This window comes from Mytilus trossulus, chromosome 2 (assembly GCF_036588685.1).
Source record: "Mytilus trossulus isolate FHL-02 chromosome 2, PNRI_Mtr1.1.1.hap1, whole genome shotgun sequence".
Classification (NCBI taxonomy): Eukaryota; Metazoa; Mollusca; class Bivalvia; order Mytilida; family Mytilidae; genus Mytilus; species Mytilus trossulus.
Genome location: NC_086374.1, coordinates 86556203 through 86674295, shown reverse-complemented (window position 1 = coordinate 86674295; position 118093 = coordinate 86556203). Strand labels below are relative to the sequence as shown.

General features: G+C 31.7%; 4 protein-coding genes and 1 long non-coding RNA gene across 6 annotated transcripts; 2 read left to right on the top strand and 3 right to left on the bottom strand.

Annotated features, from left to right (window-relative positions):
• The first annotated feature begins 614 nt into the window (after window positions 1-614).
• Window positions 615-6713, top strand: LOC134705483 (uncharacterized). Its single transcript, XR_010105580.1, has 4 exons — window positions 615-670; window positions 4558-4617; window positions 5269-5353; window positions 6672-6713. It is a non-coding gene; the product is annotated as an uncharacterized LOC134705483 (long non-coding RNA).
• A 612-nt stretch (window positions 6714-7325) lies between these two features.
• Window positions 7326-14234, top strand: LOC134706066 (uncharacterized protein DDB_G0290587-like). Its single transcript, XM_063564775.1, has 6 exons — window positions 7326-7362; window positions 8629-8688; window positions 10057-10138; window positions 11277-11303; window positions 11773-11955; window positions 14098-14234. Exons 2-6 carry the CDS (start codon window positions 8629-8631, stop codon window positions 14232-14234), a joined length of 489 nt encoding a protein of 162 aa, XP_063420845.1. The 5' UTR covers window positions 7326-7362.
• A 5160-nt stretch (window positions 14235-19394) lies between these two features.
• Window positions 19395-32475, bottom strand: LOC134705482 (uncharacterized). The gene is made up of 8 exons (XM_063564204.1): window positions 32422-32475; window positions 31970-32051; window positions 28106-28222; window positions 26906-26943; window positions 25882-25938; window positions 25105-25198; window positions 20700-20834; window positions 19395-19572 (listed from the first exon to the last, which is right to left on the bottom strand). Exons 1-8 carry the CDS (start codon window positions 32431-32433, stop codon window positions 19436-19438), a joined length of 672 nt encoding a protein of 223 aa, XP_063420274.1. The 5' UTR covers window positions 32434-32475; the 3' UTR covers window positions 19395-19435.
• A 2143-nt stretch (window positions 32476-34618) lies between these two features.
• On the bottom strand, window positions 34619-63997 carry LOC134706064 (uncharacterized). The gene is made up of 18 exons (XM_063564774.1): window positions 63933-63997; window positions 60294-60376; window positions 59755-59802; window positions 57238-57358; window positions 56000-56043; window positions 52449-52508; window positions 50244-50328; window positions 47057-47121; window positions 45799-45879; window positions 45090-45192; window positions 43118-43156; window positions 42269-42409; window positions 40959-41105; window positions 39156-39211; window positions 38421-38480; window positions 37550-37631; window positions 35592-35681; window positions 34619-34635 (listed from the first exon to the last, which is right to left on the bottom strand). The coding sequence occupies exons 1-18, from the start codon at window positions 63967-63969 to the stop codon at window positions 34619-34621; spliced, it is 1359 nt and encodes a 452-aa protein (XP_063420844.1). The 5' UTR covers window positions 63970-63997.
• A 1228-nt stretch (window positions 63998-65225) lies between these two features.
• On the bottom strand, window positions 65226-117494 carry LOC134708229 (low-density lipoprotein receptor-related protein 4-like). Of its 2 annotated transcripts, XM_063568610.1 has the most exons (24): window positions 117298-117494; window positions 94739-95210; window positions 89806-90076; window positions 89402-89549; window positions 89008-89121; window positions 87189-87449; window positions 86604-86754; window positions 85536-85676; window positions 85081-85186; window positions 84372-84519; window positions 82923-83042; window positions 82354-82584; window positions 81148-81325; window positions 80671-80810; window positions 80129-80285; window positions 79331-79443; window positions 77467-77592; window positions 76604-76774; window positions 76106-76288; window positions 73201-73383; window positions 72232-72417; window positions 71165-71341; window positions 69149-69284; window positions 65226-68044 (listed from the first exon to the last, which is right to left on the bottom strand). In XM_063568610.1, the coding sequence occupies exons 1-24, from the start codon at window positions 117350-117352 to the stop codon at window positions 67765-67767; spliced, it is 4248 nt and encodes a 1415-aa protein (XP_063424680.1). In that variant the 5' UTR covers window positions 117353-117494; the 3' UTR covers window positions 65226-67764. The 2 variants fall into 2 exon arrangements, with proteins under 2 accessions (XP_063424680.1, XP_063424681.1); XM_063568611.1 differs by lacking the exon at window positions 71165-71341.
• Between the last annotated feature and the right edge of the window lie 599 nt (window positions 117495-118093).

The window sequence follows — 118093 nt, the reverse complement described above, 5'->3', positions numbered from 1 at the left end:
TCTTTTATAAAAGAAGAGGGCATATATGATGATTTAGATTTGATTTGAATGTAAATTGCTGACTTATCCATTGACAAAAAGAGTTATTTTTATTTTGATTATAAAGTTTTAACGCGCATTGATTTCTGCAGTGAGTATTGAAATACATTAAAATACTCGAAATCACACTACCTCATAGATTTTGAAGTAATGAGTACAAGCCTTTTCTTTTCCTCTTCATTGAACCCCAAATACAAAAAAACTACATTGCTACAACAGCAATACATATGCATTCTTTTGATGTGTTTGAGCTTTTGATTATTCCATTTGACTAACGAATTTCCGTCGGAGTTAACATGTTTGTAGCATTTCACGCCAAATTGCACATAAGCATCGATAACCAACTAATTATACAAAAAAAAAGAATAAATTTCAATAAGATTGACAGGTTTTTATAAGGACCATCAACTTTTCAAGTACATTTGCATTTCTGGCTTTGTAAGGTAATGAATTCAAATGTTCATGATAAAGAGATTACCAGAAAAACGCCTTTCTGAGTGAAAACAAAAAGTGAAATGAAATTAAACTAGAAACTTTATAAAATTCAAATGTCAACAAATGTATCTGTTCTGACATTATAGAACACTTGGGTCCATACACCTGTGTAGCTGAAGTCTGTGATAAACATCAGGTAATTTATCATTTAACATTACCTAAAATTAAAAATTAATGAATAATATGTTTTTTTTATAACAAAATGGATAGTTTTCTTTATTAAACTTATGTTTATATACTTTTTTTCTAAAGAAAATACTTTAATTTTTCCACATTTAGAAGAAGTTTCCTATTTTTAATTGCTTGCTTCCAGGAAGAAATTCGCCGACACATTTGTCGTATGCAAGTTACTTTAGCGTGACCCTCTCGTAAAAATACGGTAAACGTAATACGCATGTATCTGTCACTGAAATAAACTATCAACTGATTGTACATGTTATACACGTGCTCAATATCCATGCTTCTTTGTTGATTGTTAACAATAAGATGACACTCGTTAATCTTCGGCTTCAATACACGACAATTTATTAACTGTCATATTTTCATTACATAACAGACAGAGAGAAAAGAAAATTGACGATTATAAGATATGTTTGCATTTGCGTAAAAAATGATAAAATTGTTCAAAGAAGACATGTTTGCGTGAAAAATGATAAAACCGTGCACAGAAGACTAAGTTTATGATATACATATGCATTGGTTCAAGAATTGGATAAACTTTATGTTCACCAGTCATTTGTCTCATATGACTTTTAATATCTTACCAGTTGTCATGTTGATGTTTGTAATTGTGTTGGCATTCAAATGTGGAATGCTCTAACATATTTTAAAGTAAAAAAACATCTTGCCCATCTGAAATAACCTGCAAAATTGTCCATCAATGCAATAAATAGACATATGAAATAGTGGATGTCTTTCGGGTATATATATAGACTAATTATACATACCCCCTGCCCCTACACAAGAAGATGAACGAAACCACAAGGGATACATTCTGTTGTTTAAAAATCATTTTTCATTGTGGTATAGTCTTATATTTTTGTATCATCAATTTTAAAATATAAGGAACTTACAATAGCTTATTTTTAAGCAACTTCTCAGATATAAAAAGTAATGAAATATATTCGTGTTGCTTATTCTTTAGTTTTCTATGTTGTTGCATGTGTAGTATTGTTTTTTTGTTTGTCTTTTTCATGTTTAGCCAAGGCGTTATCAGTTTATTTTCGATTTATGAGTTTGACTGTTCCTCTGGTCACTAGCGGATTTAAGGGGATTTGGAGGCTTGAAAATCTTAAAATAATTTTTGTATTAACCATTTCTTGTTTTAATGTTATCTTTACTACAAATTGAGTATCCAGCACTGAATATAGGGTGACACGTTGTCGCTACACTTCTTTATATATACACATGTCATAATTACATTGGCCTGAGGGTAACTTGATAATTAGAGGATCAAAGGATTTAATTAAGACAATCAAGGCAGCTATCCCTATATTTTATTACTATGTTGGTTTTATGATTAAAACGACGTTTATTATAATCTTGATTTGAAGAAAAATACTTTTTCACCCTTAACACAAGATTATTTTTAGAAAATGGCACCTGCTTAAAGAACAAGCAAACTTCATTTCCCCATCTGTACTTAGTGGTCAAATGTATAGCATTCTAAATAAAAACTGGAATCCACCTAGTTCTTTTCCTTTTCATTAACGCGAAATTTAAGGGTTAAAAAGATGCTTCTAATATGCGTGGCTGTAATTTTTCCCATGCATTGTCTATTCAACTTCACAGGACGGAAGTTATTGAAAATTTTGCAGCCATGTGAAGTGCAGAAAAATTTGCGTTTTGTTCGCTACTGTCGACAACCCCGGACAGTTTGTTGAAAAACACGTTCAGAATTGGGTAAAGCAAATGGTTAATGCAAATCTCACAAACAAACATAAAAGAACCACCAAACAGACTTATTAAGATTAAAACCTTTACCAACACACATATTAAGACGCGGCTAGTGGAATAGATGCAAGGGCAGTGGTGGATCCAGGCCGGGGGGGGGGGGTTACGATCAATGATTTTTAATGATTGGAACCCCCTTTTTTGAATTAGGAATTGCAAAACGGGTATCCTCCCCCCCCCCCCCCCCCCGCTTCGAGATCTAGATCCGCGCCTGCTGATATCTTCCGTCCCTCTTTTATTACCGTGTTTGTGATTATATGAGCAAAACGATGCGTGCCAGATATTGACCAGTATCTGCCTAGTATCCTTGTTGATCACCTGAGATTTCTCTCGGATTTAGGTGTGGTTGTTGTGATTTAGTTTTCTATGTTGAGTTTTGTATCTTGTTGTTTGTCTTTTACTTTTGTTTTTGTAGGGGTGTTGTCAAATTGTTTGAGTTTGTTTCCGGCTTACACAGCTACTTTTGCATAGGTACTATTTCTGACCAAAAAATCTGTAGTACTGCAAATTTACTTTTAATGTTCAGTACTATTTTGTAATTTGTTACTTTATAACTATTGTAATATTTAGGTACCTATATTTAACAATACTTAATTTGTATTTAAAATCTATGTACTACAGATTTGTATTACTACCGTTACATTTTAGGCATTTTGAAAGTTTTACTATTTCAAATCTCTTAAAATTATGATTTTCAAACATGGAATATTGTATTATTTCTGTACCAAAATATTTAGTGCATATCAAGTACTGTAAAATACAAGTACATAAATATTACAATGATTTTAAAATCAAGAAATAGTACTGAATATTAAAAGTAAATTTCCAGTACTACATATTTTTAGTACAGAAATAGTACCTTTGCAAAAGTAGCTGTGTAAGATCGAGTTTGTTTATTCCTTTGATATCTTTTGCCTAGGCATTTATAATCTTTCAAATCACGATGATGCTGTAAAAGAAGGACAGTGCAATGTACTTATAAAGATCTTCTTGGAGTATGAGGAAGAATACAGATGCTTTTTTTTTATTTTTATATCAGATGTAAAAGAGGGACCAAAGATACCAAAGGGACAGTCAAACTCGTAAATCTAAAACAAACTGACAATGCCATGGCTAAAAATGAAAAAGACAAACAGAAAAACAATAGTACACATTACACAACATAGAAAACTAAAGAATAAACAACACGAACCCCACCAAAAACTAGGGATGATCTCAGGTGCTCCAGAAGGGTAAGCAGATCCTGCTCCACATGCGGCACCCGTCGTGTTGCTTATGTGATTACAAATCCGGTAAAAAGTATAATTCGATAGGTCAAATTCATGAAAGGGAAGGGGATTGTAGTTACGACGTAAGGAACATATCCGATATCATTTGTAAAACGGTTATTCCATAACGGTCAACCAACTCGTGATGGCGTCCGTAAAATTTACGAAGGGATGATTATATATTTCAACTTCAACTTGTAAACGATAAGACCTATTTATACCGTCATTATTTATACAAGGATTTGGATTTTACAAGGTACAAGAAAAACATTAAATACCGTTTTTACAATGAAATTTGCTTATTAAAGGACGCATTGAGAATAGAAATGGGGAATATGTCAAAGAGCCTCAGGTATAACCCGTTTATAAGGCAGACAACAGCCGAAGGCCACCATTAGGTCTTGTACGAAGCGAGAAAATCCCGCACCCGGAAGTGGTTTCATCTGGACCCTTAATGAAATTGTGTACTAGTTCAGTTAAAATGGACGTCACACTTCATTCCAAAACAAAACTAATATATAAAAGAAACAAGAGTAACAACGGCCACAATCTCCTGAATTGGGACATGCACAAACATGAAACGATGTTAAACATGTTTTGTAATATCTCAACCCTCCTTCTATATCTCATCCAATATAGAATAAAGAAACACATAGCAATACGCACAGTAAAACTCAGCTTAAAAGAAGTCTTAGATATACCATTAAGGTTCCTTTCATCTTATTAAAATTTCTGAATGTAATGCTTTAAAAAGTTGTTTCTACAAAGCAGTTTAACGATCATAAATTTATTTGATTTTCAGCCTTATTGTAATTTGTACGAGGATAACAACATTATACAAGGCCGATGTATGATATTTCAGGTATGGTTATTGCTTTTTGTGTTTTTGAAAAAAACAACCAAAAACATGGTCTTGCTATCGATTAGATAAATAAACTCATCATAGATACCAGGACTATATATCCTCATCTTTAAAATAATGAAGATTCTTATAACAATTGAACACCGCGAAGCAGATTCCTTGACATTCTGCGACGAACTACAAATATTGCGTGCAAAATGCATCAGTTTCAACCAAATTTGCAATGAGGTAACATGGATGTTGTAACGCAGCGATGTTTAATTTGCTGTGAATTCAATTTCTTTAATGACTATTAACCAAAACATTTATGAACTGTCAGTTAAATTTATTTATGATTATTTGGGAGATAGTGTTCGAATAATTCCGTAATCAAATGGGCAAAGAGGTTGTTCTTAGTAAAAGGACTAGTTTATCTTGTTGTGCTGTTGAAAATGAAAGGTATCGACGGATCGTTAAGCCTCTCACAGCTTAAATATAAAACTTCATGTCGTCTTGTAAGCAGTATAAAGCAGCTACACGTTACCTAACGAAATAAAAATAGGTATGCGTCCTTTTTTTAATATTTTTTGTCATCTGCAATTAATCTCTCACTTTCCACTTATGTCTGTGCTCATATGATATCAAGTCGTAGGATATTTATACTATTTTCAGGCTGGACAGTTGTGTACTTCTTCTAATTATGTTTCTGCTAATGGCGGGTGTTATTGTTCAGACTCACAATGTGTTACCAGAGCAAGTATGATTTTGCAATTGATATTTGAAAATAATTATTTTTCATCGAAAGTATAAAGTTCTAGACATGCTTCAAGACAAATATCTGTTTCGCAAGGACAGATCATCGTATCGCAATCATAATGATATTTATCATTGGACGTTTTAATTTAGTATTTGATGTAAGAGAAAGATAACCCCTTTCTTCATGATTATGAACGAGCTCTAGCGAGTACTTATCATAAAGAAAGTGATTATCATTCTCTTACAAACTTAGAATACTGTAAAGTGCTGAAGGCTCGAATGATCATTTGATTTGTTTTGTTCAATAATTAGTTTCATAGTCAGCATGCTATGGTCAATTGAAATTAAATGTTTATTATTGATGCATAACTTCATTTTTTTACCATTTCATTTATGAGTTTGTTGTAGTGATGTAAGGACTTTTTTTTTAATTTGGGAAATATTAAAATATGTGTAATAGACATTATGTCACACAATAGTACAAGGAATTTCGAAAAGGTGAGAATAGTAGTTGTTTCCTGATTGTGAGTAGGAATGTAAATCATGCAATATTTTAGAGAGGAATCATCTTTTTGTATTTACAGTTTAACTTTTAAAAATCTTTCCCAACCATTCAGGAATAAAAGTGTTGAAAAGCTTATGATTTATGTGAATTAGTATTTTGAAACTTTTTTTCTTTTTTTTTTTCTAGCATAAATTGCTTTGGTATAGTGTATTTGTTTTAGTAATTTGAAAAAATATTGAATTCATAATAACATTCGAGGTACCAATTTTACTGCACCAGTAAACTTCAACATATTCAGGTGTTTTTTTTGTTTGTTATACTAATTACAATACAACTTTTAGTCAGGTTCAATCACTGAGATAAATCCTTTCAATCTGATAAATGTGATTCAGGGCAGATGCAACTCCTTTATAGAAACTCTTTGTTTTGAACTGTAAATAGACCCAAAAAATAGAAAAATGCCTCACTAAGAACATGATTTTATTCATTATTCACAACTAGGAGACACCAAATCCTACAATTTCATTGGTCGAGAGCACTTTAAATTTACTTTATTCTAAATTGAAAGAAGATCTATTGAATATTGATAATATAATAAAGATAATTTCAAAAATATACACACGCATGAATTTTTTAACCTATTGTTGTTATTGTGGTATATTTATCGATTAAGATATAAATGCTAGAGATGCATTTGCAGTGTTCGTATTGAATAAGGGAGCATTGGCTATAAAAACATTACGAATTATAAGATAATCAATTTTAAATTATTGAATGTTGGAAAAAACATTAATTCTTCGAGATTGTTTTACAGTAATCGACTACAACAAGAATCGTATAATTGTCCCAACACATGGTAAGTGAAAGTACTGTTAAGCTTTAAAAACATTTTAATTGTTCAAAGATAGAAAGAGTAACTAGATATTTTCAGATTGTGTGTGTTACTGTCTTAATTTTAAATTACAGCCTGTAATGCTAAATAAGTTTAGCCACATCGATTCTGGATCTTATAGCATTGACGAAAATAATCATAAGTTTTACACATGTAAATTTTCTAATGATTAACTGTTTAAACATATTTTCAGGAAAAATGATTTTGCACTGTTTACTGAACCTTATAGAATTGTCTGAAAACCAAAATGAATGTATGTGTGCTGGGTCGTTTGCGTGCATCGTGAGACAAATGAAAACTTTTCTAATTATTTAGAAAGAAATGTGCTTATTGTTGAAGACCGTATGATGACTTCTAGTTGATAATTTCTTTGTCATTTGGTCTCTGGTGAAGTGTTGCCTGATTGGCAATCATACCACAGTATTTAAAGTCTAAAAATATGCTGTTTTTCTAAAAAGAAAACTGAATATGCATTACTTTTGAATTATACATTAGAAACGGTTATCATTATGTAATTTATAATTGTATTAAATATTTAACGATACTCCAATTAATAATACAAAGTTTTCCAGCCTCAGAATATTTATGCAACAAGGCCTCATGTCGTAGTGATGTAAGTACTATATACTTCTAGCGCACTAATTGTGTTATACCAATGTACTGATAATAGTTGATATATATTTGCAGATGTAAATCATCCAAAACGACTGTTAGTTGGACAAGATGTGTTTTAGAAAACATATCTCATTTATTTTGCACATATCTATCGAACCAGCATTATGTCATAGAACGTGTTACATTTTTTATAAATATTCCTTATCAACTTCATAAATAACGCATGATGATATTGAGATATAGATTTTAAGTTTTGACATCGACGTTGTTCATCATCTTAATTATTAGTTATATTACTATTTGAGAGAAACCAAGGAAAAGATATATATATATATATAAAACATAGATTTATGTTAAAAGCATTGTAACATTGGGTCTTTATTTAAAAAAATGTTGTTTTTTTTCCAATTTGACATTGATTTTCAACAGATTTCAGTTTAACAGAAAATGTCTAATTGAACGATGACTTTCCTAGCGCAGATATGTGCCGGGATTTTTTTCTTCCTTTAAGGATTATGTACCCTTTGGTTGCTTCAATGCTAAACATATGGAAATTTTATAGAAAATTCACAGCCTATATCCTTGTTCTATCATATTTGGCAATCTGATGATCGATAGATATAGGATTATTGCATGCAGTGCTAGCATTGATTTCTTAAAAACAAGTTTATTAATATAGTTATTGGTTAGAACAAATAAAAATATGGACCAAATCAAGTACACCTTTTAGGGTGCGCTCAACTTTAGTTACTCTGAACGATGTATTTCGGAATTTACAGGTTGGTTAGAACTTTTTGTAAAAAATAAACACTAGTACATTATGGAAAAGCAAATGAGTAATCTATGTTTCAAATTTTATAACAAAAATCTCTTTATTAAAGGCTGTGGATTTTCTACCACAATATTAGTTTATTTGCAACACAGTACTTTTTTCTATTAAATGCAATGCAACAGTAAATGGTAATGCTTCGCATCAAGTTTCCTCCTAGTATATGTTCAAAATGGCCTGTCTCTATTATTCATTATATCTGTAGTTTAGATACAACTGGTGTTCGAAAAAATCGTACAAAACTGGCTTTATAAAGGTACACAAACCTTAAATATTTTGGTCATTTTCATAATAACAATAATGATCATTATTATGTTCATAATAATTGAAATGGTTCATCAATGACGAAAAATATATTATATAAAATAGCATTCCCGATTTCCTTTCTCAATTTTATAATCCGCATAAAATTAAAAAAACATGTATACCTTTCAGATGTTCTGTCAGTTATTCACATACCAGGGAGTTGCCACAAGTAGATGTCTTGCCTTTCATGTAAGTATGATATGGATAAATATCTTTGTGTCCACACACTTAAAGTCATAAGAAACGAGTGACCGGTGAAAAATAATATTCTTCCAATTCTTGAACTAATGCATACAAACATCATAAACTTAGTCTTCTGTACTCGAATTTTATCATTTTTTTCGTGTAAATTTCGTATAATCGTGAATTTTTTTTTCAATCAGTCAGTGTTGTGAAAATATGGCAGGTAATTAAAGTTCGTGTTTTGAAGCCGAAGTTTAACGATTGTCACCTGTTTGTCAACAATTGACGAAAAATAAACAAAAAAGCATGGAAAATCAGCACGTGTTTAACATGTAAATACAGATAAAAGTTTATTTTAAGGACATTCATGCGTATTGTGGTCACCGGATTTTTACGAGATGGGTCACACTGAGGTTACCTTGCATACGGAAAATATGTCGAGGGAATTGCTTGCTGGAAGGAAGCAATTCAAATAAAGTAAACTTCTTCTAAATATGAATAAATTAAAGAATTTTCTTCAGAAAAAAGTATATGTACATAAGTTTTATAATGAAAACTATCCATTGAATTATAAAAAACATATGCATTATTTTTTTTTTACTTGAGGTTTCTTATGACTTTAAGAAGTAAATATTCATATCATTGTGGAGTCGTTTTAAAATTATGACCACAAGTATACATTTACATACATTAGTGGGCTTATAAGAAGTTAAAATAAATCACGAAAACTGATGTCAACAAAAGTTTTTGATAAAAGAAGATTCGGAGTAGACGTTTATGAACAAAAACTATCAACAACAATATCTGACGGATAACCTGAGATATATTTTACAGTTTTGAGAAACAAAACAATGTAATTGCTGTTTTATATATATATATATTGTATTTGTGCGATGCACTGTGTTTGAGGTAATATCATTGTGAACGCCCGACGTCAAACAATTGAAAGCCAACGACCGACAAGCCCGAACCGAGTGAAGAGATGTATGACCAAAGAAAAAATGAATAAGTGTCCATATTATAGGTCAAACAATTAATGTCTGGTGTTGTTTTCCTTATTTCCGATTTTATCAATGATTTCACATCGACCCCCTTATACCTTTCTTTTCACCGTCAAATTTACTTTTAAACTTGCACATAAACAAGGAAAACACTGAAAGAAGCAATAATTGTATTAGAATAAATATAAGATAATTCTGAAAAAGCTAAACACTTGTTAAATTTCAACAACTCTTAACTTGAATTTATTTATTACTCTTCACGATAGACAAATATGATAAATATTGATATACATATGAATCTAAATCATTTTGTTTTTATTTTTCGTAGTCACACACGTTTATGTATTCACATTATAATACATTTTCTTTAAAGACGGGGAAAAATTGTGCGTCGTATAGAGATGTCAACGAGGTGGGATGTATATGCAACAACAATAATTGTGCAACAAATACTTGTGAGTATCATGTTTTGTGTTTTAAATTTTGTGTATATTTTGAACGGTTTAGTATTAAGTTTCAGAGAGACCAAAGGGACATTCAAACCTATAAGACGAAAATAAATTTACAAAGCCAAGACTAAATAAAGGCAACAGTAGTAATGGCAAATCCGGGTGACACTTTAAAACTGAAGGAAACGCATTAACTCAAACTACAAAAAGAAAGAAAAAACAACCAACAACCAACAGTGCAATGTTGGTATAGAACTTTAATGACTAAGCAACATGAATCCTATCAAAATCTGAGATGCTGTCAGGGAGGGTGGCACTTGTTGTGTTGGTCATACCAACCAGCTGATAGTTATATTTCGGTAGGTCACATTCGTGGAAAAGGCAACAGAATTGCAGTTACGACAATTTATCTGTGAAACAGACATATTATACCTGTTATCCAACTTGTGATGACGTTCCTAACGGTATGTTAATAAAAAAACATACTGTAATAGTTAATAATATATAGGGATCACTATTCTAATTAAAAATAAGAAGTGTGGTATGATTGCCAATGAGACAATTCAAATGAATTGGACGTAAGCAATTCAAGTATAAGCAATCGTACGACAATCAGAATAAACTACACATTATAAAAGGCCTGTACATAAAAAAGATGAAACCGTTTAATTAAGAAAACTAACGGCCTAGTGTATAACAAAACCATCTACGAAAAGATCTTTGCATAGATATGAACTAACGATAACAGCTGCACTACATATTCCTGACATGGTACAGAAAAAAATATAATTGGGATAAACATGCGAGTTCTCTACCTCCATCTTACCCTGAGAGAATTGTGAAACAGCACAATATAAATACTAATTTGCTAGTTATAAAACTCGACAGCTCAACTCAGATCAACACAAGCAGAAAACATTAATCCAAAACACATTTGGGGTATTTATACCTCCCTAATTCCAAACAGCCAAAAAAAGGCCATGAGTGCAGATCTAGATCTGAATGAACTCACAATTACTTACAGCTAGTTATAAGCCAAAAGATAAATAATAAAACAATCATGTATCTTAGAATATCTTGTATCTGGGACATATTTTTTTGTTATATCCTTTACAGTAATACTACAGTATTACTTTGTTTCCAGTGGCTGAATATGCACTCAATCATCAAGGTAAATATCATATGCTGTGTGTTTATTTGCTGTACATGTATGTCTTGAACTATATAGATTTTTTTTGTAAAGAGTAATTTTCAGTTAATTACAAAACACAATTATCCACCTAATTTGCAAAACTTAGTGAAAATTAGTCCGTTCATAATTGTTTAAACTCAAACAGAACCTCGTATAAGTACTCAAAAATCGAAATTATTCAGTTCTGTAGTCAGTAATCCGGTACCAACTTGGTAAATACCAATTTTTCATCTCAATTCTTCTGTTAAAAAACAAGTTTCATACTGCTTTGTGCTAAGATGATCTGACTGAAAAACACAGGTTCAGGCATTTAAAAAAAAAAGCACTTTAATAATTGTGCAGTCTTTCCAATTTGGTTGAACATATTGAAATATTGCAGTTTTTACTCATCTAAACTATTTCATTGATTTTGCTATACCATATCAATAGTACTTCAACAAAATTTTAGCTACTTCAACGTCCAAGGCAACAGTAAGACCTGCCACTACAACAACTCATATTACAACCACACCTCCAGTTACCACACTGCCTACTTCAATTGACACAACAACGATTACCAAAATTAGATTTACCGCATCAACCCTTACAACATCAACTCCGACAACTACAAGTATAACAACCACAACTACAGGTAAAATTCAGATCTCCTTATAATGTGGATTGAGTCCATCAAGGAATATTTTCATTTTTAGCATTTTGGTCAATCAAGTTACCGATGTTTTGCAAGTCCCGATGAGATCTTTATCTCCATAAAAATTGCTTCAGCACTAGAGAAAAATACTAAATTCCTTCATGAATTAGCTTTTGATTTATTCAAGAAACGACTCAGATTCAAATTACATAAACCAATGTTAATTCAGTTTGATATTGGTCTGTTGTACGGCTCTTTTTGGCCATAAAGCTTATAAAATATCCAAGAAATGAAATGTCCTTGATATCTTTTGGTATGATCCTTTTTGGTCATTTATCTTTAAAAGAATTCTATACATTTATTTCCCGTTCCTGAGGGAGATATGAAGATTTGTTCATCCAAGAATATTCATATTTCACGAGGGCTTTGCCCGAGGGAAATGTGATTTTTCGAGGGTGAACAAATCTTCATATCTCTCGAAGTTTAGGGAAATGAATGTTTTATTCCACTGCCTATGCTTCGTTTACGTTTATTTGTATAGGTTTGTTTTCTCGAGGTCCCGATCTACAGAGTGGAATATAATATTCAGAGGGGAATATGATATTCAGAGGGGAATATGAAGTTTTGTTCGACGTCACGTGTGATAGTTTCAACCAATCAAATGTTGATTTCACCATCAAAATCAACATGCAGTGAAATAAAATAATTTATACGTCAAAAAGTTTGCTTTGGGGTTCAAAGTGACGATTCAACACGAAAGAAATTCAAACTCAACTTTTTGCTTTTTGATATGTACATGAAAGTATCAATCATATTTCGATAATAAGCTGAGACGTTCAATCAAATAGGTTCAAGTCAGACAAGCTACGACCATCCATAAAAAGAGAAAAAGAAACATTTGTCTATGAAGTTCACAAAACTATGCAGGGCATTTACTAATTTCCTTGAAAGAGGGTAGCTGTTCACTTCGAAGCTATGAATCCAAGAGTTCCAAATAGTGAAGTTGAAATCATCCCTTCGTAAATTGTATGGACGTTATTACAGGTTGGTTAACCGTTATAGAATATTTGTTTCAAAGATGATATCGGATATGTTCCTTATGTCGTAACTTCAATCCTGTTAAATTTTCACGTGTGTGGCCTACCAAATTAGATTATATTTGGGTTTGTTATAACATGACCAACACGACGGGTGCAACATGTAAAGCAGGATATGCTTACCCTTCCGGAGCATCTGAAATCAACCAATGTCTTGGTGGGATTCGTGATGCTTAGTCTTTAGTTTTCAATTGTGTCGTTTGTACTTTTATTTGTCTGTTTTGCTTTTGGACATGGACTTGTCAGTTTAGTTTCAATCAATGATTTTGAATGTCTTTTTGGTATCTTCAACATTTCTTCTAAGGTTCGAATGTCACCATGAAAAAGTTAAATATGAACTGACCAATGGACTACTTTGACACATTCCCCGTTTCCATTCTCGATTTTACATCAAAAGAATTTTATTTGAAATATTAAAGAAGTAAACAAAATAAGAACGATTGTTGTCCAAACATTTAGAAGGTACTTCAAACATTATACCTCTAAAGCTGTCAAATGAAAAATCATTCATTCCAATTACGTCTTGCAAATTAATTGGTCCTGCTTGTTCAAATTTTGTAAAATCAGTTTCATATCACCATCATTAACTTATCGATTTGGCCTTCAAACTATTTTGATTGATTAGTCATTTTATTGAGAAATTATATGAACAAATTAATCATTCAAGTTTCAAGTTTGCTATCTTTGAGGAGTTTCGTAATCAATTGTAAAACTAAATACAGTTACCATGCTTATCACTTAGAACACTAGACGAACGTTTGGCTATACAACGCCTAAGCGAAACGAAATAAATAAATTCATCATCGATACCAGGATTGAAATTTATATTAACGCCAGACGCGCGTTTCGTCTACAAAAGACTCATCAGTGACGCTCGAATAAAAAAATGTTAAAAGGCTAAATAAAGTACGAAGTTGAAGAACATAAGATTGCCTGGAAAGGAAATATCAAAAAATTCCAATTACTAAAATATGTTTCATGAGTAAAAAAAATAGCTTAACATACTTAACTATAATTAAGACTATTCTATTTCATTCTATTGCAGCCATATGTCAAGATAAGCAAGGAGTGGATTGCTTATTGCTCAATTCAACAAATATTTGTGCCAATCCATATTCACATCAATATTGTGCCAAGTTTTGTGGTCACTGTACCAGACCTCTTGACGCAGCCTTTGGATAATATCTGAAATTCTGCTATTAAATGTTATTGCATGTTATAATTTGATTTGTTTTGAGAGATGTTGTTACGAAACCTGAATGACATTTAGATCAAAGTTAACCTGTTTTACTGTAAACTCAAAGTAGAGTGTGTCTCTAAGAAATCTATACTATTAAACGAGAAGACCTCATTTTGGGTGTCGCTTCTCTTCTTTCCACAATAAATTAATCAACACGGTTATGTGTCCTATAGGTACAGTGCATAATGCCATTTGTCATCCATTCATATGATTATTCAGATTGAGTTATGTTTGGAGAAAAACAAGAAAAAAGGGATCCGGATATTGTCCCGTCATTGGACGAAATTTTAAGTCAGATTAGACTTCCGGTTTACGTTTTTCTGTATACTTTGAACATACATATACAAAGAATAAAGTGTATTTTCAGAATTGTATCTGCTATCATTTTCAAGATTACTATCCACGGCAGTCACAGAGTTTATTAAATAGAGAGGGTCTTTATACTATATCAATGACCACTATGGATCGATTAGTAAACTTAGAATTGAAAGTAAATACGCTATATTTATATAGTAATGAATGTTCATAATATACAGATAAGAGCTAAAAATATTCATGTGAACTTTTGATACCTTTTCTGAATTTCTCCAGTCATTTAATCTTTTACAAAATTCATTGATTACAAAAAAAAGAAGATGTGGTAAGATTGCCATGTTGAGACAACTCTCCACAAGAGACCAATATATGACACAGATATTAAAAACTATAGGTTACCGTACGACCTTCAACAACGAGCAAAGCCCATACCGCATACTCAGCTTTAAAAGGTCCCGAACTGACAATGTAAAACAATTCAAACAAAAAAACTAGAGGCCTTATTTATGTACAAAAAAATGAACGAAAAACAAAAATGTAACACATAAACAAACAACAACCACTGAATTACAGGCTCCTTACTTGAATGTTCATAACATACTAAATGTATGTTCATATTGAAATTGATAGAAAACCAAAAAATGGGAATATTGGAAATTAAGGTAGAGGGATCCGGGATTTCTTTTCTAGAATTTCGGGACCTCGTGATTTCGTTTTTTAAGACCGGGATTTCGGGATTTCATGTTTTAAAGCCCGGGAAGGCGGGATTTCGGGATCAGGACCCTTCCTATCCCCCTCCAATAACCTATGACTTATGATATTTTTGCTGAAATTTTCCAGTCCTTTATTGTTTAAAAAAATTCTTCCAACAACACTTTACATACTTTAAACTACGCTCTGAATGCCCGCGATTTCGTGGGTGTGTTCTAGTATTTATGATTCCAAAGGGATATTTAAATATATAATTCGAAAAACAACTGACACCGCCATTGCAAACACAGAAAAAGTACAAAAAGACAAACAACAGTACACCAAACACCAATATCAGAAGATTAAAACTGAGTAACACGAGTCTAAGCAAATCCGCGCATGAGCTCAGGTTCTACTTAAGGGTAACCATATGACACTCATGATTTTGCTCATGGGAATTTAAACCCAGTGAAAAGTAAGTCGGGAAACAGAGGACGGGGTTGAAGCTTCGACATTTAGTTTTGATGTCAGTATATATGACAAGACTTATATCTAATATTTTCAACTTTTCAATTGTCAATTTCCCGTTTTTTAAGAGTTAAATATCTTCTGAAAAGCCATATGGGGTTAACATAACTAAGCTTACTGTGTTGACACAACGGATATTCATTCTTTGTTCCAATGATTTTGAAAAGGTCATGAAAACGGTATGAACTGTTAAACAACATGAATCATTATTTCTTGTCATGTAACACTTTACAACTGCCATATTAGTAATTGTCTGGTAATCTGTTTCTCTCAAGATGATACTTCTAAGTGAATATTTCATATTATGTATTATTGAAAAAAGTTATAGTCATAAACCAGTGAATAAATATTTCTAATTATATGTTCTTCTCTACATTTGAAAATGCCTGTACCAAGTCAGGAATATGACAGTTCTTTTCCATTCGTTTTTTTGTGGGTTTTTTTATATGATTTTGCCATGTGATTATAGACTTTCCGAATTGATTTTACTCTGAGGTCAGTATTCTTGTGATTTTTCTTCTTTCTTAAGAAATAGGAGAAATGTCCCTGATAGATGTGTTTCCCTCGATTTAAATTTGCAACCCGGATTTCTTTCCCTCAAACGGATTATGACTTTGGAACAGCAGTATTCTACTGATGTCCTTATAGATGACAGATACAAGACGAATGAATATCTTTTACAAACCCTTTAATTACTTATCGCCATGTTTAATATTTCGTGTTCAAAACCGAAATCTAAGATAAATGCTGTTTGGTTACATGAGTTTCTGTATGACTTACACTTTCCTTTCACGTTGTATAAAAGTTTGGAAGATATATTATCATATTTTAGATTTATAGCATCCCAAAACAAAAATCCCAGTCATCTTCTTCAATATCTTTGATGAACATTATGTCTTTCGTGTTCCAGGATCTGTTAACAAAAAGCTCTGACGGTCTCATGACGATTAAGAACCACAATAATTACTGAGCTATATGACTTAAAGGAATATACATATAGAAAATATATATACGGTAAACCTTTCCTGAGGCAGTTAAGACCAGAGTTTTTTTGCAATAATTTCAAAATGTATAACCGGACAATTTTAGAAAGGTTTGTCATAAACAATGCCATTTCCGACTGCGTTAATACTAAGAGACGTTCTTAAGAATGAAATTTTAAATTCATCACCATTCAAGTTTGTGCGCTCCACAAAGAGTCAAATAGTAAACAAACTTATCATAACTACATGACAGCTTAAGGCTTCTTCGATTCTAACATTTAAAGGTCCTTTCTATGTATTGGTTACGTTAACTACACAAAAAACCCGGTAACATGTCGGTTTTTTTTTCTCTCGCCGTATCGGCATCTTTTATTTCTGTAACTGTGTCTTACATTACTTGCATGATCTTTTATAATCATGAATGGATGAATTAATTCAGATGATCAGTAACAATTTCATCTTCACGCCTTATATATTATTTAACTTTGAATTTTTCGAAAACCTAAGGATTTTGTTATCCCAGGCATAGATTACCTTAGCCGTATTTGGCACAACTTCTTGGAATTTTGGACCCTTAATGCTCTTCAACTTTTTACTTGTTTGGCTTAATAAATATTTTAATATGAGCGTCACTGATGAGTCTTATGTATACGAAACGCGCGTCTGGCGTACTACATTATAATCCTGGTACCTTTGATAACTATTTACACCACTGGGTCGATGCCAATGCTGTTGGACGTTTCGTCCATGAGGTTATCACCAGCCCAGTAGTCAACACTTCGGTGTTGACATGAATATCAATAATGTGGTGATTTTTTTCAAATTTACTGTTATCAAAACTTTGAATTTTTCGAAAAACTAAGGATTTTCTTATCCCAGACATAGATTACCTTAGCCGTATTTGGCACAACCTGTTTGAATTTTGGATCAGTAATGCTCTTCAAGTTTTTACTTGTTTGGCTTGATAAATATTTTGATATGAGCGTCACTAATGAGTATTATGTAGACGAAACGCGCGTCTGGCGTACTACATTATAATCCTGGTACCTTTGATAAATATTTACACCTCTGGGTCGATGCCACTGTTGTTGGACGTTTCGTCCACGAGGTTATCACCAGCCCAGTAGTCAACACTTCGGTGTTGACATGAATATCAATAATGTGGTGATTTTTACAAATTTACTGTTAACAAAACTTTGATTTTTTGAAAAACTAAAGATTTTCTTATCCCAGACATAGATTACCTTAGCCGTTTTTGGCACAACTTTTTGGAATTTTGGATCGGTAATGCTCTTCAACTTTTTACTTGTTTGGCTTAAAAAATATTTTGATATGAGCGTCACTGGTGAGTCTTATGTAGACGAAACTCGCGTCTGGCGTACTTAATTAAAATCCTGGTATCTTTGATAACTATTTACTGTGATACGACGCTAGATTAAAACTGACGAGGAAATGTAATAACCAGCCACCGAAAGATTATTGTAGAGCCTAGGTAGTGGAGTGGTTGGTCTATCGCGTCGGGCGTAGTGAAAGGCTATTTTAGTACAACGATATCTTAGTAGCAGGAGTTCGAATCCCGGCGAGGGAAGAACAAAAAAATAAGCGAAAGCAATTTTACAGATCTGATATTGTTGGGCAGTTATTTAGACGAATTCTGTATAGATATAAAAATAAAACAACCTCATACGCTTAAAACACATGTCCTGTGCCTATCTCTAGATTCGCTTTCGTTGACAAGGTAACACTAGGACAATTGATGTTATATTTTATATAGAGGATATGGTCGAGTAGTCTAGAGCGCTGGACATAAGGCAAAGCGTCTAGTGCTGCATTGTATCAAATGTGTGAGTTCTAATCCCGCTGAGTCACGGTAATAAATTTGTCAGCATATTAATGTAATTATAACACTGTTAGCTGGAATTTTCAGACTTAAATACATGTATATCTATAAATATAAACAGTACATTGAGAACAACTTTCAAACCTATGATTGCGTTTGATAATAACCGCATGTAAAACAAATTTCGTTGTAGAGGGGTCTAAATACAGCATAAACAACAATTTCTAATATCTATATATATAAGTAGGAAATATGATATGATTTACAATGAGATATAAAGCGTGTAAAGAGCATATGGAGTTGATATTTGCGCCTGTCCTAAATCAAAAGTATTTGGCCTATGTTGTCTTGTATTTTTGTTGAAGTTTGTTTCATTTACATGTTTTGGATTTTAGTACGGTGTCGGAACTAGCACACATTTTTGTTATGACAAGCTAAAGCCTGCCTCTGGGAGCAGCTGTTTTTGCTCTTTGATAGGGACGTTGTCTCCTTGACACAATCCCCATTTACAGTCTCAATTTAAAGCAACAAGAGCAAACGATTGGCTCTGTATAGACGTTAACCAAACGGAAAGAGGTTGTAATCAGTATTGTTTTTGATAAGTGTGAAGTCTAATTGTTTGGCATATCATTGTCTGTTTCCCTTCAAGTTTAGAATATTCCTTTACTATAATCTGCTTCTTTTAAATATTTGGAATTATCCTCAAGCAAAAGATTTTATTTTTTAAGAAAAATTAACCAAATTCGAACATTCAATTACATTTATTTTAATAGCGGAATTTCAGAAATTATCCAAATGCAGACTCAATAACTCGAGTACAGTGACCACAAAATTTGGCACAAATTTGATGTGAATACGGATTGGCACAAATATTTGTTGTATTAAGCAATAAACAATCCACGTCTGGTTTATCATAACAAATGACTGAAAGAGAAAGATATAATATAGTTTTAGTTATAACAAAGATATTTTTAATCACTGGCATTTATGGCAATCCATTAAACAAAGGATTTTATTTGTGACTGACTTTCTTTAGATTTTTCGTAGTAGTTCTTAAAAAAAAACATAGATATAGTTAATGAAAACCACAATAAATGATTGTATACAACAACAAAAAATTAGAAAGCGTTTGTAGTTTTCTATGTCTCGTTTTAACGATCACTGATTTAAATGTCAGATAAGAAATAAGAAATCAGAATTTTACAAGTAATCCAACAAATGCAAAAAGTCTGATGAGCTTTCATAAGCACGATACTGATATTTGCCGCTCAAATCAATAGTTGGTGCTTGGTTCGGGTAGGGAGAGGGTGAGGGGTCATCAATTGCTCATTTGTAAATAATTCAAAATCATTAGTATCCAAATTTAGAAGTTCAAAAGCGACTGATTATTGTGACTATAAAAGATAGCATCAGATAAATAAAAGTCCACAAAACACTTCTCTAAAACATTAAATTAAACAACATGAATCTTGCCAGAACTGAGGACACTATCTGGTTCTCCGGAAAAATAAATCCTGCTTACATTAGCCAACCGTTTTAGATAAAATTTAAAGTACGTATTCGTAAATATTGTGTTTTCCATTCCATTAACATGACGAGTGGTGCTGAGAAGACATTTTTCTCTCAAATACTTCAACAGTATTCAATTAATATCGTGATACACTTATCATAATTCTTGAAATACTAGCACTATTTAGCGTATTGAACAAATCCAATCCCGGAACTTGTTATCAAAAAATTTAGTTGTAGTTAGACTGTGAAGGTTGTATTGTATGTCTAAATCTTACGACAAATACGCAATTGAGGTAAACATGTTTTTCATGTTAAATTGGTGACACTCGATTCCATTTTCTGTCTGTAACAAATCAGGATACTTAGACATTATTGTTTTGTGCAAATTTGGTGTTAATGGGATAGTTTTAACGTTGTTGCTATGATGTGCTGTAATGTCCAATATATTTTTGTAATTCCTGGTGTAGTTTTTAAGATTCGATATTTGAAGTACATCCCACGTGGTCCAGAATTGTGATGAAATATAAAAATACACTTACGTGGTTGTGTTGGCGATGATTCAGATATCGTCGTTGTAGGTAAGTCAGAAGAAGGTACATGTGTAATGATAAGTGGTTCTTGTGAAGATAGTGTCTGTATGGTAGTTGTTGGGTGAGTATTTGTTGATTTTAATACTGTAAGTAAAGGCAGAGACATTTGAATAAAGACAGATATTATATGAACATCGAAACCCGTAAAACTATGTATTTTAACACCAAATAGACAGAAAAGGTTGCTAGAAGCAGAGCTATGCTGATGCTGAAGACATTACATAAAATGCATTTATCTGTTATTTCGATTCTAATAGGACAAATACGGTCATCAAAATACTGAAGCGAGGGTTGGTTTGGAGTGTGTGTGGCTGATCTTTTTTACACTCTGTCAGATAAAGCTCAAATATCTTAATAAATCCATAGCTTGCATGGGTTATTTTGTGAATAACCGCTAGAACAAAAACTATTTAATTCTTCTAATTCTCAAACCCAACAGTTGCCAATTTTAAATTACATGATTTTCTCGTAAGCTTCCGTCAAATTCAAAGTTGACATTTCGTAACTAAGGAGACGCCATGTTGACTGGTTGAATTAGTAGATATTCAAATAATGCAATAGAATAGAAAATAAAACAAAATCTACCTCAAAAATCAGTTTTAATACAATATCATACGAATTTCGATGGTTCACGTAACAGAAAACTATCAACTTTAGCGGTTTCATTTGCATGACGTCATATTTTGAAATGACTTAAATGAGCCAAAAGAAAATATTTTTTTTATTATGCAACCTAATAAGAATAACATTTGTTTTGTCTTTTTTTCAAATGCACTTTTTTAAGCGATAAAATAGGCAAAGGGTCTGCAATATGTATATGTGCACACACTATGTTTGAATCTACATTATGTATTTTATATCTTTTTGTTCTATTCAATTCTTGTTACCGATAAATGTTAATTGTTTGAACATGAATTAATGATATATATTTCAGACTTTTCGATAGTAGTGGAGCGGCGAATGTTGTAACAGTCGCTAAGTTAACGATTTTAAACTACCTAACATACCTCACGGAATTTTAGGTCTTAAATTGTTTATCGATTATTCAGCTTTAAAAAATATTTGTCTTAAATATCAAATGTGGTTCAAATGACGTTAAAATAGTCTTTACTGACTTTACCCAACTTGCATCAAATACCCCACAACTGATTCGGTAGTCAAATTTCACAACAAACCCGTTTTAAAAAATAATTTGTGAATGAAATTGGTAAATACAGTTATTCGTGAACTTCATACAATGTAAAAAGTAAAATCACAAAAATACTGAACTCAGAGGAAAACCAATTTGGAAAGTCCATAATCACATGGCAAAATCAAAAAACAAAACGCTTCAAAAACGAATGGACAAGAACTGTCATATTCCTGCTTGGTACAGGCATTTTCAAATGTAGAAAATGGTGGATTTAACCTGGTTCTATAGCGCTAACCCTCTCACTTTAATAACAGTTTCATCAAATTCCGCTACATTTACATGATGCGTGAAATAAACAGTCACAATTAATAAAATAGTCAAAATATGGGTACATCAGTCATCCTCGTATAACAATTTTAAAAGGAACAATTTAACAGGACACAAAAACATCTACTATCTACGAACACATGGATTGATTTGAGTGTCTGACGTCAGAAAAATTATAAACGTCACATAAAATTGTCATTCAATGTGCATTCAAACAATTTTAAAATTTACATAGGCAATGCAAGCATACAGGGTTAAAAAATCAAAAGTATGTAAGGGCATTTCCAAATAGTCCTAAATATAATGCTTAATGCATCTGAATATGGTTAAAAATGACACTGCAAAAATCATGGTTTTCATCTAGCATTATTTGCACGTGCAGTATAGGTGTATTTTAAAGGTACTACAGTGAAGTCGCCGTATAATACTCCAATCGCCCTGATTTACTTTTTGAAGTTTATTCCCAATAAGATAAATATTTGGCAAAATATCTGCTTTTTATCCAGATTTCAAGTCCGAATATTTGTCACAGATTTACCGACATTGTCGTGGTTTCTAGTCATAGTCCCACATTCAGCGATTCAGCGAAGGTCATTTGTAGTCATTTTCAAGCATATTTCTTGTTCATTTTATAATTTCCAAAGTCTTGTGATTAATTTTTGTTGTTTGGTATTGTTGTATATTCGTTTTTGTTGAATTAACTGGAAAAGGGAGTTTCATTGTAGGGTTCGTTTGGTTTCAGGTGGGTTTGATTTTTTTTTATTATTCAATCAAATGAACAATTATACAATTTCATTAAAACTGGTCCCTCTAGATGCCAAAAAAAAGGAAAGTGGAAGTTTGTGTTGACAAATGCATTATCTGCGATTCTGTTGTTGATGAAATATTAATAACATCAACAGAATCTGGAAAAAAAATGTGTGATTACTGCTGCAGCAAAGGGACGTGATGATTTGTTCAGTTATTTAAACGAGTTCTGCAAAAAAACGGCAAGTGAATTACCCGTATTTAGGTATCATAGGTTATGTGATAAAAGCTACACAAGTAAGCAGAATTTAAAATCATTATCAGCTGAAAAGGAATGACCAGATATAGATTCCGATTTATCTAATTGTTTAGACAGCGAATAACATCTAAGCAGAATTAGAAATGCTTGAGATAAAAGCCGACTTAAGTACATGTACCTCTACCAAAACCAACGAACAAATCGGTATGCATGTACTTTATGAAGCAGCCTCAATATTGTGACAAGAAATGGAAAATGTTTATAATATCTAGGGATAATTATCCTGCAAATAACCAAGTATATCGTTGGAAATATCAGAAGCAATGTTGCCAACCTGTTTGATAAGTTTTGTCACTTGGCTTGACAAAGTCTTTTGAAACATTTTCTTCAGTATCTATGAATATTTCGCATGACTTTCGAAGAAAATGTGTTGCTCTCGCAGAGTGCCTGATGTCAAATTCTTATAACATAATTGCTCAATTTATAGTCTTATGATGCAGGTCGTTCATGCTCTAGTTGGGTGGTTTTTTTTGGAATCGGTTAAAATTCAGTATTCAACCTCTTTAGGACAAAATCAAGCCTTTTCGGTAATCTTGTAGCCTTAAAGCACGATGATGTTGAAAGTGCTGTAGTTGCTACTAGAGTGCTTGAATCTGCTTTATACGACTCAAAATACAAATTTAAGAATTATCACAACGATTTGCGGAGACATCAGTTGGCTATCAATAAAGATAAAAGTCTTTCGTAATGTAGCAACACGTACTACGTACAATGTGGCAAAACAAAGTTTGGTTGTCGTCAAATCTAGCCAACCGAAATAATGGCTCCCCAATTGCCTTTTTTGGAAAACTGCGGCGCAAAATGACAATTAGAGCCAGTCTTCTTTCAGGGACAAATGGTATCAGAGTTTCTACAATATCTTACTTGTTCATGTAAGGGAGAAAACATGCAAGGCAGCATGTGTTTGCAATTTAAGGAGCAGGGTCTTTCTTGCACTGATTTATGTTTTTGTCAAAATGTAAGTAGTTGTAACAATGTCCAGGCAGTATCAGCCAACATAGCTGATGACACAGATGAAATATCATGAAAATATTTTTTGTTGTTATATTTGGTAACATTATTTTAATTTGCTATAATGTTTTCGACGTGTCATTTGGTATTAAAATAAACTCAATTCATTGATACCCTAACAGTCATGTCTCAATAATAGGAATTTGTTATACAACACGAGTGCACTAATTGAGTGTTATATCACACTACAATAACTATATTAAATAAATAGGTATCTTGTATTGAGATAGTTTGAATTCATTTTAAGAAAACCCAATGAAACGTCGAATCCTTGAAAACCGAAAAAAAATATTTCATGACTGCATATTTTGTTTGATTTATTAACTATGCATCTCAGATACTCTTTAAAAAACTTTTCAAGAAATGCTATTTGTCGATGTCAATTATCAAGGGTAATATGTTCCTGTTTTCCATTAGCCATTAACATTTGTATACCACGGACTACCTTCAAAAACAGTTAAATAAAACGTTGTTCTGACGTCATGTGCAAATATGAAAAAAGATTTTGTATGAACTAGCGCATTTCTACATAATACTACTCATACAATTTATTGAATAGATTTTTTTTTTAAATATCAATGGTATTGTTTCTCTAGATGAAAGAAGGATTTTGTTAAGTGATGGCCTTTGACCTTGATTTTCGATATTATTGTACCAGATTTGATATTTACGACACATATTTTCAAAAAGTACAGGATTTCAGCTTTCCAATGAGCTATTAAAATCCCATGAGGTATTTAGGTAATTTAAATTTCTGACATTGTCCTCTCAGCCGCTCCACTATAGATATAACACAGTCTAATGGTTCTTATATTTACCAGTAAAACTATCAATACAACTCTGTAAAGCACAATCACATTCTGTCGAAATCGTCAAGGTACTACTTTTACAAATCAGCAAATCGTCTACATTCTATTTCAAATAAAGTTCATTCTTTTAGTTATACAAACATCTTTGAAATATATCAGTATATGCATAAATCCTCATAATGACAAATGAACGTTTGAACGGTTTGTGTTTATAAATAGTTCCTACTGTGATTCAAACAATTCCAGATAATTACAAAAAGCTGCCAGATGACAAATCTATCCTGTATTAAATGATTTATAAAACCACAAAAATATTTTTTTTTATACTGAATACATGCAAACAGATCTAAACTGGATGTAAATTATTTCAACAAACAGAAGTTTTCACTGGCTATATAATTGACATTAGTTACACTACCTGTGTCACACGTGCAGGCTGTGCTGTTTATTCCTCTGAAGTATCTAAATTTCCGCGAGGGTGTTATTCGATCTGACAATTCCTTGCAGTGTTGTGTGCTAGTATGTTTTGTCTTTTTGTTCTTTCAATTGTTGCCATTCATTGTGTTATATGTTTTCTTCTTTTTCTTATAATATATCTTTTTTTCTGTTAGGAAATATGTAAATGGTACGTGTTCGACTCTTTATTATTGTGACCTTCTTTCATAAAGATCACTTGAATTCTAAACTTAAGTATATCAACGGAGATTTCACATGAAAATCCCCTGGATTGTTTCACGTCAAATTCACCACTGAGCAAAGTTAACATGGTTAATGTAAAATACTCACTTTCAAGATACAATATCCTGCATATGAATTTTCGTTATCTAGGTATACTCTGCATACCTACAAAACATGTTTTTTACTTAACCATACAATCATCATTCATATTAAAGTAACTGTTTGAATAGTATTTTTCAGTACGCCAATAGCAACCGGAATTGACTTTTTAACTGTCTTTTGTCGCTATTGTTTAAGTTTAAACATATTCATTTATACTGAATTTATTTATAATTGCTTGTCACTATTGTACTACTGCTTCATGTAAATGTTCTGATAAGAGAGACAACATTTGCGAAAATCGACCATTATCAAGTGCGATAATGTATTTGGTTTTCATAAACGTGGTGCCCGAAGTTACTTTTTATTGCGTATCGGTCGACATCACACATATTTTATGTTCTTTGGCAGACATATAAAGCGCTTTCAATTCGTCTTTTCAGAATCTAAAGAACCATCGATAATCTCATTGTTCGTACAGAAAAATGACAAAAACGCTACATCATTGGTTGAATTTCAATTGTTTAGAACGGGTTTTTACCAATCAGAACGTTTTGGCGTATGCTATTGAATATATTACCCAAAATGCATTAGATTCTGATACAGCGAATTCAGTTGATTACTTGACAATCTTTAGGTAGTATAGTTGTTTAAAATTATTTTGATCCGTTGGAATGAAACCGGATGTCGTTTTGACATGTATGAATTCCAATTTAATATTATAAATAATTTCCAGCATTTTTGGTACATATATTCCATCATAATTATGTTTTGAAACGAGAAGTTGCATATAAAAAAGAAACATTTGTGATAGCAAACTTATCGATGTGGGTCACGGCTCCGTGTTGAAGTCCGTATTTTGACCTATAATTGTTAACCTTTCATATATTGTGACTTAAATTTAGAATTGTCGGCACTCATACCGCATTTTCTTATCTATGTTAAACATTAAAAAATTAGGAAATAGTTTACATCTACTGAAGAAACTGATTAGACTCATTTGTGTCTGTTCTTGAAATGCAAGTGCACATACCTCATTTACAGCACATGTTGTCTTGAAACAATGAAGTCCTATAAAACAAATCATCACCTTGTGTTAATGTCTATAGTCAATCAAATAACATCACTAGACATCCATAAGTATCATTTACGCATAAAAAAAAATCAAGTATAGGTGATTGCAATATTTCCTCCTTATTTTCTCTTTTAACCTACTAGTAATTATTTCGAATCAGACATTGTACAAATAGAAAGCTTGTTCCTTCTGTATCTTTCGTCTTGCTTGATTTGATCTGAATGGAACTTTTTTTTTTGCATTGACCAAGGATCAAAGGATCGTGATTAAAAAACTATAGTTATCTTCAACTCTATTTTTAGTGACGCCATCAGAAATAATTTCGGGTTGTGACTCTAAACGATGATCAAATGATAGCAAAATGCATGATTTTAAAATTATTTCCTCTGATTGGAATAAATAACAGACTTATATAGATACCAACAACATAGATATATGCTACAATAAAATGAAAACATTACATACATCAAATCGATGTTAAATATTTAATTATCCTGATATACAGATAACACCAAATGGTCCGAGACCACAATTATTTCGTAGTGCATTTCTTTTAGAACATAAATGAAAATAAAAAAATCCCACCTCCGCTTTCTCATAAACCATTACAGTGTGCTGTACTACTTTTGGGACAAATTATATAAAAATTATACAAAACTTCTTAGTCTCTAACTCAAAATATGGACAATTCTAGGTTCAGGGCGTCATGAAATCTTTTAACAGCTTCCGAAGTACTAATTTCAAACCTTTTTCAGCTGGACCAAATCACTACTTTCCTTTAAAATTTTGGACCAAAATTTTTTTACAGTGCAATTTTACCCCCACCCCCCTACTTGCAATTTGAGGCATAAAACATGGTGAAAAGAATTTGGAAGGGGTATAAAAATTAATGGCAAGTAACCCACTGTCAACACTAGGGACTATATTTGTATATTTTGAACAACGAAAATCAAGGGACGACAATTGTGGTCTCAGACCAAATCAGGTAAAGGATGTATCATTATCACCACTGTCAAATAGTTTGGATTTTGTAAATTTAATCTTTATTACATTAGGAAGTTAATATGTGTTCTATATCGTTTTAGAGTACTAAAGTATTATCCCGGTATATTAATGTAGTCTTTTATGAAACAGTGTCAAATGATAAATAAAAAGAACCTGTCTTGGGAGATATCGTTGTTGGAGATTTTGTCGAAAATCTTGTAGAACTGATTGTAGTTGCTGTATTGTATTGTCCTAGTGTTGTCATAGAAAAATGGTTAACGTAGTCTTTCACTGCAAAAAAAATAAAATCAGTCAACTAGTCGATTACTGATTGTTGTGCGGGTTATGGTTTTAGCTTTTGGTCTCTCGAAAGTATGTTTTATAATTTAGATTTTTTTATATCTAAAACTTGTGCATCATTGTAAATACATACTGTTCTCCACATGATCATCTGGTCATTAACAGAGGAGCAATAAACAACAGAGCGATATTCACACTCATATGTTGACAATAAACAGACAACGCCATGGCTAAAAATACAAAAACAATAGACAAACAATAGTACACAAAATTCAACATAGAAAAATGAAGACTGAGCAAAACGAACCCCATCAAAAACTTAGATTGATTTTAGGTGCTCTGAAGGGTTCGGTACACATGTGAAAATTGTCGTGATGTTCATGTTATTACAAATCTGGTAAGAAGTACAATTCGATAGGTCACATTTGGAAAAATGGTGGGAGATTATGATAACAACACTGGGATCATATCAGTTATTAAATGTATCATCAGTGAAAATGTTATTCCATAACGTTCAACAATTGGCACCCGTAAAGCTTACGAAGGGATAACTTCTTTTTCAACACTTGAAACTCTTGGTTTAATAGCTTCTTTGTCTGCAGCAACCCATATCAAGGTAATCATGATTGGAAATACGACCCCTGGAATATCGTACTATCTTGGAGATATACACTCTGTATGCAAGCGCTGCTAGAATGCTGCTACATTCAAATAAAAGTTCAAAATTGGGAAGCTGAAATCATCTATTTTGTCGTACAGTTATATTTTCATATGACCCACATTTTCAAAAATGGACTTCTAATGTTTTATCGTTCTTCCATAGTTAAGTAGATTTAATTCCCCTGTTGATTGCAACATATTAGAGACAAGTACCAAGTTTGATATATAGGAATGTTACTCAACCTATACGGAACAGAAAACGCAATATTGAATGATTTCATAATTATTTAATCATTAATTGATATTTGCGTAAAGTTTGGTAGCCAAGTATCTATTATCGAAATAACATTAAGTGTGAATGTCCCTCTCGAATCTTTCGCCCCTCTCTTGTCAAAGATTAACCACTGTTTACCTACCTGTCTCAAATGAAATTGCATGAGTAAAGATACATGGTAAGGTTCGTTCTATGTTGTGTTTTGTTAACGATCGGTCGCATTTCTTTTAAGCATTTCGCTATCTTTTGTCACTTTTGCATGATAAGTAAACTTAAAGTAATTTGAGGATAATTGAAGGACAAGAGGTGACAGATAACTACTTAAGATGCAGTTCTACATTTAAAAAAAACATTAGTGGATGATGAAATGTTCACTGTGCACGTAAAATCATTAACTTATTTATTTTACTGTGAGTCAGTGCATATTCCAGGCAACAGTAGTATACCACTATTAGAAACTATTAAATCGATTGAGAAAAAAACAAATCAGGGTTACAAACTAAACCTAAGGGGAAAGAATCAAATATAAGAGGAGAACAACGACACAACAGAAACACAACATTAAAAAGTAAAACACACAGAAACGAACTATAATATAACAATGGCCATTGAACCTGGCTTTGTGGCATACCAAACCTCTCGCTTTTATGGCAGGACTACACTACAAAAAAGTGGGAGAATATATAAGACGGAGAAACACACGAACAATGGCTAAGAAAAGGTACCGGGTTTTAATTTAATACCCAAGACCTGCGTTTCGTCCACACAAGACTAACGAGTGACGCTGAGATGAAAAAAGTTCGAAAGACAAATTGAGTACAAAGTTTAAGAGCACTGAGCACCAGAATTTCCAAAAAGTTGTGCCCAATACGGCTAGGTGTTCTGCCTGGGATTAATACATCCTTTTTATTTAGAATGATTTATATTTTTTAAAAATTTACAGTAAATTCTATAAAATGACTTTAAGATAAATATACATGATTAAATCAAAATGGCGACTAAATACAGAAAAAAACCCAGATGCGTTACAAAATACAACCTAATCCAGCACATAAAAAAACACAGCCAATTTAGCAAAAGCCTGAATGCACAAAGTGACGTCACATTAGAAATTTAAAAAAAAAACACACAAAGTGACGTCACATTTGAATTTCTAAATATTTCTCAAAAATAAGATACATTAAATTTAGCATGATAAGGATTGATTGAAGATTAGATTTGTTATACTGATATTACATGTATTAATAACAATAAAAAATACAATACTTATAAATATCAAATTATTACAGTAATTAGATAATTAATTTTATCACATACTTAGCATTGATATGATAGCTTTTGCAAATGTGTAATGAGCGGCAGTACACAAGTCATAATTTCCCACTCGGGCTGATAATCCATATCAGGTGCATCTCGTGCACAAAACCCATAAAAGTGCCTCTCGTGCAAGTTATTTCTGGCCTCACGGTCTTAAACTTTCGAGCATGATTTTTGTACTGAGACTCGAAAATCAACCAATCAAATTGCTGAATTTCATGTTTCGAGGATGAATCTTGTGCTCCGAGCACTGAGCAAAGTTTTAAGCCTTCAAGGCCTGCTGTTTCTGGTATCGATTGTTTACTTTTCCATCATTGTGACGTCAGATATTTTCATGATATTTTCATGATGACGTCAGAATTTACGGGAACTTTTGTGGGGATAGTTTAGTAATTGCTAACAAATGCCATTGACAATTATGAATCATTTTTAGTACAACAAACATTGAGTTTATAGTATATTTCATTCATAATTTAACTTCTTTATCAAACTTTTGATTGTTTTAGTTATTGCATTTGTTTATTTGCCTTACATAAAACTATTGTCGGAAGTATTTGATATAGCGATCAATGCATGGCCTTTTCCACATCAGCCTGGGTATCATACTCGACCCATATCAGCACCTCGACTCCGTCTCGGGATGATACCCATACTCATATGGAAAAGGCAATCTATTAATCTCTATGTATTATCTAGCTTTGTCGGTGTTTCGTCTGAATCAAAGTACCGTGACACGTCTTATAGCAATGCGAAATCACACTCACCATATAAGTCACTATCGGGAATAAGTCACGTTCGGTAATTAAAAGATCAGCCGACGTAATGACAAACAATTATCTAACACGTGGTAAAAATATACTTAGTTAGTTCGAACAAAGACACATCGTATGGATGGTGTCAGTTTTAATGTGTCCTCCTCATAATTTTGTTGGAGCAGTTTCTGCGTAAGGAGCACACTCCATATACAATCTTTGATGAGTAGTACTATACATAAAGAAACAATGTATTATAATACTCCAAAATATAGAATATCAATTTGAAACATCATTTTACGTATGTAGAAAGACAGATTCTGGCGATTTTTAGCACATGTTTTGTAAAATATTTCATATCTATACCAATCAAAAATACCATGATGCTATAAGGTCAACGCAGAAAAATCATAAAGTGTTCAAAAGCATAAAAAATCTTTTAAATTCTCCTTAGGATTCTTAAATATGACATCCTATCACTAAGCACAGAAATATGTATATACCACGATAAAAACTATAAAAATGTACTTCAGATATCGAACAAACTGGATCCTTTTCATTACCAATAAAAACAACAAAAGACAAAAAACAAAAAACAAAAAGACACAAAAAAAAACAAATAAAACACCCAAAACCCATATAAAGTGGCGAATGTGAAATTCACAGTTTGGAGAGGTGTTATCCAAAGACAACCGACAATCGTATTACAAACTTGCTTATTCTGTTCAGACTAACCTACAGATTCTGCACACTTCTTGGATGTACAAGAACATCCACTGCCATGAAGGTCTGTATATACTTTACACTCATTCCATGTCTAAAGTTAAAAATATTAAAACAAAATGTAGCCGATATCATGTCGAATATACTCATACCATTCTATTACTTTTGACAGGGATAATATACATACTACCATAATATTCAACTGGTGAAAATATACAAATACGTATATATAAAACAAGCGTTATCTTATTTTAATCAGTTTGCAAAATGCTTAAAACTTTAGGCGTTTTCTATAATTCGTAAGAGATTTTGACATTTTATGTATTGACTAAATTAATTTCACAAAATGCTTTTATTGTTTAATTGAATAAGTATGTTCTCGAATCCAAGCAGGTGCTCTGTTAGCTTTCAAGACAATGCTTAAAAGCGAAATAATTCTATTACTAAATCAATCTTAAACTTACATTGAATGGCATACATCTTGCATCCAAGTGGTCCAAATATTCATACACGTGACAGTATGTCTGAAAATAAGTATCAATATATGTAGTTCCTGTTGAACTAACTTTAAATAAAGCTAATACTAACAATTACCACTGCCCTTTCCTCGATCTTGATATCTTTATCATTAACGGAAAGCTTGATCCTAAATTTATGATAAAAGAGATGATTTCTAATTTCCTATCGTTAATTATCTATTTATATATGGTGACGTTCCCTTGTCACCATCTTACAGTGTTTATATATCTCAACTTGTACGATTCGCTCGTGTATGTTACAATGTTTTAGATTTTAACGAGAGAAATTTATGTATTACTAAAAAAATATTACACCAGGGTTTTCGATATCACAAACTAGTAAAAACATTTACTAAATTTTATCATCGGTATAAGGACATCATTCGTAAATATAGCTCAACATGCAGACTACTAATACGTTCAGGTATTTCACATCCAATATTTTATGGAAATATTCTTTATAAAGCACAAAATGTCAGTATTTACCTCATAAGCTAACAAAACCTTTCAATAGACTTATTAAGAAAGGATATAGTTACGATAATGTTGTCAGATCATTAAAGATTGCATATTTTGGCGTTAATATTGATTCACTTTGCATCGAAACTCAACACATTTATTTAAAAACCAGTGGATGGCATGACACGGATTATGTTCTTCTCATATATGTTATGATGGTATGATACTAAACCCCTAACGGGGAGGATTGTGCCTGATATTCATATGATGAAGACATAATCTTTCAATCAGTTTAATTGAAGGCTGGAGCTGGCATGTCAGTTAACTGCTAGTAGTCTGATGTTATTTATGTATTATTGTCATTTTTATTTTCTTTGAATACATCTTCTAACATCAGACTCGAACTTCTCTTGAGCTTAATTTGTATGTGCGTTTTGCTATGCGTTTACTTTTCTGCGTTGGCTAGAGGTATAGGGGGAGGGTTGAGATCTCATAAAGATATTAAACCCCGCCGCATTTTTGCACCTGTTTCAAGTCAGGAGCCTCTGGCCTTTGTTAGTCTTGTATTATTTTAACTTTTAGTTTCTTGTGTACAATTTGAAGTTAAGTAGTATCACTGAACCAGTATATATATTTGTTTAGGGGCCAGGTGAAGGACGCCTCCGGGTGCGGGTATTTCTCGCAGCATTGAAGACCTGTTGTCTACCTTCTGTTGTTGTCTGCTCTATGGTCGGGTTGTTGTCTCTTTGACACATTCACCATTTCCATTCTCAATGTAAACTATTCAAAACTGATTCGAAAAAGGTATCCCTTTCGGAAACGGTTTTCGACGTCATTTTCTTACTTTCCAACAAAATATGGACTAAATTTCAAAAAGACATAAAAAATTACAATAATACTGAACTCCGAGGAAAGTCCAAACATTAAACAAATGATAAAATCAAACACACTCATATTTCTGACTTGTTACAGACATTTTCTTGTGTAGAAAATGGTGGATTGCATGATATTGAAGAAGAAAGTAAACATGTTTAACTTGTTTCGAAATCTTATTTTGTTTTGCATATTGCAAGTCGTGAAAATTGAGGTGACTGTAGCTGTAAAATGTTGAAGTCTCGTAAATCGATTCAAAAGAAACAAACCAAGGTATTAATTACACACAAACACTGATGGAATTTTTCTAAACTAAAATAAGACAAATAACAGAGGAGTTGACAAAGAAAGGCTATCTTGTTGTACAGTTCATTAGTCAAACTTATTTTTCATTGTTACTCTTATAAAATATTTATTTGGCTAATATAAATAATGTTCTTTATTTATTGTTCATGTGATATTAGTTAAATATGTTGTTCGTTCAAAAACGTCAAGTTGATAGTTTATTTAGGAACATCGATATTAAATTATATTACTGACTGGCAGATTATGTTTGGTTCCCCAATCATTTCTAAGCTTTACTGAAAGACTATATTAAATATCTAATTATACTTACGTTAGTGGAAGAACATATTCGACCGAAACATTCATATCCTATTATAAAAAGGTCGTACATTCAGTTACTTAAAGACAAATTAAAGTTAAGATGATTCAACCTATTTCAGTTACATATAGAATCAATTTACAAAAAGCTGAATTATCAACTTGATAATACGATTGTATCTTTAAAACGTTTGAGTTCAACATTACTCTAGGTCAGTTCTATTACTGGAAATAATATTTTATATATTATAATATTAGAGGTATTTACACGATTTCAGATAAGTAGTTTTGTAAAAAAAAAAAAAAGCATTAACGCTACCTATTTTTCTGTACAAGGATTTCGCCAATGCATTTTTTTCCTCAGTTATGCCTGAGGTCAAAATTATAGAAAATCCAAAATTTATTTAAAAAATCATATAGCCTCGAGTCGAATATGGGAGTCTCGGGATAATACCAGGGCCAATATGGAAAAAAGGAATGCTATAATCTATACATTCATACCAGTGTGAATGTAGGGAATGTTTTTGGTGTTTAAATTTTTTACTTGATACGATATCGATGATCTAGTACTTTTGTTTCTGTCATAATTTCCTTGAAAAAGGAGTGTGTTTTTCAAAGAAGAAATTTAAATCAATGATTGTATAGTGGCAAACATTTAAGTGAACACTTTTAATGTTTTCCGATGTCATAAGTATTTGGTTGATCATTGTGAAATTTCTGTGTCACGGATGAAATTAGAATTGTCCAACACACACAGTTCTGTCTTCATTTCCCAACGTGTGATTGATATAGGCTAATCGTGGAAGGTTACTTCATCATGAGCAATAAGACAAGAACCACAAGAAAAAATCAAAATCTGCTTACCTGACATGAGAACAAGATATCACCCCAGTTCTTTGTGGTGTTTGATGGATTCAAGTTTTATAAACATAAGTGTTTTGTAGGGTATTCTTTGTCTCTTCGTCGTATTTTTGTATTTTTTGTTGTCTCTCTCTTAGACTTATATTTTTATGTAAAATTTACTTTGATAATTTGTAATCGATCATCGGCTTTGAAATAATTCCAAATCTATCCAATTTTTTTTTTTTATGAAATTTGTTTACCATTATGTTATATCATTATTGTTGTGATGCAAATAAACATGTGCTGCGCTGTATAAAATATATTTGTAATATACAAACCATCTACAGTTGTTGAAATGCTCTCCATGGTTGTATCTGGAGGAAGCGTTGTTGTTGATATTGGACCCATGTGATGAGAATACTCTGTCACTTCATACAAGAAATTTTAAAATATCAATGGAATAATTTGTAACATAATATGACGTGAAATCGCTTTATCAGAAATGTTTAAAGATACAAAAAGACGCATACATGGCAACTGTTTGGTTGTTTTATGTTATCGATATTAAATTTTATGATCTCAAACATTTGATTGGTTTATTAAGCCTCGTCTATATAACATATACAATATCATCATATATATGCGGTGTATCAAAAACATGTTTATTCTATGTATTATATTTTTGTATTTACGCTCTTAATAGTTTGTAATGTGTTTAATTCTTTATCTGATGGCACCTACATTGGTTCTTTGTTTTGTGTTGTTGTTGTTTTATTTAGTTTTTGATATTGTTTTTGCTTATTTTAATTTGACAACAATCGACTGTGTGATGAAAAAAAATCTATAATTCGAAGTGTTTTTTAACAAATATCTGGAAGCTCCATACTACACTTTAAATCAAAACGTGTAATCAAATTCCTAAATCATGCACTTTAATTGAACTTTTACAGCCCTTAGAAACAGACGTAAACAATTTAAATATACAATTATTCTCATATATGATATGATTGTATGATACTAAACCCCTAACGGGAAGGATTGTGCCTGATGTTCATATGATGAAATCATAATCTTTCAGTCAGTTTAATTGAAGTCTGGAGCTGGCATGTCAGTTAACTGCTAGTGGTCTGTTGTTATTTATGTATTATTGTCATTTTGATCATTTTCTTTGGTTACATCTTCTGACATCAGACTCGGACTTTTCTTGAACCGAATTTTAATGTGCGTATTGTTATGCGCGGTTTTTGGCGTATTGAATTTTAAACCTGATGCTTTTTGTTATCTATTAATCATGTTTTTCGTTGTCTAATATGTTCTCCTATTTATTTGTATTGTAGTCCTGTAATATTATGTTGTCATTTCAATATTATAGTTAACTTTGCCATTAAAGTGCGAGGTTTGGCATGCCATAAAACCAGGTTTAACCCACCACTTTTATTTCCCTTTAAAAGTGTCCTGTACCAAGTCAGGAAGATGGTCATTGTTATATTATTGTTCGTTTCTCTGTGTATTGCATTTTAACGTTTAGTCGTTTGTGTTTTCTCTTACTTTTGAGATATTGAGATAAGACGTGGCACGGTACTTGTCTATCCCAAATTCATGTATTTGGTTTTCATGTTATATTTGTTATTCTCGTGATGTTTTGTCTGATGATTGGTCAGTTTCTGTGTATGTTGCGTTTCGGTGTTGTTTCGTTGTTCTCCTCTTATATTTAATGCGTTTCGCTCGGTTTTGGTTTGTTACCCCGATTTTGTTTTTTGTCCATGGATTTATGAGTTTTGAACAGCGGTATACTACTATTGCCTTTATTTACTTTTCTACATTGGCTAGAGGTATAGGGGGAGGGTTGAGATTTCACAAACATGTTCAACCCCGCCGCATTTTTTGCGCTTGTCCCAATTCAGGAGCCTCTGGCCTTTGTTAGTCTTGTATTATTTTATTTTTATTTTCTTGTGTACAGTTTAGAAATTAGTATGGCGTTCATTATCACTGAACTAGTATATATTTGTGTAGGGGCCAGCTGAAGGTCGACTCCGGGTGCGGGAATTTCTTGCTACACTGAAGACCTGCTGGTGACCTTCTGCTGCTGTGTTTTTTTCTATGTTTCGGGTTGTTGTCTCTTTGACACATTCCCAATTTCTATTCTCAATTTTAAATTTGCCATTTTTGCCTTCTAAAACAAGAAATCCATTTATTTTGTTGAATTTCTGGGTTTAAGTCTCTTTACAGACTAAACGTAAAGGTAAAACTGATTAACATAATGTAAAAAGATAGATTTGATAACTATTGTACTTACAAATATTTAAAGCACATTCTGTTGTTTCACATGTACATCCATTGCCTTGTAGTTCTGTGTAATTACTACATACAGATCCAACCTATGTTAAACAAACCAGAGCGTTTCGCATTAACTTTGAAAGTTACTATACTGTGTGTGCATCGTTTAAACATGTCAGTTGTTGATTATAAAAATCAGTGTGGGTAAAAAGTTTTCCATTGAACCAACCCTGCATCAGAGACCAAATGACATGAAAGGTACGAAATTGTATTTGTTTATGTCTTTTTTTTCTTTTTTTTATAAAATGAGTTTCTTTTGTGACTATTTCTTTATTCTATCTAAAAGCTCGTTTCGTTTACTTTCTTTATTTTATTTTTGAAGAGTGATCGTGCAAGTTCTTAGTAATAAGAGATTATCTTTGGTCATCTGAAAGAGATTTTTTCTTACTTGAGCCGGTTCGTCGAAAGTGAGAAAAGCAATCTAGTTAAGATGACCGATGCTAACCTGTGTATCTCTATTTTTTCTTTGATGACGGAGTTATTTTCAGTGCCTACGGCACGTGCACGCTTAGTTTCTAACATAACTAACGAAATAATTAAATGACTAGTTCATTGAAAATTGCAAACTATTATCGAATCACTATCTATTAGACTAAATTTTCAATAAGTATAAAATCGATGTAATTACAATACCGAATGATGGATTATAACGTTCCTTGATTAAGTTATATGGAGTTGTCTCTAGACAAGAATCGTGTGAAACTTTGAAATCAAACTAAAGGGAAACAAAGACCAACGTTTTACTTTATTTCTGATAAGTTCGATTGACAGGAAATAGTAAACTTATAAAGTTAAAGTTCTTAACATTTTTTTACATTACTGTTACTTACTTGGAACGGCATGCACCTGCCTTCGATTACATTATTAGTTTGGTACAGATGACAATAACGCTGTGAAGAAGAAAAATATCATAAACAAAAGGTCTTGTACTGTAGTATAAGTTACAATATGGTTATATTTATAAATTAACTGTTAACAAAATTTTGAATTTTTTGAAGTACTAAGGGTTTTCTACCTCAGGCATAGATTACCTTAGCTTTATTGGGGAAAACTTTTAGGAATTTTAGTCCTCAATGCTCTTCAACTTAGTACTTTATTTGACCTTTTTATCTTTTTTGGAATCGAGTGTCACTAATGAGTCTTTTAGAGACGAAACGCGCGTTTATATTTTATATCCGATATTCTTCAAAGATGCACTTGATGCGCAAACAAACAAAAACAACATTAGGTTATCAACTATAATACTGTTAACAGATATAAAAGAAAATTGAAAGTCTGTTATTGTGTGTTAATTATTTGTATTTTCGTGGTCAATATTTCTTTTAGAAATAAATGATTTGTTCTGATTATAATCAAAGCTTAAACCAATGAAAAACAAAACAGATGCAGACAGGAAATAAAGATTTCCTACTACATTTACATCAACTGATTTTCAGAAAAAATTTGATTGAAGCAATTCATAAAATTAAATATTATTCCAATGAAAAATTGAATGGTAGGTGCCTTAAAATGATATCAATTCTTTAATATCTGTATTTCTGCTAGAAAACAATAAAACTACTGACCAGATACAAATGAGCACAATTTGTTTGTACACATGCTGGATAAACAACCGTTGTTGCTAAAATGAAACAAAAATAATAATCATAATTAGTTGATAGATTAAAATCGGGAATTTGAGTAGCAATGCAAAAAAACTTTATTTTGGAGGATTTCAAATGCGTCTTGCACTGAGGTTACTTATGTTTTGATACTGCACCAAGTTCTGTTTTTCTTATACAGATTATGACTACTTTAAAACAAATCGTACTCATTAATATTTTAGTCATCTTATTACTAGATTTTTGGGCTTTCAGCTTGATTTCTTTGAATGGTAGTACGGTTATTGACATTCAAGGTCTTATCCGAATTTAAGTTTTATTTTTAATGTATTGTAACACAATGGTCCTCGATTAGGGATGGGAGCGCTCAGAAACCTGTTTTACCATGCCATATTTGTTTAGCAGCTTTCTAAAGTCTAATAGAATGTGGCTCAGTTGTAGTAAAAAGTTGAAGTCTGTCTGGACTGTTGTTCGTTTAATTGTTTTGCTATATTGCAAGAATTGCAATAAAGCTGTTCATCTTTTGAACTGTTTTCATTTTGTTATTCCAAGTCCTTATAAAGCCACTTTACTAATTTACTGTACATAATCATCAGAAAAAGTCAGTTAAACCACTTGTTATGGTAATTTAAATTGAAAGGAGGAATAAAATCGCACTGATTCAGTCAACATTTTCTCTGAAACTGAAATTATCAAGATGCTTTATTTCATGATTGAACACATATTTTTTACGTTTAGTTTGGAGGACATGTTTTCATCAAAGGAACGGCATTTCGATGGATACTAATTGTGCCAATCTTTTTACCGACTTGTATGAATATGATATCGATATTTCATGGCTTGTATTTCGTATTATGTTTTTGGAAGAGGGTTGTTGCTCAAAAGGAAGCTATGAAACCAAAAGTTCCAATCGATAAAGTTGAAATAATCCCTTTGATAGTTTTTGGACGCCATCCCGAGTTGATTTACTGCTGTAGTATATCCTTTTACAGATGTAGTGGATATTTTCCAAATGTCGAAATTGCAAATTTGTTGCCCTTTCCCCAAATGTAACCTATTGATTCAGACATATAGCCGGGTTTGTATTAACACGGGCGATGGGTGCAACAATCGGACCAGGATCTACTTACCCTTTGCGGTACATGAATATCAGTCTGTTGTTTTCCAGTTTTTAGTGGAGTTCGTGTTGTTTCTTATTTATTATTTATAACTGTTGATGTAAATGTCCTTTGGTTGTTTTTAGTCTTTGTTTACTCCTTGGTTTTACTTGTTATTGTCTTTCTATATTGTTTTGTGTATAATTATTTTTTAATTTATTTTTGTTTTTAAGCCAGAGCGGTGTCAATTAATTGAATTATAAGTGTTTGAGTCCCTTTGGTATCGTTCGCCTGACTCTCAGAATGTATTACTAATCTATCAAAAAGCGTTTTTATATGTTTATCAGGCATTAGTAAGTAATACATCAGTTTTTATCTTAATTTAGTATGTTTTGCAAGTCAGCAAAATTATACGTTCATTAACTTTTATTCACACTGCTACATATTTACTTTTTTTGTTGCTTTATTTGTCGTTGTCTTTATACAAATAACGGTGTGTGCTTGTGCTTTTGGTATACTGTCCCTTTTGAGTACATTGGGTAGTTTACTTTTTTTTTGTTAACATAAACTACTGCCTTTTAAAAAAGGAAATATGTGTAGCATTCTGTTTTTTTTAATTTTATTTCTGTATTAATTGAACTTTGTTAGTTGCTTTGCTAATACTACTTACTAGGTAACGTAGTGGTTTGTTTAGTTGTGCCAGTAGTCGTCTTGATTGTCGTGACAGGTGCAGCTGTTTTTATTGTGCTTGGTGCTTTTGTTGTTGGTGCTTTTGTTGTTGGTGCTTGTGTTGTTGTTGATGATTTTGTTGTTGTTGCTATAGAAAAAAGTACATATTATGTTATTGATTGACTGGAAGAATGAACTTTTAGCATAACAATTAGCAACAAAATGGCTTTAACAAAATCACATGGTATATTTGTAGTCTAGTCCGGTCATGTAATGTTGTCATTGAAGTGTTATATTTAATATTGCCATAAAAGCGCGAGGTTTGGCTAGCCGCACAATCAGGTTAACCTTTACCAGTTTTTCTTAAAATGTCCCGTACCAAGTCAGAAAATGGCAGTTTTTATCTAATAGATATAGGAAGATGTGGTTCGAGTACCAATGAGACAACTCTCCATCCAAATAACATATAGTTTGGTTTTGAGTTGCACTTCAGTATTTCTGGTTATTTTTCGTTTTTTCTCCCCTTCCATTTGATGTGTTTTCCACAGTTTTAGTTCGTAAACTGGATTTGTGTTCTCTCAATCGATTTATGACTTTCGAACAGCGGAATACTACTCTTGCCTTCCTATACATATATGACAAATATGACAGAAATGCAAAATATTGTTCCAATATTCATTTTCATTGACTATTGTGTTTGGTGGTTCATATAGCTTTATATACACTAGCCAGTCTCCTTATGTTTCATTGTAATTATTATTACGTTGAACAATTGTTATCTCCCCGTTCTGTTTTGTATGATTAATTTTTCAGCAGAATAATTTAGAAGTCGTACATTATACGTGAACAGTTTTCCCTAATTTCTATCGAATATTGTGAAGTGAGGTATCAAAATATAAACGACACAAATACAAATGCATGCATGAATGAGTGTCTTGCTGAAACCTCGCACAAATGTCAATAGCCAGCGGAGGAAGTATAAATTAGTTTATATATAAACATTAAGAAATCATCTAAACGGTATTGATTATACTCCAATGAGTGATCGTTATTGTTTTAACGCCATCATTTCGCAGCGGTCATTTTTTATTGTTTAAGGAAGCCAAGACCTTCGATAAGAAAACTGACAATCCTAGTCAATTAAGATTGAAGTCGAGTGCACCTGCATGAGCAAGATTCGAACTCACAACCTTCTTGTAGACTGGCTAGTGATAACAGTAGTATAAATACTAAAACCACTTACCACCTCTTATCTCTTGACAATAAGATACTAGTAAGTGCTTTTGGTGAAAATTTAAAAATAAAACTTACCTGTGCACAGTAAGCAATATGTTTTACAATCACCAGCTGCAATACTATGAACAACTGCATTAGTACTTTCACACATGTGTAACTGTGACTGATATTCTGCACACCGATGCATTGTTTTTGCTGGTATATCACTGCAAGAACCTGCAAAAATGCAGTAAAAAATGGTTGACATTTCAAAACAGATATATTTACGATATGCAATGATGATTTTTATTTTGAAGTTGCTCACAGATTTAATGAATTTATTTAAATGAAGTCATGTATATTGATTAGAACCATATGTGTTTTATAACTTATACAATAATTTTTATCAAAAGAAGATGAATGTATCAAAAAATCCATCCACCAATTTAATGACAGACAAAGAATAAATTAAAATGTTACTTTATTTCATTTCCTTAATTCCTTTGTAATACTAAACACATGTCTTTATTCAAATTAAAATAAATTCTTATCTTCAATGCTATATATATATATATATATACAACTCGTCTAAACATCAACCCAACAATGTTAGATCAGTAAATTTGCTTTCGCAAATTTTTGGTTCTTCCCTCGCCGGGATTCGAACCCATGCTACTGTGATATCGTGACACCAAATCGCCTGCACTGCAGCCGTCCCGCTAGACCACACGATCACCTGGGCTCTCAAAACGAGAGCTTTCGGTGGGCATGTGTTTTCTTTCCACGTCAGTTTTAATCTAGCGGCGTACTACAGTACATGATATATAAGGCATGAAGATGCTATTGTTACAGATCAGCTAAATTATCTGTAGTAAAGGATCCTACAAATTAATGTAAGATACAGTCACAGAAAATAATTATATTCATATATATATATATATATACCTGGGCTCCGAGGTGATACGGTAGTTGTTGGTATCAAATCTACAAAAAGTGAGTAGTATCAACATTTAATTGATGCATTGTGTAAATTTCAATGACAATTCTTTTGCTGGTAAATACGTTACACTCAAACTCCGTTCAGTTATAATACTGCAGATTAATGTCTAGTGTAAAATATAAAATTAGCTTCGGAACGACAACATATTGACCACAAGAAGACACGTTGCCCTACGCATACAAATCCTTTGAAATCAAAGCCAACTAAGTCTTCAAAACGTTGCTTGCTAACTTTTGATTTTGTTTGAGCATTTCGAGCTTCCGAACTCAAGACGAACACGCTGCAATTAAATCACAGAGGTGGATAACACAAAGAGGTACTCCCTAAAGACAATGGATAAATCATATCTCACAAGCTTAGAAAGAGCGTCAATTTGTTAGGTTGCTGATCATTTGTGTTAGACAGCAGCATTAATGTGATAGGAATAAAAAAAAAATATTCTTTGAATAAACCCTAAAGACGAAATTCTTCCTCAAATTATACGGCATGCGTAGTTACTTCTTTCTAAATGTTTATTTGTTATTTCGTTTGTTTATTTTTTTATTTGTTTATTTGTTTTTTTGTTTTCTGTTATTGTTGCATTGGATCAACCTTCAAAACTTCTATAGTTCAAAAGTTCTATAGAACCGCTTTTTAGGACCATCCAGATAAAAACTGAATGAACGTAGTGCATAATTCACATAAAATAGATCAACGTATGCTTATGCACATATTTTAATTTTATGAATAAGTTGAATATTTGGGTAGTTGAGGTATACAATTGAAGAGTGTAATCCCTTTGGATCCCTTGTTGAAAATGGTATGTTAATTTATATATGTTACAGTAAATATGTCAAATAAGGAATAACATGTAATTATTGAACGATTCCGTAAATACCTGTAATAACTAAACAATTACTGGCAATAATTGGAAATTTCAGAAATTACTTGTAATAACAAGTTCGTTAGAAATCACACGTTATTCATTGATTTAAGTAAAAACATGTAACATATATAAAAAAAAAATATAAATCATGATACTAAATGAGGGGAGGGGGTGTAATTTGCCTGTTGACCAATTCAAAAGATCCAATACCACAGGTAACGACTCTTTTATCAATATAGCTCCCTTAAAAAACAGCTTATCATTTGATGTTTTTTTCGTTTGTTTCTCGTTCATTTTTATTAGTTTAACATGATGGAAACGAAAGGAGAGAGTTGAAACAAATATGTGATGTTGTATTTTAATCGATTAGGATATTGAGTATTCGAAATAATATGTTTCTGAATGATCCATATGTTTTGGACTAGTATTGTATATTACACACACTAAAGATGGAACTAAATGGCGAGGTTCATAGCTTGTCATTGTATTTATACGTTATAAAGAACAAAGAGAGAAATTAAATGGGGTTTTGTATTGTCAAAATCCGGACGATAGTGCGCTTTACAGCTTTATCAATTTTTTTACCAGCACAAATCAGCATAACGTATAGGGATAACACGTTACTATAAATGCTGGTGCATTTTTGCGCCTGTCTTACGTCAAGAATCTCTAGCTCTGTTAGTATTGTAAGTTTTTGTTTTTTTATTCTAGTTCATTTTTTATATTATGGCGTTTAGTGTTATGTCCATATTCAGTAAACTAGTACACATTTTATTAAGGAGCCATCTGAGGACCACCTCTGGGTGCAGGATTTTCTCGCTGCGTTGAAGACCCATTGGTGGCCTTCAGTTGTTGTCTGCTCTTAAATCAGGTTGCTGTCTCTTTATAATGTATTGCCCATTTCCATTCTCACTTTTATTAACATGAAAAAATGTACTCAGAAATACATTGGGATATGAATAAAGGTTTAAGATTTAAACGGGTGCTAGCAACTGGTCATAAATTCGAGTCTTGTTATATTGTACAATGTAACACAAAGAGGTACTCCATACCTGCTGAGAAAGATTTAATACAGGGTTGATTGACACAGGAACATGACTGGCCATGGTGTGGAGGTGATACACATCTTTGAGTGTTGCTGTGTAGATGAGTTTTCTTAAAAATATCGTTCATTAATTATTATTTTACGAGATGGATAGTTTTCATTCTTGATGAGTTTATTTTCCTGAAAGACTTGTACATCCTTACGTGACCCACAAATCATTTCCCTAACAGGACTTGAACATTCTAACATGAAACACAAATCATATTCACAGTAGTTAATACATTTTGTTCAGAAAATTCATTACATCAAATTATAAATAATCTGTTTAATATTTAGATTGCTGTGGTAGCAAAACCTTGTTATAAATGAGAATTTCGAGATATAGTTTTTTTCAAGTGATAATCATTAGAAACCATGGTTATAGATACGTTCTCGTTATATAATTCCATAGAAATCAGATGATTAAAAAAAATACTTTGAACTGATAGGTAGATTACTCTTTAAGTTATTCTGGTGTTTTCCTTTCATTTTATATCATTGACTTTTGTTTCAGAAGAAGCGCACACACGCATACAGTGTGGGTTATATTCTAATGTTGTGTCGTTGTTCTGTTCTTATATTTAATGCGTTTTCCTCAGTTGAAGTTTGTTACCCCGATTTATTTTTTTTCATATCGATTTACGAGTTTTGAACAGCAGTATACTACCTTTACTTACTTCGCTATGGCAGTTCAGGTTAATACTAGAAACATGCCCGTGGTAATTATGTGTGTGACCATCATTCGTCAATACACAAACCTAAAATCAAATCAAATTTAAAATTATCGTCTCATTATTTATTCTTCAGCATTTGCCCTAAATCATTTTTTTATTTTTAGTATTTAAAATGAAATAAGTAAAGATTATGCTAAAAGTAACTGTTGATTAGTGATTTACTTTTCCATATAAATCCATCAATGGTCTTTTCTTCACTCTATTTTAAGCAATCAGTTAAATTATACACTGAGAGTCTGTTCGTTTGATGTGTTTGAACTTTTGATTTTGCCATTTGATTTGGGACTTTCCTTTTTGAATTTTCCCCGGAGTTCATTATTTTGGTGTTTTTATTTTTTACATTCAAACAGTTGGTTACCGTTAAATTAGTAAATGACACAAAATAAATTTATACAAATAGAAATGACATAAAATATATACAAATGTGTTACATAGCCGCTACAACATCTTTCATATATGAATGGACATGTTTGTTAAAGTCTGAAGTTCTGTAATATTATTTTCGTGTTAACCATATACTGCATATTCAAATATGGGAAAGGAGTAGGGGCATTAAGGCCTGGTTTTGTGCCAAGAAAATAAGATTTTTGATAATTTTTACATTTTGTCTCATTATGTTTAGAAATGCATAGGGTCAAGAAATATAAATGAAAAACATCAAGATTTGTGTGTGATGACGTCACACTTACGTAATAATATGTACTGTTTTCACAAAAACGATGAAAAATACAAAATTCCTGCAGTTTTCTATCTTTCTTTCTGTTGTGGAAACATCGTGCGCAACCAAGAAACAACAAAACAATTTAACAGAAGCTTTATTTTAACTAGTGAAAAATATTTCCAAATATTAAGTTGTTTCTTGGGTGCGTAGATACTTTTTTAATCTAAAATATACTAAAGAAATTGATGAAAAACAAGGAAAATCACAACCTTTCGCAACATATGCAAATTAAGTCATGATTTATTGACATGGTAACTTGTGCAATGTTCAAAATTTTTTTATTTTTCTGAATACCTTGTACCTTAAACACTTCTCAGTAATTTAAAAATATGTATGATAACTTTTAAATTTGCTGTATTCTTTGGGCCAAATAAGGGCGTTATTACCCCTACTCCTTTAGAAATCTCAAATGCAAGGCTATGTTACACTAAGAATGCTTCAACATTAAACTGTTAAATATACACAGTTACGTATACTCACATCACCACTATGAACATGACAAGAATGATTTCCACATGTGACATGACTGTCTCTGTGTTCCGTTACTAAAAGAAGTTTATTATTTTGGAAAAGATAAAGGAAATAAATAGAATAATATTATATGGTCATTAGTATACATTAAGTTCTTTTTCAGTTCTCAATATAAAAAAATGATGTTGTATAATTGCCAAATTGATAACTCTCCACAATAGGTAAAATGACACAGACAAACTTTTGATCACCGAACGGCCTTCAACAACGAGCAAAGCTGATACCGCATAGTCATTCATACGAGGCCAAATGACAAATGTAAAACAATTTAAACGAGAAAACTAACGGCTCATCTCTGTACAAAAAAAGAACAAAAACAAATATGCAACACATCAACACTTCAACTAACGACAACCGCTGAGTTACAGGCTCCTGACTAGGTCACTTAGAACAGACACATACACACAGAACGTCGCGGAGTTAGTGTAAGTATATATGTAGGTTGGATATTGGCAACTCGACCTCGAATTGTTTCATGCGAGGATTGTTTTCTTTGGATTATATTTGGATTCAATTTATTTGTCGACCAAGCACAGAATTTTCTACTTTCCACCTGGCATTCATAATGTATCAATTATTATTTAACTGATCAATATAAAACTAGATTTAGCCATGTCCAACACCACAATTTGAATGGATTTGCTAAATGAAAGCAGTTAAATCTGCAACATTTTTTTACGAATTCAAGAGATGCTGTACCATAATCGTGCAAACTAGTCGTGCATTTCGTTCACATAAAGACGCTCGAAAGTAGAGACACATTCCTGATTTTCCCAAATATATAGATTATTCAGGTCTTTCCACATCAATTATATAAATTATTGATGAGAAGCTACTTAACGTTTACTCAACACAGTTGAGAACCCAAGCTACTTTCTGCATCCTTGCATAGGTTTCTTCATACTGATTCAATAAATAAATGTGTCTGTATACTTTTGCCTGATATAAGGGAGACAATTGTCAACGGTTGAAAAAATGTCACGTCGGGTCTCACGTGATTGTTTTATTTACAATGATTTAAAAAATATATGGTTTCTATATACTTCTGCCTGTAATATTGTTAATATTAGGTACTTCCAGTTAAATCAAATTCACACTGGTCTCAAATGATAGGTTTTTGCACGGAAATTTAAAAAAAAAACATTTAGTTTGTAAGTCCTGTTCCATGACATAAGTGCTAAAACAGCTACTTCCGGTTTACTCATGGTCATTTTTGGTTGATATATTATTAGGGTCAGTTGTCAACCTAAAGTTTGCAAAAGACTCTATGACTTTTTCATGTTCCAAGTTGGAGTAACAATCCCTTAACCTTAAATTGAATCATTTCAGCTCCAATAATACTTATTAAAATGTCTTTTGATTGTTTCGGAATAAAATGTTAATATCTTAATCATTAATAGGTTACATTTTGCACTAGTTCCTTTTAATAGTAAGAGAGGAGATAATGTATCAAGGAACACTCAAAATTTAGAATTTGACCTTGACCTTTGACATTTTATTCTATTCTTTGGACTGAGAATCTCAAATCAACATACCATACGTCTCTTTCACTTATGGTTTACCAGTTACAAATTTTTATATCTTATTTCAAATGCATTAGGGGAAATAACTCTTATATGGACTCTTCGTATCGCTTCCGCCAGGATTGGACAAAAACTCCTGAGGATATAGCAAGCAATTAAGTCAAATAAATTTGTCGCTTTTTTATCGATTACGGAGGATAGCTCATCACTAAGGAAACATTGTTTGGAGAGATAAATTTTATAGTAAAAAGTCTTCCACTAAACAGGAACAGTCTCAATAAGTCAATTATTGTTCGATATCATATGTAAAATATCTTAGCGACATTTGCGAAACCACAAATTAGGGCCTTGTAATTTTGTCCGTCTGATGAGTTAAGCCTTTTTCAACTAATTTGTATAGTTCGTTCTTATGTTGTACTGTTATACCACTGTCCCGGGTTAGGGGAGGGTTTGGATCCCGCTAACATGTTTAACCCCGCCACATTATCTATGTATGTGCCTGTCCCAGATCAGGAGCCTGTAATTCAGTGGTTGTCGTTTGTTTCAAGTTTTACATATTTGTTTTTCGCTAAAAAAAATTATATAAAAAATGCCATTAGTTTTCTCGCTTGAACTGTTTTACATTGTCATATCGGGGCCTTTTATAGCTAACTATGCTCATTGTTGAAGGCCGTACGGTGACCTATAGTTGGTAATGTTTGTGTAATTTGGTCTCTTTTAGACAGTTGTCTCATTGGCAATCATTCCACATCTTCTTTTTTTATACGTAACCAATTTGGCGGAAGAAGCTAAAACAAATAATCAGAATAAATTCAGTAGGTTTTGTAAAAGAATAGAAGAAAGATTTAATTATTGAACAAACACTTGTATTGTTGAACGATTGCTTTTCGTATACTGATTAAAAAAATTAAAGTTATCGACTTTAGGTATGCTAATAAAGCAATATTTTCAAAACATAGCTTGTTTCTGTTAATAGTAAATATACTGGTGATGTAATATATAAGCCATTTAACAATCTAAAGTCAGTTAATGTGCATTACTGACATGCCGTTAATATTTCATTTTAAAATAATAAAACAACTACCGGAAGAAACAATTGTATCATGTTTCCTATAGTAATTGAAATATGAAACTGTATCACATTTGCAGAATACTAAATGTATGATATGGCATTTGGATGTAAAAACATGCATACATTCGAGATTAGTGTGTAAATAAAATTTCGTTTTTTTTTTCTAATCGCATACATCTTACTTAAACTGATCTAACTATCTGTTATAGTTTTGGTAATAGGGCAAACAAAAAAGTCTTACAACATACCATAGTAATAATTTTGTCTGCCAAATTCTAAAACCAAAAATGTAAAAAACATAACGCGTGAAACACAGTTTATTGCTAAGCAAACGAATGTATGATTAATGACTACTTGACCACTGATAACATCAAGCAGGAAACGTCAAGCATTATTAACATCGACATAGTGGTTTTAAATATCATCTAATATACCAAGTTTTAGTTCTCGTTCAAAGGCACAAAATAGCAAATAAATTATGATGTGAGATATTAAAGTGACAGTATGAATACTAACACTTGAAAATAAGCTTTATATTCACCTATAGAAAGATAACTATCAATGCATTGCTGTGTACTGCAATAGCATGCTGTACTAGAAACATGCGTAGGAGAACAGCTAGATTTCTATAATGAAAAACATACAGTTTAAATTTCATCAGAACATAACATAAAAGGGTAGGCTTAAAACAAGTTTTACTTCTTCTAAATCACAACAAATGTTTTAAGAAATGCACTATTTTAAATAAAACTTTTGTACCTAAATGATAGTATTTGAAATTTGAAAAACAATATTTATTATGAAGTTCAGATGAAGATTCGGGTCGTTAGTAAAGTCCTAAATACATGTCTGGTAGTGGGTTAATCACGAATAAGTGTTCACTTCCTAGGAATGGCAGTTTTACATTTCAGTTACGTTCATTTCCTGAAGACCATGTTTCAAAATCGTGCCCAAAGTGATCTGTATCAATTTCAGATGAATTCATTCCTATTCTTTGTTTTAAGCAGGTCTCATTTGCATTAATCGCTCTCAGTAAAGTTGGAATATAGTTATGATACTATTGTTAGAAAATAAAGAATGGCGCATGTTTTGGTATTTGTACTGATTCACTCATAGGGTTTTTGCATCGTAAATGAACACATTTCTTCTAAAACCAGCTGTTGTCATGATACCGGTTAATGTTTTTCTCATATGTGTTATGATGGTATAATACAAAACCCCTAACGGGAATAATTATGAAGTCATTACCTTTCAATACGTTTAATTGGGGTTTGAAGCTGCCATGTCAGTTATTGACAGTAGTACTTTGTTTATTAATGAATCATTGTCATTTTGCTTAGTTCCTATTATTTATTCTGACATAGGACTTGGACTTCCATTTTAAACTGAATTTTGGAGTTAAGTATGACGTCCATATCCACAGAACTAGTACACATTTTAATTTAGGAGCAAGCTGAGTCTAACCTCCGGATGCAGGATTTTCTCTCTTTATTAAAGAACCATTGGTGGTTCGCATCCATTTTTATGGTCGGTTTGTTGTCTCTTTGACATATTCCCAATTTCAGATTCGGTTCCACTGAGAAATTCTGCTTACAAAAATATTTGATGTTCTTGTTGTTTTACTCCTATTATATCGTCAGTAATGTTTCCTCTTGCTTTTTGCTGCACAGCAATTGATACTTACACACACATAAAGTGTGTTAATCTTATTCATCTGAAAGTTGTGTTGCTGCCTCGCTGATACTATTAAAAGATAATTTTGTCAGAGGAGGGAAAAAAGTGTTTGTACTTGAAACGTATTGGAAGTGTGTACAAGTAATGGTGTAGAGGTTTTCTGATAATGGGTTGTGTTTATCAAAAGGATAATCAACTGGGATTAACCAATACAAATATTTTGTTCTTAAACTTCAATGATAAATCAGGAGTTTAATAAAAAGATAAAACATGTTAGAGTCGTCTTTATATTCAGTCAGTATCTCGACTTCTTAAGTAGTTTATCTAGTAAAACATTTTATTTTTAAAGACACATATTTGAGATTCCATGGCAACGTTATTGTCTGAGTTAATTTGACGAATTAGTCTTGCTTTTCCTTTAAACCGAATCTCTGTTGCCAAGGCTGAAGCTCTGGTCTCTATGTTTATTTCATTTAAAGATAGCCTGTGCTTAAGCGAATTCCATTTTGGATAAAGGTCGTTTCAATGTTACCAACAAATAATGATTGAGTTGTGAAAACTTCAAAAAAACAGAGAGACATTCTGTATTTACCGGTTTAGCGTTCCTGTTATTCAAATAACACAGACAGACGGAATCATCCGCGTTGGAACTGTCACGTATACGTTATGATTAAGTCTATTTTATTACCAAAAAATAAATACGCCTCGTTTATCCGAATTATCCATAAGGGATTACAAAAGTTTGATACTAGATTAAGTATATATAAATCATTCGTAAGTTAAAAAATAAATGAAAAGTTTAACGTTTGTTTGTACTCATGATGATTGCATCCACTTGTTTGCTACATTGATGGAAGAATGCCAATATTAGGATTGTAAAACTGGTGATTATTTATCAATAACTTGTAATACAGATGGATTTATCTGCAGATTAAAAATATTGCAACCAAGTGTAACCCTGTATTAATACCTTTGGAACATTTCATGATTATTTGCAATTCTTAATTTGCACTTCTATAGAGTTTTTGGCTTGAGTTATAGAAATTTTGTTTTTATATTTGTTTTAACTTACATGTAACGTGTTATTTCCACAATGAATCCTTCTTCCATGATCGGTTATCATACAATAATCCTGAAAATCAAAAATAAGTATACAATTATATAGAATAGTAGAATATTGTTGTTTCAAACCTTATCCCGTCGAATGGTATTGTTCATTTTACAAAAAAGACGTTCAAAGGTGATACATATGAAGATTATCTATTATTATGTAATAGGCTTCTTCGATTATGATAACATAACACAATATTCCGGCTTCAACTGTTTGTATATTGACAAATGAAAACATATCCGACATGGTCACGATGTACAAAGACATTAGTTCTGCTTTTAAGTATTACTTATTGAATGGAATGGGTTTGGGTCATTGTGAAGGAATATATAGTGACGTGTAGATGATTTCATCATCGTTCTTTGATCCTTGGTAAAGAATTGTCTTATTTTATTATTCATATCAGACTAGTTTTACACACGACACACGTATACGTAGTCTTCTAAACCTCAAATACACAAAACGAATAGATTACAGGTGTCATATTCCTAACTTGATACAATAGTTTTCCTAGTATGTAGAAAATATTGGGTGAAAACCTGGTTTTATAGCTAGCGACATATATCACTTGTATGACAGTTGCATCAAATAAATTGTGAGACAATGTTCTTTGATAAGTTTTTTTAACTCACATAGTCAATTACACGGCATATGGGGATTTTGTTCGCAATACTTTCTCTAGACCGGTTATACATACAATGCATTTGATATTTACGTTTTCTTTTAAAGACAGATGAAAAATATCAGAGTAACATTTGAACTAATCAGGTGACAATATTCTCCATGAATAAAAAAACGTGCACACACCATTAATAACTGGGGTGATACCTAGTGCTCAGGAATGTTAAGCACCACCTTTTTACACATATTTCACACAGCTTTTCGAATTTCCGGTTCTACCTCGTGTTTGATTTTTGCCTTTCAACTACTTTATTTTTTGGTCACATCATTTGCGAATAAAAATGACAGTTATTGCACAGAAACAACATTTGTGCAAATATAGTGTTATCCTTATGAGAGACAATACTATGTCTATAAACCCAGGTTCAATTCACCATTTTCTACATTTTGAAATGCTTGTACCAAGTAAGGAATATGACAGTTGTTGTCCATTCGTTTCATGTGTTTAATAATTTGATTTTGCAATATTTGATTAGGGACTTTCCGTTTTGAATTTTCTTCGGAGTTAAGTATTTTTATGATTTAACTGTTTTTCAAACAGTTTAACTATACAATAAAATGTTATTGCTTGAACATTGATGATTACATTACTCTTCGTAAAATACATATGGCAATCACAAGGTCGTCAGTTAGGTTGATAAATGTCTCATGTGTAATCAAATCAAACTCCTTCTTTTATTATGCTACCCATGCTATATGAATTATCCAAAAGTTAGACTCAGTTACATCATATATTAAAGTATCAAACGTTTAAAGTCAGCTAAATTTTGGTGCATAGCTAAATCAATGTCGACTGTTGTTTAATCAATAATGAAATGAGCAAATTGAAAAAAATCTCCAAATAAAAACAAAATGGTTCAAAAATAAATGATATACATGTATCGAAGCAAAACATCAACGTGAGTTTTTTTTTGGAATTTTGGGTCCTCAATGCTCTTCAACTTTGTATTTGTTTGGCTTTTTAACTGTTTTGATCTGAGCGTCACTGATGAGTCTTATGTAGACGAAACGCGCGTCTGGCGTATTAAATCATAATCCTGGTACCTTTGATAACTATTTAGTCTTTGTATATAATGTTTATGTATTGTCTATTGTAATGTTGACACTCACAGAGACAACAGAGGTCTAACTGTGATTATTTTTTAGTTAACTTTAGGGTATCACAACAATGGTTTAAACAGTTTACCAAATTGCAGTTTGAATTCTTCTCTTACAAACTAAACAACAGGTTAGATATTTTACTCTATCCGTATTTGGTACAATGTTTGGAAATTTTGGGTCCTCAATGCTCTTCAACTTAATGCTTGTTTGGCTTCCTAGCTATGTTGATCTGAGCGTCATTTATGAGTCTTATATAGACGAAACCCACATCTGGTGAATCAAATCATAAGCCTAGTACCTTTGATAACATATTACTCAAGTGAACGGTTATTAGTTTAAGTTAAATGCCGTGCATTCAAAAGTAATAGTTACCATTCACGTGTCCAGCTTCTGTGACAATTTCGTTGATGTCTTTGTCATAAATTTCAAACAAAATAATGTCTAACTATAACACGAGTCAATGATTGAGAAAGTCTGACTTTGACATGAAAACTTCTATCATACATTGTAAATAGATTTTATACATAAATAGTTCAAAACATTGTTTTGTAGGTCAATGATTTATAGCTTTATTTTCTGAAATTGATTTAGAATAAATTATTTTTATTACTGATCTGCTGACATTGTAAGGAATTTATTTTTATTGAGTTTTTGTATATACTAAAAATGTAACAAATGATACAAGGCTAATGATGTTGCCTACAAAAGATTCATCAATACGACCTGAAATGCCAAATAAGTACGAAATTAAAGAGCATTGAGGAATCAAAATAATGAAAGATTTTGTCTATTATTATATAATCCTCGGTGGTTAACAAGCACTGGTACTTTGAATGATTTAAAGTTTTGCAAAACAGTTAATCTATAATTTTACCATATCATCAAAACTTCATGTCAATATAGAAATGGAAATCTACCCTGTTTGTGATACCTTCCTAATGTACACAAGAATTTGTTTGATTTATAGAACTTTGAATGTGTTCCCTAATATGTTTTAACAGGTTTTTTTCCAAAAAAAATTTTAAGCACAGTGAATAATAGTTTATTTATCATGGAAATAATGTTACAGACACATTATTTATAAAAAGGACGTAAGTACTTATCAGACAAAACACAATTTAGCTGATTTTACATCCAGGTAAATATTGAACCTTTAAAAGTAGCAGATTAGTAATGGATTTAGATTTTTTTATCGAAATTACAATTAGGAACGTACTTGCTGTTGGAAAACAGAGCCATCAATTATAGACTTACAAAACAATGTTTGAAACTATTCATTTATAAAATCTATTAATGACAGCAATATTCATGTCTTAGTTGGAATCCTTTCACGGATTTGTCTATACTTTTTGGACCTTTTAGATCATAGCTCTTCATCTTTTATATAAGCTTTGGATTTCAAATATTTTGGCCACGAGCATCACTAAAGAGACATATATTGTCGAAATGCGCATCTGGTAAAGGCAAATTGGTAGTGTTAATGTTATTGGACCTTCTAAATCACTAGAGCTGAATGATAAATACAACTTATCATTTCAAAGCACATACTTCAGACTTACACCCTAACACTTTAGCAAATTGTTAAAATATTTTGATCAATTTGTGGGAGAAGAATCCAAACTGCAAATTTGTAACCTTTTTCACACATTGCTATTGTGGTACCCCAAAGCAAACTGAATAAAAATAGTAGGAAAATAAGAAAACAAAGAAGGAAAATGAAAATAGCTTACGTCACATGAATGGCTTCCACAGTGAAGATTGGGATGATGATGAGCTATAAATTGAAAACGTGTAGACATAGGAATCATCAATAGTCAAATCATCATAATCGGGAATAACAGATAGTCGGTTACATTACATTTAGACAACTATTTTAACATATCATTGAAATCAGGATTAAAATGTTTACGCCAGATGCTCGCTTCAATTACAAAAGAAACTGATAATTAAATGTTAAAATGGCCAAAAAAAGATAATTTTGACTTGTGGATTCTGGTTACTAATTTTTATTTCATCTTAACACATGTTAAAGAATTTACTTTTACGGTATGTTCTGTTTTTGGTGATATATATTAGGCGTGACTCTGTACTCATGCATCCCGTCATTTTGTTATTGTTTTTATAGTGAACTTTGTCTATTTACCTGTTTATGTTTCTTTGATACATATGACGTTGCTCTGTACCTTTGAATCCCGTCCTTTTTTTGTGTTATGGTGAAGTTTTGTATTTTTGTCTTTCATTATTTCTGATGTGCTTTGTCTATATACCTTTTTATGCGTCTTCGTGACATATTTGTTCGAATGTTGATTAAGATTATAACAAAATGTTGACTACTATACCACTTTTTAGCATTTTATCCATCATGTCTGTTTGCTCTGTTCACACATTGTTGCCAATATAATGGAATGTTATGCGACTGTGATACAATTGAAAAGTTTACCTAGTATAAAACCAGGTTTAATTCAATATTTTCTAAATAAGAAAGTGGCTGTACCAAGTCAGCGATATGACAATTGTTATCCATTCGTTTGATGTGTTTGAGCTATTGATTTTGCCATTTGATTAGGTACTTTTTTGTGCGTCTTCGTGACATATTTGTTCGAATGGTGATTAAGATTATAACACAATGTTGACTACTATACCACTTTTTAGCATTTTTATCCATCATGTCTAATTGTTTTGTTCACACATTGTTGCCAATATAATGGAATGTTGTGCGACTGTCATACAATTGAAAGGTTTACGTAGCTATAAAACCAGGTTTAATCCAATATTTTCGAAATAAGAAAGTGCCCGTTCCAATTCAGCGATATGACAGTTGTTATCCATTCGTTTGATGTGTTTGAGCTATTGATTTTGCCATTTGATTAGGTACTTTCCGTTTTGAACTTTCCTTGTACTTTCGTGATGTTTTTATTATATATCTCTACTTTAACTTGGACACGTGTATTATAACAACAATACGTACCATAATAATCCTTCATACTACTTACACAGGTCTCACTAGTGCAGTAGCAATGATTTTTATCAGCTCCTGTTGCTGTACAAGAATGAAGAGTTCCATGATGACCTAATATCCATGAAGCAGTCTGCGTTTATTTTGATAGAATATAAAGATAAACATTTTGTTTTACATATATGATAACAGTGTATGGATTCACCTCAATCAAGAATGCTGAAAACCCCAATGTTTCGATGTAACTGTAAATAAGACCTGAAATCATCGCCATTTACAAAGGGGAAAAGTCAAGGATTTTGATATCTATATTGGTAGGATATATATAATAAAATGGATTTAATTTTAAAAAGAATGGCTAATTTTACAGGAGGTCAATTTTTTTCCTTTATTCATGAACGGGAAATTTAAAACAAATCGATTCAACCAATACAACTAGGATATGCACTGCTTCTCCGCTCGAGATAGTAAAATTTTAATATTTAAAGTGCGAGGCCTGCCAAGCTATTTTAAAGAATTAAAGAAATTTGACAGTTGATTTGTACAGTTGTAATGACAAAGATAGAAGTAATCATATTTCAACGTAATGATTTCATCTATGAGAGAAAAAAAAAACACATACCGTATAGTCAGCTATACACGGCCGTGACAGAAAAAAACGAGAAACAATTAAAACGAGAAAAATAACTGTTTAATTTATACCATAAAATTTACGAAGACCAAATATGACAGGTATAACAGACGTAAACAAGCGACATAATGTGGTGGTTGTTATACATGTAAGTGGGCGCTAAACCTTTACCATAACCTAGGACAGTGGTGTAAATACACAACATACGAAAAAACTGTAAAAATAAATTGCAAGTGACGTAGATGAATAGATCTGCACGAAGCACATACAAACAAACTAAATAAAAGAAAAACAAAAAAGCCGAATACCAAATAAATAAGAAAAGGGGCATTCAAAACACGGACAATATCAAATGTCATAAACCACTGGAACGCGTGGAAGCTATTTTAAGGCCAATTAAGAAATAAGTCATGATTTTTAAGGCTATCAGTTCAGTTTTTAAGTAATTTGATAATGCATGATTAACTGGAAAAAAATCATACAACAATCGTTAAATTTGTCTTTACCGAAGCATTGAGCTCTGACCCGCCTTAATAACAAACAGACTACAAGCAGTTGTATTAAGAAGGTATAAGCGAATGTAATCTATAATATTTTGTTGGTTCAAATAGTTGTGTACTTGAAACTGCATCTTTATGTCACTTCTTATGTCATCTTGGTGGGGGGATTGTGTTCAACGACCTTACAAACAACTGCTTGTAGTTAGCAAAAAATAAGATAAGTATGATTTGTGAAGTGATTTGAAAATCACACTTATGTTAAAAAAATCTTATTAGAAATTAGAACGGCTCACGTGATAAACAGGCTAAAAATAACGATGTGACATGCAAACTCATAAGTCGAAAATAAATTTAAAATTGTCTACGCCATTAATCCTTCCATCACTAATATACAAAAGAACGAGGCAACACAAAACATAATAAAACTAAAAGGCTGAACAAGACACCCTACAATAACTGGGAATAAACCAGAGGCTCTTGAGGAGAAAGCATATCCTGCTTCACATGTGGCACCCGTAGAACAAACCTTGTGATTAGTCTGAATCGGTAGGTCAAATTCTGGGAAAAGTTACGACAATTGAAATACTTTCGTTTTCATCTGTGATATGGATACTCAAAAACGTCATTAAACTTGTGATGGCGTCCGTTCATAAATTTAACGAAGAGCGGGTATCAACTTTACCGCTTGGAACAATTAGTTGTAATAGCTTCCTTGTAAGCTACAACTATCTATCAAGAAAATAATGAAAGTAATTACAAGCCCTATAATATCGAAAACACTGAGAAAGTAAAGTAACTAAAATAAAAGCACAAGCATACATAACTCCGAATAAAATTCCAAATCTGGTTTTTATAGGTAACTAACGATATCACTCGTGGATATAAAGTACTAAATGGTGGCCCCGTTGCCGGCGATGTTATTTTTAGCAATTATCTCCTTAAAAGGCGTTTTCATTAAACTAATTATGGAAAATCTGTTGTTGTCTAATTGAAGCTCGATATCTATTTGTGATTTTACCACACTCAAATATATATATGGTTCCATGGCTTTTCTTGGTGAATTTTGGGGTTTTTCACGATATCTGACGATTTCGCAGAAAATTTTCCCTAATTTTGAGCAACATAAAAAAATTATTTTCGGCATTTCATACTATGCATTTAAGGACAAATTTGTGCTTGCATGAAACTTCATTCATAATGCTTTCCAGAAGAAAAATATATAAAAGATATAACAACCAATCACAGAGAGCCATCTATTTTTATCTCTATGTCATGTTCCCTTCATAAAATGGCTGCGCCCATGTAATTTTATTTGGTACATTGTAACCTCGTATAACAGTCGAAAGTGATATATCAACATATTAAGATTTTTTTTATCATGTATGAATAATTGTATACCTGACATTGTCCTTGTAAACCGCCACTGTTTATCAATAGTTCACAGTACTGAAATACACGTGTGTTTAAATAGAAAGACAAGTACATGTATAAGTATGAACAAAATCTTAACAAATAGATACAAAGTATTGTGAAAAATGATTTATTCAACATTTGCAAATACCACGATGAAAAATTAATTTAAAAAAGAAAATGAAACCTTTTCTCTGATTGATTGGGTGTTGTTTGTTTATCATAACAAGTCTATGCTTGAAACTTTTACATATTAAGTTAATATATAAATTCAATTGAGGATCTGTATTAGCTCTGAGATACGCATTTCGCAATCATTCCGATGTTAAAGATGAAATATATATGACATTTACAACTAAAGTTCAACTCATCATAACAACTGTCATATGGTTTAATTAATCTCTTGTGTCTTTAACTTGGTTCGTATTTGCAATGTTGCAATTATCCCGCATACCTACAACAACAAAGCTAAGAAATCAACTAACTACGTATAATGAACTTAGAATTATTTACAACTTATAATTTACCATGTGAGCTGCACAATGACGTGTCCCACACGTGGTTACTGTTGCTTGAACAAATATCACATTTGGAAGGAAACAAGCAATACCTGTAAAACATTTTAATAACATATAATTTCATAGTTATGCTTCTAATATACGGACAAGGTCGAATAATGTATAAGTAACACAAAAAAAGAATACATATTCAATTGGAAACGTCTGTCAGTATACAGTCAAATGTTTATGCATGACCGCTGGAAAGAACTCTCGATTGTCAACAACATTTGAAATATAATTACAACAGTTTACAAGGATAATACCAAATTAGTAGGTGCGTTCAAGAGTATTCAAATGCTCCCGTATAATTTGAAAGAACCAACTATTGAATAGCAAGTGATGCTCGACTTGTCGGTTTTATAAAATGACATTGTCTCTTCCTCTTCATTTTGTTTTCTTTAAAATGCCATTCGTTAATTGAAAAGCTATCATTAAGGAAGGTAGATCTGATGTATGTTGCCACATTTAGAAACTAAATAAGAGCAACAGTAGTAAAACGGTGTTGAAAAGTCATGAATCGATTAAGAGAAAATAAATTATAACATGCAAAGTAAAACCGATAAAAACACAACAAATATAAAAGGAAAACAAAGGAACAACAGAAACACTCCAATTCATAAAAAGCAGAACACAATCATCTTTCATGAAATGGATAAATTCCGAGAAAAGAAAACATTCATCGTAAAACTTTTCAACTAGATAAAAACAAAATTGCTCTATCATATGTTTACGACTGTTTCCTACTTTTACAAAATATTTTTTGATGGTTGGTTTTAGTTTCCAAATTTGCCACAAAAGGGGAGATAACTCAGATAATGTTACTTTGGAAAAGGAATGTGTTTTGAATTTACCTTTTTTAAAGCCAGAAATTGAATCCAATTACCCCATATTATGAGTGTAATATTTTCGTATATTATCATAAAATTCTCTCATTGAGTTTTATATTTATATGTTTGTATTTTCATGTAAATGTTCTTATGCTACAGATATGTTTCATTATAAAATGTTATTTAAATTGTCAAACAGCAATCTCGCATAATTCAGAAATTAACATTCATTTCAGAATCAAATGTAACATTCATGACACACGAGCCTCCACAATAGAGTGAACAGATAAATAAAAGAAAAACATAAAAAAGCGTGTTTTCATAATCCTAGAAAACAAATGTAGTTATAAGTATTGAATGCTTCTTTTAGTAATGAGTACGGGTATAAAATAGTTGACACGTACGATTTACAGTTTTTATGGAGTGTAGTCAACGCTTTAACTACCCAATATATACTGACGGATTTTAAAACGCTACACTCGAACATTTTTTTTTTGGTTTTCATTTTAAAATATAAATAACGCATGAAATACTAATTTGAATATAAAGTTGAAGCATTTCTTCATCGTCTATGGTAAGATTGAAATTCGAAAGTTGATTTGGTTAAAAAATCGTGGTTTTTTCGTCAGCTGTAAAAAAAAAAACCTAAGTTGTTGAAATAAAGGTTAACCAATGCTATTGTGAATGTTTAAAGTCATGTTTTCCCCCTTCTGATTTTACCCATTTGCACCCATTTCAGTCTGCTGTTTTCTACTAATGTGGTGTACACTTGAACCTTTATTAACAATACCAAAGTGGATTAAGGGGCCTCTCAGCATACGAAAAATATTGCTGATTTCAATCTGCCCTGCCATGACATCCAACTAATTGGTAACAAAAAAACGAACGTTGTAGCCTTTATACTTAGTTGCAATGACGTAACGTCATACTACGAGTTATGACTACTTGCCTTGAAACTGCTTAAAAGTAATTGTGTAGCCTAAAATAGTTTTCAAAAGAACGTGCAATAAATTATGTCGCTTTCGAATGACTTAATTTAAATTTTTATATCTCAATCGTGACAAAAAGAGAAATTAACAACTTTTTACTGATTAACACTTGGCAATAGATTAAACGAAATGTTTATCGAAGAAAACAATTCTCAAAAAATCATGCATGGGATTATAAGTTGAGTCCAGAAATTCGTGAGACATCAAAACGTCTCGTTGTTTGAATATCTGTAGACATTCAGGTATTTTACTATTCCGAAAGGAGTACGGAAAGCATGATAAGCAATAAAATGAATATTGATTTGTGATGATTTGATGAAATAATAAACAAAATATGTGTTGCATTTTTAAAAGTCCATCAATATATTCATAAATAGAAGCACTGAATAAATAATTACTTCTTCTGTCTGTTTTGTCATGATCGTCTGTTTTTGTAATTCATATTGAAAATGTATAATTATACCTATATGTTGTAAAATAATTGTTTAATAAAGAATTAATTTTCAATGTATTCAAGAAGTGTGTGAACTGTTTTGTGACTAAATCGATAACAATATTAACAACATTTAGTGTCATGTTATTGTATATTGCATTTTAATCATATTTTATATTTTCTCTTTGATAATTATTTCCATAAATGTAAATTGAACGTTGAATGTGTCTATAATCTCCATTGCGTGTCTACCTGAAATCCATTTGAGGTTAACCAGATGAAGTTGCATTATAAACAAGGAAAAGTAATTACTAACAAAAGCAATTGAATACCAATTTCATTAAAGAGCCCATTCAATTGTGGAACCACAACAGGACAACTGTAAATAAGTTTTATCGTTTGAATTGTTTTACATTGTCTTATCGGGGTCTTTTATAGCTGACTATGCGGTATGGGCTTTGCTCATTGTTTAAATAAACTCATCATAGATACCAGGACTAAATTTAGTATATACGCCAGACGCGCGTTTTGTCTACAAAAAACTCATCAGTGACGCTCGAATCCAAAAGAGTTAAAAAGGCCAAATAAAGTACGAAGTTGAAGAGCATCGAGGACCAAAATTTAAGGCCGTACGGTGACTTATAGTTTTAATGTCTGTGTCATTCTGGTCTTTTGTGGATAGTTGTCTCATTGGCAATCATACCACATCTTTTTTTATATACAAAATGATTGCTGATATAGTATTGTCTTGAAAGTCAATCATTCAACCTCCTTTAACTCCGTATCTTTAGCAAGGACTGGATTGCACATTTGTTCAACAAATTAAAATAAAGAATATCAATATTGAAATTGAAACAAGGAAGCAACTGGAAAATCAGTTCGTTTCACTGATTTGTCCAACAACACATTTATAGATAAGAAAGATGATTGACATATTTCAAACATTTTACATGAAATCAAATACACCTATAACTAATGCTCATTATGAGTTTATATATTTGTATCGAGTCATTTGGCCACCAAAACTTTTGGGATGTTATCCTGACGGTTTCAGTTGTCGTATTGTCTGAAGTACACACCAATATTTGTTTCTGTCTATCTTGAACCAAGCTAGATTTAGTTATCATTTTACTATTTGATTGTATGTATGTTTGTTTGCTTGTATGTTAAAATGACACATTAGGATATCTGTATATTGCGACCATAGCATGGAGGATAAATTCCCAAGAAAATAACATGTAGGGAGACTAGGCTCAATTGGAATTCAAAATATTAACAGTAAACCAAATATATAATTAACCTATTTGTAATACAAGTAATAATATACCAAACAAACACAGAAGAAGTGATAACATACCTATAATTAACAAAGCCATGTCCATGATCGTGTCCATAGTCAGAGCTTATCTTGTCAAATGTTGATTACTTGTAGTACTTATAAAGGTTAACTACGTATAGAATCATGTAAGATATAAATTTATAAATATTGATATCGCGAAGCAAGTTCAATGTATAATGCCACCAGAAAGGATACATATGAATATTGTTATCAGTCATGTTAATATGCGGTACACCGAAATTCGTTTTAGTATTCAATACAAGTATTTGGTGTGCACAGCTTGCCTTTGTCAATATTTAGATTGTTAGCCTTTATGTAACACATATGCAGTTTTACCATACTACAATCTTTTGATACCTATAGTTTGGCATTGCACAATGTAATGTTTTTCTCTGACTGTTAATGACGTTTTTAACTAAATCAATTGTATGTTGGATGTGTACTGATTGATATTTTAGTAGTTGATATATGTTTTTGTCGAGCCTGCGATTGTTTTGTCGCAAAAGCGAGACATAGCGATCCTACGTTCCGTCGTCGTTAGCAGCGGCTTCCGCAAAATTTACTCTATGGTTATAGATTTTGAAATTTTAATATCTTTCTTAAACTAACTTGGATTTCTACTAAACTTAGATAGCAGCTTGTTTATGGTTATAAAATAGTATCCAGAAGTATTTTTTTGTAAAAAACAAATCCTATGTTTCATTTCGAAACCTTTCATAGCCTATCATACAGTATTGGGTTTTCTCGTTGTTGCAGGCCATGAGGTTGTCTATTATTGCTTACGTCCACTTCATTTAAACTTTGTTGAACAGTTTTCTCATATGCAATTATACCACAAATGTATATTTTTATATAGTTCAACAATAGGTATGTCGAGAATAAGTTTCTTTTCTTAAAGTAAGCAGTCATTTGTTGAAGGCTGGAATGTGATTTTATTTATTGTACTATTATACGACATAAGGTGTATACATCCAAAACGATAGATCTGTGTGCATTTAAACTGGTTTACTTATGTCATATGACTTCTTTTAACTGTAGTAATTCATTATACCATGTCTTGTGCCTGCATTAAATTAGACAATCTGGACCATAGTTTATCGGTGTTTTTTTAACTCCATTATTTTTTTTTCAAAGTTTATTTATAACGTTTGGTGTGGTATTTTTTTATATTGTTTGTTATTATTGTTATTCTTTTTTATGGATTTAGAAAAATATAAATCTCTATGAAATGGTCCGGATTTTAATTAAGTTAGCATTAATAGCGTAAATGATGAACAAATTGGGTCTATAGTAAATAAGGATAATACAAGATAATTTGTCTTTTTCTTTATTTAGAAAAATACAATTCAATAACATAAAATAATGATAATCTCTCTTCACACCATTTTTCTATTTCACGTCTTAATATCTCTTAATAATACAAGTTTCACACACATATCAACTGACCTTTTTGTACTTAGGCATGCAGCAAATTTCTGATTATGGAAAGGAATTCAACATACTAAATAGTTACTTAATGCTTTGATTTATTGGTTGTTGTATTTTAAGTAGACATTGCAGTTTAACGCAGTTTCACTTTTTACCAAAAGTGACTCGAGATTATATCATATCAAGATGCCTACTGTAGTACTTAATTCATAATTCAATGTTTTATGAAATTCCTGTTATATCTAAGACCCATATTTCGATATCAACCTCAAATTGGAAAACAATATGTTATATTTATAATCATTGATTTGGGAATAACAGTTATGCATCTTCATCACAGCCCCAATATATAATTCGAACTCTTTGTGTATTAAACAAACAACAAAACGAAAATTGTATAGTTAGGTACAATTTCATTGATAAACATTATATTGCACATCCATAAGTATTATGACAAAGTATTTTGTTTTGCTTGCATCCCAAATCTTTTCCCCTCACACAAACAAATCTCCCCCCCCCCCCCCCAAAAAAAAAAAAGTTCTAATATATTTTGGAAAATATTTGGTGTCAAAACACGTCAACATCAATATTTCTTTTATCTAAAAAAAATTATTACAATTCCCTTTTATTCTTCTTAGGGGAGGACACTTCTGGTTCAACATACAAATCTAAATTTGGCTATTCTGAGAAATAATTGATACTATGATGTATGAAAAAGAACATTCAGTCCAATCATAAAACCCCACTTGAAGGTAAATTGTTTACTTTAATCAAACATCTGAATTTATTTACAAAAAGTCAAACTTTAATATCAATATGCTTATCTTAAAATGGAAATAATCTGTATTCATTCTTCTTTATTACATTGTAACATTTTTAAAATATGGGACCAGCCCAATATCTTTTTGCAATAAATGAAATCTAAGAATTTACACATGCAAATAAAATGCCCTGATAATAATGACAAAAATAAATGTATGATTCAATACACATATATAATAAGTCAAGTGTTGATCACTATTTACATTACTAGTATATCAAATGGATTTCTTGTATATATTGTATAAGTATATGGAATATTCAAAACTTAATATGTTACAAAAAAATATTTATGTCACACATGATATTATATACAGTAAATGAACAAATGTAAAAATATATAATAAAACTGAAAGTGGTTGGGAGCTGTGAAATCAAATTCGATATCATTCCGCAGTTTTTTTTCTTAAATGCAGCATTGCTCAATTGTTTTCTAAATGTTAGAAAAATCTACATCACTGAAATGTTTTGCCTACTGATATACCAATTGAGAATGGAAATGGGTAATGTGTCAAAGATAAAACAACCCGACCAAATAGGGGAATCCGCTTATATTGAGAGCATATCATATACATCACAGCATTGGACATTTGAAATTGCGTTCTATCGTTTTCAATAGGACATAATTCTTTAGGAATAATAAGAGGTCATTTTGACTTAACTATTGAACACTTCAAGGACATATTTTCAAATATCATTCCCATTTTGCTAGATTCTTTACCGACATAAAGAGCCTAAGTTTGATAAACACCAGTTCGGCTAAACTTACATATTTGTAGGGAAGTAGTAATCCTAGTAAAATAAATAAAACTCCGAAATCTTTTGATAAATTAATAAAGTTATTGTTTATTGACTGTTATTTGTTGTCGGTATGAAATAAGAAGATGTGGCTGGATTGCGAATGAAACATCTATCCAATATATGCTATGGTGTTTTGTTTTTTTTGTAGGCCATTTGTTTTCTCTGTCAATTGTTAAATCCTCGGCCAAAGTCTTCGATGTATCATTCCCTCATTGTCAATCATGCCACACCTTCTTATTTCAATACAATATGAACATAGTTTTGAAAATGTGTTTGGTTTCAAAATTTAAACTTACTCCACTTACAACTGTACTACAAAACAATTTTAGATCGACACATTGAATATCTCTTCTTAGAACAACGGAGATATAAAATATAATCTGTATCTTTAAACAACATAGCGATTTACATTAATTCTTAACATATTGTTTCTCTTATCTTCATAAAAAGAGTAAGTATTTTGGAATGTATATACAAATGCTCAGTAACTCTTACATTTATTAAAAAAAACACTGCATAAATAGGAATAAGGCCTCTTAAACAAATGAATCACACGGTTGAATAATAATATCGGTGTCCTTTAAAATACATTTTGACACATTGATTTCATGTAATTTCTTTGGATTGTACTACAAGATAATAATTTATTTACCGACAGGACTAAACATGCATATAATTTCTTGCAAAAATGCTACGTTTGTGTAGTATACTTTGTAATGAATGTCGCATGTAAACAATGCACCACCATTTATATATTTTCAACTATGCTTATATATCAAAAAAAGATAAACAAATAGTGATATTATGCTTCGCTGTTCGTACGAACTCCATTTGTTGACTGCGATTTAGCAACGTCTAAATTAACATCTTTTGGATCTGCTCCTTCATATGTTGGGTTAATTTCTGTAGTGACATAGCCTTCATCACGAAGATGACTAAAATTACCATAGTCCGGCTGGTTTGCTATAGGGTTTGAAAACCCAGTAATTCCTCCTTGTTCGACTGGAACATTTGTGTCATCGAATCGTTTAAATTTTAAGTTGGTATTGTTCGAAACATATTGTCCTGCAGGTGTCCTTTTCCTAAAATTAATTTAAAGTATATTGTAACAACCCCAATAACCAATTTAAAATAACTCAACTCGTATGGAACAAAACTATTGTCCATATTTGATAATAAGTCTTTCTTTGACGAAGAGATTTGCTGACAAAAAACGCTTCGTCCTTCAAAATACCAATAAAAAGTTTCAATCTATATAATGTTGTAGGTGTTTACTGCATTAACGAAATGACAAAGAAGAGGCAAAACATACCAGATAGACATTTACACCGACAAGTTGAAAACGAACTGACAATGTCATGACATAAAACGATATTCTGTCATACATCAAACTTCTTTTTACAATATATGTTTACTTGTTTTTGTTTAAATGTCTATTGACCGAGTAAAGCCACTCAAAAGTGATTTTTTGTAGTGTGTCTTTTTATGTTGAAATGTTACTTTACTGTCTCAGGTAAGGGTGAACGTCGGCGCCTGTTTATGCCCATATCATTTGTATGCATATGTCCAGTTGTAAGTCAGGAGCATTTTGTTCAGTTGTTGTCATCTGTTTGAGTGGTTCATAACTGTTTCCCCTTTCTGATTTTCTATATAGATTTGAAAGTTGGTTTTCCTATTCGAATTTGAACCCTTTATATCTCGTTATTATGTGTGAGTCAAGACTCCGTGTTAAAAGCTGTATTTTCTTATCATCTTTTATTGATAACTTTTTATACGTTGTGTCTTGGATGGCGAGGGGTATCATTGTCACTCATACCATACTTTCTTATTAACATTTGTCGTTAGGAAAATAATTCATGTTCAGACTTTACAAAGAACAGGATTACAGCCTAAAGACAGTCATGCGCGGTGGATGAATCAACACACAACCAGTGATAAATAAAAGTGATGGCGCACTTTTGCCAGTATAATGTTTTTAATAACACCCATTTGTAATTTTTTCAAATAATATCATTGATAACTATTTAAAATAAAACGCACTATACGATTCGAGGTAGAGCAATTAGATATAATTCTACCGAATGTTTATACAAACTTATTATATAGATTTGTATATATATATATATATATATATTGTTATTTGAATTACATTTACAAAAATATTCATAATTTCTGTCAATACTCACTTGAATATGAAAAAGACGATGACAAGTACTACTATCACAGTTACAACAACAGCAGCAATGACTGCACCCACAACAGCACCTGAGGAGGCACCTTCTGAAACTTGTTTCTGTGGAGATATCACATTTCCGGTTTGTGCTGAAAATAAATGTTATCGAACAGTTTATAAATATTCCTCAATTCTCATTACATAAATGTGTTGTTGTATCTACTGACAGATATCAATTGGGTGTTGATACGCTGTTTTAGAACAACATTCGCATTGATACTGTGAAAGAGACGAAGAGAATTAAATGGACCCTTTCATATCAATGGTATTTATATTTTTATGTATTAATTCTCGAAAGTAAACCGCGTTTTATCTTGTCTCTTTATACCTTAGACTGTTTCTTGACAACCTTATTTCGGAACATGAAACTTACAAATAGTAGCCAATATCGAACCGAGACATTTGTGTCCTCTAAATGTTTGTAAAGGTAATTTGTCCCCGTCTACCTTCGGCTAGCAACTATTTTATTCAATCAGTGATACGGGGTACATTTATTGTCAAAATAGATGTACCTTGTTTCAATTTGCTACTGATAATTAAATGCACACACATGATAAATACATTTTCGATTCTTTATCGCTATCAAAATAGAAAAAAAATGTGAATCAATAGATATACATAGGTTAAATATAATTCATAAAAAGAGGACGGCGATGCCAAGGAGCCAATCAAAAAACCACAAGCTTAATACTGTAAATACATAAATAATTATGATAATAAAAAGTAAAATCAGAACTCCGAGGAAAATTCAAAACGAAGATTCCCTAATCAAATGGCAAAACAAAAGCTCAAATGTCAAACGTATTGCTTACAACTGTCATATCCCTGACTTGGTACAGGCATTTTTTTCTTATGTAGAACATGGTGGATTGGACCTTGTTTTATAGCTAGCTAAACCTCACTCTTGTAAGAGATTGTGTAACATGAAATTCATAATTAAGAGGGATAAGATAATGTGTTTAACGGGTGGTATGATTTTGGTCTACTGGCGAAAATTATCGGAGCTCTCCAGTTTATAACACCATTGTAATGCTTTTTGTTTTCCAAACTTGTAGTAAGAATACCTGGTTTACATTTGTTATGCAAGCTGATATCAATGCATTTCAATAATAAATTGTGGGTTCAACATCACCAACACTCCTGTATTATTTTTAACTCATGTATATTTAAATGCAATAAAGACCTCGAAATTCGGCCATTTAAGTATTTTCAAAGACATTGTGTTTCATTTTTACCCATCCATTGATATCCAAAAAAAAATTGTAGCGATACATGTGGTGTATGTAAATTCAACCAAACTATTCTCGATATTTGCTCATTTTGTAACACTTTACAATGTTAGCTATGCACAACTTTCAAATTCATTGCTAAATGACTGAGAAACCGGGTCAAGTAATCTTTATCGATACAAGATGTTCATATTCTAATACAGCTGCATGCATCATACCATTGACTGACTGTATACGTAAGTTGTCTTCCTTAAAATGAGTTAATCACAAAGTTGTTAATGTTTGAGGGGCAGGGTTGGTGGGTAGCCATAGCAATGAGATGTGCCAATCGCTATACAAGAGTTAGCTATTCAACATGACCTATTCTTAATGGTTCCCCATAATTGACAAAACTGTAATAACTGGCTGACGTCAAGGAAGACACCGACAACAATACACCTAAATCTTGCATCGATGACTTCAACCATTCCTGCAGATTGTTATATTACCACCTAAGCACATAAAACTTTCAATAGAAACAAACAGCTGAACAATATAAAGGTCTAAACAAAAAGACAAAAAAAAACGTTAATAAAATAAAAGTTATGTTTAAATGATTTTTTATATTTTTATCATAAAGCAATCTCGTATGAAATTTACACTGAAAGAGCAACACTGCATTTTAACTTTGTGTGCATTTGTACCCGAAATATCATATATCCCTTATCAAACTTTATTTCATTGAAGGTAAGTATACCTACCAATGCACAACGAATTTCTATCTACCGCCCATTTACCATCATTACAGATGACATGTTGGACAATTGGTTGTTGGATGTATCCATTATCACAAACAAAGCCACATTTGGAATCATGTTTTCCAGAACAAGGTTCCAGAAAGTGTCCGTGCATGAAAGTTTTCTCACATGAACTCATTGCTAAAAAGGAACATGCATGAAAAAATAACTCACACTCATTACAATAGATAACATGTTAGATGCATTCAGTGAGGAGTTTGTCAGGGTAGAATTATGAAATATGAGAGATAAAGGAAAGAGTGAATTAAGGATATAAGAAAGTAATAAAGATTTGTTAACCCTATGTTATATAGGTGGGATATTAGTTATCCTTTGAAGCAGTTCGTTTATTAGACTTTGTTTAAGCTATCAATTTATCCAAAATCATTCCTATAAAAATGTAAGGCACATATATTTTCTACCACGAGTGAAGAAATATTTAGCCGTATCTTTTCAAAACTGTCTGGTATGTGTTGTGTTTTAATGCTGTTCAATTTGTATTGATTTGGACTTCTAGCTGGTTTTTGTTCAAGCGCCAGTGATGGGTCGTATGTACACAAAACTCAGGTATGGCTTACCAAGTTATACACCAAGCATTGCAAATACATTGTAATGTCGTGCATATTGAATTTGTTTTCAGATGGGTTAACAGAGCATCACAGTTGAAATCAACATTAAAAGTGAGTCTTGATGAATACAAAACGTCTATTTGTTTGATACAAAAACTTTAACGCACATCTCCAATAATTTTATAAATTAAAAGGCACTTATGCTTTTTTCTTCAAATTCTTAGATCTATCAATATCGATGCTGTTTGGTTGTTCTCTAACTTATATAGTACTGGTAATTCATAGTTATTCTTCTTTTGTACTTTATTTACTTTAAGTGACTACCGTTTGTTTTTATAATCATAGAAGAGGTTGTGTCATTTTCGGTTATGCAGTCTGTTCTCTTTCAAATCACATTTATTTTATTCAATGCGAGTAAAACTACCAAAAAGGAATATTATATTATCATAACACTGTTCTTACCTGGTTTACATAAAGACATCAAATTGAAATTCCAACTGCCAGTATCCATACACATTACTAGATCTACTAGTGGGTTTTTGTCAAATCCAGTATCACAAATATAAGGACATGAGGTCTTTACTTTGAAGAAACATTGTTCGGCAAAAGCACCATTTTGTATAGTTGATGGGCATCGAACTGTTGATTCTAATAAATAAAAATGATATAGAAAGCTGACGTTACTTTGCGCAGCAATATTACAAAATAATAGGCTTTCTGTTATCCTCAGAGTGATTTATTAACAGTATTTCCATAACATCAAAATATTGTTTCAAGTTAATTTAAATATGTGTTAACTGAAGCAAGAGTAGTTCAATGCTGTTTAAATCTCGTAAATCAACGGAGAAGACGAATAAAGGTTACAGACAACAAAGGAGGAATCTCATGGACCCCAAAATGAGTGGGACCCCGTACGATGACATGATAAATTAATCATTCAGTATGCGTATCCACACTTAGTAAATCGGGATAGGGACAAAATCGCTTAATATAAAAATTCATCAACTACTTATATTTTATAGTTTGAAGATCTGAAACTGCAAATAATGGCGACAACATGTCGCTTTTGAATGGAGCCACACATATGTCGTATTGATAAAACCAATTCATGAGCATACATGGTTCGATGATGCGTATGAAGTTTCCTTATAACTATTTTGAGGGATTTGTTGTGAAAGAAAGCATTACTACCCTCACAGTTTAGCGCCATTCACGGACGTAGAGGTATGTAAACTCCTTACAATAGGACTACGGTTATGCTGCTGCTGAGAAATGGCTAAAAAGAAAAAGAAAATTACCGAACTCCAAGATAAAATATCACGTAGGAATAACTAGATTCCACTCTATAGGACAACCCAAATAGATGTTAAACAGGCTATTTAGGTACAATCCGTCCATCTACCATAATGAAGATACTTATCAAATACATACCTGGCTTACATAACTCTCCCTGAATATTCCATTGTCCACTTCCAAGACAAACTAAAGCAGTTATATCAGCATTCTTCGTGTAGCCCTGATTACACGTGAAATCACATTGACTTCCTGATGAACGTGGACACGCCGAATCAAGCAGACCATTCCTAACAATATTCGGACAATAAGTGGCGGAAGCTAAAAAATAAAATTTCAATGTTACAAAAAAATTCCTTCAAAAGTTGAGTATACTAAAACAGAATGAAAAACTGATTTATTTTCTGCAATTTTAACTCTGATATATGATAGGAGTCAATAAACATTACGATTCTACATTGTCGACAAGCTTAAGATTGAAGTGTTGGAATCTCTCATCATATTGGATGGCGAATAATTGCAGAATGTCGCTCCAGATTTTCATTAAAATTTAACCTATATCAAAGCGGAAATCCATTTTAAATTACAGCACAACACTGTGTCATTTTTTCCTTACCTTGGGTTTAAAAATTGGTGTTAAGATGTTTATATTTCGGTTTGATCCAACAAATTACTACTTATGATAAATACAACCACCAATTGAAACAGTTTATCGAATTCAAATGGGAACTTAAATAAAATTAATCACATGTTCTGAAATACATATTTTGTTTAAACTAATTCAAAACATTTAAAGTTTGAAAATACATCTACTCATCCAAACACCTAATGCATGCTTAAACTGACAGAAAGAAACAATCAAATGTGATAATGGTCATGTTGTGTGTCCGTTCTTAAATCAAAATTTGGAATAGACCAGTTAATGTTTGTTTAGAACTTTTTCAAACATAGTAGGTCTTCATGTTAGTGTCTTTTTATCTAAATTCGTCAGGTTAAAGGAAGAAATTGAAATGAAAGAAAATGCAGGTTAAAAGACAACATTAAGAATGGGATTATTAAACCAAGTTATTAAAGTTCAATCAGTTTCATGAATGCATGTGTGTTTCTTGAAGGTTATTTTTAATCATATGGATATCTCAAGATCATTTGTTTTATATTACCACTCTGTTACAACAAAAACACATATCTGATATATCAGCTTGTTTGTGTCTAATTAATTAATTCAAAACCAATCCTGTACGAACTGTGACGCCCGTATATGACACGGAAACCCGGCGTAAAAATCACTATTTATCCTGGCGGCATTGCAGTGTTTACAAAATGCATGTCCAGGCGTCAACCAGGCGTCAACCAGGCGTAAATTAGGCGTAACTAAGGCGTAAACCAAGCGTAAAATTAGGCGTAATATTTAAATGAGTACGCCTGGTTCAGAAAAAAATAGGCGTAATATGCAAATGAGTACGCCTGGTCAATGAATAAACCAGGCGTAATATCCTTACATAATACTACACTTATTTTAGTTCAGTGTATTAACCTAGTTGTGTACTTTTGTGTATTTGATACAAACTTCTGTACTGTTGCTTTTATTTCTTATTGTTTGACAAAAAACTTGAAATATTAACCTTTGAAGAAGCTAATATAGAAATAAATACATTTTATGCAGACAATGGCTCAAATAAGTTTAAGTTTGAATAAGAATTATGACAATTATTTTTTCTTGAAATAGAAGTAGCATTTTAGCTAAGTTGTTTTTGAAAATAATTGTCTTTAGAACTAAGATATAAATGATAATACTGCAATTTAACTTAAAGTAAAAAGTTTTAATGTAATTGTCCAAGGATAAAGTTTTTGGGATTTCAAAAATTCTGATAGAACATAATACTTTAAAACTTAGTTATACTCACATAATTATTATCTACCATGTTATTACTACTTTCCTTTTATTTCACAACTTTCATTAATCTATTTGATTCAGTATTTCCAATTTCAGATTCTTCCAAAAAGAATAAAACAAGCAAATTATCCCTGAATTTATGAAGCTGCCATGTGTCCAACTCTTGCACACTAAAAGCAAAGAGCCAAATTTTGAAAAAAAATCCCATGATCCTTTAAACAAAGCATTATGGGTATTTCTATTTACGCCCGTAAGAAAATTTACGCCTTGCTTATTTCAATTTACGCCCGTAAGAAAACTTACGCCTTACTTATTTCAATTTACGCCAGGTTTACTGCTTTTTTCTACGCCCGTGAGGACTACAAATTTACGTTTCCTGCTCCCTTACGCTTGGATCTAGACACGTAACTACCACTTACGCCTGGTTTACGCCTTATTTCCAGGCGTAATACGCCTTATAATTTCGTACGGGTTAGAAACAAAACTGCACCTTGGTTCATCTTGGTTTTTTTCCCTTTCAATTTTAGATGATATAATATGTTCACATCATTTAGCCAAAATTTTAGCTAGACCTAGTAAATGAATTGATTTACCCATTTATGTATGCATTCTTGTTTACATCAAATTCTATATTGTCACAATGTAACATAATATTTTTTTTTGTTCAAATAAAAGGAAACTGTCAATTAGCAACATATATACGAACAACACAATTGAAACTGATAAAAACTTTAACAACAAAAAGGCAAATGGGAATTGTGTTAAAACTTTCTTACCTTGTTCTGGAGAAAAAAAAAGAAACTTGTTTAATTTAAATTATACTTCATAAATGATAAACATTGAAAGCAACGACAAAAACATAGAAAGTGACACATATAGCGAAACATAAAAAACAACAACATTTAAATGATAATATATCTGTTATTCACATGTTTTGATATTTCTAAGTAAAAGTATCTCATATTCTCATAATATTTTTACAGTTAGTAAAATTTTTACTTTATTACGTTGAAATTAGCAAACTTGCATTATTATATTTCACTACTTTTATACAAAAGCATTGATAAGTATGGTATATAGCAAATAGATACAAAATAGAAATGTTCTAAGCAAGCAACAATCAATCAATTCATCAAAATGATCACTTACCAACACAGAGGTCCCCTAAAGGTTTATCCCATGCTCCACTTGCTGTACATAATATAGTCAGATCTTTATCTTTCGGCACATATCCTGCATTACATACATATGAGCATGTTGTTCCGATCTTCTTGTTACAAGATGGAGTGACATGTCCATAAGGAATAAAAGCTCTACACGTACCAGTAAGACCTATAAGATACACGAAATGATTAAAAACATAAAAGTTTACACAATTAATTAGACCGATTAAGAAATGCATGTGTACAGGCAGTTTAACAACTTGAACAGAAAACATGCACCCTTTTTGATATAAGTAGCGAACCTGTCAACAGTTTTTTCGGCATTCATTAAAATAGAAGAACGATCAATTTTGCTTTTAATTATTAGAATAAGTCAGGGTAGTAAAAAAGGTCACACGATAATTTTAACCTGACAAAATGTATGATCTTAGAATACACATTATGACAGCACCCAACTGTAGTTAGAAAAATATATAAGATTTACTTTGACAAGCAGTATTGACGTGGTGATTCCAGTTTCCTTTTTCATCGCAATCTAATGTTTCTACAGTTTTTTCGTATCCAGCTGCACATGTGAAATTACAACTACCAGTTGCATGTCCTATACATCTATCTTCAAGGATGGCATTTGGAACTTTCAAAGTACATGTGATATCTGTAATAATACAAAAGTTATAGTATCACAGATGGAGATTTGAATATGAAAGTTACTGGTTTAATATAAATAAGAAGATATTGTATTAGTGGTAATGAGACTACTCTTCATCAAAGTCACAATGTATAAAATGTTAACAATTATAGTTCAAAGTGAGAACATCAACTCGATGCCTTGGCTCATATCAAATATTAAGCTATAAAGGGCCAAAAATGACAAGTGTTACCTATAATAAGACATTGTTAATTGGTAAAGCACTCTATCAGGTTTATATTTCTAACCCTAGGTTAGCTATTCTGTGAATTAGTACTTTTTTTCATAACATCGTGGGGACCACCCTCCCATTATCATATGCCCTATCACAGGTAATTGGAAAAGAACACATCTAAATAAATCATGAAATCTTAATTTCAACTTCCTTTCTGCCATTTTCTTAAGATCAAGCTACAGTAAATGGCACTATATCATTTGATAACATTTTGCAAGTAACTTTTGCTCGTTAAACTGTATAGTTATGCGCAAAATTTAGGAAAAATCTGTGACATAGCCCAGTTTACTGTTACTTGACCTGAAATGAACCAAGGTATTTGCAATGTATTATTGTTCAGATAAACGTTTATTATGCTATATAAAGACGACAGCGCTAATGAAATATAAATAACGTATAAATGATTTTTGTATCTCTAACTTACGTCCTGTGCATGTTTTGCCATCTGCATTGAGTGTTTGGCCGTCTTCACAAGCACATGTTCTTCCTGTTGCTGTTGGCAGGCAAAATAAAGCACATTCACCATTCTCATTCTTACACTGAGCATTCACTGCAAGGTAAACGATGGAATGAAAAAAATTTTATGTACTTTTGTAACATTTATATACATAAAGAATATAAAGAACTCAAAACAAACCTTTAATGGCGTTATGTTTTGTGTGTAAATATATTTGATTGTTGTAATCTATACTTCTTTTTTTATTTAGATGTTCGAGTTTTCTGATGGTCTAAAACGTGTTTTTTTTAGAAATAGATATATAAATTGGTATTTTAAAACAAAAACTTCCATTGTTTAAATAAAACTTATCATTTGCATTCGAACAGGTCCATTTCATAACAAAATCAATACAGCAGTGAAAAAACATTAAAAAACCCATGAATTTATATATACAAACCTGAGTACAGATTAAGAGGAGTCGCCATATGTCATAGGAAAAGCACCCCCAAATGTGTTTGATAATGATTCGAGAATTCTTTAATTGCAAACCTTACAGATAATCTTATATTGAAAAGTTAATTATATGTGCCTTATTGGAGTAAAATGATTATCTATATTTATTACATTTCAATATAGTTATCAAAGGTACCAGGCTTATAATTTGATACCCCAGAGGCGCGTTTCGTCTACATAAGACTCATGAGTGACACTCAGATCAAAATAGTTTGATAGCAAAACAAATATAAAGATGAAGAGCATGGAGAACCCAAAATAAGATCGATTTCAAAATAAAAGTTCCATCAACTCTCGTTAACAAACACGTTTTATACTATCTTTAAAAATTTGTAAGGGTTCCGCGGGACTCATCAGTGTCTCTCCTACTTTTGCTGTAAATCGCAGGCTCTGAACAACAATGAGGAAAAAAATCAATAAAAATATTCCTCTTGATACTATCTTATGATTGTAAGAAGCTTCTGTCCAAGTTTGGTAAAAATCTAGGATAGTTAATGAATCTCATAAATGTTTTGAAAACTTTAACTGCAGACTGTATGTAATGTTAACTGGAAGAAAATCTGTCCACTTATCAGTAAAATACAGAAAAAATGGAGTTATCTTTTTACAAATTTTACTTCTGGATACTATCTTATGATAATAAATAAGCTTCTGTCCAAGTTTGGTACAAACCCAGGATAGTTAAAGAAAGTTATTAAAATCTAAAAAACTTTAACCACAGAGTGAATGTAATGTTTCCCCGCAGAAAAACTAAGTCCATTTAAAAGTAAAATACCGAAAAAATGGATTTATTTTGTTACAAAATTTATTTCTGGATACTATCTTATGATCATAAACAAGCTTCTGTCCAAGTTTGGTACAAACCCAGGATAGTTTAAGAAAGTTATTAAAATTATAAAAACTTTAACCACAGAGTGAATGTTATGTTTCCCGCAGAAAAAAACAAGTCCATTTATAAGTAAAATACGGAAAAAATGGAATTTTATTTTTACAAAATTTACTTCTGGATACTATCTTATGATCATAAATAAGCTTCTGTCCAAGTTTGGTAGAAATGTAGTATAGTTTAAGAAAGTTATTAAAATTTCAAAAACTTTAACCACAGAGTGAATATTTGTGGACGCCGCCGACGACGACGACGACGGAATGTAGGATCGCTTAGTCTCGCTTTTTCGACTAAAGTCGAAGGCTCGACAAAAACCTTAGCTTGATAAATAAACCAAATGTTTTTGTCTCGAAAATTGATACTAGTCAAATTATTTTTAACCATCCAACAAATTTTGATATAGCAATGTTTAGTGGTATACTACTGTTGGCTTTATTTATCTGTACTGACCTGGTTGTGCTTGTTCTGGATATACTCGGATCGATTCTATTCTTCCAAGAGCATGTATATCATTCATGAATTGGATCTTAGTGTTCATCTTCACGTCAAATTTTGAGATCGACCTGCGAATGAACAATATAAACATCAGTGATGCTTGACACCATATATTTTGAAGTTCAATATATCAAATTCAAATATCAAATGAACAAAACCCGCAATGGATAAGGGAACAAAAGCCAGCAAAAGTAAGGCCTGAAATAGAAAACCTTACACTATAATTAAAGATGCATCCGTTAGCTTAATATTGTTCTCAATTATTTATATCATATGCCTGTACCAGGTCATGTTTGATGTGTTTGAGCTTTTGATTTTGCCATTTGATTAAGTTCTTTCCGTTTTGAATCTTTCTTTGAGTTCAGTAGTTTTGTGATTTTACTATAGATCATTATATTACATATACTGTTTATTATAGGTATCATGTTTACCGGGGTTTTTTTTTTTTTTTTGTATTCGCGGTATATTTAGCCCACATCTTCGTTTATCAAATTTGATATTTCTGATAGGCTCGTTTTTACCCTCAAATTTGTATCAAAATATCGAATAGATTTCTCTTCACATCCTGAATAAGTAACATTTTCATTGCAAATTGATTTTCATTGGTTTGTTATTATATTTCAACCAGAAAAAATGCTTGAGGTTAACAAAATGAATTACAAGACTTATACCAAGTATCTTTTATTAGTAAATTTTTAAAACATAATCATGATAATATTATTTTTATGATTTAACTATCAAACAATAACTTACTGTTTGTTTCGTCCAACATAATAAAGATATGGTGGAGATATATCAACTCCAACCAGCATTGCTCCGGGTTCCTCTATAACTAGTTTCCTATCTGTACCATCGAGTCTACAACTTGATATTGTACTTAGATCAGCATCTGCCCAATATACTCTATCAGCTGCAATAACAAAACTATTGTCTTAGCAATAACAAACAACCTAAAAATTTTGTCAAATGTTAATACTACTGATATAAATTGAAGAACGTATTGTACATGTCAATAGGGGAATACCATCTAAAGGATTTTCTTAACAATTATGTAAAAAAGAAAGTGAAAATGAAAATGAAAATGCACCTACAGGCTAACTGTTTCTCACAATTATACAATGCTATGCATCTGTTTAACTAATAAAGTTCTTCATGTGAACAATTTTAAATAAACATGAATAACAAGTATCACACTATGCTAGTAATACTGTAATTAAGGTTTAATTATGTATCAAAGCATTTCAACTGAATTCAAATTATGATATATTCCTCTGTCTGTATGTGTCTAAACATACCTTTATAATCAATAACGATTCCATTAGGCGAGTTGACATTCGTATCAACAATTTTCTTCATCCCAGTACCATCCATAAATGCAGATCCAATATATGAATTCCTCGTAGGGTCTGTTGAAATATCAGTCCAGAACAGTATTCTATGGAGAAAAGAACATATTATTACTATTATTATTGGAAGGCAAATTGGAATTCTGAATATCATTTTTGTAGTTTTGTGTATGTTGTTTTGTTCTTTTTCATTAGCATTTAAATATGTTACAAGTTTATTTGCTGTTTAGAATTAAGAGTATTTAAAGATAATGCAAATTTTAGCAGCTCAACCATTATGCAAATTGTTTGCCCTAATAGTGTTCTCTCTTCTTTTTTTAAATAGGCTTTTTGAATATGAAGAGTCTTCCAAACTACAAGTATGTATGTTAAACACTAGGACTTCGAATACATGACATTTTTCAACATTTCATTTGGAATTCTTACCCTTTCGATGGATACAATGCAATGTTCTTTGGTAAATCTAAATTTGAAATTATCTTGTGCACTTTTCCAACATGTGGATGAATACATCCTATAAAACTGGGATCCCAGTAATACTCTGTAGTGAAATATAACAATCCCGACGAATAATCAAATGCCAAACCAACTGGTAATGTCGACCCTGAAATGAAAACACATTATGGTAATTTTAAAATCAAATCATTATTAAACATTACAAAACAATCAAAAACAATACATTTGATTTAAGTTGAGGACTATATTGATTAAACTGGAACCATTCGGTCAAATAAAGGCAACAGTAGAATACCGCTGTTCAAAACTCGTAAATCTATTGACTAAAAACAAAATTGGGGTAACAAACTAAAACTGAGGGGAAACGCATTAAACATAAGAGGCGGATAATGACACAAACATCTTTACTTCACCAAAAAACATGGAAAAATAATAGCTTATAGTTGCACCATTATGCTCAAAAATGAAGTTTTGTACACGTTGCTTTGCGAAAGGAAGGATATGTCAACTGTCAAATCCCGAGTATCTGTAGCTATTTTTAGATACAAATAATAAAATGGTCATAGATATCAGGATTACAATTGTGTACGCCAGACATGTCAGACATGCGTTCCGTCTACAAAAGACCCATCAGTGACGCTCGAATCAAACAAGTACCAAGTTAAATAGGCAAAATCCAATACCATGTTGAAGAGCATCGAGGACCAAACATTCTAAAAGGTAGAAAGTCCTTAGTAATTATCGTTATGTTAACAGTATATTAATGATAATGACTTTACCAATGATAATCAATGTCAACACTGAAGTGATGACTATTAGGCTGGATATGACTTTGGGGAGTAATCCTCAACTAGCAGTAGCATCAACCAAATGGTTGTAAATTAACTCACCATGGATAACAAAATTAAAATGGGGGACACCAAAGTTAAAAAGTTCAAATAAAGAACGAAGTTGAAAAGCACTGAGGCCCAAACATTGTGCAAGATCTTGCCAAATAAAGCAACGATAATTTGATTATCTAGAAAACGTATATGGTAGTTTTACATTCGTGTAAATGACATTAAATGACATTAAAAATCTTTTATATGATATTCGAAAGGTCATTCTAAATTCTTTAATCTGACATCATCAGCTGTTATTGAAATGTTTTATACAACTATATACTTTAGAACTTACAGGTATCATAAAGTATTTCTGATACGGCTGCCTTCAGAGGAGAACTTCGGATTTCTGTCTTGACAGCATTAGTCCAGTATAGTTTCTTCGTGAGTTTATCATATATAATAGAGACTGGAACGTCAATGTCAGGAATATCAAGTGCTCGCAGCTCCCCATTGGACAAGGATACTTGGTATATTTTGTCATGTGTAACATCGGGTAAGAGTGCAAATGAATCTTCAAAAGGAGCTAAAATTATACAAATAAGGTATGTATAAGTATCAATAACATAAAAATTTGATAAATGATTCAATTCAAAAATAAACATTGTTGATGTCGAAGATGTACTGAAAAACATACAGGAAAATGAATGCAAACTTTTCTAAACAAAATTAAACGAAATAAAACCACTTTGATATATTGCAATTAACTTTAGTATATGCATTATACTTTCTTTCGATCTTTTTCTGCTTTAATACTGTATTGTATTTTTTCCGAATTGTCGGACACATTTAAAGGATATCAATCTTGGTTTCATCCCTTTTTCATGTAAAATCTTAGTTTCTAAACAAAAATGACATGCTTACTACTGGAGCAGGCCTTTCCATCAGCTTGTAATTGATATCCAAAATTACAATAACATTTCATTCCAGTTGCTGTTGGCTGACAAATATGTTGACACCCTCCGTTGTAGTTTGAGCAGTTATCTGATAAAAAAAAACATAGACATACACCGGATTCAAACAATTTACTTCATGATGAGGTAACTATAAAAATAAGGCAAACATGTATAATAATAAGGAAGGGGTAAAACTACGTGACCCATTCAAAAATAAAAAATCATACTGGAAATTTTCTCTAAAATCTATAGACTTGTGGTTTTAAAAATTTATCTTTTACTCACTATCTAAAACATAATTCATCCCAAAACAGTATAAAAAATCATTTTGAGAAATCTGCACGTCCTGACTTGAAGTCATTAAACTTTCGAGTTAGTTCTTGATACACTTTCTACAAAATCAATCAATCAAAATGCTTAATTTCATGTTTGAGCATGATTTTTGTGCTCCGAGCAATGAGCAAAGTTTTATGACTTCAACCCCTGGAACCCATAAAAGATCGTTTGTTCATCACTTGCCAAAACTGATTAAAAAACATTGCATTCGCCACATATGTGTAGCTGAATTGTTATTACATTCAATAATACACCTAAGCTTTAAACTTGATCTCCGGCTACAGATCTACATCGTAAAATTAGCTATTATGTAAAGGAAGGCAACAGTAGCATACCGCTGTTCAAAGGTCATATATCCTAAACTTACTGATTTCCATTGGCTGCATATCTACTTCGTAAAATTAGCTATTGTGTAAAGAAAGGCAACAGTAGCATACCGCTGTTCAAAGGTCATATATTCTAAACTAACTGATTTCCATTGGCTGCATATCTACATCGTAAAATTACCTATTGTGTAAAGAAAGGCAACAGTAGCATACCGCTGTTCAAAGGTCATATATCCTAAACTTACTGATTTCCATTGGCTGCATATCTACATCGTAAAATTAGCTATTGCGTAAAGAAAGGCAACAGTAACATACCGCTGTTCAAAGGTCATATATCCTAAACTTACTGATTTCCATTGGCTGCATATCTACATCGTAAAATTAGCTATTGTGTAAAGAAAGGCAACAGTAGCATACCGCTGTTCAAAGGTCATATATTCTAAACTTACTGATTTCCATTGGCTGCATATCTACATCGTATAATTACCTATTGTGTAAAGAAAGGCAACAGTAGCATACCGCTGTTCAAAGGTCATATATCCTAAACTTACTGATTTCCATTGGCTGCATATCTACTTCGTAAAATTAGCTATTGTGTAAAGAAAGTCAACAGTAGCATACCGCTGTTCAAATGTCATATATCCTAAACTTACTGATTTCCATTGGCTGCATATCTACATCGTAAAATTAACTATTGTGTAAAGAAAGTCAACAGTACCATACCGCTGTTCAAAGGTCATATATCCTAAACTTACTGATTTCCATTGGCTGCATATCTACATCGTAGATTCCTAATCCTTTGATCATACTTAAATCTTCAGCATAGACTGAAGTATCTGGATAATACGAATCTAAATGGGCTATTTCCAGGGTGTCGTCACCAGTGGTCCAAAGTGTGTAATCCTATTCAAATTCAAAATAACACAAATGTTTGTCTTTTACATACAAATAGACTTTAAAAACTTTCATTAATATCAAACTTTTTATTTGTTAAGAACAAATATTCTTAACATCTTGAACTGTTTTACATATTTACAATAAAATAAATAATGCATTTTACTTAATTCGATTCGGTATTAAAAACTATAAAATATCATATGTACATGTTATGCCAAAACTGAATGATTTCTGTAGATTTAATATGTAATTTCTTGGACTTTCCGTTTTGAATTTTCCTCGGAGTTCAGTATTTTTGTGATTTTACTTTTTTCTGGTTTCATTTGATATGCCAATTCAATGTAATAGACAACAGTTTGCTGTTTATATATTTATAATGGAACATTTTCAAATCACACTTCTGCAAACTTTTAAATATAATAAATCATATGCAAGTGTGATTTGGCGGGATTTTTACTAAATATAAAGCATTATGTATATACTATTAACAAATGTTCCTACTTTGCAATATATTTAGAACTTCTTTTAATCTATCAGGTCTGAAACAAAATCTTCATAAGTATTTACCTGATATTTTGCTATATGAGTTGCATACCCTACATATGCATGATATTTAGGCTCAGATGCATCGGGTTTCATACTGACTAGGTCACCATTGTTTATCCAATATAATCTATAGAAACATACGAAGAAGGTTGAAATATTGGTAATAGGGATAATGATATCTATTGAATCAGTCTACATACATCTTTGTCTACACTAGAAATTTATTCAGTAGTTGTTTAAAGCGCCTGTTGTTATATTAAAATATATATAAATGAAAATATATGGAAATGAGGCTATTGTTTTGTCATTTCTGCAGATAGACCTTAACTTTAAGATTTTCTGAAAGGACCAAAGATGTGAGACACTTTCCATATATGAATAATATCGAAATACTATTGCTCATTAAATACTTAAAACCATACTTGTATGATAAAATCATGATTTAATCTATTCTAGAAAATAGGAAAACAACATACTTTTGTGACGTTACATCCCAGAACAATGATTCTGGATAACTAATTTCTCCTTTAGCCAGAATTGTTTTTAATCCAGATCCATCTAAATTTCCTTCTTCGAGAGTAGCAGTATATCCATAACCTGTGATCCAATACATTTTTCTGAAAAGGAATTAAAAAAAATACAATCATTAATATATGTACTGTTGCTCTGAAGGAGTCGATAACTTGAAATCATCATTCTAAATTCTGAGGCGTCAGTGACAATAAATCTAAGTTGCAGCTACAGTGAATTCGAATTATAACACAATGCAAAAATATATTATAAAGACAAATGTACAGTTACAGTCATTAATTGATCGATCTAACAACATCAAGAAGGTGCTTCCTACATTTTTACCCACATGGTACATACATATAACATACTAACGCATGTGAGTCAAAGAAAAAAATATTTTCAATATATTATGCAAATATAAAGTCATTGGACAAAAGTGAGTTCCCAGTCCAAAAAAGTCATATCATTTCAACTAAAATCGATATTTTTCAAAAAAATACTACAAATAACTGTATGAGCGATTTTCATAATAAAGATACCAAAAGATGTAGAAATGTTTGAAATTTTTTGGAAAATATCGATTTTAAAAGTGAGAACTCACTTTTGTCCCATGACTGTAGATTGAAGGAAAACAAACCGTCACATAGCGGTAAATCGTTTCAATTTGATATTTTTACCATAACATTGTTAGAAATAAACCTTGTATGTCATAACTGTTAATTTTGCAGAAATGCTTCTGATATTGGTATTACTGTTACAATGCAGGAAATACTACTGATATGGGTTTAACCGTAATATTGGAGGAAATACACTTGATATGGACAATACCGTTGCATTGCATGAAATAACCAGGAATGCTTATTACCGTATGAACATGTGCATCTGGTATAATAAGTTGTAAGGTCGTGCAAAATACTCTTTATAATGCAAAATAATGTAACTTGGTTATGGTCAGATTATATATTGCGCATTAAAATGAAATAAAATGCAATCCAAAAGTAAACATGCACTACGCTTGTTTAAGAACTTACTTCATGTGTGGATCTATAGTGATATAACTCGGACTGTCTAACAATGTTACTAAATCTGCTGTTGCAGATGTTAACACGGAATGAACAATAATCTTGCCTCCTCGATAATCGGTCCAGAATAAATTTTTCGTTGTCCAGTCAAATGCAAATCCTAAAAGGAAAGTGAAAATTGTCAGAAAAAAATACACTAACTTGATATCAAAAGTTGAAAATATTATCATTCGAAAATAATAAGAACTTGTGTTGTGGATTGGCATGGATCACACATATGTATTTGTTTTTCTTTCTTTTTATTATTATCGTTTTCATGACAAATATGTGAAAAAGCGTTACTCAAACGTTTAAAAAAACAAACTTGATTCGTTACAAAGCAATACACTACTTAATTATTCTATTCCTTTTTTAAGAAAAAATATGTTTTGTTTAATAAAAAATATTTTGCTAACTTATTGTAACTTAGTTCAATAGCTTGTATTCAAAAATTTATACAATATTTATCTTTTGTAAATACATGCAAATATACTTTATGTCTACCAGGTATTTGTAAATGATCTAAAACGTGTGATGTACCTGCAGATTACATACCTGAGATTGCTGTAGATCCTGTATATATCACCTTCTCTATGTTACTAATCATATCAACTTGTTTTACCGACATGGATACCTCGTCGATGTAGTAAAACTGGCGCTCGTGACTGTCAACAGCAAAATACATTAAGCCGGACATATTTGTTAAAAAGCAGTCAGAGGTAGGCATAGCATTTGTGCTGATGTGAGCATCGTACATACAAGCATCAGTGGCATTGGCCATTATGATTGCTTTTCCAAACAAAAATCCATGTTCACCTGAAGGAAAAATCAAAACATTGTAACATAGTCGAATTTACATTATGCTATATGCTTTACTATTCTCAATAAAGAATGGGTTTATCCGAGCGAAAAGACGGTCGGAATATGGGACGTTTTATCACAGGCCTCGTGTAGGAAAAGTTACTCGCTCTCTCTCCGTTAACATATGCATTAACTATGTCAGGGGTATAAAGGCATATTGCAATTAATGCATAATGTTAGTCTTATCTACCAAACTCTGATTTTTTAGTTTGTAGCTAACTTTGTCTTAAAGATTATACCCATTGTAATAATATTAGATTTGTTCTTGTCCTGAAATAGCATTAAGAAATATGAAATCGTATTGCTAATCTTTAATACTATTATGTTAGTTAAAACAGTATGTTCAGAGTAGACAGAAATGATCAGGAAAAACACACTGCGAATAAAATAATTATGTAAATTCTTACATTTAAAGATTATCCAATGGCGGTAAAATAAGGCCTAGGAATCTTTAAAGCTTAATTGCTGGTGTAAAAAAAATTATTGTTTAAAACCTATTTCAAATTTGCAAGTTTGAAAGACAAGTTAACATACTTTAACGCATTGACACCATTGTCATTAGCATGAATTAACAGGTTTTTCATGAATTTGCTAATTCAAACCATAAAACAAAACAAAGTGAGGGATCCTGAAGTATCATTTTAACTGTTACTGTCGTGTATTTCTGATAAAGAATGGTAGATAAACAGATAAATGTATTGATGTTTCTTTTTTAATAAAATAAGGAATAATATATCAAATGTATTATTCAAATAAATTCATGATACAGGTAAAAGATGCAGACGAGTTTATTTTGCGCCTTCAGCCATCCAGATGGGAAATCGAAAATGTAAATACATGATACTAGTATATATAAATGAAGATATTGTATTTCACAAAATAATGTTGAATACATTGTTGAGTTTTAAGATGGAATTTCGTTACTGAGAATTCGATGAAACTATTTTCCCTATTGTATTCTTTTCGTGTTCCTATATGCCATCTGCCTGTTTGTCTAAACGCTTTGTGGTGTGCAGTTTTGCTTCCTTTAAGTAATAGGAAGCATGTGTTTTTAATACAACTTCATGTACATTTAGTTTATACCTGCCATATTTTTTATGTTTTCAGAAAAACGACCAATTCGATGAAGTCGAGATAATCATATATACATTGATGTTGATGAGTTGCTGTATTTGTATCAATATGTCAAACCTCCGATCATATTATATAATACATATCAAATTATCATTAATGGTTATCAAAGGTATACCAAGATTATTATTTAGTACGCCAGACGCGCGTTTCGTCTACATAAGACTCATCAGTGACGTTCATATCAAATTTTATAAAGCCAAACAAGTAAAATTTGAAGAGCATTGAGGATCCAAAATTCCAAAGAGTTGTGCCAAATACGGCTAAGGTAATATATGCCTGGGATACGAACATCTTTAGCTTTTAAAATATTTCAAAGTTTTGTAAACGACCACATAACTGATATTCATGTCAACAACTAAAGTCTAATGTAATAACTTACTTTCACACGAAAATCCGTCAGATTTCAACTTGAATCCTTCCTTGCACATACATTTCGCATTTGATTGATCAATGTTGATACATATGTGGGCACATTGTTTGTTCTGGCATGGATCTACAATGTTATTTGTCAACTCTTAAAACATCATTTTATTTGCAGTTTGAAACTTGAATTAAATTAAAAACATCTCAGTCAACTTAAGTACCGTTAATATAGAATTTTGACTCGAATAACATGACTTTTGTGTTGAATAAAAATTACTAAAAAAAAGTTGTTTATCGTGTATATTCTTCATTTGCTTAAGAATCTTTACTTAAAAGTTAATTTAAGTATAATTATATAAATATTTGAAAGTATATTAAATAATGTAAAATGTTGTTGTAAATATACATACGAGTTGCTTTGGTTTGCAAATCTTTGTCATATACAGCCACTGCCCATGGTTCTTTGTAATAATAAGTAGTAAACCACGTGTTATTTCCCGTTATTTTATCATAGCACCTAACACTGAGATCTTTATAGTTACTTCCACATATAACATCCTAAAACCAGAAAAAAAAACCAGATATAAAATACAACAATAAAGAAATGTTGTGGGGTTTTCTCCATTTTATGTATATCCAGTTTATAAAGTTTTATCCATTTGACTACTTCACACTACGTCCATCAAGCTGATAAAAACTACTTTACCAAAGGTTCCGTTTTAACATGATAAATACCTTTCACATTTTTTTCAAGGAGAGCATATTTACAATTTACATTAATACTAAAACCTCTTGTATTTTTGAATATGTTTACCTTAGCTAAAGATATTGCTATGAATGCAGATCCTAAAAGTTTAGCTAGAACTTTTCTGCTGGTCTTGGTTCCATCATAGTCAATGGTTTCAATCGTCTGCCGACCAATGTCTGCCCAGTATAAAGTCTGTGTTGCAGTGTCTACTGCTAGAGATGATATCCATACTGGACTGTCACTCTGAACTATCACTACTCGACTGTCTTCATCCCCGGCCAAGTTTGATCTTTCTATTTTTGATGTTACACCTATCACATCGGACCAAAATAAGTATCTGGAAAGCAATTTAAACTATAAGTATTTACTCGTTATAGATTATGATGATCAAAATAATTATAAATAGCATAATCATGATTGCTTTATTTCGAGATTGTGTGTGTATTTTGTTTGTTTTTTGTTGTTGTTGGGGGTGGAAGTATTGAATCTTTACCGTTGTTAAGTAAATTCTTAAATAATGGTTGTATTTTATGATGTATCTCACTTGCCTTGGGAAAATATTATTAGTAACATGGTGTGTTAGTGACCTAATACAATATATGGGGTCAGTCAACTCCATATGGGGTGAGAGCGAAGCAATATCAATATCAATAGAGGTGTAATACCACCAAATCATGGTACGTCACATCCGGTTGCATACAAAAGTAGGCCTAAAAAAATATTCCCTTGAATTTGACAGTTGTAGAAAATTAACCCTGCATTTCAATGTACTTAAATTTTTCTGAGTCGTAAATATGTATGTTGGATGTCTGAAAGCATCCTTCATTTTTTATTTGATGGTCTTATAAAATATTTTGGAACGTTGAGGTTACATAGCTACCAAAGCAGGTAACCAGTAAATAATAGTGTAAAAATTGGGTTGTTTACTTCCGGTGATGATTATTTTCTTATATGCAATGAAATGTTGTGTGAAATTTTCACTGTATCACTGGAAAGGATTAAACTTTACACATGCAAAGTATTTCTTTGGTTGAAATAAAGGTAAATACTGTACAATTTTTTTAAAAGTACCAATTTAACAAAGACTAATAGGGAAAAATCAATGGTGGTATTACACCTAGATGTATTTATAGTCTTTGCAATATTTATTGTGAAGAGCGTCAATCTTACTGTGAAAAGCAAGCTCCATCAAAGTATCTTAGATTGTATGTGCATTGAAATATGTTTTTACCAGTTTTAAACAATTTGATACACTACTCGGTGATAAAATGTTTATCCTTCCCTTCTCTGAAAATTGTGTTTTGCATTATCCTTTGAATTATCATCCTCAATAGCTATCAAAGGTGCCAGGATTATAATTTAATACGCCAGACGCGCGTTTCGTCTACATTAGACTCACCAGTGACGCTCAGATTAAAATAGTTGTAAAGCCAAACAAGTACAAAGTTGAAGAGTATTGAGGACCCAAAATTCCAAAACGTTGTGCCAAATACGGCTAAGGTAATTCATTCCTGGGATAAGAAAATCCTTAGTTTTTCGAAAAATTCAAAGTTTTGTAACAGGAAATTTATAAAAATGACCACTTGGCACTCACACCACAACCTCCTATATATATCTACATAATTGATATTCATGTCAACACCAAAGTGCAGACTACTGGGCTGTTCATACCCTCGGGAGACGAAACGTCCACAAGCAGTGGCATCGACCCAGTGGTGTGAATAGTTATCAAAAGTACCAGGATTATAATTTAATACGCCAGACGCACGTTTCGTCTACATTAGACTAATCATTGACGCTCAGATCAAAATAGTTGTAAAGCCAAACAAGCACAAAGTTGAAGAGCATTGAGGACCCAAACTTCTAAAACATTGTGCCAAATACGGCTAAGGTAATCTACTCCTGGAATAAGAAATCCTTATTTTTTTTAGTTTTTAGGGGCTGGGGACTGGGCCCTCCCTTTCGTGGGAAAAATTTGGTTGATTATATAGGGAATCATTGAAGCATGAAAGGAGCCCCCCCCCCCCTTTAGGTCAGTCAGCGGGTCCCCCTTAGGAAAAGTTCTGGACCCGCCACTGCTTCTCAAACGATTCTACCACTTAATCCTATTTTTTTATTGTTTACAGATTTGCACATACGAGGGTCAATTCTAAATAGTCAGTGACTTAGTCACTAGACAAGACAGTCTTTACTTGAAGTATCTCTGATTTCAGACATTTATAATAGTAATTTCTTCTTTTGTAGAAATCAGCAAAAAGGAAAATCAAAATGTAATGATAAACACGACCTAGATAATGATATAGTACAAGTTTTTGTTGTAACAACTACAGAAAATACCTTTATTAATAATATTTCAACTATACTGGTGGACAGGTAGGTAAACATTCATTTAAAAACAGATTTAATCGACAAATGTGAACTGAACTTCTTTCAGCAAACTTAATTCTATAAGGTTTAAAGACAGTAGAAATAAACATGGAATAAACGAATTTACATTTTGTTTAACTGGTGTACTAAACTTTTGACAAATTCCAAACAACTACCGATTCGAAGAAGATGGCATCACTTAAATCTGGTGGGTAAAAAAACCTATTACACTTATTAACTTTAAGTGTACGTAGTATACATTGTGTAAGTTAAACTTTAATGAGCATATGCTATATTAAAAATGAATTCATGTAACGATGACGATTTGTTAGTTTATATATTATAAACATATTGAAATAGGAACAAACAGACACAAGCCTGATTAGTCGCCTAACATAACTACAACTTCATGGGTTCACTACGGTATGTGTCTAGACCTTTCAGTCAACATTATTTAGCGCTTAATGATATGTTTCTTGTTAGCTGTAATTAAGACAGCATCAATATACTGCACTCCGGTTTAAACGGATGAAACTCCTATAAAAGTGAAATTCTGTGTACAATGCGTCTATTCACTCTAATGACTGTTTACGCTAATAGACTTTCTTTGATGTGATTTTAAGAACTATTTTCTATATAGATGCCCATAATAAAATCTTGTGACTTACTCCGAATTGATTTATACTTATCTTCGGTTATAAAACGAAGATGGTACGGTTTGTCACTTCGTCAATTTATTCATATATATTTTTAACTATAAAATGAAAGTAATTTAAATATGTTTATCTCAAATTTTAAACTTAATTAAAATAGATGTTGTAAACATTAGAGATAACGAATGTTTTCAATGCAATTTAAATGAATATCTAAGTATATTCAGATCAAAGAATCATATACCATATTCGTACATGAATTTAATCAACATTTAATAAACTGAAATTAACACTCAAGAACAGCAAATATTTAAAAGTAAAAATGCAAATAAGTAAAATAAATATAACCAACGAACAATACGTTTCAGACGTATGGATACTCATCATAGATGCTTGGACAAAATTTAGTATATACGCCAGACGCGCGTTTCGTCTAAACAAGACTCATCAGTGACGCTCGAATCATAGTGGAACATAGTGGAAGATTATTGTAATTTTAATTTGTCGGGACAGGCGCGTTGTAATTAATACACGTTCCACATTTGTACATATTCGAATTACATAAGGCCGTACGGTTTATATTGTAGCAATGGTTTTCCTATCGAGTCAGGTCAAGGCTTCACACTCCGAAAAATAAACAAACTCTAAATAGGAAATGAAATGCTTCCATACCTTACGGAAAATGTTAAATTCTTTAATAGTATATTAACGTTAACCCTCATATTTTATTGTATTACTAGTATGAGTTATTTAAGAATTTCAATTTAGTTTTGGTTCTCTAACTAATAAGGTATTGCTATCCGTACTTTTTTGATATACTAAATGTATTACTTAATGTCAAGGTTATTTGTATATCTTTCTTATACTTTAACATGACACTCTTAGTATTTCCATAGAAACATCTTTAAAATATTGATGAAAGTATGATATTGCCCTTGGATTCGATGATATCATATCCGAATAGATAATAGCCCTATAGCATGTAAGAGTTCAATAGCTCTTACCTCTCTGGAGTTAACCATTGATCTGAATGAGATGGCAAAGTATACATGGTTTTATCGATATCATAACAAAGATAAATAGAAAGTCGGACAAACACAGGCAAATACAGGAAAATAGACACATATGAAAAATAAACAAGCAAACGGACAATTAGACATCTGCAAGAAAAAGACATTCTAACAAACGAAAGTAAAGGAACAGTCAGAAAAATCAAGGAAATAGACGGTCAATCGCAAGCAAATATACCATTTGACATCTGCAAGAAAAAGACAGTCTAACAAATGAAATTTAATCAGTCAGACAAATGAAAGTAAAAAGACAGTCAGAGAAACGCAATAAGATAAACATGATATGCAAGTAGATACACAGTCATTCAAACGCAATCAAATGCACAATCAGCCTAATGAACGCAAGTAAAATGAATTAAACAATCACAAGTAAATATGTAATCAGACAAACACAATGTCACGAAAAGTTTGAAAAACGCAAGTTACCTGACAGACGGACAAAAACATACTTATAGACAGTCAGGAAAACAAGACAAAAGCAATTTAGACAGTCAGGAAAACAAGACAAGACGAAAGCAATTTAGACAGTCAGGAAAACAAGATAAAAGCAATTTAGAAAGTCAGGAAACAAGACAAAGGCAATTTAGACAGTCAGGAAAACAAGACAAAAGCAATTAAGAAAGTCAGGAAATTAAGACCAAAGGAATTTAGACAGTCATTTAAACACAATATAAAAGATAGTCAGACAAACGCAATTTTATAGGCAGTCAGACAAATGCAAATAAAAATACATATAGACCAACGCAATACAATATACAGTCAAACAAACGCAATTTAATAGAAAGTCAGACAATCGCAATCTTATAGACAGTGGCAATTAAATATACATTTTGAACAACGCAATACAATACACAGTCAGACAAACGCAGTTTAGAAGACATTCAGACAAGCGCACTCTAATAGACATACCTTTTATAAGGATCCACTGCTATGCCCTCAGGTTTCGTTAAATGCTTTGTTACTAACACTTTATACAAGCTCATATCTTCTTTTTTCATGACTGGATGTGTAGCAATCCATTTGTAGAATCCATCAGTCCAGTAGACGTTTTTACTCAACCAATCATATGCAATTTGACTCGTTGTTGCTGATATACCGGTATGCATAGCAGTAAACTGTTGACTAGTTTGGTTCATATAAAGATTAAAATTATCAAAATTATAAAGTGTATTTGTTTTTGCATCTACAAAAAGAACGGAATCGTGTTCTGTATTAGCCGCAATTGACGTCACTTGTGCATCATAGTCAACATCGTGTCTTGAAAGTCCTACAGTTTGATCAGTAACAAACGATGAAGGGTCACCATGGTATACATTTAATTGTCCATTATTCATCCAATTTGGAAACGTTGATACAATTAATCCTTTTTCATTTGATGCAACTGAAAATAAAAATAAAAGGATTAAATTTTAAATTAATGGAAAGCATAATTTGGAGGATTTTTTTTTATTCGATTTCATAATATATCTGACCCTGCTAAAGTGCACTTTTTATATATATATTGATACTATAATATTTCAGCTGCAAGTTACAATATGTGAAGCCTTTAGACGAGTCTAAAAAAGGATTTATGTCGTTTTGAGCAGTTGATAATTTTCTAACATCAGTCAGGCAACATCATTGATATTTATTGTAGGTGTTCATGTTGTTGGGTTTTTGTTTTTGCTGTGTGTACATATTTATATTACCCCTAAGTTTCATTTGTTTTACTTTACTTTTTTATACGGACTAATTAAACATGAAAAGAATGGAGACAGTTGATACCTTTGGTAATATAACTTGTCACCCATTAAAATATATTTTTATTACATCGTGAATGTTCTTTGACATAAACTATCATTTAATATTTTTATATTCGTTTATTAACCCAACTGCACATATTGGAGTTTTGCTTACTCTTTTAGTATTGAAAAAAATCATTAAGCTTATATTCAATGTTGAACTTTTAATAGATTCGAATATTTGCAAATCGAATTGCTCACTCGAAAGTGCTGAATTCAAATCTGTACTTGAATTGACTATAAAGTTTGAAATATTTAGTCACATAATATTGCTAGTCAACCTACAATCCATTTACATTATTATCATTACAATTTTTTGTTTGTTCGCTTTTTTCACTTGACACGAAATAATTTCACAAGCTAGCTATACATGCTCATTTTTACCGTGTCAGTTTGTTATAAAGTGTAACACGAGGACAAATACGTATTACATTTTGTACTTTATACAATCAACTTTTCCTTCAGTTATTTTATACATTTTTGTACATGTGTCAACTAACGTAGAAAATAATTAAAATCTGTTTTCCCTCCTACAATTCCCCCTCTAAATACAATAACATTTGAAACAGTTGTGAAACGTGGCTGCGATAATTGCGTTATATCATCACTTATTTTTTAGTCCTAACATAACATTTTATATTGTGTTTTGGTAAAAAATATCCCTTTGCTTAAATGAGTTATAAAAAACTTTTATTGCATTGGTTTAAAATAAAACAACAAAGTACGGGTATGATGGTTCGTAGCACTGCAGTATGTCAATGAACTCGTCTACTATAACATCATTTTGAAAAGCTCAGGTTTCAATATTAAAAAACTGCGTGTTCATCTTACATATTTCTTTTGGAAATATATTTAAGTTGTTATTGTATGACACAATACACTATTTATTTTCAAATAAGATGACTGCGACTTAAGACTATAAATAAAAATATTGCTAACAAATGACACGATTACAAGCCGGGGACGCCCTGTTCTAGTCCGGTCAAGTTCACATAGGGCAGTCTACATCATGTCGTAAACATTGACTGAAATACTATATAAGTAAAGAACTACTGATACTGCCTTCAGTATGTTCGTGGTGTGTGATACCTAAAACTAAGACATGGGGCGGTCCTGCTTTAGTGAATATTTCAGGAAGAAAAACAATTCTTATTCAATACAATAGGAAATCCAAGTGTCATTTTAATACAGTTTACAATTATCAACATTGACGTGAAAACAGCAGTATATCATGTTTATCAAATGTTATTAATTAAGTTCATATTCCCTTTCTAATTCCTTAATATGTCAATGTTTTACCACCTGGACTACGCTCATAGGAAAATACCCCAAAATGGTACCATAAGATGGAAATTCCAAACACTTTTTTTAATAATTTTTGTTACATATTTTTTTTCATTTTTTATTTTTTTTTCGATTTCAGTATAAAGACAATATACGTAAAGTGTAAAACCTCGCATTTTCCTGTTTCTAAGATTTATACAAATAAATTTCATATTTCAAGACACTAACTATACGTATATTGTCTAAGTATCAAACATTACTAGTGATCAAAATACACGGATAATATAAAAATAAGAAGATCTGATGTAGAATGATTGAAAATAAGACAATCATCTCACAACCCGAGTCCAAAATGACATAGAAGTGAACAACTGTAGGTCTAGCATAATAATATCTCCATTACATGGGTATCGTAAACATAAATCCAACAATCGAATCTTATCTTGTCGGATTACTAACTATTTCACCTGCGACCTCGCTTTGGGTTACCTAATATTATATATATACAACAAAACATAAAAGTGAAAATATAGTTTAAGTGTGTAGTAGACAAAAGAAAAAGACAAACGGGCTTTAAAGTACTTAACGTAAATATGTGTGATTAATATATAATATTGGCTAAAACCTTCCAAATTAAAAAGTATGAGATAAATGACAACTTGATTGATAAACAAAAAGTTTATACTATTTTAAAATCAGAAATACGTGGAAATTAATTTTCAGATATTTTCTGGGTTTTTTATCCGCCGTATATAATCCGGTGCCAATTTTACACTGAAAAGTGGAGCAGTCAAATCCTCCATGGTCGACAATGTAAGAGGATATTGCAACTTTTCGTTATCTTGAGAGATCATAATAAGATAGCATAATTGGTACACTAGGTTTTTCTTATAATCCTGCTACTACCATATTATTGACTTCCGTACAATATATTTCGTATTAAAATTTAAAAGGGTACTTTTAATACTTTTCTTCCTAGCTGTTTGCTCTGTCCTTGCTTGTGACACAGAACAAAAGTTTGCTTATAAGTAGTCTATTATCTGCCATGTTTAAGGACAGAGAATTCGGACAGATTTATTTTAGAATTTATAACATATCTATACTTTAAATTTTCACTTATACCACATCTTCCTATTCTTGTACCAATGTCACAAAATACATTTAAACGTACTTGTACTTTTTTTGGACCGCTATTAACATTAAGAACACTTCAAGACAATCAAACAAATGCGTTCAGTGTGAACGGTTTTATTGTATTACTGTTACATATCTTTGGTCCCATTATTTGTTGAGTTTAATGTGTTTTGATGAAGTTCGAATATTCAAGGACATATCATTCGAGGTATTAAACAATATAGCCAACAATTAAATACTATTACAAGGGTATGTATAGGTTGCAGATTTTTTTTTTCTTCTTCTTTTTGAGTTGAATGCCAAGCAGATGAAAACAGAAAAAAATCAGACAATTTCTGCATGTTGTTTTAACCCCAACTCATGAGGTTGAATACTTCTACAATAACTAAAGTTCACAAAGAGAGAAAAAATAAATGTCGATACGGCAAATAAATTACAAGGTCGAAGACACTTACATAAGACACCTTATATAAATTTGAACACAAAGGTCAATACACTGGTGAGATGTTATGTATTTGATCATATCTTTGATTTGAAAATAAGGAGTTGTTGTATCATGTCCATTGAGACACTTATCCATAAAGGACCAATGGACGAATGTTTACACAATTACAGGTCATTATACGGACTTTAATAATGAACAAAACCCATTGTGTATACAAATAGAAAGCAAAAAGGCCCTTAGGTGTCAAAGTGTGAAATCTCTTTCAAAATGGATAATCAAACACAAATATGACACACACCGTCAACCACTGGCTTAAATGTACAGGGTTCTGGCTGAGGATAAAGCATATACAAAATCGGTTTGTCGGTTAAACATGTTTCCTGGTTATCTAAACTGAGACAGTCGTGTAAAATCAATATAAACATTGGCTAATGAAACTGGTACTAAAAATGTAGGCGCAACAACCGATAACTGATAAGAAAGAGGCAACGTTCTGATTTAAGTGTACTAACGGACAACCATTAACAGTAAAAGCTAAATCAAAAGGTAAAATTCCAGGCAAAAAAATGATTGACAGATCAGTCCATATTTTAATACCTAACAGTAAATAGCAAAATATCATTGAAAGTAAAGTTCTCTCCATTATGACAAGTTTGGGAAATGACTAATTTTGTATTAGTGCTGCTAAAATGATGAGTAAGTGTAAATATTATATACAATGTACGTCAAGTTACGCACTGTTGCAATGTGAACAGACACATATATGAAACTATAGATGTGAACAACTTGTACAACATTTACACTGTTACCGGCAGGTAATCTGATAACAGCATACAGTCATTACAGAGACGGTACTACACACGTGACATTTCACATCAGATAACCATTGGCAATAGGTCACGTCCACAAGGTCCAGGTATATCATATACGCAAAACTGCATCCTTTAAATTGTAATTAATACATCAACTGAACTACCAGTTTGACTTTCCTTGTGAAGTTGTGGAAATCGGAAAATTTAAAAGGATAACAACTATGGTTGGCTGCTCCCAATAAAATCTCTCTTTAAGTCGTATTTCAACCTAATGTATGTCTAATTGTCTAATTCAGTTACTTTTAAGACATAAACATAGTGAAAATGTTATATTACCTACACATGTAAGGCTATATATACAAGATTGAAGATAAACAAAAGTTTTGACTTGCAAACAACAAGTATTTAATCTTGTTAATGCATTTAACGAATACTCGAGATAGTAAATAACAATAAACTAAACTGTGAAAATTGCATGAGGCAACGCATTCAAAACTACAATCATGAAGACAACAAGAAGCACTAAAAACTTAGTGATTTGTATACCAAAGGAGAAGCACAGTCAGTACCCATTGTGATATCCGAAATATCTGGAATAGTTATAAAAATGATACGCCAGTGTGTGTTGGCTTATTCTTTTAGTTTTTAGAAATACATGTTGCTTTCTTCGTGAAAACATATCGGATCTAAGAAGCATAAAAGCAGTATATGTATTCATCGTTCAACCTGTATGTCTTTATTTATTTCTCTGAGCAAAGAAGAGTTGTTATTCTACTTTGGTGTAATGATATATTTAGATATGCGTGTACGCAACGACGAATCAAGTGTATAAGGGTCAAGCATTAAAATCTTATCTAGTCATCCTTGCCTTAAAAAAAACGAATAAATTAAAAAGTAACATACATGTGCACGAACTTTACATTAGAAGCCATCAACATTTATTTCAAACTCATGAAACAACATTTATTTTTTTAAATGGTAAATTCTTTAAAACTTCTCTTTTTCCTTTCATCTTTATAGAGCTTCTTTTGAAGCATCATAATTTATAAATAAAGATAAGAACTCATAGATAGGTAAGTAATCAAATCAAGATTATTTTTGCAATGGCTTGTTTATCAAAATTGAAGCAAAAAAAATACCCTACGCAAAATATAATCATTAAATTGTAATTACTTTGATATATACCGTAATAAAATATAAACTTATGTAAGTGAAGCAATTGAATTTAACTGCATAATTTGGAAAAACGTTTGAATATACAAAACAACTAATCTTATTTTTAATAGGTTTACACGAAAACGAAACATCTTTTAGACAAATTAAGGTTAATGCGACCCAGTATGCAATCTTAAAACGTAAAACTATATTAAAGTACCACGCTGTCAAAATATCGTCTATATGTAAATGTCATACATATATTATGAATGGACTTAAATCGAGCAGAACTAATCGAACATTATCATAATGAAAATATCCAAAAATAATAACTATATGTCTTGAAGTTCAAAGAAAACACGCTTGTTTATTCACTTAGTTCTGGTTTATTATTGGATATTTTTTGGGAACGATTTGGATAAACAAGTTCAGTCAGACGCTGATGTTGTAACAGATTTACATGATTTGTTTGTGTGGTAGAGCTATGTTACGACTGAGTGTATTTACACATTGAATTTTAAACGATGCAATGAAAAAGAAAATGTTTTAAAACATAAAATCTATGCCGATCTAAAATAATCCTTGTTAGTAGATATGCATTTATTGAACACCTGCACGTTTTACTGTTACACACTGGTGAGTGAAAAATATGGTGACGGTATACATCAACAATTATAATTATTGATTTTTTTATCAATATTTTATGAGATATCTACTTTGAACATCGACATCTACATTATGCAAATTTCAGTTACTAATGTATAATATATATGACGTTTAGAATTGACTTCCCTGGGGGAGAAACAGAATTCACTTCGCGAAAATGTTTGCCCTAGTTTTGTGATTAAGGTTTTACTTAACATTTAGAATATTTAATTATTTTAATTGTATTTCCAAAATCTCTAAATATAAGTTAGAAATGAATTTAGAAATTTTAGGAAATCCAAACAAAATGAAAGCAATTGACCATAACATACTTAACAAGAAATGGAAGTGCTTTATTCAAACCATGAACGTCATTTGCTTTTATTTATTTAAAAAAAAGTTGGAATTTTTTTTTATGACAGAATATTATGTAAAATAAAAGCCACAGGTTCGATCTTATCAATGCTTTCTTTCTTTTCTTTCTTCTTTTGTGTAATTCATGTTCAGTATTGTATTGGTAAGGGTAAAATATTCGGATCTAAAAATGACAATATTCTTTTGAATAAAATATTTCTAACATTAACTCCTTCTACCTTTTATGTATAGTTGTCGATTTCTTAACCATATTAAGGGGGTTATATGAAGAAATGAAATTACATGTTGATTTCTGATAATGGATATAAGAATACAAATGTCTAACCTACTATTGTTAATATTGTATTTGATTTTAAAGTTATTATATAATATTACATTATTATTGTACATTATCTCGATATATATTGTACCTTTATGTTCATTTCGATTCAAGTTCGAACTCTTTGTAATGGTTTTCAACAGTCATAAGTTTTAAGTAACTATGCAATTTCTGCCAATAGTGGTTTTAAATTTTAAAATGAGCTAGCTGCTTGTCTATGGGTTTTTTATGCCCCACCTACGATAGAAGAGGGGCATTATGTTTTCTGGTCTGTATGTCCGTTCGTCTGTCCGTCCGTTCGTTCGTCGTACCGTTCATCCGTTCGTCCGTTCCAGTTTAAAGTTTTTGGTCAAGGTAGTTTTTAAGGAAGTTGAAGTCCAATCAACTTGAAACTTAGTACACATGTTCCTTATGATAATTATAATCTTTCTAATTTTAATGCCAAATAAGAGTTTTTCACGGTCCACTAGACATAGAAAATGATGTGCGAGTGGGGCATCCGTGTACTGTGGACACATTCTTGTTTATACATATCTAAAAGTACATAAGTATAGGATGCAACCGTTCTATACTTGTTGGTTTTTATTTTGCTGGCATCTTCTCAACTAATATTAAAGACTTTAGTATGATATAACAACGTATTAAATGGCATTTGTTCATCAATTACAACTAATTCTGTGTTATGTTTGAGTAAATGATTTTAATGTTCGTATCTATTACATAACCTTTAAGATTTTTATAGATTTCAACCTTTTGTTATTTTTTTTCTGATTTGTTGTTGACAAGGGGTTTATTTTGTATACAGAATTTGAGCAAATACATGGATTTTTTGTGTTTGTATCAATAAACAAAACGATTGTTAATATTAAAATAGTTATTGTCATATATATACCATCGATAGTGCAATTTCTATTAAAACACTTTTACAATGCGTTTTCAAATTTTTTTTATAACATCACAGCAGAACTTATAACTAAAATATTATATTTGTCTAGAAAGAGACTGTCTGAAGCTAAACGAAGATTTTTACAGTTATCAATTCTTTTTAAAAAGTCTTATGAAACCTCAAATTAAAAAAAAAATATGCATATGTTTTATAACAAAATGGATAGTTTTCATTATTAAACTTATGTACACATACTTATTTCTAAAGAAAATTCTTTGACTTGTCCAAATTGAGAAGAAGTTAACTTTTTTTTTAATTGCTTCCTGCATGCATTGGTTCAATTCTTGGATAAACATTATTTTTTACCAGTCACTCGTTTCTTATACTTTAAGTGTGTTGTTAAGCTGAATGCATGAGAACATGCTTATATACAAAAAATTCACTTATCTGCGGCTGGACATGACATCTAGAGCCAACGATCTCTCAGCTCTGATAAACAGAAGCAAATTACTAGTATATTATTCTCCTTTGTATAAACCTTAGATGTATAAATATATGTGGCTCTAATGTTGTTTTATTGTTGTTGCATACAGTTTCAAAGAGAGATTGGTTTGCATGTTCTAATGTAAGAAAAGAGGAATGGGTTATAAGTGTTTTTCATCAATCTTTACTTTCACTGTTCGACTAAATCTCAATTAAAGATATATATATATTTACATATCATGTACTGTAGTACGCCGCTAGATTAAAACTGACGTGGAAAGGTAACATATGGCCACCGAAAGCTCTGTTTTTGAGAGCCCAGGTGGTCGTGTGGTCTAGCGGGACGGCTGCAGTGCAGGCGAATTGGTGTCACGATATCACAGTAGCATGGGTTCGAATCCCGGCGAGGGAAGAACCAAAATTTTGCGAAAGCAAATTTACAGATCTAACATTGTTGGGTTGATGTTTAGACGAGTTGTATATATATATATATATATTATCACCATCATTGATGGCGATCCGATGGATACATCTGTTGTAGGGTTGTCACTGACTCAGACGTACTTATGAATATAATTATTTTCTGTGACTGTATCTTACATTAATTTGTAGGATCCTTTACTATAGATAATTTAGCTGATCTGTAACAATAACATCTTCATGCCTTATATATCATGTACTGTAGTACGCCGCTAGATTAAAACTGACGTGGAAAGGTAACACATGCCCACCGAAAGCTCTTTTATTTGAGCGCCCAGGTGGTCGTGTGGTCTAGCGGGACGGCTGCAGTGCAGGCGATTTGGTGTCACGATATCACAGTAGCATGGGTTCGAATCCCGGCGAGGGAAGAACCAAAAATTTGCGAAAGCAAATTTACAGATCTAACATTGTTGGGTTGATGTTTAGACGAGTTGTATATATATATATATATATATCATTTAAAAATTGACCTTTACATTTTAGCTATTTTTTCGAGAATGTAGTTTTTAAGTACTTTGAGAAATGTTAGCACCTAGTATATCAGTAGTCCACATAAACTTGAACTTTATGTTTGTTATAGGTTTAATTCTTGTGTCACCGCTCTTGAGTTTGAAAACTGTAAATAGTTTAAATTAAGGTAAACATATCCTTGAAAATGATCGGAGATTTAAACAGAAATATGATACAGTCTGTAGAAAAAATATCACTGAAAAAATATCACTAACTATTTAAAGAGAAACCTTATTTCACACATTTAATAAGACACATATCAAACAATATGTTATTTTTGGCATTGCCTATACAAATTTTAAATTTATAACTGTTGACACTTATTACAGGTCACTGAAAGTAATGTATAAACATTATACATACCGAGTACAGAGAAAGAGTTAAATTACATTTGAAAAACAAAGGGCTAACGTTCTATGATACTTCTATCCATCAAAAAAGAGTGGATTGAAAAAAAAGTATTCGTCTCCTGATAAGTTCTCTTTGGTTATGATCGGTTTTTATGTCAAGACATAATAAAAAAAAACATTGATATCTTCATCGGCCAGAAAAGGATCGTACTCTTTTCAATGCTTTGCAAGTTATTATATGGCAGTTATATGTTCGCCTATTTGTAAACACAACGGTAACCGCATGATCACTGAACTGTCAGTTTTGATGCTGAAATATCTTATATCCAAAAAAATCTATGACGCTGAGAACCACATGTCAGTCTATAGTATCTCTCAATAAGTCAAATCACAAAAAATACTGAACTCAACACTGAAAGTTTCAAATCAAATGTCAAAATTAAAAGCTCAAACACAGCAAACAAACGGACAACTGTCACAAAACCGAAGCAATGTTATGGTTCACACCCAGACAGTATTTCTACTATATATATGCAATCATTTGTTCTATTTCAATCTATATGAAGAGTTTAATGCAAAATTTTATAACGAAAAATGTTAAATAATTCGAAGACTTTAATAATCATGGTGTAAGATATATGTTGGAGTGTGTTAAAAGAATGCTTCGTATAAAAAATGTAGCTTTTTGCCATGATGTGACTCTGGCTGATAAATTGTGAATCTTTATGTGCTTTCTGTTTTGATTTCAGCGGGGAAATCTTAACACTGGTTTGAACCTCTTCTAATGCATGTAAAGACACAAGTCGAAATATGATTTCAAGCAATTATAAAGAAAGTAACAGTAAATTGTTAAACTTGAGAAATCTGCTTTCTCAGGTGCAGTAAACTGATCGATGGGCGGACATTTATATGTGTAACATCGAGATAAGAATTATGTAAACTCAATATAAAAATAAGATTTTTAAATGAGACAAATCTCCAGCAGAGAACAACGTAGAAGGTTAAGCAATTATAGATCATCACATGGCAAAATACGCAACCTTATACTGCATAACAAGATATAATGGGCAACGAAATCATAAGGGTAAATAAAGGCGAATAACAAAAACAATTATGTAATTCGTCATGTTTACTTCTGTCACCAATCATAAACACAACAACAACAACGGCAAAATGATTGTTAGGAAATTTATCCATTTTGTTTAGATCCTTTTCTTGATATTAAGACTATGAAATAAAACTTTATTATTTTGTACGCATCCAAAACTGACTAATACAAGGATAGTCACAGTATTAGCTGTCCGATTGTTATGTTTTTTTATCGGTGTTCATCTGAACGAAGGCATCCTGTTTGTTTATTCTTACTATTGCTTTAGGATGTTAGTACTCAAAAACTTCTTGCCACGAAAACCATCGAAAAATTGCACTTGTTTGTATACTTCACAAAAGAAAGCAATAACTTATCGACCTTTGCTTTTACTTTTTATGTATCATATATGGTATTCATCAGACATATTTGACCACAGAACAAATGCTGCAGGGTTTTAATTTAATTCCGGTGGTTATAGCGTACTTTTACCAAGATTGTAACGTTTAACACTTCTTTTGAAGCTTTGGTAAGTTCCTGGTGAAATAAACAACTCCACAACTCGTAACAATTACAGACAAAATTGGAAAAACATATATAGCCTATGAGATTTGCGTTTGGTAAATGGTATATAGTCGCAATCTAAATCTCTACAAAAATAACTTGACACTCGTATTGTGAAGAGTTAAACATGCTAATATTTAACTTAAAAGTTGAATACCAATATAGGTGAAAACTAACTACAGGTATGCATCAATTGCATAAGAAAAGACAAAAGGCTAGGTGAAGTGATACACATATTACATTATATAAACCCTTAAGCTGAATAAAACTGTATTTCAATAATATAAACTTGTACTAAAGACACTAATATGATGTACCTATGCATCCTCCTATTTCCCAGACTTGCTAATAACATACGATACCAATGTCCAATATTTTGCAGGAGTAACATTAAAACCAAAGAAATACAAAACATAAAATAGAACACACAACTGAGCGTGGCCACACACAATATGCATGAACACACAAAATTGAGCATGGACACATGGACACACACAAACCAGTACAGTCTATCAAATTAAAAAAAAGATGGTGTTCCCATTTCATGTTTTTATAACCATAATTTGTATGTCTAGTTAAAGCGTGCGTGTCCTTACAATCAATCCATTTTCAATTTTCTAAGAGGCAATGGTAAAGATTTGGAGTATGATCCCGAAACTGGTTGATACTTCAATTTACGTTTATATCTTCTGGAACTTTTCGGGCCACAAAATAATATCTTTGAGAATGGCGTGAGTTTAACTGTTTTGACTGACAGCTATGTCGATATCGTGAAATATTGTGCACAATGTTCTTATGCTTTGCCATTAGCCGCTGAGAAGATCAGAATGTTTTGGGTTTCTTGATCAATAAAATAAGAGAAGTGATATTTTCTTTTCCAAAGTATCCCTTGTCATCATTTTATCTAATATGTTTATCCCATAAGTAATTTCTAGTTTTAATTGTACTTTTAGGCCGTAATGTTTTTCAATGATATGAAATTATCTTTTTAAGATTTGATCAGCTTCATGGATAGTTAAACAAGGTCTTATAATATACCATTAGTTAAAGGAAAACAGGCCAGCCGTTTCAATTTAATGATAGACGATATAGGTAAACATAAATATTTATCACAATTCATAATAAACACCATACAAACAAGTATGATGGAAAGCGGTTTCAAGTTACTTCTCAATATTGCGTAAATGTCACTTTCAGTTGTTTACTAAATTTTAAGTGTAAACATATACTGACTTCTGAAGATATTCGATTCTTTTGGAGTATGACGGACCTTCCAGACAAACTTATTGCACTTTGATCAAAAGAGATGCTGGGTATGCTTCAATGACACAGTACTACTGAGCAGTCCAATCAACACAAATAGCCAGGCGACAGCTAAAGGGTTAAAACAAGAACATAAATAACCAGACAACACCTAGGGGTCAACATCAACAACCCAAATAACTATACGAAATCTACAGGGCAAAACCAACATCACAAAAAACAAGACGACATCTAAAGGGTTAAACTAATAACATAAACAACCATACGACATCTAATGGGCAATACCAAAATCACAAATACTCATACAACATCTAGAGGACAATATCAACAACACAAATAAACATTCGACATCTAGAGGGCAACATCAACAACACAAATAACTAGACAAAATCTAAAGGGCAACTTCAACAACACAAATAACTAGACGAAATCTACACGGCAACTTCAACAACACAAATACCTAGACGAAATCTACAGGGCAACTTCAACAACACAAATAACTAGACGAAATCTACAGGACAACATCAACAACACAAATAACTAGACGAAATCTAAAGGGCAAGTTCAACAACACAAATAACTAGACGATATCTACAGGGTAACTTCAACAACACAAATAACTAGACGAAATCTAGAGGGCAACATCAACAACACAAATAACTAGACGACATCTAGAGGGCAACATCCACAGCACAAATAACTTGACGTAATCTACATGGCAACTTCAACAACACAAATAACTAGACGACATCTAAAGGGCAACTTCAACAACACAAATAACTAGACGACATCTAGAGGGCAACATCAACAAAACAAATAAACATTCGACATCTCGAGGACAACATCAACAACACAAATAACCAGACAACAATAAGAGGACAACGTCAACAACAAAAATAACGAAAGGACATCTCGAGGGAACACATACAACACAAATAACTATAGGACATCTAGAGGACAATACCAACAACACAAATAACCATAGGACATCTAGAGGACGATACCAACAACACAAATAACCATAGGACATCTAGAGGACGATACCAACAACACAAATAACCATAGGACATCTAGAGGACGATACCAACAACACAAATAACCATAGGACATCTAGAGGACGATACCAACAACACAAATAACCATAGGACATCTAGAGGACGATACCAACAACACAAATAACCATACGACATCTACAGGACGATACCAACAACACAAACAAACATACGACATCTACAGGACGATACCAACAACACAAATAACCATAGGACATCTAGAGGACGATACCAACAACACAAATAACCATACGACATCTACAGGACGATACCAACAACACAAACAAACATACGACATCTACAGGACGATACCAACAACACAAATAACCATAGGACATCTAGAGGACGATACCAACAACACAAATAACCATAGGACATCTAGAGGACGATACCAACAACACAAATAACCATACGACATCTACAGGACGATACCAACAACACAAACAAACATACGACATCTACAGGACGATACCAACAACACAAATAACCATAGGACATCTAGAGGACGATACCAACAACACAAATAACCATACGACATCTACAGGACGATACCAACAACACAAACAAACATACGACATCTACAGGACGATACCAACAACACAAATAACCATACGACATCTAGAGGACAATACCAACAACACAAATAACCAAACGGCATCTACTAAGAGGAAAACGTCAACAAGAAACTCAGTTTAAAAACGTTTAAGGTGGTATGGGAGTCTAAAATAAAAATGATAGAATTTGTTCATACTTTGCCAAAATGTAGTATCTATTGATACATGTTAAAAAATATTATAAAAATGATAGGTCACCGTGCATTTTTTCAAGCTACGGGTCGTGACAAAATGACACATTTTGTATGGATTATACAGGAAAAAACACCATTTTGTGAATAGAAACTAAACGAAATGATAGAATTGTAAAATAAATTAGGAAAATATAGCTTTCAAACAATGCTTTGATAATATCAAAAGAAAAGATAGGGTCACCGTATGTTTTTTCCGGCTAAAATACAGTGCAGGAAAATTCCATGAACAATCCAACAGAAAATGCACTGTTTTAGAGTTACCTCCCCTTAAAATGACAATTTCAAAATATTTAAAAACAACCAAAAATAATCTATACTTGTACATATATTTATATTTATAAGTTATATTCTTATAAATTGGATCTTTTAAATGTAAAAAAACATGAAATATCTGCATTCTTGCATCAAATTTTGCTAATTTGATAGAAAATATGGACCTTAGATTCTCTGTTTTTTACAATCCAAGATGGCGAAAGACACCCATAACACCTTAAGTAAATCGCGAGCTAAAATTAGGAAAATTATAAAGTGATAAAACAATTGTATAGTACTGAAACGCTTTTTAATTTCGTTCACACATTTTGTGACATACATTGACATTTCTAGGTTATTCGCCCGCTTCAAAAAACAAAATGTTATCTAACTACATTAAACTTTAAAATTTCTCAGGTTTGATTTTGATTTATCAATTTCCAAATTATAAAAATGCTTGTATCTAGCATTACATAACTCCTCGAACATTAAAAGTACATTTTATACAATGCTTATCCAAACATACATTATCCCATTCAGTAAATATGTATGAAATCAGAGATGAACTTGTCTTTTGTCCAACATATTACAGCCTTTCAGTGAGATTGTTTTGCTAAATTTAAAAATAATCTACCAAGTTATTAATTTTAAAAGAATTCAAGGCCAATAACCCTAAGTAACTGTCACCAACCAGCACTGATCATTAAAACGTCGTCTACTGTCATGTGTTCTGCGCATGAGGAAACGATCTTGGTGGTATGAATTTCTAACAAACAAATATGAAATATACAATTCATTTTACAACGAATATCGTGTACAGTTTCCTGGCCAGGCCTAGTTTTGTGGTTTTTATTTAAACGTCTATAAACAGTTGTTCAGATTATGTTGTACTAGTTTCATCCCGTTGATTGACCTTCTTGATTTTTTCAAACTGACTGAACATATTCAATGGAACTATTCATTCTTTTGTAATTGGTGTATTTTTGTAGTAGACGTTTGAATAAATCGAAAGAACCGACAAATCAATTATTGTTATTCTTTTCAAACGTCAATTTCCGTCTTAATTTTTGATAAGCATTAAATAGAAACACGTAATCACGCAACATAAATTGTTTTATTTCGCTTATTATAAAACGAATTTCATACTTGATTCTGCGTTCGGCATTAGTTAAATAACAAACCGTATCCAAACTAACATTCAAATATTGTGTTATAAATGTTTCAAACCAGCGAGTATTTAGTGTTAATGTATTTGTAGGTTTATTGACGCTTCTTAAAAAAAAGTCATTAAATGTAGGGTAACTATGTATATTGATAGATATATATTTATATATGAACAATATTATTGATGGTTAAAAAACTGAGCATTTATATTAATATCTGTTTACTTCAAAAAGCCACTAGACCGCGAATATACCTTTGCTCTATTTTAAATGTACCTTACTTTCTCTCTTGACATTGAAACGTTTGAAGTAGTTATCAAAGGTACCAGGATTATATAATGTAGTACGCTCGACGCGCGTTTCGTCTACATAAGACTCATCAGTGACGCTCATATCGAAATATTTTAAAGCCAAAGGCCAGATATATAATAAGATTTGAGCATTAAGACTTTAAGATTCCATTACACTTCAGCATTTCCGCCGAAAGAACACATAGATCGCAACCATAAGTCAACTGATTCAGCCCTCAAAGTATGAGCAAAACCCATACCGTATAACAATAGATATAGGAAGATGTGGTGTGAGTGCCAATGAGACAACTCTCCATACAAATAACAATTTAAAAAGTAAACCATTATAGGTTAAAGTACGGCCTTCACAACGGAGCCTTGGCTCACACCGAACAACAAGCTATAAAGGGCCCCAAAATTACTAGTGTTAAACCATTCAAACGCGAAAAGTTACAACAAGTAAATTCCATACCGTATAGTTATCCTATTACTTATAATAAGAGAGAATTTAACATTACAAAAAAAAATAACTTTTTTTTCAAGTAGTCACTGAACCATGAAAATAAGGTCAAGGAAATTGGACATGTGACTGACAGAAACTTCGTAACATGAGGCATCCACATACAAAGTATGAAGCATCCAGGTCTTCCACCTTCTAAAATATAAATCTTTTAAGAAGTGAGCTAACACCCCCGCCGCCGCCGCCGCCAAATCACTATCCCTATGTCGAGCTTTCTGGGACAAAAGTCGCAGGCTCGACAAAAATCCATACAGCAAAGTAAGCTTAAACAATGAACAAAACCATACGGTATAGTAAGCTATAACAATGAACAAAACCCATACTGTTAGGAAGCTTCAACAATTTACAAAACCCTTACCGTATAGTAAGCTATAACAATGAGCAAAACCCATACCAAATAGTAAGCTACAAAAATGAAAAAAGCCATACCGAAAAATATGTCACAACAATGAAAAAAAACCATACCGTATAGTAAGCTTCAGCAATATACAAAACCCATACCGTTTAGTAAGCTAAAACAATGAACAAAACTCATACTGTTAGGAAGCTTCAACAATGAACAAAACCATACCGTATAGTAAGCTTAAACAACGAGCAAAACCCAAACCGAATAGTAAGCTGCAAAATTGAAAAAAGTCATACCGAAAAATATGTCACAACAATGAAAAAAAAACATACCGTAAAGTAAGCTTCGACAATATACAAAACCCATACCGTTTAGTAAGCTACAACAATGAGCAAAACCCAAACCGTAAAGTTAGCTTCAACAATATACAAAACCCATACCGTTTAGTTAGCTTCAACAACATACAAAACCCATACCTTTTAGTTAGCTTCGACAATATACAAAACCAATACCGTTTAGTTAGCTTCGACAATATACAAAACCCATACCGTTTAGTAAGCTTCGACAATATACAAAACCCATATCGTTTAGTAAGGTACAACAATTAGCAAAACTCATACCGTTTAGTTAGCTTCGACAATATACAAAACTCATACCGTATAGTTAGCTTCAACAATATACAAAACCCATACCGTTTAGTTAGCTTCAGCAATAAACAAAACCCATACCGTTTAGTAAGCTTCAACAATGAAAAAAACACATGTCATAAAAAAATCTATACGTCAAGCTTCAAGTTTAATATAGGCACTGTTATCTTGATCCTTCAAATGTCATTTTTAATTGTATGTTGTTGCTTTTTTCAAAGACAACTATACTTATCTTATTTTTGATTCTTTACTTATTAAATTATCCAAATACATAAGCTTTGAGATTCCCTTATCATATCATAGTTTCATGACGGATGCAGTTGTAGTTTAAGCATCTGTCATACGGTTGTGGATAACTGGGCTTAGTACAATAGTCCCAGTGGATAGTCATAATCTTTTATTTCTTTTTATGTAAAGGTCAGTTAAGACACTGAAGTTCTGTTCTAACTTAACGGAACTGAATGTATAAAAGACTTTATATTTTTATTATAAAAGGACAATTTCCATCAAGACAAATTTCCCTTTATAGACATTTACCTAAATTTTTCATTACACAAATATCATTTTTAAGATGTATAAAGCTTATTTGTACTAAAAATTTGTACTAAAAATGAGCGATTAAAGTATAATGTTTTAACACTTATATAAAGTCTCATACATACAAGACACACTAATCCCTTCCAATTATATTACAAAATCATAGTAATAACCACATAATATGAAAGGTATTTCATAATTTATTCATGCATGCTATAGACATACATCTGGCGGTTTCCATTATCATTATACACAAGTAAAGAAAGATCGATATTCCGAAACGTGTAATTCTATTTTGTTTTTTTCTTAAGATGACATAATACATAGTACGACAGTTATAAAACAGAGTATTATATAATATGTGCCCCATGCCGTTTTATTTCCGTTTTTTATCACATTGAAAATTATAATAACAGTGAAACGTAGGAAGAAGCCTGATATTCAAATCATGTGAAAATTGTCAAGAATCAGCTCATATATTGAACACCTTGTCTAAGTGCACCCGGAATTATTTAATTATTTTTTTAATTTGAGGGGGTCTTTATTAATAAATTCATGTGGAAATATACTGTAAAACGGGAATATTTGTGTTTTATGCTTGTACGGAAACTTTCGAAGTTACCAGATTATGTACTTTACACTAATTTCCTTCGGACGATGAGTTAAAGTATTGTTTGATACAGTCTGGTATTGTTTTGCTTTAGATGTAATTGTATTTTTTCGCTTTAAATACTGATATTACACTGAATAGAATGCCTTAGAATATACTATATTAAAAGAATATTTATATTACGTAATGACACGGTGCGTCTGTGTTTTCACGATACGTCCTTCTGGTGCTTTTTGACATTTTATTATAATTTGGTTTAGATGGAATATTTTTGTTTGGCTCTGTAATGGTAAAGAGCTACATATCTTTATAAATATAAGCCTTGGCTTTTAACACAATTACTTGAGTGATAGTGTTGACCTAGCTACTATACAAAATTTAAAAAATTTCAGATATATTGAAATACATGTACGTGTCCAGTTTTTGAGCTAGATAACATATTCTAATTTCTATTTTACAAAGCGTACAACAGATGTGGTGGTTCTCATATAGATTAAATGTCTCTTTTTAAGTTCGTCTATACATAAGGGAACTTGCTGTACCTTTTACAAGATCAAATGATACAGCGTTTAATGTCAAAACTATCAGAACGTAGCACTATATATGATTGTACATGAATGTATGTTTAATAATATTTAGCTCGGTCTTTCATTTCTCATTTGAATGACTAAATCAGATAATATATACTATGTGCATTAGTTATCATGAAACGACAAAGGAATCTGCGTAAACTCAACGTGTCAAGGTCACATGCAGTATATGGTATCCAACGGTTACCAGTCGTCCGTATCACATTGTAAATTCAAAATAGCCAAAGGGGGCTTATTTTAGTATCTAGTCTTTAATTGTTAAAATATTGAGAATTTTATGTTTATATATATAAACCGAGAGATACATTAAGCGACAAGTCAGTAAACTCTTTTTATCGAAAAATTACTATCGTGATAAACGAAATGAACAAAAGCGCCAGAAATCCAAATATTTATATATAACGTAAAAACATATTAAATGACAACTGATAAATTTAGATGAGCTTTGTTTTTACTTCTCGCAGAACAGTTCTTGGGATATATGTCGTTGAGAACATGCATGAAATATTTGCCATCGGACGTTAAGCAACCAACGAGCAATCAATTGGTTGACAAATACTATTAAAAAAAAATATCAAAGACATTTTCTTCCAATGTTATACTATTGAATTCAATTGTATTTGATAAAATGGAGAATATGTTATATCACAATAACGCCTTTACAAGCACATACTCGTGATGTTAATAAACTGGACTGTAAATGTTTTCGCCAATTCACCAAAACTCAATAAAATTGTCTCATGTCACAAATGAATTAACACATTTGTATTAAAGGGTACATTGTGTTTCCCGAGGCAAACAATGTACTTATCAACAAACTACAAAATGTATTTAAATACTTAAGTATATAACAATCACCCTGTCCAGGGTAGGATTACGTGTAGGTTTGGTATGGGGTAAATTACGATATTTTTTATGTAATTGTTGAGCTTTTATACATTCACTGAGACTGTTTTTGATTTTAAATTTCGTCGCAATTTATCCATTAGTTGAGTGGTTAATCAGATTACGTTTTCTAACCTCCCCCCCCCCCTAATAAAAAATAATAACACTGCCTATCTAGTATACACCACAAACACACATATGCTAAATTAGTATATATATCACTGAACTAGCAACATGGGTTCGAATCCCGGCGAGGGAAGAACCAAAAATTTGCGAAAGCAAATTTACAGATCTAACATTGTTGGGTTAATGTTTAGACGAGTTGTATATCACAGAACTAGTAGATATATTTGTTTAAGGGCCATCTAAAGGAAGCCTCCGGGTGCGGGAATTTCTCGCTGCATTGAAGACCTGTTGGTGACCTTCTATCTGCTCTATAGTCGAGTTGTTGTCTCTTTGAAACATTCCCCATTTCCATTTTCAATTTCAAGTTCTTCAGTCAAAATAAGCTTTAAGTTCATTCAATCATGGATGTGCGCTTTTGTATTCTTTTTTTTTATAAATATATGTTACGTAGCAGTATTCTTAAAATTTTGCAATTTATGACTTTTTTAAAACAAAACAAAATATATAGCATTTTTGTTGTTCGTCTTTCTGGAATTTGATTGCAAGTTCACTGATTATTTAAAACGAAGCGCACATATTGAAGACTCGAATGTGCTACCCGTTTAAGGTATAATTGAGAGGTTCGTAGTAAGGTTTCAACTTGTTGTACACCCTTCAATCATTTGAAGATTGAAGCATTTAAGATGTGTTTTTCAATATAGTGGGGTTCTTATCGTTATATTTTTGTTATGGGCAGGACAACTATCAGTTGTACGATAGGGATATTAAGATTCATGTAAAACAGTTCGCTTTTGATAAATTAAGACGTGAACATGATTTTTTACTTAATCTGCATCTTTCGTGGTGCATTGGTGCATCGGTATGCCCACACTACTTTCGATCTGATCTGAAATAGTGAGACAGAGCGGAAACTAGTACAACTGTGTAATATTGTAATACACACGAAATGCCGTCGGTCGTTGAAGTGTGGTCGATGGCTATACTAGAACAGTCTAACTTCATTTTAAGATATATATATATATCCAATTTTGTTTGTTATTAATTTGAACTATTTAATCACTGCTCAATTCATAATTACTTACTAAGGTTCTGTCCTACACGACAAAAGAAATTTCATGTTTTACATGTTTTACATCATATCGCAAAATAATCAAAATAATTTGGTATTTTATCTGTATATCTTTTAAAATCTTCATAGCCAGAAACTATTTGTCATAGATTGTTTAAAATGTTTTGTTAACGTCATTTGTGAAAGCGATGACACATAGGTTTTAATATTTTATACTTTTTATTATGAAGACTTTTCACAACTAATTATAATACGTAGAAATATCTCATTTTTAAGGAAATAATAACTGATAATTATTTAGATTCACGTATTCGGGGGAAAAACTGTTCCAAAACGATGTATACAGTAATACACAAAGCACGTTCATGCATCAATATTGTCTCGACCAACGTTAACTCGGTCAACATCTATGAGTAGTCTCTGCCAAAATCTGACAGTATTTTCTGTCAAAATCTGAGAGTATTCTCAGTCAAAATTAAGCATTATTATAGATATATGCAATTATAAAAACATACTATTAATAAGTCGTTACAAAAGTACATACACAACATTATTGAGATAAGTTACATAATAATTACCAGATCAATACAAATTAATTATAAAGTGCATGTGATTTGATTACACGCTTGAAACTATTTTAATTGTTGCAAAATTTAAAGAGTCTCTTCGACAATGAATGTTATGTGTTTTTTTATAAAATAACTAGTGTTAAAATGTTATGATAAAGATCAAATATATCAGATTTCTTTGTCAAAAGGTGCCATTTTAGAAAAAAAAAAAAATATTTATAAGCCGAAGAATAGTAGTCTCCTTAAATAGCTAACTGTTTGACCTCTTTTTTTTTATCCTTGTATACAGTAGTGGAAAATCTTTTGAATGTGAATTTAAATGCATATGAAACATGAGTAAATCACTATTTCATTGTTATGATCTCAGGATTAAAAGATCAATAATTTGTAATAACAATAAGCAGGTGTATATAGAACATAACAGTACTTACCTTGAGAAACGTAAATAAGACAATATAGTAGGGTCCAGCAGCGTGCACCTGCCATTTTTTTTCCTTTTTATGAAACTTATACTTTGATGTTCATATCAATACTAATTAAACTAGTGTGTATACCGGGTATATATGTTCTTTAAGCTTTTCACAATTCATTGGTGTCACGTGATCAAAGTTTACCTGTATAACAGAAGTTGACGTTCTATAATGCAATTGACCAGTGTTATAGACACAAATATTCTGCTTGAAGGAGTCGAGATCGGTTGATAGAATTTAGTGGAGCATATTGATGCATACTTTAAAAGATATAATATGATCAGAAAACATGCCAACTGCTAATTCGCCTATATTAGACGAGTGACCTTATAAGTATTTATAGAGCAGATCGGATGTTAACAGTGAAACCTTTCAAGAGAATTCAACTCACCTACTCTAGCATACTGGTATGCTATAAATATCTTTAATTTCCAATCAAAATTAATCTTTAGAAGTTGGATTATTTTCACTAAATAACTTGCATTTTTGCTAGCTATGCGATATGGGGTTTTCTCATTGTTAGTTTAAACATATTTACTATAGTAGATTGGGAAACAAGTTATTGCAACTTATATACTAACCCCTTTCAACTTAATTTGCGGGTGCAGGTGCGAGTGCTGCCTTGTAGCGGTATTAGCCTGCCATTTTTTCGAAATCTACAAGCCTTAGGGTGTCTTTTACGTGAAAGAGATATGGTTCTATCTTAACACAGGTCAGCCATTTATCGTCCTCTTTCGACGGACTATCATCGTTTCTT

What these genes read in the sequence shown, in the direction of transcription:
- LOC134706066 (XM_063564775.1), top strand. Translation starts at nt 8,629, where the DNA reads ATGTTCTGTCAGTTATTCACATACCAGGGAGTTGCCACAAGTAGATGT. An exon ending in ATATGCACTCAATCATCAAG is followed by an intron (nt 11,304 to 11,772) that starts GTAAATATCATA and finishes ACAAAATTTTAG; the next exon opens with CTACTTCAACGTCCAAGGCA. An exon ending in TATAACAACCACAACTACAG is followed by an intron (nt 11,956 to 14,097) that starts GTAAAATTCAGA and finishes ATTCTATTGCAG; the next exon opens with CCATATGTCAAGATAAGCAA.
- LOC134705482 (XM_063564204.1), bottom strand. An exon ending in GAAGTGTGCAGAATCTGTAG is followed by an intron (nt 28,223 to 31,969) that starts GTTAGTCTGAAC and finishes TTTTTTTTGCAG; the next exon opens with TGAAAGACTACGTTAACCAT. An exon ending in AACGATATCTCCCAAGACAG is followed by an intron (nt 26,944 to 28,105) that starts GTTCTTTTTATT and finishes TTTGTTTTATAG; the next exon opens with GACTTCATTGTTTCAAGACA.
- LOC134706064 (XM_063564774.1), bottom strand. Translation starts at nt 63,969, where the DNA reads ATGGACACGATCATGGACATGGCTTTGTTAATTATAG. An exon ending in GTGGAAATAACACGTTACAT is followed by an intron (nt 50,329 to 52,448) that starts GTAAGTTAAAAC and finishes TTTTCATTATAG; the next exon opens with AAATCTAGCTGTTCTCCTAC. An exon ending in GCAGGTGCATGCCGTTCCAA is followed by an intron (nt 37,632 to 38,420) that starts GTAAGTAACAGT and finishes TGTTTAACATAG; the next exon opens with GTTGGATCTGTATGTAGTAA.
- LOC134708229 (XM_063568610.1), bottom strand. Translation starts at nt 117,352, where the DNA reads ATGGCAGGTGCACGCTGCTGGACCCTACTATATTGTCTTATTTACGTT. An exon ending in TATGCAGCCAATGGAAATCA is followed by an intron (nt 83,043 to 84,371) that starts GTAAGTTTAGGA and finishes TTTTTTTATCAG; the next exon opens with ATAACTGCTCAAACTACAAC. An exon ending in GGGAGAGTTATGTAAGCCAG is followed by an intron (nt 72,418 to 73,200) that starts GTATGTATTTGA and finishes TTTATTTATTAG; the next exon opens with AATCAACAGTTCGATGCCCA.